The following is a 144,179-nucleotide window of genomic DNA, read 5'->3' as shown; positions in this document are numbered from 1 at the left end:
TCTTCCCTCTTTCTATTAGCTTCATTAACTTAAAGATGTCCTTCTCTTAACTGTTATTCTTTCAAAAAAATATTCTTTGCATTCATCATCTCTCTCACATTTACAATATGTTATTTTTCCTTCTCTGTATAGCAGATTTAGGTCACAATAAGTGAGAAAGCAACAGGAAGCATTTTGTTTAATAATACACACTTTTTACGTGTATAAAAGCATTCGACATCAGGTAATCTATTATTTGTGGAGCTCCAGGAGGCCAGGAGGGCAAAGTATTGTCTCTATCTTAGATATGAAGAAGCTGAGGTAGATCACATGATGTTGTATCTTAACACATTTGTGCAGAAGTCAGGCAGGCAGTGATCAAATTATCGGCAAAACAGTTGAGCATGATAGTTCAAGCTGTTTCAATATAATGACCAACAAATTTGTATCCACAGATTGAATATTTTCAGTAGCAATATTCCTAATTCAGCCCCAAATGGCTGCTACTGAAACCCAAAGTGCATGCAAAAGGGTAGAGGACAGAGTGTACAATGATTCAGATAGCTAGATTAATAGGAAAACAGATGCAGGAAGTTACCAGGTTGATGTGAAGGCAGGAGGCCAGTTGGCCTGATAGGATTGTTAATGATTGCACATAAAGAAGAGTGAGTTAATTATGAACTAACCTTTCTTTGTTATTGAAGGTAGCCCCCAACTTTTTCCGGTTAAATTTTTAAGAGGGTACTGTCAAGGTAAGACTTGGACATGAGGGTCACAAAATTCTTCCACTTCTCAGTTTTTAAAATGATTTCCTGGTTTCCCATGTGAGATTGTTCAATGCAGGAACAGAGGCTCAAGATCTCTTTTCTTTGGTTATATGCCTGAGTCTCTGTCCCAGATGTTCTGATGTAATTGGTCTGTTTTAACCTGATCTTATGATGTTGGGGAAGAAGAAATTTTTTCCTACCTTTTGAGGTTCTTCTAGCTGGTCTAAAAATTAAATTGACTTGAGACATATCAACAAGAGAAAATCAAGCACGAGTTTAATAATATGTGTACATGGGTTAGACCTAGAAAAACTGAGTAACCCATCAAATGGCTAAAACCTCACCTTAAATATCATACTTAGCTGAAGTCAAGACAATGTAGTGAATTGAAATTTCAAAGGGTAGGAGAGAAGTTCACATGGAAAGACAAAATTTTGCTGGGTTATACAGAGACGGTGGAAAACAGAAAGGACTCTGATTTCTAATTACTCCCATCACAACTATATCATATTTCTTGAAGAAATCTCTGGTTTTAGCTCTATTCCGGGAATAGGCCCTTTAGATTCTTTAGGCAGCTGTTTTGTTTTTGTTTCTTAAAAACAAATAGCTTAGCTTAATTTTCATGACAAAGAGGCACATTTTGGGATGGCAAATTTTCTTTCCATACCATGATTTTAAATTTTTGTTTATTTAGTTCGGAGAAGGCAATGGCACCCCACTCCAGTACTCTTGCCTGGAAAATCTCATGAACAGAGGAGCCTGGTAGGCTGCAGTCCATGGGGTCGCTAAGAGTCGGACACGACTAAGCGACTTCACTTTCACTTTTCACTTTTATGCACTGGAGAAGGAAATGGCAACCCACTCCAGTATTCTTGCCTGGAAAATCCCAGGGACAGTGGAGCCTGGTGGGCTGCCATCTATGGGGTCGCACAGAGTCGGACACGACTGAAGCGACTTAGCAGCAGCAGTTGAGATTTAATTATTATACCATAAAATTCAGCATTTTAAAGAGCACAATTCACTTTTTATTATATTTACAAAGTATGCCACCATTGCCACTAAGTCCAGAACATTTTCATCACTACAAAAAGAAATTCCAAAATCATTAGCTGCTATGTCTTATTCTTCCTTCCCCCAGATCTTAGCAACCGCTGGTCAACTTTCTGTCTCTATGGATTTGCTTGTTTAGGATAATTCACATAATTTGTATCGGATTTGTTTATGGTTTTTATGCAGTCCTTGACATTTGGGTTTTCCACCTGTGTTCTTGCCTGGAGAATCCCAGGGATGGGGGAGCCTGTTGGGCTGCCGTCTATGGGGTCACGCAGAGTCGGACACAACTGAAGCGACTTAGCAGCAGTAGCAGTGACATTTGGGAGAGATCCACCTACATCCAACATTCCAGCTGGAGGGCAATACTGATAAGAAATAGATCATCTCCCCAGTCATCCCACCAACCCTGAATCCCCAGTAATCTTGCTAACTAACCCTGGGTTTCAATGTCCCAGGAATAAGAGTGGACCAGTAAAAAAGTTTTTGTTATTTCTCTATGTGTCCCCATTTTGCCATCATTCTGCTGAATTTTTTAGCATCTTTAAAAAAAAAATTATTGAGGAGTAGTTGATGTACAACATTATATAATTTTCAGATGTACAACACAGTGATTCACAGTTTTTAAAGGTTGTGTTTCATTTGCAGGTATAAAATATTGGCTGTATTCCCTGAGTTGTATACTGTGTCAGTTTATTTAGTTTACATATGGCAGGTGTATCTTTTTTAGTTCCTTATCCCTAATGTGTCATTTCTCCTTTTCCTTTCTTAGCAATGACTAGTTTTGTTATCTTTATGTGTGAGTTTTTTCTTGTCATGTTCACTAGTTTTAATTTTTGTTAGATTCCACATATATGCAGCAGCATACAGTATTGGTCTTTCTCTGCCTGACTTATTATTTCACTAATACTCTCACCCAGGCCCTTCAAGTTTATACATGTTGTTGCAAATGGCAAGATTTCATTCATTTTTATAACTGAGCAGTATTCTATTGTGTATATATATATATAGTGCATCTTCTTTACTCATTCATCTGTTAATAGACACATATCATACCTTGCTTCTATATATTGGGAATTGTAAATAGTTCTATGAACATTAGGGTACAAGTATCTTTTTGCATTACTGTTTTCATGTTTTTCAGATACTCAGGAGTGGATTTTCTGGGTCACGTGGTAATTCTATTTTTACTTTTTTGAGAAACCTCCATGCTGTTTTCATAGTGGCTGTACCAATTTACATTCCCACCAATAGTACACGAGAGTTCCCTTTTCTCAACATCTTCCCCAGGATTTGTTATTTGTGGTCTTTTTGATGTAGCCATTCTCAAAAGTGTAAGGTTATATTTCATTGTGATTTTAAGTTGCATTTTTTTGATCTGCTTAATTTTTGATCACCAAGGCATGATGATAGGTATCTGTAACAGATACCTATCTGTTACATTCTATACAGACTATTCAGGCTTTATGAAATAAAGGTTAGAAATAAATAAAACACTTACAGAAACTTGATTTCCTCACTGTTCAATTTCATTGGTTTGAGACATGGTAAATCTAATTACAAACTAATCTTATTAATACTAATGACATAGTGATTAACAAGAGAAATGCATCTGTGGTCAAATTGCCTCTTTTAAATTTTCCAAGGAACTGCACCATTAATAGACAGGAGGCAACAGTCTCTGGGATAAAAAGTTTGCCTGCACCTGGTACTATCTTGATTACTACTTTCTTGGTACCTAACAGAAGGAAAATAACCAAAAATTTCAGAGGTATACAGTTTCTCAATACTTAGCCAGTTTGAGGCAGAGGTGAAAGATGTGATCATGACATGTGTCAGAAACCACAGTAGGATCCTAATATCATAGACAGCAGCTAAGAGATGATATGAGAGCAAGATGGCTATGAGTTTGTTTTGGCAAGAAATCAAGTGGAGAGTTTGTAAATCAGAAAAGGCAGATCCTAGCCTGGGTAAGTAAAAATCTACAGACAAAATGCTTACTGATTATACAGACAAAGACTACTGGTGTCTGGGCTGTCCTATGGCCAGGAATATTCAGGGACTGTAAAATATCTAATCTAGCCTCATGCTTGTTAATTGGCATCAGTTAAAAAATGGAATAATGTTAAATGATCCATATATTACATTTTTATATTCATTTAAAACATACAAATATATATTTATCTTTCAATCTTTGATGGCAAGCCAACACACCCATTTTTAAAAATAAGTCTGCCAAATGGAGATATATTTTTGACAAAACATCCATAATGCATAGGACATACTTTGAAGTTTTTATATCTTTAAAGTGGAGCAAGAATTTAAGATTCTTATAAAATTTATGAGTGGAGAATTATAGATTTTTAATGCCAAATTTTGAAACCACCTTGCCCATCCTTATTTCAATGATAATATGATATTGATAAATCCAATTCGATGATAAACCCAATATGTTACTTGAGAAGAGCAGAAAAATAGTTCCAGAAGGAATGACGAGGCTGAACCAAAGCAGAAACAATGCCTAGTTGTGGCTGTATCTGATGGTAGAAGTAAAGTTTGATGCTGTAAAGAACAATATTGCATAGGAATCTGGAATGTTAGATCCTTGAATCAAGGTAAATCGGAAGGGGTCAAACAGGAGATGGCAAGAATGAACATCAGCATTTTAGGAATCAGTGAACTAAAATGGACCTGATTGGGCGAATTTGATTCAGATGATATTATACCTACTACTGTGGGCAAGAATCCCTTAGAAGAAAAGGAGTAGCCCTCATATACAACAAAAGAGTCCAAAATGCAGTACTTGGGCATAATCTCAGAAAAGACAGAATGATCTCTGTTCATTTCCAAGGAAGAATATTTAGTACCACAGTAATCCAAGTCTATGTCCCAACTACTAATGTTGAAGAAGGTCAAGTTGATCTGTCTATGAAGATTTACAAGACTTTCTAGAAATAACACCAAAAAAAATGATATACTTTAAATAATAGTGCACTGGAATGCAAAAGTAGAAAGTCAAGAGATAACTGGAGTAGCAGGCAAGTTTGGCCTTGGAGTACAAAATGAAGCAGAGCAAGGCTAACAGAGGTGTCAAGAGAATGCACTGGACGTAGCAATCACCCTCTTCCAGCAACACAAGAGACGACTCTACATGTGGACATCACCAGATGGTCAATACTGAAATTAGATTGATTATATTCCCCACATTCTATACAGTAGCAAACAAAAAGACCAGGAGCTGACTGTGGTTCAGATTATGAACTCCTTATTGCAAAATTCAGACTTAAATTGAAGAAAATAGGAAAAACCACAAGATCATTCAGGAATGACCAAAATCAAATCCCTTATGATTGTACAATGGAAGTTATAATTAGTTTCAAGGGATTAGACCTGATGATAGAGTGCCTGAGGAACTATTGTAAGAGGTTCATAAGATTTTACCAGAGGCAGTGATCAAAATCATCCCTAAGAAGAAGAAATGAAAAAGGGCAAAATGGTTGTTTGAGTAGGTTTTACAAATAGCTGAGAAAAGAAGAGAAGCAAAAAGCAACTGAAAAAAGAAAGGTATATCCTTCTGAATGCAGAGTTCTAGAGAACAGGAAGGAGAGATAAGAAAACTTTCTTCAGTGATCAATGCAAAGAAATAGAGGAAAACAATAGAATGGGAAAGCCTAGAGATCTCTTTAAAAAAAATTAAAGATGTCAAGGGAACATTTTATGCAAAGATGGGCATAATAAAGGACAGAAAGCGTATGAATCTAACAGAAGCAGAAAAGATTAAGAAGAGATGGCAAGAGTACACAGAAGAACTATACAAAAAAGATCATCATGACCCAGATATCCATGATGGTGTGATCACTCACCTAAAGCCAGAAATCCTGGAATGTGTAGTCAAGTAGGTCTTCTGAAGCATCACTATGAACAAAGCTAGTGGAGGTGATGGCGTTCCAGTTGAGCTATTTCAAATCCTGAAAGATGATTATGCGAAAGTGCTACACTCAATATGCCAGCAAATTTGGAAAACTCAGAAGTGGCCATAGGAAAGGAAAAGATAAGTTATCATTCCAATCTCAGAAAAAGACAAGGCCAAAGAACGTTCCAACTACCACACAATTGCACTCATCTCATATGCTAGCAAAATAATGTTCAAAAATCTCCAAGTCAGGCTTCAACAGTATGTGAGCCATGAACTTCCATACATTCAAGCTGGATTTAGAAAAGGCAGAAAAACCAGAGATCAAATTTCCAACATCTGTTGGATCGTTGAAAAAGCAAGAAAGTCCCAGAGAAACACCTGCTTCTGCTTTACTTACTGTGCCAAAGCCTTTGACTGCATGGATCACAACAAACTATGGAAGATTCTTCAAGAGATGGGAATACCAGCCCACCTTATCTGCCTCCTGAGAAATCTGTATGCAGATCAAGAAGCAACAGTTAGAACCAGACATGGAACAACAGACTGGTTCCAAATCAGGAAAAAATTATGTCAAGGCTGTATATTGTCACCCTGCTTATCTAACTTATGCAGAATACATAATGCGAAATGCCAGGCTGGATGAAGCACAAGCTGGAATCAAGATTGCCGGGAGAAATATCAGTAATTTCAGATATGCAAATGACACCAACATTATGGCAGAAAGCAAAGGAGAACTAAAGAGCCTCTTGATGACAGTGAAAGAGAAGAGTGAAAAAGTTAAGTTAAAACTCAACATTCAGAAAACTAAGGTCATGGCATCTGGTCCCATCACTTCATGGCAAATAGATGGGGAAACAGTGGAAACAATTAGAGACTTTATTTTTTTGGACTCCAAAAATCACTGCAGATGGTGACTGCCGCCATGAAATTAAAAGACACTTGCTCCTTGGAAGAAAAGTTATGACCAATATAGACAGCATATTAAAAAGCAGAGACATTACTTTGCCAACAAAAGTCCATCTCTAGTCAAAGCTATGGTTTTTCCACTAGTCATGTAAAGATGTGAAAGTTTGACTGTAAAGAAAACTGAGGGCCAAAGAGTCGATGCTTTTGAACTGTGGTGTTGGAGAAGACTCTTGAGAGTCCCTTGGACTGCAAGAAGATCAAACCAGTCAATCCTAAAGGAAGTCAGTCCTGAATACTCATTGGAAAGACCTTTGCTAAAACTGAAACTCCAATAACTTGGCCACCTGATGCGGAGAACTGATTCATTGGGAAAGACCCTGATGCTTGGAAAGATTGAAGGCTGGAGAAGAAGGGGACGACAGAGGTTGAGATGGTTGGATGCCATCACCAACCGATGGACATGAGTTTGAGCAAGCTCCAGGAATGGTGATGGACTGCGAAGCCTGGTGTGCTGCAGTCCATGGGGTTGAAAAGGGTCGGACACGACTGAGCATCTGAACTGAACTGAACCAAAAGCCTTTGACTGTGTGGATCACAGCAATCTGTGGAAAATTATTATAGATGGGGATACCAGATCACCTTACTTGCTTTCTGTGAAATCTGTATTCAAGTCAAGAAGCAACACTTTGAACAGGACATGGAAAAATGGACTGATATCAAATTGGGAAAGAAGTGCCTCAAGGCTATATACTGTCACCTTGCTTACTTAACCTATATGCAGAGTATATCATGGGAAATGCTTGGCTGGATGAAGCATAAACTGGAGTCAAGAAGGCCGGGAGAAATATCAATAACCTCAGATATGCAGATGACACCACCCTTATGGCAGAAAGTGAAGAAGAGCTAAAAAGGCTCTTGATGAAAGTGAAAGAGGAGAGTGAAAAAGCTGGCTTAAAACTCAACATTCAAAAAATGAAGATCATGGCATCTGGTCACATCACTTCATGGCAAACAGAAGGGGAAACAATGGAAACAGTGACAGACTTTCAAAATCATTGCAGATGGTGACTGCAGTTATGAAATTAAAAAACACTTGCTCTGTGGAAGAAAATCTATGACCAACCTAAATAGCATAAAAAGCAGAGACATTACCGACAAAGGTTTGTAGTCAAAGTTATGGTTTTTCCAGTAGTCATGTATGGATGTGAGAGTTGGACAGTAAAGAAATCTGAGCACTGAAGAATTGATATTTTTGAACTGTGGTGTTGGAGAAGACTCTTGAGAGTCCTTTGGACGGCTAGGAAATCAACCAGTCAATCCTAAAAGAAATTAGTCCTGAATATTCACTGGAAGAACTAATGCTAAAACTGAAGCTCCAGTAGTTTGGCCACCTGGTGTAAAGAAATGACTCATTGGAAAAGACCCTGATGCTGGAAAGACTGATGACAGGAGGAGAAGTGGGTGGCAGAGGATGAGATGGTTGGAATGACATCACTGAGTCAATGGAAAGAGTTTGAGCAAGCTCCGGGAGTTGGTGATGGACAGGTAAGCCTGACATGCTGTAGGCTATGTTGTTGCAAAGAGTCAGACGTGACTGAGTGACTGAACTGAACGCAACTGAAACATCTATGATCTAGCTTTATCAATTCAGGACATGATTCTGGCTGTGAACCTGCTCTCTTTGCTGCTGGATTGATCATTGTTGATTCTCTTAATGCCAATGTGGTAATATAAACTTGCATATGAATCTTTGGCTATGTTTTTAAATTTTTATACAGTTTTCTTTCAGTTTTTTTATTTAATAGTTTCTGTCTGTATGTTAAGACCTTAAGATAAAGCTTTATTTCTAGAGTTAAAGTATCTCCTTAAAATATGTCTTACTTCTAGAAGAACTAGGAGATATCTGCATAATAATATTTGAGAGGCACTTAAAAAGAATATATATTCTAAGACTACAGTAACTCCTATGGAACCTTCCTGGGGCAAGGCCTTACCCTACATTCTCTTCTTTAACTCTTTTCTGTAGTACCTAGGTAACAGTATCTGATGCATATTCCAGAGCTGTTTTACAGATGTGAAAACCTCTCACCAAATGGAAGATGTTACTTACTCAATGACCATACCACATAGCCCCAGACCTCCTTGGACCTAATTTCTAGGACCTAACTCCTAGTTTTAACTCCTGTGATGCTTCCCTGTTACCTCATCATCATCCAATCAGAGAATTGGGCATGAGCTGGTCACATACCCAAGAACCTGGCTTTTAAAATGCTTTGCTGAAACCCTTCAGGCAGTTTAGGGTTTTTTAGAGCATTAGCCACCTGTCCCCTTGCATGACCCTGAAATAAATCTTTCTCTGCTTCAAACTCTGATATTTCAGTTTGTTTGGAATCGCTGCCCTTTGGGCACAGAATCTTGCACTAACAGTAATAGGAGACCTGTATGAGAGTCCAGTGTTGGGTAGGCGACAATGAGAAAAAAAGACACTGAAGTGATTATTAGAAAGGCAGTAACATTCTCTAGACTTACTTCTTGTCTCATTTGCTAAAGGACTTGCTTTTTAACTGCAGAGTTGGCTAAGAGTTAAACTAAATAGCAGATTAGAAGTACAGCTCATATTGCTCCAGAATATCTTAATCCAAGCAGCTGCCAGGTGTTGAAGGCAATGTCTTGGTGTAGGAAATTTCAGTGAGTAGATATATTAGTATATCAAAAAATACAATCTAGAGTACTTGTAGAATTATTTTTAATATTTCTAATAATAATGAGGATATTAAATACATTTGTAATTAAATTGAATTTACTATATTTATTTTGTTAGCCTCGCTTAAATATACTTAAAATTATTTCTCAAAAACTTTATTATATTTTTGATTTAGAATACACACACACACACACACATATATATATATACATACACTGATAGACATTTTTGTATTTTAGCCAGGGCAAAAAATAACTTAGGTATAAGAGATAACTCATTGCCACAATTCACATACTTCTACCATATTCCTTATCACAATTAGTGCAATTTTTAATTCCATGTATTCTTCCACTGTTCCTAACCTCAAGCATTTTGAGAACAGAGATTCAGTTTTGATCTGTTATGGGTTTTCTTGACTTAGGATAGTATTTGGTACACACTAAAGGATTCCATTAGAGAAGTGAGAAAAGAAAGAGCTCGAATGGGCCTGTAGATGGATTCTAGTCACTGAAAGCTCAATAGCTTGTTGCATGGTCTTACGAAAAGTGAAGTCTCTCAGTCGTGTCCGACTCTTTGCGACCCTGTGGACTGTAGCCTGCCAGGCTCCTCTGTCCATGGGATTTTCCAAGCAAGAGTACTGGATTGGGATACCACTTCCTTCTCCAGTGCATGGCCTTAGATAGAGTTATTTAACCTCCATGAGCTTTAAGTGTTTCATTTATAAAATAAGTAATATAGCTTCTTCATGGTATAGGCTTGAAACCAATAGATGGAAACTAGAGAAGAAAGGGCTTTGCAGGTGACACTAGTGGTAAAGGACCTGCCTGTCAATGCAGGAGACATAAGACACGCAGCTTCAGTCCCTGGGTTTGGAAGATCCCCTGGAGGAGGGCATGGCGCTGCAGTCTGGTATTCTAGCATGGAGGATCCCATGGACAGAGAATCCTGGCAGGCTGTACAGTCCATAGAGTGGCACAGAGTCGGACATGACTAAAGTGACTATGCACACACACACACATGCACAGAGAAGAAAATTTCAGCTCGTTGTCATGAAACTTTTTAATAATTACTGATCTTAAAATTTCTACTTATCTGCTTCCAGAAGCACAGGTCCTGATCAACTGAAATGTTCAAACACTTTTAAAAATATGAAGCACTAGAAGAATGGTTAGAGTAAAATCTTTTTCAACCAGAGATTTGGTGATGGCCAGCCTTTCTCCCATGGGATTATTGTGTTACTGCAAAGCTATGTGTATAGCACAGTGAAACATATTGGGACTTGGCCCAAGTATTAATATTGTCTCCAAGAGGACAGTCACTTCATTTTCGTATAAAACTTTACTCAAATTCTAGGAGTTAGTAGTAATAATACTTTTCCTGCCTACTTCCTGGATTTGCTGAAAGGATAATAAAATTTCAACAAATGCTGAATAGTAGTAGCAGCAAAAGAAAACAAGACAATATTATTTTAAGTATTTTAGTGGTGTTCTCTCCTATCCCCTACAGGGAAACAAGTTTGTTTGTTTGTTTTTTAATCAACTGTATAGACTACCTGTCGTATGTGAGATTTTACTAATGATTTGGAAGGCAACAAGTCACCATCTTCTAAGCCTGATATATTCCCGATTATGTTTGGTTGCTATTGAAACTAGTTTAGAAAAGTATTTAATAGTATACAGATGTAATAATTCTATTTCATTGTATGTTTGTAAGTTTCTTATTTCCAGGACAAAAAGTCTCACAGTTATAAAGTGTATGAACAGAGAAAGGGGGGTCATGGTCCAGATGAAAGAACACCACACATCTTATAAACAGTGGGATTCCATGGGCAAAGAAAAACAGAAACCTCAAGGCTGACAGGAAACTACACATTTTGGGGTGATGAATGTCCTGCAGGAAGACAAAGAAAGGTGGGGAAAAGCAGGACTCTCCAGTGCCTAAATGTAATCTTTTGCTCATTTTGCTCTTGTTACAATAAAATTAGCCTTGCATATAGAAAGTTCCTATCATACCATAACCCTAACACCATGAAACTTCTGATCAAAGCCAAATAAAGGAAAAAAATCTTTCCCCCTCCCTGGAAGGTGGTGCTGGAAAGAAAATCAGAAAATGTGACCCCCCCCCCGTATGCCTCCCCCCTCAAGGAAAATTCTGCTTCTTCTGGTATGCTCCAGATAACTGGCTTGCCAAAGAAACTCAAGATAGGTATTCACCTGAAACAGCCTGACCTCATCTTGAGAGTGTGTTTGCTGTGCTGTGCTGATTCGCTTCAGTCGTGTCTGACTCTGTGTGACCCTATGGACTGTAGCCCACGAGACTCCTCTGTCTGTGGGGATTCTCCAGGAAAGAATACCAGAGAAAATTCCAGTTTGTGTTCATCTAGCTTAGCATATCTCATTAAGTTATGTCAAACATTTAAATCCAGCCATGCCTAGGCCAATAAAAAGCCAAGAAAAATTGTCTCAACTTGTTAAGACCATCAAACAGGTATATCTAACACAATACCTAACCTTAGTGGCCAACCCCTTGGGACCCTGATGGTCTCTGGTTTATTGATGGAATTAGTTACATACATGACAATGTCTGCTAAGCAGGTTCTGCTATAGTGGATTTACATGAGATCAGGGAGGTTGATGTCCTGCCTCCCCAGACTTTAGCACAAAAAGCTGGATTTATAGCCTAGCTCAAGTTCTAAGGCTAGGAAAATACAATAGTATCAATATCTATAGAGATCCTAAGTTTGCATTTCTGGTGTAACATACACATGCTGTCATTTGGAAACATAGGGAACTCCTACCCCAAAGGAATTCTCAATTCAGCACTGCCAAGAGAAATTAGAGCTCCTGGAGGCAGTACAAGACTCTAGGGAGGAGGCGTTATTCACTGCAAGGGAAAACAGAAGAGAAGTTCAGATACAGTAAAAGGAAATAACCTGGTTAAGACAGCAAAGAGTATAGCTCATAAAACCCCTTTAACTTAGGTGCCCTTTCTTCCCAATGTGCAAACCTCCAGCCCACCTTCATTACCCTAGTATACAATGAAGTAAAGTGGGCTAGAACTAGGGGATATCAAAGGGGCCCCAATGGATGGTGGGTTAAGAAACAACAGCAGGGCTCCCTAGAGCATTACAATAGAAAATTTTAAAATCACTCCATGACTTTTCTTATCTAGGGGGAATGCTTTGACTAGCTTAGTTGAAAACATTTCTTTCTGGCATAAACCTTTTTCAGATTATCTTAGAAATCACAAATGCCTGTTATGCTATGTTATGCTACCGTAAAAATCTGGGAAAAACTTGGGCTCTCATCTCTCCTCCAGCCCATCCAAAGAACAGGAACTTATCTGAGAGAAGACTGACAAGTAACCTTTACCTAGATACCATTCTCCCAGGAATATAAATACCTCCTGGTTTTTATTGACACTTTGACTAGGTGGGTGAAACCCTTTCCAACAAGGACTGAGGGAGCTCAGGAATAAAGATATTATTAAAAGAAATAATTCCTATGTTAGGATTTCCATGATCTTTACAAAGTGATAATGGTTCTTTTTTTGTGTGTCTAAAATAACACAACAAATCTCTACTGCCCTGGCATTTGCTACCACCTACATACTTCCTGGAGGACTCAATCATCAGAAAAAGTGGAAAGAGAAAACCAAAATTTAAAAAGAATTCTGGATAAGCTTTGTCAAGAGATATGAGAACCTTGGACAAATCCCTTACCCATAGCCCTCCTGAGACTCAAGGTTGCACCTAAAAAGAAACTGTGGGTCAACACCTTTGAAATAATATATGGTGGACCCTTTCTATCCTCTGATATTTTGGTGGACACAAAAATCAGTGAACTTATTAAGTACCTAATTATTTGTGACAAATCAAAAAGGTGACTTCATAATGTGGAAATCAGGTTTTCCTGGTCCCCAGGCAGGAAATGGGCCCCATTGAGTTTCAATTGGAAGATGTAGTCTTTCTAAAAAACATGGAGTGAAGGGTCTGCCTCTGATCAATTGCCTCCCAAGTGGAAGGAGCCTTATCTAGTACATCTTAGCACTCCAACTACAGTAGAGTTACAGGGAATCACTCAGTAGATGGGTGCACTTTTCTAGAATTAAATCTACTCCTCCTCCTGAGTCTTCACAGGACATGGAGGACCTTGGACAACCAGAAGAGTCCAGGTGGATGGTGAGGCTCTTCAGGACCAGAAGCTCCTATTCAGAAAGGACAAATAAATCTCACGGATCCAAGGCTGAATGCCCATGGCCACTATTTTCCTTTTCACTTTCCAATACCCTCTCCACCCACAAAATTACTAATATGCCCCGGTGGATTTGGACAGTGTTCTACTCTCCTTCTTGCTCTCAAAATTTTGTATGACAGTCATTTTATCTCCACATGTATACCTAAGAGGAAATCCTTCTGTCCCTGCTGGGCTTGATAAGACATGCTTCAGATCTAAAAAGACACCCCACAGCCTCTATTCTTTCTCTTCTTCTTCCAGAAGATATTAGGGACCATATCCCCACTCTTACTTGTTCTCATTTTATTGATCTAATCTCTTTGTTCCCAGAAATTTACATGGTAAGATAAGATAGTCAATAACTCCCAGATTATTGCTAAAAGGGAAAATCTCTCTCTCTTTCGGTTGGGCTTACCAACCTGAACCCACCACCCCTGGAGATATAAGTACCACCCTCAAAACCTACCCAGTCAACAATCACACTGTATTCTCAGCTTGTAGCCAATCTTCCTTTAACTACTGTGACAAGATTTTTCTTTGTTACATGGGAAAGGCCACTTTCACTGTTACCACATCACACCTCCCTTTTCAAGATAAGTCTCACAAAAACATTCTTAATCTGCAGTCAAACCCTAGAATGCATTGCTTGTCACAACAATACCCACAGGGGAAATATAAACCCTTTTTCAGCATTTCAGGCTCTCTCTGACAGAAATCTAAGCCTGCCCCTAGATAATCAAGTCTATAAACTGGAGCCATATAGTGGGCCAGCCTTTTTATACTTCGTTCTTCACCACTAACAATACATATGCATGTCATGACAGTTTACAAACTAATGTCAGCAGAACTCCTTGTGCTAGCTATTATATTAACACACACTTATCATGACTCTCCCTGAATACAGACTACTCCCCAACTCCATATGCTGCAAAAAAGGGGTCATATTCAAAATACCAATGAAATCCCTCTGCAAATGTCTCCCTGAATTTTTCTGCCAACAGTATAACCAAACCACTCACACTGTCTTACCAGGACCCCTTGGATTATTCTGGCTATGTGGTGCCTCAGACAATGTCCTCACAATAACTAAAGCCATTGCTGCCTCACATCTAGACAACACACTTCATTATGAGGACTGCACCTTGGGAACTGTGGCTCCAGCCAAAATAACTATCCTCAGCATAGCTCACGTAAGATGAAAAAGGACTTTCAGTTTAGTGATTACAGCTAGGAAATTAAAAGACGCTTACTCCTTGGAAGGAAAGTTATGACCAACCTAGACAGCATATTAAAAAGCAGAGACGTTACTTTGCCAACAAAGATCTGTCTAGGCAAGGCTATGGTTTTTCCAGTGGTCATGTATGGATGTGAGAGTTGAACTATAAAGAAAGCTGAGCGCTGAAGAATTGATGCTTTTGAACTGTGGTGGAGAAGACTCTTGAGAGTCCCTTGGACTGCAAGAAGATCCAACCAGTCCATCCTAAAGGAGATCAATCCTGGGTGTTCATTGGAAGGACTGATGTTGAAGCTGAAACTCCGATATTTTGGCCACCTGATGCGAAGAGCTGACTCATTTGAAAAGACCCTGATGCTGGGAAAGATTGAGGGCAGGAGGAGAAGGGGACAACAGAGGATGAAATGGTTGGATGGCATCACCGACTCAATGGACATGGGTTTGGGTAGACTCCAGGAGTTGGTGATGGACAGGGAGGCCTGGCGTGCTGCAGTCCGTGGGATTGCAAAGAGTCAGACACGCCTGAGCAGCTGAACTGAACTGAAGTTTGGTGAGCAAGAATTTCGTGCTAGCTTCAACTGTCCTCATTGGAGAGGATTTGCCTACCATGAGGCAACTTTGAGGGATCAAATGTCCTCCTTGGATATCACACAAAAGAAAAACAGAGATGCTCTTACAATCTTTCAAAACTCCCTAGATTCCCCAACAAGAGTGCTTTGTGACAATTGCTGAGCCCTAGACTACTTCCTATCTAGCCAAGGAGGGGTTTGTGCTCTTATAATAAAACTTGCTGCACAAATATTAATGCCACAGAAGTAGAAGTACATGTTAAAGAAATCTACAAAAATGGTTTCTTGGCTCCACAGGTATAATTAAGGCAAGTGAGAATGAACTGAGACCATTAAGGGGTGATTCCCAGGATACCCTTGGCTTCTCTCATTTCTAGGTCCTATAGCCACTCTATTTCTCAAACTTCTCTTAGGTCCTCACATTTTTAACTACCCAGCTAAATTTCTGTCTTCTGGAATAAAAAAAAATTCCAAGTTCAAATGATGCTACACCAGGGATTTCAACCCATCCCACTTGAAGAAAGGTAATATGAACACATCCTGGCCAAGGCTGCTACCTCCTTCTACTCCCTACTCTCCATCTCTGCACTATAAGAAAAAAAAAAAAAGATAAATAAACTAATTTAAAATAACAACAACAACCAAAAAAACCTCAAGACTCCTTTCTATGAGAGACGGCAAGGAGATCTGGACCCACAGGTAGGAACAATGCCTATGCTCAGTTTGAGACAGTTACAGAAGATAAACTATTGACCCTTTTCTTGTAAGATTATAAGTGTCTAAACTCCTTCGGGGTAGTGGATGTTATATCAGGCAAGTAGGTAGATATAAGCAGATAAAGAGGGTGAAGGCAGTTGGCAGTAAATCATGCATCTTGTAAACAGTGGGGTTCTGTGGGCAGACAAAGAAAAGCAGGAACCTCCAGACTGACAGAAAACCACAGATTTTGGGGTGATAATTGTCCAAGAGGCAGAAAAAGAAAGGTGGAAAAAGGCAGGAATCTTGAGTCTGAGTGTAACCTATTGTTCATTATGCTCTCATTACAGTAAAATTAGCCTTGCAGATAAGAAGCATCTATCATGCACCAATGCCATGACACTTTATTTATTTATTTTTTTAGTTTTATTTATTTATTTGGCAGTACTGGGTCTTTGTTGCTGCATCAGCTTTCTCTAGTTGTGGTAAGTGGGAACTACTTTCTAGCTGTGATGCACGGACTTCTGATTTCAGTGGCTTCTCTCATCGCAGAGCACAGTCTCTAGAGCATTCAGGCTTTGGTAGTTGTGGCATGTGGGCTAAGAAGTTGTCGTTCCTGGGCTCAAGGGCACAGGCTCATTAGTAGTGGCACACGGGCTTAGTTGTCCTGAGACAAGTGGGATCTACCTGGATCAGGGATCAAACTTGTGTCTCCTGGATTGGCAGGTGGATTCTTGACCACTGAGGCACCAGAAAAGCCCCCATGAAACTTCTGATAAAAGCTAAATAAATACAAAACTCCTTCCTCCTCTCAGGAAGGAGTTCTGGGATGAAAATTAGGGAAAACGACCCCTAAATCCCTCCTTCCCCACTGATTATTCAACCTCTTCATTTGAATGCTCCACATAATAGGCTTGCCAAAGAAACTCAGGGCAGCTATTCACTGAAAATGGTCACTCATCTCAACAGTGGGAAAAAGTGAAAGTGTTAGTCGCTCAGTTGTGTCTGACTCTTTGGGACCCCATGGATTGGGGCCTGCCAGGCTCCTCTGTCCATGGGATTTCTCAGGCAAGAATACTGGAGTGGGTTGCTATTTCCTTCTCTAGGGAATCTTCCTGACCCAGGGACTGAACCTGGGTCTCCCACGTTGAAGGCAGATTCTCCACCACTTGAGCCTTGGATTCTTTCTGTGACAAGACAAGAACATTTCACCAGGAACAAAAGCACTTGAATGAATATATACAGATTTCTCTCAACATTCACTCACAAATGAGTAGTATTCTTCATCTCTAGCCATATCAAACTGATAAATACTCCTTTAAAAGCTATATCAATCAACTATCACCATATGATGCTGTAGAAGAACCACCTCAAAATAAAGGGCTTACAGTAACTAGTGTTCATGATTTTTCTAGTTTGCAAGTCTATGAGGTTGTTGGAGCATATCTGCTTCAGGCTGTGAGTGGTCTGGACTTTGCTTCAATCTTTGAGTTGTGTTTAGGTCTGCTTCACATAATTTCTCATGCTTCTGGGACCAAGGGCTACCTGTCTCATGCTTTTCTCTTTGAGAACTAGCAGAAGCACTCTAAGTTCCCCTTAAGATCTTGGCCCAGAGCTAGTAGGTTGAGGACTTCCCTGGTGGTACAGAGGATGAGAATCCGTATGCCAATTCAGGAGACATGGGTCTGAGCCCTTGGTCTGGGAAGATTCTACATGCTGCTGAGCAACTAAAGCCTGTGCACCATAATTATTGAGCCCCCACACTAGAGCCCATGAGCCGCAACTACTGAGCCTGTGTGCTGCACCACTAAAGCCTCTGTGCTTAAACCCTGTGCTCTGCAACAAGAGAAGCTGCTGCAAAGAGAAGCCTATGAACCTCAGCAAAGAGTAGCCCATGCTCACTGCAACTAGAGAAAGACCAAATGCAGCAATGAAGACCCAGTGCAACTAATAAGCAAACAATTTTTTAAAAAATCTAATGCTATTTTTTTTAAAAAAAGAAGAACTAGCAGATTCACTCATCTGACTACATTTCGTTGAACTAAGCAGTGACATGACCGAGTCTATACCAATGGGGAGGAGAAATATCACAGTTATTCATGATTGTTGTTGATGTTGTTCAGTTGCTAAGTGATGTTGGACTCTTTGCTAGCCCATATACTACAGCACGCCAGGCTTCCCAGTCCTTCGCCATCTCCCAGAGTTTGTTCAAACTTATGCCCAATGAGTCAGTGATGCCATCCAACCATCTCATCCTCTGTCATCCCCTTCTCCTGCTCTCAATCTTTCCCAGCATCAGGGTCTTTTCCAATGGGGCAGCTCTTCGCACCAGGTGCCCAAAGTATTGGAGCACACACAGAGCATTAAAACTTCTAAACAAATTCAGCAAAGTTGAGCAATTCAAAATAAGCACAAAAAATCAGTTGCATGTCTATCACTAACAATGTGCAACGTGAAAAGGAAAGTAAGAAGATTATTACATTTAATATAGCATTGAAAGCAAATACTTCAGAACAACCAGATATATAATAAAAGTTTTGGATTATAACTCATGGAATAAAATAAGCATCCCTGAGTCCATGCTGATATAAATAAATAATTGAATACAAAGGTTGCAAGGAGATAACTTTGTATACCGAAAAATATATAGGATTTTACTTTGTTTGCTAGTTATTAACTTACACAAGTTTATTGAATATTCTGGAGTATAAACAGTTACCAGATTTATAATTTAAAAGTCTTTTTTCCTATTTTAAGTGACCTTTTTTCCTTATTAGTAATGGCTTTTGATACAGGATTTTTTTTTTTTTTTAGCAAGCCCAAGTTATTTTTTCTATTGTTTTTCATGATTTTGGCATCATAACTAAGGAACAAACACCAAATTAAAAATTATGAGTATTTTACCCTATGTTTTCTCCTAAGAGTTTTACAATCTGGTGTTTAGGTCACTGACCCATTTACAGCTGATACTTTTAAAAGTTTTTTGGTAACAGTATATATTAATTTATTTGCATACAATTCTCTTATTATCATTTTTGTTCCTGTAAGGTTGGTAGTGATGTTCCTACTTTAATTTCAGATTTTAGTTATTTGATTAGACAATTTTTTAAAAATCAACCTGCTAGAGATTTCTAAATTTTGTTTATCATTTTGAAAATCAACTCTTTGAATCATTTTCTCTATTGTGCTTGATTCTTTTTTTTTTACCTCTCTTCTAATTATTTATTATTTCTGATTATTTCCTTCTTTCTATCCATTTGAGTTTAGGCTTTTCTTTCTTTTCTAGTTCCTTAAGGTTTAAAATTAGCTGGTTAATTTGAGATGTTTCTTCTTTTCAATGCAAGCATTTAGAGTTATAAATTTCCATTTTAGCCCTGCTATTGTATCACTGTGTAAGTTTTGAAATGTTATCTCTTCGTGTTCATTATTCTGTAAGCATTTTCTAATTTACCCTCTTATTTCTTCTTTCACTCATTGGTTATTTAATTTCCATATATTTGTAAATATTTCAGTTTTTCTTCTCCTTTTGCTACTAGGTTTATTCCATTGTGATTGAAAAAAAAAACACACAATATTTTGAATGATTTCAATCTTACATCCTATATATACTTGGGAAGTCAAGGAATGCTTCCTGTAAGAAATAGCATCTAAATGAACTAGGAGTTAGGAAAAAAAGCAAAGTAAAAGAAATAAAGGGAAACTGAAACCAGAATCTCAGATGTTGCAAAGATGATCGAATGAAAAAAGAACTTAGATAATTTTACTGTGGCTAAATCCTAGAGTTTAAGAGAGAAAAGCAAAATTTAGGGGATAAATTAGACTTGCTTATGTATGTATTAAATAGATTCACAGTTTTGGGTGAGGCATCTGAAGTCAGACTGGCTATATTTAGACCATGGTTAAATACACTAATAGCTTTCTGATTTTAGGAACTATACTTAATGTCTCTAAAATATACAGTACTTATTTTAAAAAGATATAATAATATTGGTATTTAACTCATGGAATTTTTCAGAGTATTCAATGTGCAGAAGGCATCTAGTATAGTGTCTTGTGTGTTGTTGCTGTTGTTCAGTCAATAATTTGTGTCCAACTCTTTGCAACACTATGAACTGCAGCATGCCAGGCTTCCCTGTCTCTCACTGTCTCAGAATTTGCTCAAACTCATATTCATTGAGTCAGCAATGCCACACAACCACCTCACCCTCTGCCACCCGCTTCTCCTCCTGCCCTCAATCTTTCCCAGCATCAGAGTCTTTTCCAATGAGTTGGCTCTTTGTATCAGGTGGCCAAAGTATCAGGGCTTCAGCTTCAACATCAGTCCTTCTAGTGAATATTAAGGGTGGATTTTCTTTAGGATGGACTGATTTGATCTCCTTGCAGTCTAAGGAACTCTCAAGAGTCTTTTCCAGCACCACAATTTGAAACTATAAGTTCTTTGGCACTCAGTCTTCATTATAATCCAACTCTCACATCCGTATATGACTACTGGAAAAATCATAGGTTTGATTATATGGACCTTTGTCGATAAAGTGATGTCTCTGCTTTTTAATATATTGTCTAGGTTTCTCATAACTTTTCTTCCAAGGAGCAAGTGTCTTAACTCCATGGCTGCAGTTACTATCCACAGTGATTTGGGGGCCAAAGAAAACAAAATCTGTTACTATTTCCACTTTTCTCCCCATGTATTTGCCATGAACTGATGGGACCTGATGCCATGATCTTAGTTTTTTGAGCTTTTTTAAAAATATTTTAATTGGAGGATAATTACTTTACAATATTGTGGTGTTTATTGCCATATGCTGACATGAATCAGCCATGGGTGCACATTTGTCCCCCCATTCTAAATCCCCCTCCCACTTCCCTCCTCACACCATTCCTTTTTCATTCTCCTCTTTTACCTTCATTAAGAGGCTCTTTAGTTCCTCTTCACTTTCTGCTATTAGAGAGGTATCATCTGCATATCTGAGATTATTGATATTTTTCTCAACAATCTTTATTCCAGTTTGTGATTCATCCAGCCCAACATTTTGCATGATGTACTCTTCATATAAGTTAAATAAACAGAGTGACAATACAGCCTTGATGTACTCCTTTCCCGATTTTACCCAGTCCATTGTTCCAATTTGGGTTCTAACTGTTTCTTTTTGTCCTTCATATAGGTTTCTCAGGAGACAGGTAAGGTGGCCTGTTATTCCTATCTCTTTAAGAATTTTCCACAATTTGTTGTAATTTACACAGTCAAAGGCTTTAACATAGTCAATATAGCAGAAGTAGATGTTTTGTGTGTAGTAAATGATTAGTAAGGGTTAAGATGGTTGGATGGCATCACTAACTCGATGGACATGAGTTTGAGCAAGTTCCAGGAGTTGGTGATGGACAGGGAAGCCTGGTGTGCTGCAGTCCATGGGGTAGCAAAGATTCAGACATGACTGAGCTACTGAAATGAGCTGAATGGCATGGCTATTGTTTTTAAGAAACTCAGAATCTATTATAACATTATCTGGGGATATTAATTCAGGCTAAAATGTGGTGAAATAATTTTTAAGGTGGAAAACCAGAAAGATTAAGTGGATATTTAGCAATCTAGGTGAGAAATGTTCATGGCCTTTATTATGATAGTGGCACTAAGTTGTAGGAAAGCTGACATATTTGCAAACTGTTTGGAGGTTGAATCTATAGCACTTAGTAATAAATAGAGAACAAAGAAGGAGGATCCTGAGAGAAAGAGAAGCTCTCAGGTTTCTGAAATTTGCAAATGGGCAGGTAGTTATAACATTTATTGAGAGGGGAAGAAAGAAGAATGATGACAAGTTCAATTTCAGAAATTTTGACTTTGACTTATGCGTGTATCACTCAAGTGAGAACAGTGAATATCTGGATTTAAAGCTCTGGGGAGAGATCTGAGAGTTATATTCTATTACATGTTTTATTTACTCATTCCTTACAATCTCATCTTGTCAAATACATCATCATTTGTAAAATGGTCAAAACTTCTGATACTGAAACTCACAAATTCCTAGAGCCTGGCAGCAATCTCTATTTTGTTTTATCCACCATTTATATTATAAGTAAAGAGCAAATAGGACCACTACAAAAGCATTTAGAAAAATATTAAGTTTTGGCACAAAAATTATTTGTGCTGTTGATTTAGAACCATAAATAAAAGATTAATTAATTTCAGAATTTGTGTTGTAGGAAATAATAATCATTGACTACAGAATACAATTTTTCAATGCATAGTACTGAGAAAATCGATAAAATTTGTTTTTTTTTCTAGCTGCTGGAGATATGAAGATACACGTGCACACACAGTAATCGTGGTCTCTACTCTCAATAAACATATACAATCATCGTGGAAGACATACATGCAATGGGATGTTAAAATCCAAAACTTTATAGGGCATATAGCCTACCTTCAAGGAAACTTATTCCTTATGACCATGCTCAAGGAAAATGAGTTTGTTGTGTCAACTACAAATTGGCACTTGCATAGGTACTTGCCATCTACCTACTCAAGGATTAAGTCATGTGCTGCTTTAGTTGCTGATTTCCAACAGTTTCTGAAAGGAGTTCAGGGTGGATAGCAGAAGAAACATTGTGTTTAGGGGGGAGCATGGAGCTGGCAGAACAGATCTTCAGATAGTTGTGTACTTTCAGGAGCTGATTTTATGAGCCCAATTCTTTTATCTCCTCAAATTTAGAAAAGCACTAAATCCTTCATGTTGATGACTACTCCTTGAGACTAGCAGAAACCTTCTTAAAAAAAAAAAAAATATGCTTGTTTGCATGTATCCCCCCTTCACCAAAATCACATATACACTGACCATCCCCAACTGCCTCTTTGAAGTAGTTTCTCACAGCCATCTGAGGTGCTTTCTTGGGGCTGTAGTCTTCATTTTGACTCAAATAAAACTTAACACGGCTCTCAGGTTGTGCAGTTTTTAAGTTGACAGAGAGAAGTAAACATTGCAAGGAGGTCAGTCTAGAGTGATTTTCACAATTAATAGCTTAAGAAGAGGAAGAAGTTTTTCTCTACCCGTCCAGAGTCTTTTGACTGGACTAGAAATTGAATTGGTATGAGATAGATTAGTAGGAAGAAATCAAAAAAAAGTTTAATAACGTGTATATATGGTAAGGGCTTCCCTCGTAGCTCAGCTGGTAAAGAATCTGCCTGCAATGCAAGAGACCCCAGTTTGATTCCTGGGTCAGGAAGACCCTATAGAGAAGGGATAGGCTACCTACTCCAGTATTCTTAGGCTTACCTGGTGGTTCAGATGGTAAAGAATCCACCTGCAATGCAGGAGACCTGGGTTAAATCCCTGGGTTGGGAAGATCCCCTGGAGAAGGGCATGGCAACCCACTCCAGTATTCTTCCTGGAGAATCCCCATGGACAGAGGAGCCTGACGGGCTACACTCCACGGGGCGGCAAAGAGTCGGACATGACTGAGCAACTAAGCACAGCACAGCACAGCACAGAACATACAAGGGAGAGACACCCCTCTCCCCAAATAGCTGAAACCCTCACCTTAAACACCATCTTTAGGTACAGACAAAAGGAGATATTGGGGGTAGTGGTTCGGTATTTCAAAGGGGAGGAAGGCAGTTTCCATGGAGATAAAAGGCAACTGTAAATAAATGTTTTCTGGGCCTTTCAGAGATATAAGGACAGGGAGGGGAAGTTTAACTGACTTTGCTGGGTTTTACCTTCTTTAGTATACCTAGTTCTTACTGTAGTTAGATATGATAATAGCTTCCTTCTTGGATTAGGTCCTTTATTTATATTATTTTAGGCAGTCAAAGGGAAGGTCAAAGTTTCTTCCTGAGGGTTTTGGGCCTTGACTGTTTTCAGCTCAAAGTAATCCTTCTGCCAAGAGACGTTTTGGGGTAGCAAGTTTTGCTCTCCTACAGTATTCGGCGCACAACCAACTCCACAGTCTCAATTTGTCATTCCATTGTTCTTTGTACTTTTATTGATCTCTCTCTCAGAAAAGAGAAATCCTGTGAAATTACTTGATTTTTTTTTTTTTTGAAGATACATATGGTTGCTTTTTAATTCCGTAAGGATATAAGAATAGTTACTCTGAAAAGTTCTCTATGACCTAAGTATCACTTTGAATCTTTCCAATTTCTTATTTGTTTATTTAAATTCACAGATCCCAAAAAGATCCTGCTGAGACCAGACATATGCTGTGTAACCCAGATACAAACTGCTTTGTGCGATTATCTGAGGCATAAACCCAGCACATAAAAGATTTATTAAATAAAAGCTTCTCTTGAGACCAGAAAACACTTTCAAAAAGACTTGATGTGAATTGTCTAGCAATTAAGCCAGAATCCTTGATACAAAGTTCTTTTCTTTCTTTAAATAGGTGTCCATCAGAGTACACGTTCTAGTATCGTGAATGCAAGTCACCTGCCTGGCCTCCATAGAAAATAATCCCTTTCACTTCCTCTAATAAGCAAATCTTCTGCTTCCATTTATCCACTCCTTTTGAGACCATTCATGCAGAAATGCAGTGACAGAAATACTCTTTTGAATGCATTTAAACACTTTCTCAAATTTCAATCTTTTCTATAGACCCAGTCCTGAATTTGGTTCGATTATCTTCCCAAGCAAGAGGCCAACTATACACAAAGCTTTCTGACAGGCAAAATGGTAGCAACTACCTGCTGTATTTTTTCTAAAGAAAAGCACAGTGGAGTCACTTTCTTGGGGGCAGCTACCACTTTAAAATTCATTTGTAAACACTAATGCCTGATTTGAGACTATTGCTTCTCTCAGGATAAGTCCTCTTTACTTTCCCTCTCATGCAGAATTTTACAAGAAGAAATCACTAAAGGCTTGTATTAAAGTCTCAAATCTATCACTAAATATTGAAGTATAATTGACCAGGCACATAACCTTATTTGTAAGGCATAGATAATAATAAAAGCTAGTCAATGCATAGGAATTCCATAAGGATTAACAAAAGTAAATAGCATATATGAAAGGACTTAAAAAAACTGAACTGAACTATTATCTATGCCTTACAAATAAGGTTATATGCCTGAAGCTATATTAAAACTAAAACAGTTTTGCTATTTATAGTTAACCATGTAGAAATGCTTTCTTCCCAAGTAAATCATAGAGAGTTTGGCAAGATGTGTTTGTGGTTGCTCTAAGTCATCTCTAACTCTTTGTGACCCCAAGGACTGCAGCAAGCCAGGCTCCCTTGTTCTTCACCATCTCCAGGAGTTTGCTCAAATTCACATCCGTTGAGTTGGTGATACTATCTAACTGTCTCATTCTCTGCTGCTCCCTTCTCCTTTTGCAATAATCGTAAAAATAAAGTTTTTAATTAATTAAAAAAAACTTAAGATGTTGTGGATGATCTGCTCAAAGCCTTTGTAGAACACACATATTAATTTAAATAACTTTAAAATATTTAGTTGTGAATATAAAATTCAGTTCAGTTCAGTATAGTCACTCAGTCATGCCCCACACTTTGCAACCACATGGACTGCAGCACACCAGGCTTCCCTGTCCATCACCAACTCCCAGAGCTTGCTCAAACTCATGTCCATCGAGTCAGTGATGCCATACAACCATCTCATCCTCTGTCATCCCCTTCTCCTCCTGCCTGCAATCTTTCCCAGCATCATGGTCTTTACCAATGAGTCGGTTCTTTGCATCAGGTAGCCAAATATTGGAGTTTCAGGTTCAGTATCAGTCCTTCCAATGAATATTCAAGACTGATTTCCTTTAGGATGGACTGGCTTGAGCTCTTTGCAGTCCAAGACACTCTTAAGAGTCTTCTCCAACACCACAGTTCAAAAGCATCAATTCTTTGGTGCTCAGCTTTCTTTATAGTCCAACTCTTGCATCCATACATGCCTATAGGAAAAACCATAGTTTTGACTAGATGGGCTTTTGTCAGCAAAGTAACTTCTCTGCTTTTCAATAGGGTGGCTAGGTTGGTCATTGCTTTTCTTCCAAGGAGCAAGCATATTTTAATTTCATGGCTGCACTAACTATCTACAGTGATTTTGGAGCCCCCCAAAATAAAGCTTCTCATGGTTTCCATTGTTTCCCCATCTATTTGCCATGAAGTGATGGGACCAGATGCCTTGATCTTAGTTTTCTGAATGTTGAGTTTTAAGCCAACTTTTTCACGCTCCTCTTTCACTTTCATCAAGAGGCTCTTTAGTTCTTCACTTTCTGCCATAAGAGTGGTATCATCTGCATATTTGAGGCTATTGATATTTCTCCTGGCAATCTTGATTCCAGCTTGTGCTTCATCCAACCTGAAATTTCGCATGATGTACTCTGCATATCAGTTAAATAAGCAGGGTTGCAATATACATCCTTAATGTACTCCTTTCACTATTTGGAACCATTATGTTGTTCCATGTCCAGTTCTAACTGTTGTTTCTTGACCTGCATACAGATTTCTCAGGAGGCAGGTCAGGTGGTCTAATATTCCCATCTCTTTAAGAATTGTCCATAGTTTACTCTGATCCACACAGTCAAAGGCTTTGGCATAGTAAATAAAGCAGAAGATGTTTTTCTGGAACTCTCTTGCTTATTTGATGATTCAACGGATGTTAGCAATTTGATCTCTGGTTCCTCTGCCTTTTCTAAATCCATCTTGAACATCTGGAAGTTCATGGTTCACATACTGTTGAAGTCTTGCTTGGAGAATTTTGAGCATCACTTGGCTAGCATGTGAGATGAGTGCAATTGTGCAGTAGTCTGAACATTCTTTGGCATTGCCTTTCTTTGGGATTGGAATGAAATCTGACCTTTTCCAGTCCTGTGGCCCCTGCTGAGTTTTCCAAATTTGCTGACATGTTGAGTGCAGCACTTTCACATAATCATCTTTTAGGCTTTGAAATAGCTCAACTGGAATTCCATCACCTCCACTAGCTTTGTTCATGGTGATGCTTCCTAAGGTCCACTTGACTTCACATTCCAGGATGTCTGGCTCTAGGTGAGTGACCACATCATTGGGATTATCTGGATCATGAAGATCTTTTTGTATAGTTCTTTTGTGTATTCTCACCACCTCTTCTTAATATCTTCTTCTGTTAGGTCCATACCATTTCTGTCCTTAATTGTTCCCATTTTTGCAGGAAATAGTCATTTGATGTCTCTAATTTTCTTGAAGATATATCTAGTCTTTCCCAGTCTATTGTTTTCCTCTATTTCTTTGCACTGATCACTGAGAAAGGCTTTCTTATCTCTCTGTTCTATTCTTTAAAACCCTGAATTCACATGGGTATATCTTTCCTTTTCTCATTTGCCTTTAGCTTAATATGTATAATGACAATGTATAATGCTATAATGTGCATGGTAATGTATAATGGTAAATAATTTCAAAAATAATGTATGTATATATATACAACTGAATCACACACAAAAAAGAATTCTGCTTTTTGAAATTTAGTGATGTTTATTTCTTTTGCAGTTTTTCTAAATGTCCTATGGATATGTAATAATAGTATATGAGATAAAATTTTAAATATATTTGTGTAGGATTTAATATTAATATAAATGAATAAATATATATTTTATTTAAGTCCTTAATGATATCATTCGAGATGCTCCTATTGTTACTTTTTTTCTGCGCTTATTAAAATAGTTCCAGAGAAACATTCATATGTCTCATTATGATCATAGTTGTTTTTTCTTTTCCCTTATATTTCTTCTGATTGTTGCTTTATGTAACTTTGTTTCTTTTTTGTTAGGTGTCGAATGGCTTATAATGGCTATCTCCTTTGTAAATTGTACCTTTTATCATTAAAAAGATTCATCTTTGTTTCATTTAAGAATAAATAAATAAAATTTTAGAAAGTTCAGGAAAACTGAATGCATGTAAAAGTCTATAGTAAGATTGAAGTCAATTTCTGTAGAATTATAAGTGGAGACAAAAAAATAAAACAGCAATATATGGATAAAATAACCTCCCTATATACAAGAAAAGCAAGCTAGAAAGAGCGCACAAGCATTTGGGAAAGCTACTATATATTTTTAGCATGTTAAAATGCATTAAGAAAACCATACCGATATTAAGCAACACAAGTCAGAATTAGAACTCACAAGCAACATGACAGAACTTAGGAAAGAGCAAAGTATGTCAGAAATAAAGGCTAAAGTAGATAGAAAAAACAGAGAAGGCGATAGCACCCCACTCCAGTACTCTTGCCTGGAAAATCCCATGGATGGAGGAGCCTGGTAGGCTGCAGTCCATGGGGTCGCGAAGAGTCGGACATGACTGAGAGACTTCCCTTTCACTTTTCCCTTTCATGCATTGGAGAAGGAAATGGCAACCCACTCCAGTGTTCTTGCCTGGAGAATCCCAGGGACGGGGGAGCTTGGTGGGCTGCCGTCTACAGGGTCGCACAGAGTCGGACACGACTGAAGCAACTTAGCAGCAGCAGCAGCAGTTACTGGTAAAAGATGGTGCAGTATGAACATCCCTAAGGATAATGATGACCTGTAAAATGTTTAAATCTATCCATTAATAATTATATGAAAATTTGTCACTTTTGGAAAATGCTAGAAAATTAATTTATTACTTTGACTATTAGTAATAATGAAAAAGGCTCAAGGAAATATTTTGCTGTTCTTGTACAAGCCAAATCACTGCATAATAAAATAGTGTTTGATAGTATATTTCACATGATTAAAAAAAATCCAAAAAATAAGTACAAATAATAACATTGGAAGTCACTATTTTGAAAAACTTACTGAGTTAAGGATGTAATTATAAAATACCAATGACTGTTAATAGCACCAAAGAGAGATAACCAGATATTGTGTTTTTGAATCAAAGATGCACATCACATATGAGTTGTCTTCCCAGAAAATACCAAACTTGAATGTGATTAAAGTTCTTGATAAAACAACAAATTTGTAGAAATTTAAAGTGGAGACTAATGCAATAAACTATAAAATTAATAACACTAGAGGGCTAAAGCAGTAAGTTGCTTAGAAAAAAAGTGTTAGAGGGAGATAGATTATATATATATGACTTGCAACTGGTAAGTTTCAATCTTCTTTCATGGGTGAAAGAAGTGATTAAAGGGATGTTTTTCTAATAATAACTCATTAAGTGGTATCATGTTTTACATTATCTTCAATTAAAAGTAGAAAAAAGGCTAAAGTTGATAATTCCATTTGTTTCATTATGAAATAAACTTTATTATACCACTTAATATTAAACTTCTGAATATATCTATTTTCATGAGCTGTGAAAAATGAAGTTTGGATAGTTTGTTATAAATTTCTTTCTATCCTAGAATAAAATGTTTTTAAAAAGTCATCTTGATAAATAATTTATTCTTTTTAACAAATTGCATCAATATGTATTTTAGTTACAACAAATACACAAAAAGAGGAGCTCATAAAATCTTATTTTTTAGTGTATAAACTTGAAGAATGTAGTCTCTGTGGAGTTCAGTTTCCTAATTGGTTAGAAAAATGCATGGATTCTCTGTTGTGTCAAGTTATGTGGGCATCAGATTAAAAATAAAGTTCAAATATAAAAAAAAAGCAATGCAAAGCATTGTCAACAGGAAATGTGTCAAACTCTCAATATTCCCAATGATCTTCAAAAGGGGAACTTTTTAAATATTTAATATTTGTTCCAAAGATGAATTAGACACCAATCAAGCGATACAAATGTAAAGAATCTCAAATTTATCAAAACATCATCTAAGACATTCTAAACTCCCATGTCTAGCTAGCAATGTTTTTGGTTGAAGATATACTATCCAATCATAAATATTTAATATTTTTAACGTAATATTGTCATTTCTTTCAAAGAAGAAACAATAAATGCAAGTAGATATCAGCTATATTTTCCAGTAAGTTGATCTGCCTGATTGAATGGATGGGTCATTTAAGACAAAATGGTCCAAATGGAAATTCTACTTAATGAGTTTTTCTAATGTTCTGTCGTGCTATCTTTGAAGGGCAAGGAAGACGCAGACTTTCTGAAACTGTTAAAATGTTTTTAATTTCTTTGTTTGAAAAAAATATTTTCACATTAAATACAAATGGAGTAGAAAAAGAGAAGTGTCAAGCAACAGAAAGTTGGCCTTTGGTAGAATTTAAAGAAATCAGGCAGCTGGAATATTTCACAATGTATCCCAGTTCTTCTTTCTCAAATAGCCTAAATATTTCCATGCAATCATTAAAGACAATTTCAGAAATGCATTTCTGCATCACTGGATGCCCTTTTAACAAAACTAAACCTTATGGAAATTTATATTATTTCTAAAGTATATTCCACCCATTGTTGTTGTTATTCAGTTTCTAAGTCATATCCATCCATTGCCATGTTCCAATTAAAGCATGGCGTTGACACATCCCAGACCCCAGCATGATGTAGTGCTAAGAATGCACACGATTTCACATGCTGGTATCTCTCCAAACCAGGAAGTCACTTTCACATCTAATTTTCATGATGCATTTATTTTCAGATTAGTCACGTGAGTAATGAGCATCCTGGAAAGTGTCCAGGTTTTTTCACCCCGTCTTGTTTGCCTTATTCCCATCAACAGATTGAATTAATAATCCCAGCTTTTGCCAAAATGCAAGATTCATGCTGGGGTCTGCGATGTGTCATGCCATGCTTTAATTGGAACATGGCAAATTACAACTCAGTTTAAACTATGGTCACTTATCTGTTCCAGAAGCAGTCACATCCACTGCAGTTTAGAAATTATTTTTTATTGGTGAGCATAATTAATTGTCAAAATGTGTATCAGCAAACATTTCCCCTTACTGCATAATCCAAATCTTTCAACTATTCAGTATTTATCACACTCCAATCTTTTACTCCACAACCTTCATCCCTAGTCTCTGAATAAAGTACTGCAGGCTTGTAGGAAAATTCTCATAATTAGCTATTGCTGTCAAGCATTACTAGGCTTCAGTCTTATAACAAAAGAGAATTAATGCAAAAATGACTTTACAATGTAGAAATTGCTGTTGTTTTCTCACCAACATATATTATTCTTCTTTCTCACTCTTACAACTCAATTGAACTCTGCAGATTTTTACTCCTTGAACATTCAATCAAAATTGAAAGTTAAATTCTGTGTTTCCACCTTTTACATCATTTCAGTTTGACAATTTTTTTTCATATCATGCATAATCCACAAGGAAACTCTATCGCTTTTCCTCTGAAAGAATTTTGCTCATGTTTGAGTTTTTAATAACATTTACAACTTCTTGAAAATCAAATGAAATAGTTTTTTGTGTTTTTTTTTAATCATTACATTTTCAATGAACATCTCAGACTGTATTTCTGTTTTACATAGGAAGAACAGACTTTGGGCATATCGACTAAAAAATATAGTCATAACCTGAAAGTAGAGATTTATTTTATCAGGTGGGAAAGCTTAGGACTTGCAGACAGGGAGACAGCATCTCAGTAGCTCTGAGAAAACTGCTCCAAGAAGGCAGGAGGGAAAGTCAGGCTATATGCAAATTTGCAACAAAGGGAGCAGAAAGTTTGAACATCAAAGATCAGGTATTGAGTTAAGGAATTTAGCAGTCTAAGTATGGGAAAATGCAAGCCTATGGTCTCACTGGATTCATTCCTTTCATACGCAGCTCAGCTATCTAAGCCAAACCCTTTTTCCTTGTTCACCTAGCTTCTAGCATTCCCCCAGCTCCTCAGCAATCACCATGGGGGCAGCGGGTGGCAGCATCCACCGAATCTCAGTTTTGAGAGGCCTCATTCACATGTGGAGGCCAGAAATTGCTGATGGTTGTGACATTTTTCATTTATTAATATGGCAGGGGATATTTTCATTTCACAGTCATCTTGGTTCTGTACTATTTGTGGATATACTACCAGTTTAGTTGAAAAACTTTAGATCTTTTATTTGAAAATGTACCCACATGCACATGAACCAGAGTTCTAGGCCATGATTAAGTTTGTAGGAATAAAATAGAAAAAAAAAATGTAGAGATAATTGTGCTGTGGTTGGAAATATTCAACATGCTCAACTTTACATAGTTTGGTGAGAAAGATGGGGGAACAATAGTCCTTCCCAAGTTACAATTCTAAGTGCTGAGGACATAGCACTTAGGTAGAGCATCAAGGTTCCTGTTTCTATGATAGACAATGAAACAATAAGTGTATGCCCAATAAAATAGAAGATATTGGTAAGTGTTATACAGAAAAAATTATAAGGGTGTTATGGCAGAGGCATAGATTCGAAAGAGAAGATATCTAAGATGATAATTAAATGACAAAAAGGACTCAGCCAATGTAAGTAGGTAGATGAGTGTTTGGGTAGATGAAACAACTTTTGGGTAAAACTCGCAGAATCAGAATCAAGCTTGGTTGTGTTGAAGATATAGCATAAAATTGATACTGACAAGAGAATAATGGACTTCCCTGGTCTCTCAGATGGTAAAGCATCTGCTGACAATGTAGGAGACCCGGGTTCAATCCCTGGGTTGGGAAGATCTCCTGGAGAAGGAAATGGCAACTCACTCCAGTATTCTTGCCTGGAAAATCCCATGGATGGAGGAACCTGGCAGGCTACAGTCCATGGGGTTGCAAAAAGTCGGACACAACTGAGCGACTTCACTTTCACTTTCAGAGAATAATGGGCAAGTGGTAGAGGGGGACAGGATACAACATGAGATTAGAGAGGTAGGTAGAAATTCATAATGCAACCAAAGTTGCCAGATAGAGATGTTACTTTAAGTGTAATACAAAGAAAAGGACATATTAGTCCTTCAGGTTGCTGGATAGAAGACTATAAAAGAAGAAGCAGGGGAACAGAAAAACTGCAATCTCTAGCATAGATTGCATCATCTTCCCCTACATCTTATTTTACCTCAAACTAGATTGAAGAATCGGAGAAGGCAATGGCACCCCACTCCAGTACTCTTGCCTGGAAAATCCCTTGGACAGAGGAGCCTGGTAGGCGACAGTCCATGGGGTCGCTAAGAGTCGGACACGACTGAGCGACTTCACTTTCACTTTTCCCTTGCATGCACTGGAGAAGGAAATGGCAACCCACTCCAGTGTTCTTGCCTGGAGAATCCCAGGGACGGCGGAGCCTGGTGGGCTGCCGTCTATGGGGTGGCACAGAGTCGGACATGACTGAAGCGACTTAGCAGCAGCAGCAGCAGATTGAATAATATTTAGGTAGAAAAGAATAACAGATAAATTTAAACCAGAGAAATAGGAGTTTTTATCCATAAATTAAGCTATCCCTAGGCCTACTTGAGGGCTTCCCAGGTAGCTCTGTGGTAAAGAATCTGCCTACAATGCAGGAGACCCAGGTTCAACCCCTGGGTAGGGAAGATCCCCTGGAGAAGGAAATGACAACCCACTCTAGTATTCTTGACTGGACAATCCCATGGACAGAAGAACTTGGTGGGCTACAGTCCATGGGATTGGAGGAGTTTGACATGACTTAAAGATTAAACCAACACAGGCTTACTTGAAGAAGTTTAAAGTCCACTGATATGAATTTGAGACTTTTAAATATACATTCCTCATTCACTCCCATAAACATTGCTTTCCCTCTACTAACCCTAAAATTATTTCAGACTCAGCTTCAGTTTTATATGTTCCTAGTGCTTTTTGAGACTTCTCTAATTTAAAGGAATACTTTTTACTGTTTGAAATTAATTCTATAACAATTATTATAAATATAATGTCTTTATTGTAGTCCATTGAATGTTAAAGTTTCAAAATCTTTAGAACAAGCTTTTTCTTTTTGAAAAGTGGCATCAGTATTTTCATATTAAATCAAAGATTGTATAAGCTATAGAAGGTCAGATATTTAGAGTCAGAAGAGCATTATAGTGTTTCTAAATCACCATAATAAGTAGTGCCTGTTCTTCCTATGTCTGTGCTCAACTCAGTCCATATTTTAGGACAAACTTAAGAAAAGTTCAATTATGAAGCACACAATTGTTAAAATTTAAGGTTTGTCAGTGCTCATCTCATTTCTCTTCTTTATATGATGTAACCAAGAAACATGAATTACTAAGAATTTAGCACTACTGTGTAAATTTCAAGGCTATTTGCTTAAAATTTATTGGATTGCTAAGCAATATAAAAATACCTTATTGCTTTCAGATACAGTTTTTCATTTGTTTTTTTTCTTTTCCTTTACTTCTGTAAATCAAATTCATAATGTTTTTCAAGTGGGAAAAGTAATATTTATATGTGACCTCTTCAGAGCTACACTCTAAACTTAAATTGATGTACAGTACAGCAGTCTTATTTAAAATAGGGTAGAGAATGTTTACATTGGGAGACTTGTATATTATATCTCTGAGGATGTAAAGGAAAATAAGACATTTTCAGATTTCATTTAAATTAATGGAAATACAAATGGTACTATCTCTATTCTTCCCACTCCTGACTTGAGTGTTATCCACATTAATTTTGTTGATTTTACTTTTTTATATACACTATCCCCCAAGGGTAATGTAGATAAATATATTTATTATGTATCAGTTTATATATACATAATAGTTATTATACAGTTACCTAATATTATTATCCCCTTCATGGATCACTGCCTTGTCATAGTGAAGGGGCTTGCATAACTCAGTGAAGCTATAAGCCATGCTGTGTAGGGCCATCAAACATGGATGGGTCATAGTGGAGTGCTGTGACAAAATGTGATCCACTGGAGGACTGCACAAAAAGGCAAAATCATATGACACAGAAAGATGAGTCCCTCAGGTTGGAAGGTGTTCAATATGCTACTGGAGAAGAGTGGACAGTTCCTAATAGCTTCAGAAAAAATGAAGGAGCTGGGCCAAAGCAGAAATGACACTCAGTTGTGGATGCATCTCATGACAAAAGTAAAATCCCATGCTGTAAAGAACAGTATTGCTTAGGAACCTGGAACGTTAGGTCCATAAGTGAAAGTTGCTCAGACATGTCCGACTCTGCGGCTCCATGGACTTTACAGTCCATGGAATTCTCCAGGCCCAAATACTGGGATGGCTAGCCTTTCCCTTCTCCAGGGGGTCTTCCCAACCCAGTGATCGAACCCAGGTCTCCTGCATTTCAGGTGGATATTTTAGTAGCTGAGTCACAAGGGAAGACCAAGACTATGAGTGGGTAGCATATCCCTTCTCCAGGGGATCTTCCTGAGCCAGGAAAGGAACAGGGGTCTCTTGCACTGCAGGTGGATTCTTTACCAACTGAGCTATCAGGGAAGCCTGAAATGCAATACTTGGCTGCAACCGTAAAAATAACAGAATGATCTTGGTTCATTTCCAAGGCAAACCATTCAACATCACAGTAATCCAAATTTATGCCCCAACCACCAATGCTGAATGAGCTGAAGTTGATCAGTTCTATGAAGACCTAGAAGACTTCCTAGAACTAGCGCGCGCGCGCACACACACACACACACACACAAAAGATGTCTTATTCACCATAGGGGATTGGAATGCAAAAGTAGGAAGTCAAGTTCAAGTTTCAGGCAAGTTTGGCCCTGGATTACAAAATGAAACAGGACAGAGACTAACAAAATTCTGCCAAGAGAACACACTGGTTACAGTAAACATACTTTTTCAACAGCACAAGAGATGACTTTAAACATGGACCTCACCACATGGTCAGTACTAAATCAGATTGATTACATTCTTTGTAGCCAAAGACGGAGAAAATGTATATAGTAAGCAAAAGCAAGACCTGGAGCTGACTATGGCTCAGAGCATTAGCTCCTCATAGCAAAATTCAGGCTTAAACTAAAGAAAGCTGGGAAAACCAGTAGGTCAGTTAGATACTACTTAAATCAAATTCCTTATGAATATGCAGTGGAGGTGATGAATATATTCAAAGAATTAGATCAAGTAAAAAGAGTGTCTGAAAAACTATGGACAGAGGTCCATAATATTGTACAGAAGGCAGTGAACAAATCATCTCAATGGAAAAGATATACAAGAATGCAAAGCAGTTTTCTGAAAAGGCTTTACAAATAGCTGAGGAAAGAAGAGAAGCGAGAAGAAAGGGAGAAAGGGAAAGGTACACCCAACCAAATGCAGAGTTCCAGAGAATAGCAAATAGATACAAAAAGGCCTTCTTCAATGAACAGTGCAAAGAAATAGAGGAAAACCAACAGAAAGGGTAAGAATAGAGATCTCTTCAAGAAAATTGGAAATATCAAAGGAACATTTCATCCAAAGATGGGCACAATAAAGGAAAGAAACAGTAAAGACCAAATAGAAGCAGAAGTGATCAAGAAGAGACGGAAATAAAACACAGAAGAATTGTACAGAAAAGTTCTTGATGACTTGGATAGCCACAATGGTGTAGTCTCTCACTAGAGCCAGACATTCTGGACTGTGAAGTCAAGGGGGCCTTAGGAAGCACTGCTGCCAAAAAAACTAGTGGAGGTGATGGAATTCCAGCAGAGCTTTTTAAAATCCTAAATGATGATGCTATTAAAGTGCTGCAGTCAGTATATCAGCAAATTTGGAAAGCCCAGCAGTGGCCACAGGACTAGAAAAGGTCAATCCTAATCCCAATTTCCAAGAAGGGCAGTAATAAAGAATGTTCAAACCACCAGACAATTGCATTCATCTCTGATGCTAGTAAGATTGTGCTCAAAATCCTCCAAGCTAGGTTTCAGCATTACATGAACCAAGAACTTCCAGGTGTTCAAGCTGGGTTTAGAAAAGACAGAGGAACCAGAGATCAAGTTGCCAACATTTGCTCCATTATAGATAAAGCAAAGAAGTTATAGAAAAACATCTACTTCTATTTCATTGACTATGCTAAAACCTTTTTAGTGTGTGGATCTTAACAAACTGTGGAAATCTCTTAAAGAGATGGGAATATCAGACCATTTTACCTGTCTTCTGAGAAACCTGTCTGCTGGTCAAGAAGCAACCGTTAGAACCCTGTATGGAACAACTGACTGGTTCAGGATTGAGAAAGGAATACATCAAGGCTGTATATTGACACCCTATTTATTTAACTTCTATGCAGAGCACATCATGAGAAATGCCTGACTGGATGAGTTACAAGCTAGACTCAAGACTGCTGGGAGAAACATAAGCAACCTCAGATATGCAGATGATACCACTCTAATGGCAGAAAGAAAAGAAGAACTAAAAAGCCTCTTGATGAGGGGAGAGGAGGAGAGTGAAAAACACATCTTAAAACTCAATATTATGAGGAAAAAAAAAAACTAAAATCACAGCATCTGGTCCCATCACTTCATGGCTAATAGAAGGAGAAAATGTGGAAGTAGTGACAGATTTCCTTTTCTTTGGCTCTAAAATCACTGAGGATGGTGACTGCAGCCAGGAAATTAGAAAAGGACTGCTTCTTTGCAGAAAGCTATAACAAGCCTAGACTGTGTTAAAAAGCAAACACATATCACTTTGCTGACAAAAGTTCATATAGTCAAGGCTATGGTCTTTCCAGTAGTCATGTGTGAATGTGAGAGCTGGACCATAAAGAAGGCAGAGCATGCAAGAATTGATGCTTTTGAACTGTGGCGCTAGAGAAGACTCTTGAGAGTCGCTTGGAAATCCAGGAGATCAAATCAGTCAATCTTAAAGGAAATCATACTCTTTGGAAGGACTGATGCTGAAGCTCCAATACTTTGGCCCCCTGATGCAAACAACTGACTCATTGGAAAAGACCCTGATGCTGGGAAAGATTGAAGGCAGAAGAAGAAGATGGCAGCAGAGGATAAGATGGTTGAATGGCATTACTGACTCAATGGACATGAACTTGGACAAACTCTGGGAGATGGTGAAGGGCAGGGAAACTTGGCATGCTGCTGTCCATGGGGTCGTGAAGAGTTAGACATGATTTGGTGACTGACAACATCAATATTATTATAGAAAATGAGTTTCTCAACAGATTTTTTTTTACTTTTTAATATATATATATATATAATTGAGATATACTTGATATATGTTTCAGGTGCACAGCAAGATGATTCAGTTATACATATACACATACATTATTTTTGAGATCATTTTCCATTATAAGTTGCTACAAGATATTGACTGAAGTTCCCTGTGCTATACAGCAAAACTTTGTTGCTTGTTGTATATCTATTTTTTAAATAGGAAATCTAGCCTTCTATTCATACTAAGTAAAACAAGTGGAACCAAATGTCAAATTTCTTACCTAGACAAAAATTTATAAGATTTCTAAAATATATACATTATATCTTATATAATATATATGTACACATGTATGCATTCAAAAGCTTTTCTACCATGCTTGATAAAGGCTTGAGAAAGAATACCAAAAAATAAATAAAAGAGACAGAGAAACTGAAAAACATAAACTAAATGAAATGAGAGCACTGCATATGAAATAGAAAAAAGTGAAACAAACTAGATAAGTGAAAGATCATCATATAGTTCAGTTGTTTTTAAATACAACAGCTCATTAGAAACACATCTGGAGCTTCAGAGGAAAAAAGCAATACCTGGGCATTTCTATGTTTCAAAAATTTCCAAGATAATTCTGATATGCATCTAGAATTTAAAAAATGATGATAGGTTTTTCTATTAAATGTTAGTTTTAATGATCTAGAATTATATTATTTACTGTTGTCCAATCATGATACAATGTTATTAAGTTAATGTTGTTCAGTCACTCAATCATGTCTGACCTTTTGCGACCCCATGGAATGCAGCACACCAGGCCTCTCTGTCCCTCACCATCTCCTGAAGTTTGCCCAAGTTCATGTCCATTGTATCAGTGATGCCATCCAGCCAACTCATCCTCTAACGCCCTCTTCTCCTTCTGTCCATAATCTTTCCCAGGATCAGGGACTTTTCCATTGATTCAACTGTTCACATCAGGTGACCAAAAGATGGGAGTTTCAGCTTCAGCATCAGTCCTTCCAATGCATATATATGGTTAATTTCCTGTAAGATTGACTGGTTTGACCTCCTTGCTGTCCAAGAGACTCTCAGGGGTCTTCTCCAGCACCACAATTCAAAGGCATCAAATCTTTGACACTTTGCCTTCTTTATGGTCCAGCTCTCTCAACTGTACATGACCACTGGGAAAACCATAGCTTTGACTATACAGACCTTTGTCAGAAGAGTGATGTCTGTTTGTCATAGCTTTCTTGCCAAGAAACAATCATCTTCTTATTTCATGGCTCAGTCACCATCTGCAGAGATTTTAGAACCCAAGAAGAGGAACTGTCACTACTTCCATGTTTTCCCCTTCTATTTGCCATGAAGTAATGGGACTGAAGGCCGTGAACTTATTTATTTATTTATTTTAATATTTAGTTTTAAGCTGGCTTTTTCACTCTCCTCCTTCAGCTTCATCAATAGGTTCTTTAGTTCTCTTCACTTTCTGCCTTTAAAGTGGTATCATCTGCACATCTGAGGTTGTTGATGTTCCTCCCCCTTATCTTGAATCCAGCTTGTAACTCTCCCAGCCCTGCATTTCACATGGTGTACTCAGCATATAGGCTAAATAAACAGAGTGAAAATAGATGATCTGGTCCTACTCCTTTCTCAATCCTGAACCAATCCATTATTTCATACAGGGTTCTAATTGTTGCTTCTTGATCTGCATACAGGTTTCTCAAGAGACAGGTAAAATGATCTGGTATTCCCATAACTTTAATAGCTCTCCACAGTTTGTTATGATCCACAAAGACTTGAGAGTAGTTTGACAAAACACAGGCAAATGTTTTTCTAGAATTCCCTTCTTTCTCTAAGATCTAGTGAACGTTGGCAATTTGATCTCTGGTTCCTCTGTCTTTTCTAAACCCAGCTTGGGCATCTGGAAGTTCTTGACTAATGTAATTAAGTGAATAGTAATTAAATAATGATAATAGTAACTGATCTTTATCAGTTTTCACAATCAATAACCAGACAAAAAAGATGATTAAAATCACAAGCCATGGTTGGAGGGCTTCACTGACTCGATGGACTGGAGTTTGAGGAGGCTCCAGGACTTGGTGATGGACAGGGAAGGTGGTGTGCTGCAGTCCATAGTGTTACAAAGAGTCAGACATGACTGAGGGGCTGAAATGAACTGAAATGAAAATCACATGCCATAATGGACGCGTGATAAACTTAACAATGGAAAATAATTACATGCAATTTGGGGAGTAGCTAAGACAGTAAAGAATCTGCCTGCAATGCAAGAGACCGGTTTTTGATCCCTGGTCAGGAAGATCCCCTGCAGAAGAGAATGGCTACCCACTACTGTATTCTTGCCTGGAGAATTCCATGGACAGAGGAACCTGGCTGGCTATAGTCCATGGGATCGCAAAGAGTTGGACATGAGTGACCGACTAACATTTTCATTTTCCCTTTCTGGAGTTAAGTAGAGTTATGTGGTAAGTACATATCAGTTCAGTTCAGTTGTTCAGTCGTATTCGACTTTTTGTAACCCCATGGACTGCAGCAAGCCAGGCTTCCCTGTCCATCACCAAATCTCGGAACTTGCTCAAACTCATGACCATTGAGTCAGAGATACCATCCAACCATCTCATCCTCTGTCGTCCCCTTCTCCTCCTGCCTGCAATCTTTCCCAGGATCACATTTCTTTTTTTCCAGGGAGTCAGTTCTTTGCATCAGGTGGCCAAAGTATTGAAGTTTCAGGTTCAGGATCAGTCTGTCCAATGAATATTCAGGACTGATTTCCTTTAGGATTGACTGGTTGGATTTCCCTGCAGTTCAAGGGACTCTCAAGAGTCTTCTCCAGCACCACAGTTCAAAAGTATTAATTCTTCACCACTCAGATTTGTTTATGGGCCAACTCTCACATCCATACATGATTACTGGAAAAGCCATAGCTTTGACTAGACGGATCTTTGCCGGAAAAGTTAATGCCTCTGCTTTTTAATAGGCTGTCTTGCATGGTCATAGCTTTTCTTCCAAGGAGCAAGCGTCTTTTAATTTCATGACTGCACTCACCATCTGCAGTGATTCTGGATCCCACCAAAATAAAGTCTCTCACTGTTTCCATTGTTTCCCCATCTATTTTTCAAGAAGTGATGGAACCAGATGCCATGATCTTAGTTTTCTGAATGTTGAGTTTTAAGCCAAATTTTCACTCTTTTCTTTCACTTTCTTCAAGATGTTCTTTAGTTCTTCTTCACTTTATGCCATTAAGGGTGCTGTCATCTGTGTATCTGAGGTTACTGATATTTCTCCCGGTAATCTTGATACCAGCTTGTGCTTCATCCAGCCTGGCATTTCGCACAATGTACTCTGCAAACAAGTTAAATAGGAAGGGTGACAATATACAGCCTTGATGTACTCCTTTCCTGATTTGGAACCAGTCTGTTGTTCCATGTCCAGTTCTAACTGTTGCTTCTTGTCCTGCATAGAGATTTCTCAGGAGACAGGTGAGGTGGTCCGGTATTCTCATCTTTTGAAGAATTTTCCATAGTTTGTTGTGATCCACACAGTCAAAGGCTTTGACATAGTCAATAAAGCAGAAATAGATGTTTTTCTGGATCTCTCTTGCTTTTTCAGTCATCCAAAAGAGGTTGGATATTTGATGTCTGGTTCCTCTGCCTTTTCTAAATCCAACTTGAACATCTGGAAGTTCATGGTTCACATACTGTTGAAGTCTGGCTTAGAGAATTTTGAGCATTATTTTGCTAGGGTGTGAGATGAGTGCAATTGTGTAGCAGTTTGAACACTGTCTGGCATTGCCTTTCTTTGGGTTTGGAATGAAATCTGATCTTTTCCAGTCCTGTGGCCACTGCTGAGTTTCCAAATTTGCTGGAATACTGAGTACAGCACTTTCACATCATCCTCTTTGAGGATTTGAAATAGCTCAACTGGAATTCCATCACCTCCACTAGCTCTGTTCATAGTGATGCTTCATAAGGTCCACATGACTTCCCTTTCCAGGATGTCTAGCTCTAGGTGAGTGATCACACCATCATGGTTATCTGTGTATTGAAGATCTTTTTTGTATAGTTTTCTGTGTAGTCTTGCCACCTCTTCTTAATATCTTCTGCTTCTGTTAGGTTGATACACTTTCTTTCCTTTATTGTGCTCATCTTTGCATGAAATGTTCCCTTGGTATCTCTAATTTTCTTGAAGAGATCTCTAGTCTTTCCCATTCTATTGCTTTCCTCTATTTCTTTGCATTGATCACTGAGAACCTCTTTTTATCTTTCCTTGCTACTCTTTGAAACTCTGCATTCAATTGGGTATATCTTTCCTTTTCTCCTTTGCCTTTAGCTCCCATCAGGAAACTTCCTTAAGCCTCTCATCCAGAAGCTTGCATAAGCCTCTTATCTTTATCCATCAGAGGGCAGACAGAATGAAAACCACAATCACAGAAAACTAATCAAACTGATTGCACTGACCACAGCCTTGTCTAACTCAATGAAACTATGAGTCATGCCATGTAGGGCCCCCAAGACAGACGGATCATGACGGAGAATTCTGGCAAAACGTGGTCCATTGGAGAAGGGAATGGCAAGCCACTTCAATATTTTTGCCTTGAGAACCCCATGAACAGTATGAAAAGGCAAAAATATGTGACACAGAAAGATGAACTCCCCAAGTCAGTAGGTGCCCAATATGCTACTGGAGAAGAGTGGATAAATAATTCCAGAAAGAATGAAGAGATGGAGCCAAAGCAAAAACAATGCCCAGTTGTGGATGTGACTGGTTATAGAAGTAAAGTCCGATGCTGTAAAGAACAATATTGCATAGGATCCTGAAATGTTAGGTCCATGAAACAAGGTAAATTGGAAGTGGTCAAACAGGAGATGGTAAGTGTGAACATCAACATTTTGGGAATCAGTGAACTAAAATGGGTGAATTTAACTCAGATGAATAGGTGAATAACTCAGATGACTATTATATCTATTACTGTAGGAAAAAAATCCCTTAGAAGAAACGGAGTAGCCCAAACAAAAGAGTCCAAAATGCAGTACTTGGAGGCAATCTCAAAAATGACAGAATGACCTCTGTTCATTTTCAAGGCAAGCCATTCAATATCACAGTAATCCAAGCCTAGGCCCCAACCAGTAACGCTGAAAAAGCTGAAGTTGAATGGTTCTACAAAGACCTACAGGACCTTCTAAATGTAACACCCAAAAAAGATGTACTCTTCATTATAGGGGACTGGAACGCAAAGTAAGAAGTCAAGAGATACCTGGAACAACAGGCAAATTTGGCCTTGAAATACAAAATGAAGCAGTGCAAAGGCTAACAGAGTTTTGCCAAGGGAATGCACTGGTCATGGTAAACACCCTCTTCCAACAATACAAGCGACGACTCTACACATGGAAATCACCAGATGGTCAATACAGAAATCAGATTGATTATATTCTTTGCAGTCAAAGATGGAAAAGCTCTATACAGTCAGCAAAAACAATACTGGGAGCTGACTGTGGTTCAGATCATGAACTTCTTAATGCAAAATTTAGATTTATATTGAAGAAAGTAGGGAAAAACCGCTATACCATCCAGGTATGACCTGAATCAAATCCCTTATAATTATACAGTGGAAGTGACAAATAGATTCCAAGGGTTGGATCTGATAGACAGATTGCTTGAAGAACTATGAACAGATGTTTGTGACATTGTACAGGAGGCAGTGATCAAGACCATCCCCAAGAAAAAGAAATGCAAAAAGTCAAAATGGTTGTCTAGAAGGCCTTAAAAATAGCTGAGAAAAAAAGAAATGTGTGTATATACACATTTCTTCATCTGTCCATTCAGTCCAAGTCTTTTAGTTGGTGCATTTGATCAGTTATATTTAAAGTGATTATCAACATGTATTATTCTATTAATAAAATAATTTCTTAATTGTTTTGGGTTTATTTTGTACAGGTCTTTTCCTTCTCTTGTTTCCTGCCTAAAGGAGTTCCATTAGCATTTGTTGTAAAGCTGGTTTGGTGTTATTGAATTCTCTTAACTCTTACTTGTCTGGAAAGCTTTTGATTTCTCCTTCAGGTCTTAACAAGAGTCTTGTTGGATAAAGTATTCTTGGTTGTAGGTTCTTCCCTTTCATCACTTTAAATATATCATGCCATTCCCTTCTGGCTTGTTGAGTTTCTGTTGAAAAATCAGCTGACAGCCTTATAGGTGTTCCCTTGTATGCCATTTGTCATTTTTGGCTTTTGCTTTTAATATTTTATCTTTTTTTTTTTTTTTTTGGTCAGTTTGATTACTATGTGTTTCTGTGTGTTACTCCTTGGGTTTATCCTGCCTGTGACTCTCTGCACTTCCAGGACTCAGTTGACTATTTCCTTTCACATGTTAGGGAAGGTCTCATCTACTGTGTCTTAAAATATTTTCTTGAGTTCTTTCTCTCTTCTCCTTCTGGAATCCCTATAATGTGAATATTGATGCATTCAATGTTGTCCCAGAGGTCTCTTAGGCTGTCTTCATTTTTTTTTTTTCTCCTTTCTTTTTTTCTATATTCTCTTCTGCACCATTGTTTTCCATCATTCTGTCCTTCAGGTCACTTATTTGTTCTGCCTCAGTCATTCTGCTATCAATTCCTTCTAATGTAGTATCCATCTCTCCGTTTGTTCTTTATTTCTTCTAATTCTTGGTTAACATTTCTTGCATGTTCTCTGTTCTGCTTCTGAGATCCTGGATCATGTTCACTACCATTAGTCTGATTTTTTTTTTTTTTCCTGGAAGATTCCCTATCTCCACTTCATTTAGTTGTTTTTCTGAGGTTTTACCTTGTCCCTTCATCTGGGACAAAATCCTCTGCTTTTTCATCTTGATTAACTTTCTGTAATGTGGCTTTCATTCTAGCTGCTGTGGAGTTGTCATTCTGCTGACTTCTTCTGAGTGCCTTCTGGTGGATGAGGCTAAGAGACTTATGTAAGCTTCCTGATGGGACAGACTGGTGATTTGAAAAACTATGTCTTCCTCTGGTGGTCAGGGTTGTGTCAGTAAAGCTTTAATCCAATTATGTATTGATGATTTGGGTTGTGCTCCCTCCCTGTTAGTTGTTTGGCCTTGGGTAACCCAGCTCTGGGATCTACAAGCTTTATGGAATGTTAATGGCAACATCCAAGAGGACTTACACCACGGGGCAACTTCCAGGAGTGCTGCTGCCAGGGCACCTGTCCTTGAGGTGAACCACTGCTGACCCATGCCTTCACAGGAGACCCTCCACCACTAGCAGGCAGGTCCGGTTCAGTCTCCCGTAGGGACACTGCTGCCCCCTCCCCCCCTCCAGGTCTTGGTGCACTCAAGGTTTTGCTTGTGCTCTCCAACAATGGAGTCTCTGTTTCCTCCAGTCCTGTGGAAGTCCTGCAATCAAGCCCCACTCAACTTCAAGGTCAAATTCCCTGGGGTTTTCCTTTCCCTTTGCCAGATCCCCAGGCTGAGAAGCCTGATGTGGGGTTATAAACCTTCACAATAATAAGAGAGCTACTTTGGTAGTATTTTTTTCTAATTTGTGGGTCACAGACATAGTGGGTATGAGGTTTGATTTTATTGTGATTATGCCCCTCTTACCATCTTGTTGTGGCTTCTTTGTCTTTGGACATTGGGTATCTGCTTTTGTGGGTTCTAGCATCCTTTGGTCACTGGTTGTTAAACAGCTAGCTGTGATTTTTGTGCTCTAGCTGAAGGAGATATCTGCACATTTTTCTATGCCACCATCTTGAAGCACATTCAGCAATTTTTAAATAAGGACTTTCGATAATTTATAAAGTCAGACACATACACTATCAGAATCAGTACTCATCACAACACCACATTTAAAAAAGATAGATATTAAACACATTTTGTATCTGAAGAAACTCTGATCCTCAAAGGTTAAGTGATCTGATATAAACAAATGATTCTGAAAAAATAAATCGCATGAAGATGCTGTAATATGATCTTATTAATGGTTTTATAAATATTTTAGAAATTCTATCAGATAAGCTCCAAAGCCAGGTGACTATATACAAGAAAGAGAAAAAAAAAATCATTAGCACACATTATTTTGTGGAATAGATGCATTTCTCCAAACCAAACACCTAGTTCACCTCCTTTTTTTCCAGAAGTCAAATTCTTTAAGAGTGAACATTTCTTGTGTATTTATGTTGGTTCACTACATAATATTCCTATTTTCAACACTGAAAAGATGTCCATTCAAAGCAATACCTTCGAAGGAAGAAAATCTTATTTAAATACTTGGATCTTGTACTTTGGTTTACAAACTGTTACACTATTTTATGATCAACAATGATTTGTTTGTTTTTAAAACAAACTCAGTATAAGATATGAGACAGAGAGTTAGATAGTATGCATATGTGCTATGAATGTAAATATGTGTTATTAATTTTCACTTTTCCTAGTGATGTTTAGTAATATTATAGTGTCCAGGGACCAGGACCAATAATTATTGCTCTTGTGGTTTCTGATCCCCAGCAGGGAGAATATTGACCTTTCATTATCACTTAATTTATTGTGCCTGGTCTTTACAGATTAGTTGAGAAGAGGAAAATACAACTTTAAGAGAAAAACATGGAATCATCTGGGGCCAAGAGAACAGGGATATTTTTCTTACAATGAAAAACTTTCTGAAACATTCCTGTAATATAGATGATTTGTCCTGCATATAATGGACCCAAAACATTGGACATTTGTGACTCATCATCTCTTACATTTGAAACTATTACTGTGGTGATTTGAGAGTGACTATTTGCATGATATATCATTCCACTGACACTTGTAGTATATAATGCTATAGACTTAGAAACTAGATAAATAAACGTATTAAAATTGTGGATGGATAAAGAAAAAACTAAATTGACTTTGACAAAGAGCTCATGATCCTCTCTTATGAATATATTTGATATACTGTGTCCTTTGTGGTTTCTTCATGATCATCAACTGTAGATATATGAAATACTCCCATAGTTGAGTCATTAAACTTCTTTTGAGGACTATAAATAAAATATCTAAATTCATTTAACAAATATGAATTTAATTTCTTCAAAGACCCATTACTTGGCAAGACTCTGGGATCTCAAAGGTAAAAGTGATCATGAAAAGAATTACATTCATAGTAACTCATGGAGAAGGGAAGTGTCAAGGAACTTATCCTTGAAGAAGTAATACTTGTAATGAATTCTGAGGCAAGAATGGATGTTAACTAAGCAAAACAGAAAATTAAGGTAGAAAATGAGATGAATCAAGTCATAATTAAGCTCACTGATCATTTTTTAAAGGAGCACTGTGGACAAGAAAAGGCAAGAAAAATGGAAACAAAGGCAAAGAGAAAATACAGTAAAAGCAAAACACAAAACAGGGCAGCAGGTATGAGTTCAAATACATCAGTAATTAAAAAAAAATGTGAATGAATTAGACCAATCTATTAAAAAGAAAATTGATCTACGTACATAGAAAAATTCTCATATAAATCACATACATAGATAGCAATAAAATATGTGATCATTGGTGCAGTGCCATATTGTAAAGAAGCAAATATTTACAATTTTACAGCTATGTGAAATGATGTGGCTGAATTTCACAGAGTTAACATTGAATGGAAAGGGCCAGATGTTCTATATATTAGCACCTGGTGTGGCATATCAATATAAATTTTCACCTGATCTGACATGAGCCTCCCTCTGCTACGGGATAAAATTTGGTTATGAAATGTCTCCCAAATATTGGCAGGATTCCAGACCAAGAGGAGGAAACTGAGAAATAAAATATTTCCTGTCATATCATTAAATGAGGATGTCACAGTCATCAGCAATTGCAGCCCTCTGATGTGAGCTGGTGAGCCCTAAAGACACTCAGAAAGAAGAATACCTGTAATCTAGCAGCAGTCAGATCGTAACCACTCCCTAAGGTGAGCCTCAAGGGAGCTCAGGATGTGGAAAACAGAATACTAGCCCTGATAGCTGAGATGCATATGAAAGGAATGATTTCAGTCAACCCAGACTTTTGCGTCTTCCCATACATAGGAAAGCACTAAATTCCTTATCTTGGGATATCTATCTTTTCTTTTTTACAAAACAATAATCTTTGACATTCAGACTACCTGAACTTTTCTTGTAAAACTTCTATGTAACCTGGATCCCCCCCCTCACTCCTCAGAGAAGTTCTGTCAGGGTCACTAGCCATGCTGTTTCCCAGCCTTCAAATCCTAAAAATTCCCACCAAATAAAATTTAACTCTCAACTTTTAAGTTGTGAATATTTTTGTAAGTTGACACTAATAAAAACTTTAAATTTAGGGAGATGCTTCTTAAGGTCAAATTATGAAGTAAACTAAGATTTTATTCAGTATCCAGCCACTGGTTTCTATATTTCTAACCCAAGTCTATATGTGTATATATATATACATATACCTACATATATATGCATATATATATACATATATATATATATATATATATAATTATCTCTTGCTGTTCCTTGACTCCTTGGAGTTAATGTCTCAACTCCTGTCACCAGCTAGGCCTTGACTTACCTTAAGCAAAGTTTTAACTCCAAATATTCACTTCCATCTTACATTTTTCTGCAGGGATCTTGTTTGTAAATTATTATGTGGTGGTCTGTTTTCATAAATAAATTATAGATAAAGAGAGTAGAGACTACTTCATGTTTCCAAGCTTCCATACATGTTCTTACACAAACACAAGAAAAACTCAGTGAATTTAGTAAAATCTAACATTAGTGTAGTTCAGTCTGTGGAAAAATATGTGTATTGGCCTAATAAATACATGACCAGGAATCTTTTTCATGGATGTGAACATCTGTCACAGAATACACCAGTAGCTATCATTTTTCATGTCTTCATGAGAAAAGTGGTAGATAGGGAAAGAGAAGAAATCTTATGGATACACATATGATGCACCTACAGAATACCCCCTCTCAAATGATGGAGAGATTGGTGGATATGTGGCAAGGAGAAATTCATGCAACAGATATCAGTGTCAAGCCAGAGAAGTACTGTTTACTGCTATTTTTTACCAAATTCAGGTTGATTAAGTCATTTATAGATAAAAGAAACATTTTGTTTTTCAGATTTATTTATGTTTTTTGTTTGGGCTGTGGTGGGTCTTCTTTGCTGCGTGTGGACTTTCTCCAGTTGCAGCAAGCGGGGGCTACTCTTCATCGCAGTGCCCAGACTTCTCATTGCAGTGGTTTCTCTTGTTGCAGAGCACAGGCTCTAGGCACATGGGTTTCAGTAGTTACAGAGCTTGGACTCAGTAGTTGTGGCTCATGGACTCTAGAGTGCAGGCTTAGTAATTGTGGCACATGAGCTTTGTTGCCCCATGGCATGTGGGATCTTCCCAGACCAGGGATGAAACCAATGTCCATACATTGCAAGACAGATTTTTAACCACTGGAACACCACATAACTTTTTTTTTTTTTATCACAGATATGGTCCTGAAGTTCTGCTGCTGCTGCTGCTGCTAAGTTGCCTCAGTGGTGTCCGACTCTGTGCGACCCCATAGACGGCAGCCCACCAGGCTCCGTCGTCCCTGGGATTTTCTAGGCAAGAACACTAGAGTGGGTTGCCATTTCCTTCCCCAGTGCATGAAAGTGAAAAGTGAAAGTAAAGTCGCTCAGTCGCGACCGACTCTTCCCGACCCCATGGACTGCAGCCCACCAGGCTCCTCCGTCCATGGGATTTTTCAGGCAAGAGTACTGGAGTGGGGTGCCATTGTCTTCTCCCCTGAAGTTCAGTAAGTTTAAGTTTAAATAATTTGCAAAATCATAATAGCTAGTAGATCTTGTTTTCTAACATTCATTATAGTATCTCTTTATTTGATGTCTTGCTGCTGCCCAGCCTCTAAATACTCTTTCCCAGCATACCTTTCTCTCATAAAGTACAGACAGGAGAAAAGATTTTTATTTTTGGAGATTTGTTTTGAGTTGCCTAGATAAGTAGTTGCACTAAAAATTACACAGGAGTTCCCCTCAATCCCTTTCCCTATCCCTTTACTTCTTTATTTGGAGCTCTGTAGTGGGAACAGCATTTAAAAAGAGAAGAACACATGTAGAAAAAAATGGTTTTCATGTCAGAAGTTCATTCATGAATAGACAAGACCGGCAATGATAACAGGATCTGGTCACTTCACTGCAAAAATTTAGATAACTTTTATTATTTTCATCCTCTCATCAAAAGCTTAAAACACATGCATCCAGGCAAAATAAAAATGATTTAATATCTCAGCTAATCTGTGCCTCATAGATAATAAAATACATAATTACTAACAAAGGCAATCTGGGATCCAAACACTTACTAATGAGACATAATAGAGAAAAAGTGGGTTGCGGCAAAGATATGGGCTCTGGATTAGTAGGGTAGATGGGTCTTGAATCCAGGCTGGAGTTCTTATTAGCAGTTATGTGATCCTTGAAGAGTCATTTAGTCTCTGGGGACCAAGCTATCTCTTCTTGATACAGGAATAAAAACATCTACTCCTTAAAGTTTCTGTGATTGAAGATATATAAAATACTTGGTTTACAATTGTTTCACCAAGTGCTAAGTTTGCTTTTATTAAAGTAAACCTCATGGATGTGTGTGATTACTCTTCTGTCAATCATAAAAGACTGTTTTGGATTTCCTGGAAAAATGTTTTCTACTTGACTTTTCTTATTTTATTTCCAAGAAGTAATGAAGACATTATCAACTGACTCTATACAGTTCATAGTTCAGTTGCTCAGTAGTGTCTGACTCTGAACCCATGGACTGCAGCACACCAGGCTTCCTTGTGCATCACCAACTCCTTGAGCCTCTTTAAATTCATATCCATCGAGTCGTTGATGCCATCCAACCATCTCATCCTCTGTCATCCCCTTCTCCTCCTGCCTTCAATCTTTCCCAACAGTGGTATTTTCCGATGAGTCATTTCTTTGCATCAGGTGGCCAAAGTATTGGAGTTTCAGCTTCAGCATCAGTCCTTCCAGTGAATATTCAGGACTGATTTCCTTTAGGATTAACTGGTTTGATCTCCTTGCAGTCTAAGGGACTTTCAAGAGTCTCCTCCAACACCACTGTTCAAAAGCATCAATTCCTCAGCATTCAGCTTTCTTCCTGGTCAAAGTCTCACATCAATACATGAATACTGGAAAAATCAAAGATTTGACAAGACAGATCTTTTCAGCAAAGTAATGTCTCTGCTTTTTAATACGTTGTCTAGGTTGGTCATAGTTTTTCTTCCAAGGAGTAAAACATCTTTTAATATCATGGCTGCAGTCACCATCTGCAGTAATTCTGGAGCTCCCAAAATAGAGTCTGTCACTGTTTCCACTGTTTCCCCATATATTTGCCATGAAGTGATGGGACCGGATGCCATGATCTTAGTTTTCTGAATGTTGAGTTTTAAGCCAACTTTTTCACTCTCCTCTTTCACTTTCAAGAAGCTCTTTTGTTCTTCTTTGCTTTCTGTCATAAGGGTGGTGTCATCTGCACATCTGAGGTTATTGATATTTCTCCCTGCAATCTTTATTCCAGCTTGTGCTTCATCCAGCCCAGCATTTTGAATGATGTACTCTACATACAAGTTAAATAAGCAAGGTGACAATATAGAGCCTTGATGTATGCCTTTCCCATTTGGAACCAGTCCATTGTTCCGTGTCTGGTTCTAACTATTGCTTCTTGACTTCCAAAGAGATTTCTCAGGAGGCAGGTAAGGTGGTCTGGTATTCCAATCTCATGAAGAATTTTCCACAGTGCATTGTGATGCACACATTCAAAGCCTTTAGCATAGTCAATAAAGCAGAAGTAGATATTTTTCTGGAACTCTCTTTTTCTATGATCCAACAGATGTTGACATTTTGATCTCTGATTCCTCTGCCTTTTCTAAATCCAGCTTGAACATTATTAGTAAGTTCATGGTTCACATACTGTTGCAGTCTTGCTTGGAGAATTTTGAGCATTACATTGCTAGCATGTGAGTGAGTGCAATAGTGCAGTAGTTTTAACATTCTTTGGCATTGTCTTTCTTTGCAATTGGAATGAATAGTGACCTTTTTCAATATTCTGGCTACTGCTGAGATTTTCAAATTTGCTCGCATAATGAGTGCAGCACTGTCACAGGATCATCTTTTAGGATTTGAAACACCTCAACTGGAATTCCATCACCTCTGTGAGCTTTATTCGTGGTGGATGCTTCTTAAGGCCCACTTGACTTTGGACTTCAGGATGTCTGGCTCTAGGTGAGTGACCACACAATCGTGTTTATCTGGGTCATTAAGATCTTTTTTGTATAACTCTTCTGTGTATTCTTGCCACCTCTTCTTACTATCTTCTGCTTCTGTTAGGGTCATACCATTTCTGTCCTTTATTGTGTGCATTTTTACATGAAATATTCCCTTGGTATCTCTAATTTTCTTCAAGAGATCTCTGGTCTTTCTCATTCTGTTGTTTTCCTCTATTTCTTTGCATTGATCACTGAGGAAGGCTTTCTTATCTTTCCTTGTTATTCTTTGGAACTCTGCATTCAAATGGTTATATCTTTCTGTTTCTCCTTTGCTTTTAGTATCTCTTCTTTTCTTAGCTATTTGTAAGGCTTCTTCAGACAACCGTTTTGCCTTTTTGCATTTTTTCCTCTTGGGATGGTATTGATCACTGCCTCCTGTACAATGTCATGAACATCTGTCCATAGTTCTTCAGACACTCTGTCTATCAGATCTAACCCCTTGAATCTATTTGTCACTTTCACTGTATAATCATGAGGGATTTGATTTAGGCCATACCTGGATGGTCTAGTGGTTTTCCCTACTTTCTTCAGTTTAAGTCTGAATTTTGCAATAAGGAGTTCATGATTTGAGCCACAGTCAGTTCCTAGTCTTGTTTTTGCTGACTGTATAGAGCTTCCCCATATTTGGCTTCAAAGAATTTAATCAATTTGATTTCAGTACTGAACATCTGCTGATTTCCATTTGTAGACTCCTTGCTTGTGTTTTTGGAACAGGGTGTTTCCTATGACCAGTGCGTTCTCTTGGTGAAACTCTGTTAGCCTTTGCCCTGCTTCATTTTGTACTCCAAGGCCAAACTTGCCTGTTACTCCAGGTATCTCTTGACTTCTTACTTTTGCATTCCAGTCCCCTATGATGAAAGGGACATCTTTTTTGGTGATAGTTTTAGAAGGCCTTGTAGGTCCTCATAGAAACATTCATCTTCAGCTTCTTCGGCATTAGTGGTTGGAGCATAGACTTGGATTACTGTGACTTTGAATGATTTGCCTTGGAAATGAACAGAGATAAGTGGTACTAATCAGATGTGCTAAATTATTTCTTACAATCGTTGTTGATTAAAATTTTTCCTCCTGCCTCAATAAAACTTGTATTCCAAATGATAACTATTGAATAATAGATCCCTCAATGAAATATTTTTACTGATTGAAGGATGTGGTTACTGACAACTTCCTTTTAGTCTCCATTAATGATTTTTTTTTGTGTTTGTGTTGTGTTGCATTTTTCAGTCTGTGTCTCTAAAATTTGCACATTAGAAATTATGTCTCATATTGAAAGAGCAGCCACTGGATTTGTAACATGATGATGGCATACAGTATAAAACTGTAGCATTGCAAACAATCACAGTTGACTAGTACTTTCTATATAATTTCACCCAGGCATCCTACTGGGTTTTAAGTCTTCAGGGAAGGATTAAGTCTGTCCCTTTTTATGGTTTCTAATCATGTCATTACAAGAAAGGTGAAATTTGATTTGATGAGCTTATTGATATTTCTTTTGAGTATAAAACGGAATATCCTAACAGGGACTTATCCCTGATATTCATCATAAGCTATTTAAACTCAATTGGCATGACTAGGCTTATTGTGAGTCAAATACATCAGTTGATGCACACACAAAATATAGTTGACAAGGTATATATACTCAGCATTGTGGAAACTACCACAAAAAGAAAAAACATTCTCCAACTTTTAGGATGTCTCTGAGAGTAGAAAACAAATTAAGAGCAAGGACAACTTATTTGCTAAAATTACTGGAAAATATTCTTACATGCAATAGTTCTGAGGAAACAAAAATAAAGGGTGTATTAGGAGTTGAAATGCCCTGTGTGAAGTGGTTCTTAAAAGTGATAAAAGATTCAGTTAGAGAGGAGAGCAGAAAGTTTAGGGAGAGATATGAGAAGAGTAAAGTAAGTTGAGAGCTAGTTTCTTTTTTAAATTGTGAGTGAGTAGAAGAGGTAACTGAAGTTTTCTGGCTAATTCAGAGATTTATAAAGAAAGATGGGAAAGAGATCAGCTATCACAGTGGTCCTTTAGTTAGTGAAGAGAGGGTTCATTAAGTTCCCAAGCAGCTAGAATCCATACGTGGTATTCACATCTTTATCCAGTCTTAGTATAAATACTTGAAATATTATGATATATTTGAAACAAAATGTATTAGGAGGAGGTAAAAAGACTGAGTTTTTATTATGATTCTATTACAAGCTAGCTGTGTAATGTTAGAAAACTTTGCTAATTGATCAGTTCTTGAATTTTCTTATCTATAGAATGAGAAAGTAGAAAGGAAAGTATTTAATACATGTACTACCTATAGAAAACAAATAAGTAATAAGTGTCTCATCACTGCACTATTGGTTTCTCCATTTTCTTACTTACCTAATTGATAATTGCTTAAATCTGCCCTTTGGAACTCAGTGAGGATCTAGGAGGCTGAAGTCTTTTTCCCACAAAGAAGAAATGAGGGACACAGGAAGCCTATTGTTCTTGGGAGGGCTCCACAGCGTCCTACCTGGTTTTATGACTGCTACTAGATTTGCTCACAGGAACACTTTTACATCTTCTGTCTCAGTCTGCATCTCTCTCTCTCTTTCGTTCAAACAGAATTCCCTTCATATGATGTCAGCAAATGTTTTGGTGTATTTTATTATTATTATTATTATTCATTCATTCAAAAATGAATGGCTCCTATGGACCAGAGACAATCTGACAAAGTAGAGAATAAGTCACATGTGGTTTCTTCTACCATAGAGTACATAGGCTTTTAGATATGGGAAAGAAAGGCAAAATTAGATACACAGATTATATATAACCATAGCATGCACACTAAATTAGGAAAGTACACCCAAGTGACTGAAAAAATCTATAACTGACAGCATGTCGGAGAGGTCTATTTAGAAACAGTGGCCAGGGAAAGTCTGTCTAAGTAGTTAAAATTTGAGTTGAGACCTAAATATTGAGAGTGGTCATCTGTGTAAACTATCAGGGAAAGGGAATTCCAGGCAGATGGGCTACATTTGCAAAGTCAGGAAAGATCTTGGCATGCTGTAGAAAATGAAAGAAGAACATGTTGTGGAAGAACATAGTAAGCAAGTAGAATGATATAGGCAAGGTTGACAAGTAGGCAGCATAAAGACCAAGCAGAGTTTTTATAGTCCTTGTAGGTTAGATGAAACTCTTATAGATTAAAATGTTAGAAACCCAATTCAAACTAATCAAAATGATAAAAGAGGATATATTAACTCAAATTACTAAAAATTCCAAAGACGTCTCACTTTCACTGTTTCTCAGTTCAGTTCAGTCGCTCAGTCATGTCTGACTCTTTGAGACCCCATGAACCGAGCACACCAGGCCTCCCTGTCTATCACCAACTCCTGGAGTCCACTCAAACCCATGTCCATCGAGTCGATGATGCCATCCAGCCATCTCATCCTCTGTCGTCCCCTTCTCCTCCTGCCCCCAATCTTTCCCAGCATCGGGATCTTTTAAATATCTTATTTTTAAATAAATTCATTTTATTTTTTCCTAAGTTTACAGTATTGCTTAGTTAAACTGCATTTTTGCCATGCTTTTTTATTTTAAATTTTTGTGAGTCTAATAATATTCATTTTCACTTAGAGGTTTGACTATTGCTTTGATTGTTCTCTCTTTTTGACTCCTGTTTTCATCCTTTTTTCTCTATTCTTTTCTCATTGTACGTATGCAAGTATTTTTGGGTGTTCTTAGCTGTTGAGTGCTAACTGTTGAGTTTCACCTTTTGTTTTGGAGTTTTATCTTCTTTGCTGTGTGACTTGTGGAGGCTTAGTGTTACAGTAAGGGGTTGGGCCTAAACCTCCAAAATGGGAGGCCTGAGTCCAGGACTTTGGATCACCAGAGAACTCCCTGACCCCATGGAACGTTAATAGGTGAAAGTATTCGCAAAGGCCTCCATCTCAACACCTACACCAAGCCCTATCCAAAGGCCATCAAGGTCCAGTGAAAGATGCTTCATGCCAAGCCGCTAGCCTGCCCATTAGCAGAAAGACTTCCCAAAGACATACCAAACCAAGACACCCAAAACAAACTACTGAGCCTGGCATTTCCCTTCAGGGAGACAAGATTCAGCTCCATCCACTAGAACACAGGCACCCCCAACCAGGAAACTTTCACAAGGCACTGGCCCAACCCCACCCATGAGGATCAGACACCACAATTAAGAGAAACTATGACTTTCCAGCCTGCAGACAGGAGATTCTAAACACAGCAAATAAAAAAATAATAATAATAATGAAGAGGCATAGAAACATGCAGCAGATGAAGGAACAAGGTGAAAATACACAAGACCAAACAAATGAAGAGGAAATGAGCAGTCACCTGAAAAACAATTCAAAGTAATGATGGTAAAGCTGATGGAAATGGAAGCACAGATAAATAGGCTAGAGGCACAGATTGAGACGATACAACAAATATTTAACAAGAAACTAGGAGAATTAAAGAACAGACAATCAACAATGAACAACACGATAACAAAGATTAAAAATACATTAGAGGGAATAGTAACAGAATAATTGAAGCAGAACAATGGAAAAGTGAGCTGGAAGAAATAATGGCAGAAATAACTGAAACAGAGCAGAATAAAGAACAAAGAATAAATAGAAATGAGGATAGTCTCAGAGACTTCTGGCACAACATTAAGTGCATTAACATTCAAAACACAGAGATTCCAGAAGAACAAGAAAAGAAGACAAGCTATGAGGGTATATTTGAGGCGATTATAAAGTGCAGAGACATCACTTTGCCAACAAAGGTCAATATAGTCAAAGCTATGATTTTTCTAGTCATGTACGGATGTGAGAGTTGGACCATAAAGGAGTCTGAGCCCTAAAGAATTGATGCTTTTGAACTGTGGTGTTGGAGAAGACCTTGCGAGTCCCTTGGACTGCAAGGAGATCCAACCAATTAATCCTAAAGGAAGTCAACCCTGAATATTCATTGGAAGGACTGATGCTGAGGCTGAAGCTCCAACATTTTGGCCACCTGATGTGAATAGCCAACTCACTGGAAAAGACCCTGATCTGGGAATGATTGAAGGCAGGGGAAGGGTGTGACCGAGGATGAGATGGTCAGATGGCATCACCAATTCAATAGAAATGAGTTTGTGCAAACCCCAAAAGGTAGAGAAGGACAGGGAAACATAGCATGCTGCAGTCTCTGGGGTCGCAAAGAGTCAGACATGCTGAGTGACTGAACAACAGCAAAAATAATTGAAAAATTCCCTAAAGTGGGAGAGGAAATAGCCACACAAGCCCAAGAAGGCCAGAGACTCCCATACAGGATAAACCCAAGGAGAAACGTGCCAAGACACATATTAATCAAATGAACAAATATTAAACACAAATAAGAAAAGTAGCAAGTGAAAAGGAACAAATAACATACAAGGAGATCCCCATAAGGCTAACAGCTCATCTTTCAACAGAACCCCTAGAGGAAAGGAATCGCAGAATATACTTAAAATGATGAAAGGGGGAAAAAAGAAAACACACACACACACACACACACACACAACCAAGATTACTCTCTCAGAAAGGATCATATTCAGATTGGAAGGAGAAATCAAAAACTTTATACATAAGCAAAAGTTAAGAGAATTCCCCACCACTCAACTAGCTCTATAACAAATACTAAAGGAACTTCTATAGAGAGGATACACTAGAGAAATAAAAGGCCTTACAAAACAACCCCAAAGCAATAAAATAAATTGTAATGGGATCATATATATCAATAATTACTTTAAATGTAAGTGTAATATATGTTCTAACCAAAAGCCACAGATTGGCTGAGTGGATAAAATAACAAGACCCCTATATATAGAGCCACCTCAGACCTAAGAACACATACAAACTCAAAGTGAGGGGTTGGAAAAATATATTCCATGCAAATAGAAATCACAAGAAAATGGAAGTAGCAATATTCATATCACATAAAATAAAATTTAAAATAAAGACCATTACAAGAGACAATGGACACTATAATGATCAAGGAGTAAATCCAGGAAGAAGATATAGTCATTATAAATATATATGCACCCAACATAGGAGAACCTCAATACATAAGACAAATTTGAAAGTAACACAATAGTAGGGGACTTTAATACACCACTCACACTGATGGACAAATCATTCAGATAGAAAATTACTAAAGAAACACAAGCTTTAAATGATATCTTGGACCAGGTAGACCTACCAAGACATTTCATCCAAAAACAGTAGATTTCATTTTTTTTTTTCTCAAGTGCACATGGAACATTCTCCAGGATAGATCACAGCTTGGTTCATAAATCAAACCTTGCTAAGTTTTTAAAAATTGAAATAATTTCAAGCATTTTTTCTAACCATAACACTACAAGATTAGATATCAACTATAGGGGAAAAAACATAAAAACAAACACATGAGCCTAAACAATACACTTCTGAATAGCAAACAGATCACTGAAGAAATCAAAAAGAAAATCAAAATACACCTAGAAACAAATGACAATGAAAACAAGACAACTTAAAACCTATGAGATGCAATAAAAGTGATGCTACAAGGGAAGTTTATTGCAATACAAGCCTACCTCAAAAGCAAGAGAAATAACAAATACACAATCTAATCTTACACCTAAAGCTATGGTAAAAAGAGAAAAAAACCTCAACTTTAGTAGAAGGAAAAAATCATAAAGATCCAAGCAAAATAATAATAACAAATGAAAAAATATAAAGAAGGCAATAGCAAAGATCAATAAATATAAAAGCTGGTTCTTTGAAAAGTAAAACAAAATTGAGAAACTGTCAATCAGACTCAATAAAAAAAGGGAGAAGATTCAAATCAATAAAATTATAAATGAAAAAGGAGAAGTTACAACAGACAACACAGAAATGCAAAGGATCATAAGAGACTACTATGAGAAACTATATGCCAATAAAATGGACAACTTGGAAGAAATGGACAAATTCTTAGAAAAGTATAACCTTCCAAAATTGAACCAGGAAGAAGTAGAAAATGTGAATGGACCAATCACAAGCACTGAAATCAAAACTATAACCAAAAACCTTCCAACAAACAAAATTCCAGGGCCAGATGGCTTCACAGGCAAATTCTACCAAAAGTTTAGAGAAGAGCTAACATCTATCCTGCTCAAACTCTTTCAGAAAACTGCAGAGGAAGGAAAACTCAAACTCATTCTATGAGGCCACCATCACACTGATACCAAAACCAGACAAAAATGCTACCAAAAAAACGAAAATTACAGGCCAATATCACTGTTGAACAGAGATGCAAAATTCCTCAACAAAACTCCAGCAAACAGAATCCAACAGCACATTGAAAAGTTCATACATCATGATCAAGTGGGCTTTATCCCAGGGATGCAAAGATTCTTCAATACACACAAATCAATCAATGTACACAAAAAAATAAATGATATACCATATTAACAAATTAAAAGATAAAAACCATAGGATCATCTCAATACATGCAGAGAAAGCTTTTTACAAAATTCAGGACTCAATTTTGATTAAAAGTTTCCAGAAAGTGGGCTTCCCTTGAGGCTCAACTGTTAAAGAATCCGCCTGCAATGCGGGAGACCTGGGTTCTAGCCCTAGGTTGGGAAGATCCCCTGGAGAAGGGAAAGGGTATCCACTCCAGTATGCTGGCCTGGAGAACTCCATGAACTACAGTCCATGGGGTCACACAGAGTCGGACACCACTGAGCAACTTCCACTTCACTTCACTTCACTCCAGAAAGTAGGCATAGAATGAACATACTTCAACATAATAAAGTTCATATATGACAAACACACAGCAAACAATGGTGAAAATCTGCAAGCATTTTCTCTATAATCAGGAAAAAGACAAGAGTGCCCACTCTCACCACTATTATATGTCAATATAGTTTAGGATTCCTAGACACAGCAATCAGAGAAGACAAAGAAATATAAGGAATCCAGATTGGAAAAGAAGTAAAACTCTCAGTGTTTGCGGAGGACATGATACTATACATAGAAAACCCTAAGGATGCCACCAGAAAATTACTAAAGCTAATCAATGAATATAGTAAAGTCACAGGATATAAAATTAATACCCAGAAATTGCTAACATTTCTAGGCACTAACAATGAAAACTCAGAAAGAGAAATTAAGGAAACAATTCTATTCACCATGACAACAAAGGGAATCAAATACTGTGGAATAAATTTACCTAAAGAGACAAAAGATCTGTATGCAGAAGACTATAAAGCACTAATGAGAGCAATCAAAGATGACACAAACAAATGGAAAGATATACCATGCTCTTGGAATGAAATAATCAATATTGTGAAAAGAGCTATACTACCCAAGTTCAGTCGCTCAGTCATCTCTGACTCTTTGGGACCCCATGAACTGCAGCACGTCAGGCTTCCCTGTCCATCACCAACTCATGGAGCTTGCTCAAACTCATGTTCTTCGAGTTGGTGATGCCATAATCTTTCCCAGCATCAGGGTCTTTTTCCATGAGTCAGTTTTTTGCAACAGGTGGCCAAAGTATTAGAGCTTCAGCTTCAGTATCAGTCCTTCCAGTGAATATTCAGGACTGATTTCCTTTAGGATCGACTGGTTTGATCTCCTTGCTGTCCAACAGACTCTCAAGAGTCTTCTCCAACACCACAGTTCAAAAGCATCAATTATTTGGCGCCCAGGTTTATGTTCCAATTCTCACACCCATGCATGATTACTGGAAAAAAACATAGCTTTGACTAGATGGACCTTTGTTGGCAAACGAATGTCTCTTCTTCTTAATATGTTGTCTAGGTTTAATTTACTCACCAGAGCAATCTATAAATTCAGTGCAGTCCCTAACAAACTACCAATGGCATTTTTCATAGAACTAGAACAAATAATTTCAAAGTGTGCATGGAAACACAAAAGACCACTAATATCCAATGCAATCTTGAGAAAGAAGAATGGAACTGGAGGAATCAATCTTTCTGACTTCAGACTATACTACAAAGTGATAGTCATCAAGACAATATGGTACTGGTGCCAAAACAGAAATGTAGACCAATGGAACAAGTTAGAAAGCCTATAGATAAACCCATGCATCTATGGGCAACTTATCTTTGACAAAGAAGGCAAGAATGTGCAATGGAGAAAAGACAGTCTCTTCAATTCCCAGTGTTGCTGGAAATACTGAATAGCTAACTGGAAAAGGCTGAAATTAGAACACTTCCTCACACCAAACACAAAAATAAACTAAAAATGAATTAAAGAACTTAATGTAGAACCAAAAACTATACAACTCTAAGAGGAAAACATATTGAGAACACTCTTTGACAAAAATCACAGCAAGATCCTCTTTGATTCACCTCCTAGTGTAATGGAAATAAAAATAAAAATAAACAAATAGACTTAATTAAACTGAAAAGCTTTTGCACAGTGAAGGAAACTATAAGCAAGGTGAAAAGACAACCCTCAGATTGGGAGAATATAATAGCAAATGAATGAACTGACAAAAATCAATCTCCAAAATATACAGTTGGCACATGCAGCTCAATACCAGAAAAACAAACAATCCAATCAAAAAGTGGGCCAAAGACCTAAACAGACATTTCTCTAAAGAAGACATACAGATGGCTTATAAACACATGAAAAAAATGCTCAGCATGGCTCATTATTAGAGAAATGAAAATCAAATCTACAGTGAGATATCATTTCATGCTTGTCAGAATGGCCACTATCAACAAATCTACAAGTGATAAGTGCTTAAGAGGGTGTGGAGTCTTGCACTGTTGGTGTGACTATAAATTGGTACAGTCACTATGGAGAACAGTATGGAGGTTCCTTAAAAAAACTGAAAATAGAGCTACCATATGATCCAACAATCCCACTACTGCACATATATCCTGAAGAAATCATAGTTGAAAATGACATGTACCCCAAAGTTCTTCTTTGCACTCTTTAAAATAGCTAGGACATGAAGACAATCTAGAAATTCATCAATAGATGAATGGATAAAAAAGACATGATACATATATACAATGGAATACTCAGTCAGTTCAGTCGCTCAGTCGTGTCCGACTCTTTGCGACCCCATGAACTGCAGCACACCAGGCCTCCCTATCCATCACCAACTCCCGGAGTTTACCCAAACCCATGTCCATCGAGTCGGTGATGCCATCCAGCCATCTCATCCTCTGTCGTCTCCTTCTCCTCCTGCCCCCAATCCTTCCCAGCATCAGGGTCTTTTCCAATGAGTCAACTCTTCACATGAGTTGGCCAAAGTATTGGAGTTTCAGCTTCAACATCAGTCCTTCCAATGAACACCCAGGACTGATCTCCTTTAGATGGACTGGTTGGATCTCCTTGCAGTCCAAGGGACTCTCAGGAGTCTTCTCCAACACCACAGTTCAAAAGCATCAATTCTTCGGCACTCAGCTTTCTTCACAGTCCAACTCTGACATCCATACATGACTGCTGGAAAAATCATAGCCTTGACTAGATGGACCTTTGTTGGCAAAGTAATGTCTCTGCTTTTTAATATGCTATCTAGGTTGGTCATAACTTTCCTTCCAAGGGGTAAGCGTCTTTTAATTTCATGGCTGCAATCACCATCTGCAGTGATTTTGGAGCCCAAAAATATAAAGTCTGACACTGTTTCCACTGTTTCCCCATCTATTTCCCATGAAGTGATGGGACCAGATGTCATGATCTTAGTTTTCTGAATGTTGAGCTTTAAGCCAACTTTTTCACTCTCCTCTCTCACTTTCATCAAGAGGCTTTTTAGTTCCTCTTCACTTTCTGCCATAAGGGTGGTGTCATCTGCATATCTGAGGTTATTGATATTTCTCCCAGCAATCTTGATTCCAGCTTGTGCTTCTTCCAGCCCCGCGTTTCTCATGATGTACTCTGCATATAAGTTAAATAAGCAGGGTGACAATATACAGCCTTGACGTACTCCTTTTCCTATTTGGAACCAGTCTGCTGTTCCATGTCCAGTTCTAACTGTTGCTTCCTGATCTGCATACAGGTTTCTCAAGAGACAGGTCCAGTGGTCTGGTATTCCCATCTCTTTAAGAATTACTCAGTTGTAAAAAGGAATGTACTTTAGTCCCTTTTAATGAGGTGAATAAATCTAGAGCCTATTACACAGAGTGAAGTAAGTCAGAAAGAGAAAAACAAATATCATGTATTAGCACATATATATGGAAGCTAGAATGATGGTCGGAGAAGGCAATGGCAACCCATTCCAGTACTCTTGCCTGGAAAATCCCATGGGGGGAGGAGCCTGGTGGGCTGCAGCCCATGGGTTCACTAGAGTCGGACATGACTGAGCGACTTCACTTTCATTTTTCACTTTCATGCGAAGGAAATGGCAACCCACTCCAGTGTTCTTGCCTGGAGAATCCCGGGGATGGTGGAGCCTGGTAGGCTGCCGTCTATGGGGTCGCAGAGTCAGACAAGACTGACGCGACTTAGCAACAGCCACAGCAAAATTATGGTATTGATGAACCTATTTGCAAGACAATAAAGAGAAGCAAACATAAGGAATAGACTTCTGGATACAGTGGGGAAAGGAGTGAGTGGGATGAATTGAGAGAATAGCATTACAACATATACATTACCATATGTAAAATAGATAGCCAATGGGAATTTGCTGTATGATGCAGGGAGCTCAAATCTGGTGCTTTGCAACAACCTAGAGGGGTTGAATGTGGCGGGAGTTGGAAGGGTGGTTCAAGGGGCAGAGGACATATGTCTGATTCATGATGATGTATGGCAGAAACCAACACAATATTGCTATTATCCTCCAATTAAAAATAAATAAAATTTTAAAAGCAGCAAGAGAAAAGCAACTTTACATAGTAAGGAATTCTCATAACACCATCAGCTGATGTTTCAGCAGGAAGTTTTCTGGCTAAAAAGAAGTGGGATGATACATTCAAAATACTGAAAGAAAAAAAAAACACGATCAAGAGTATTCTACCTGGTAAAGTTATAGTTTAGGACTGAAGAATAGATAAAGAGTTTACCAACCAGTAAAAGCTAAATAGTTCACCACCACTAAAATGTTAGTCTCTCAGTTGTGCCCCACCAGACTCCTCTGTCCAAGGGATTTTCCAGCCAAGGATACTGGAGTGGTTTGTTTGCCATCTGGCTCTCCAGGGGATGTTCCCAATCTGGGGTCTCGAACGGGGAACAAACCAGGGATCGAACCGTCATCTCCTGCACTGCAGGCAGATTCTGACCACCACTAACCCAGCTTTAAAAGAAATGTTTTAGACACTCTTATAAGCAGAAAAGAAAAGCCACAATTAGAAATTTGGAAAATGTAAAGGGAAAAATATCACTGGTAAGGGTAAACATCCAGTAAAGGTAGTAATTCAATCTGTTATAAAACATGTAAGAAAGTTAAAAGATAGAAGTAAAATCCTCTGTACCCAAAATAAGTGGTTAAGGGATATAAAAAAAACAAAAATATTTCAAACTTGTAATCAAAAACATTCAAAGACAGTAGGGGGAGTAAACATGTATGGTGGTTAGACTTTGTTGGAACTTAAGGGTTCATCAAGCTAAAACTATATATATCATCATGGTAAACCACAAAGCAAAAACCTATTATAGATCCACATAAAAAAAGGAAAAGGAATCCAAACATAGAACTAAAATAGAACAGAGGAGAAGAAAGCAGCAAAAAATAACTACAAAGAAAAATTAATGAACTAAATGTAAGTAAGTAAGTACATACCTATCACTAATTACTTTAAATATTAATGGACAAATGCTCTAATTGAAACACATAGAGTGGCTGAACAGATTTTTTAAAAAGACATATGTATGCATCCTATAAGAGACTCATTTCACATCTAAGGAAACAGAGTTTGAAAGTGTGGAGCTGATAAAAAGAGATTTCATGCAAATAGAAACAAAAAGAAGGCTGAGGTAGCAATACTTAAATCAGACAAAACAAACTTTAAAGCAGAAACTGCATCAAGAGACAAAGACCATTCCATAATGATAAATAGAGATCAGATATAACAATTTTAAGTATATGTGCAACCAGTGTAGGAGCGCCTAAATTCAAAAAGCAAATGCTAAAGAAAAAAAAAATGAGGGACATGTTGACAGTAACAGAATAGCAGCAGCAGCTGCTGCTTCTGCGGCTAAGTCGCTTCAGTCATTTCGGACTCTGAGCGACCCCACAGACGGCAGCCCACCAGGCTCCCCCGTCCCTGGCATTCTCCAGGCAAGAACACTGGAGTGGGTTGCCATTTCCTTCTCCAATGCAGGAAAGTGAAAAGTGAAAGTGAAGTCGCTCAGTTGTGTCCGACTCTTAGCGACCCCATGGACTGCAGCCTACCAGGCTCCGCCGTCCCTGGGATTTTCCAGGCAAGAGTACTGGAGTGGGGTGCCATTGCCTTCAGAATAGCAGTAAAGTAAAATTAAAGTCGCTCAGTCATGTCCGACTCTTTGCAACCCCATGGACTGTAGCCTACCAGGCTCCTCCGTCCATGGGATTTTCCAGGCCAGAATACTGGAGTGGGGTGCCATTTCCTTCTCCAGGGGATCTTCCCGACCTAGGGATCGAATGGGGGTCTCCAGCATTGCAGACAGACGCTTTACCATCTGAGCCACCAGAGAAGCCACAGAATAGCAGAGGGGACCTTAAATCTGCAGACCTCAATGGACATATCATCCATGCAGGAAATCAATAAGGAAACAGTGGTCTTGATTAATGTATTATCATAGACAAAATTAATACATACCTATAGAATATTCAATCTAACAGTAGCAGAGAACACATTCTATTCAAGAGACCATGAAACATTCTCCAGAATAGATCACATGGCTGTTCAGAAAACTAGTCTCAATAAGTTTAAGATTAAAATGATATCAAGCGTCTTTTCTGACCACAATAGTATGAGACTAGCAATCAACCAAAAGAAAAAAAAAATGCAAAAAACACGAACATATGAAGTCTAAAGAACATGTTAATGGATCACATAAAAAATCAAAGAGATGATCAAAAACTGCCTGGAGAAAGATGAAAACAGAAACAAAACAATCAAAAAGCTAAGGAAATAGAAAAAAAAGAGAGAGAGAGAGAGACAGAGATAGCCCAAATAAAGTTAGTAATGAAATAGGAGAATCTACAATTAGTACTACAGTAACACAGATGGTCATAAGAAGCTATTATGAGCAATCATATGCCATTAAGGGCTTCCCAGGTAGTGCTAGTGGTAAAAACTCACCTGCCAATCCAGGAGACATAAGAGACACAGGTTTAATCCCTGAGTAGGAAGATATCTTGGAGGAGGGATGGCAGCCCACTCCAGCATTCTTGCCTGGAGAATCCCCATGGACAGAGGAGGATGGCAAGCTACAATCCATAGCGTTGCAAAGAGTCAACATAAAGTCAGAGATATTTTCATTGAGGTCTCAATAAAAACTAGATCCAATGTCTGTATGGTAGACATATCACAGTTGCAGTTTCATTTTGACATTATGGATATTGATGAGCCCCCTAGGATCAGGATCTAAATCTTGGAAAAATTTCTTATTCAAATGATCTGCAATCCTGAGGCTGCTGAGTGAGACACAAATCAACCTCTGTGAATATTTCTTGAGTTTTTTAGGCTGTTCTTAGATGGAAAAGGTAGTAAGAATGCTCAGCTTGCAGTACCCTACATCCCCTTTAGATCCATTCCCAGATGGAAACAGGACTAACTTACATTGAATGGTCTAAGCAGATTCTAAATGCACATAGATGATAAATAGATCATTTAACGAGATGTAACAATTTTAATTTATGTGATTTAATTTATAAGATTCTAGGCATCCTATGTTAGTATCTGAGAAGGGCCATAGTAGAAGAAACCATAAAATACAGGAAATGACTAAGTGTGCTGATGTTGTCAAGAAAAATAAAACATAATAAAGATACGGTAAGGATACAGTATATGAATTTTGGAAGTATTTATCTGAAATATGAAAAGCAAAAAATATACTATAGGCAAAGGAGATAAGACAGATAGGGAGACTGGTTACAGTACTGATGGTCCCAGGTGATTCTCATGTATGAGTTTGTGTGCGTGTGTGTATGTGTGTGTGTAAGTCGCTCAGTCATGTCCGACTCTTTGTGATCCCATGGACTGTAAATAACCAGACTCTTCTGTCCATGGGATTTTCCAGGCCAGAATACTGGGGTGGGTTGCCATTCCCTTCTCCAGGGGATCTTCCTGACCCAAAGATCGAACCCAGATCTCCCACATTGCAGCCAGATTCTTTACCATCTGAGCTACCAGGGAAGCCCCATTCACATATATAGGCCCAAATAAAAGCATAAACCAAAGCAGGGAAAATGGCCCTAGTTATGTGCTATCTATTCTTGATCTTGGTTTTAAGCACACATGCTCTATGAGAAAAATGAAAGGGTAACTGACAGCTGTGAAAGTTCTCCAGTGGCAGCTAGTATATGACAGGCCTGATGATTGCAGTATAGCAGAAGGCAGACTCAAATCTTGAGCTAAAACCTTAATTTCTTCCAATTAATTAGCATCTATGATTTTTCATGATTTTTTCGTGAAGACTGGCATGGTAGGTATTTATCACACTATTTTATAGAGGAAGAAACCAAGTTTCAGAATAACTTGCTCAATAATTGAGAAAGACAAAGTTCCAAATATGAGCTGTCAGCTGGCAAAATCTATATATTTTCCAGCTATGCCAAGCTGCCTCTAAGTCATTAAGAATCCTATCTAAGTGATTAGGGGTGATTTTCTGAAGTTGATGAGAACTGAGGGTCACGGAATGAAAAACTTTTATAACAGGAAAGATGCTTATATGTAATAATGGTGTCACCAATACAGCAAGATTACCCACTCAAAGATAATAATAATAGAGAACAAAAGTTTTGGAAATCTATAATTTTGATGATGAAATGTGACAGTATTAATAATATGAAACTTTTGCTTTAAAATACCTAGAAACAGCATCTTTTCAATAAATAAAACCAGAAACATGTTCATAGACACTTCAAAAAAAGCAACATGAATTTCTTCCCTACAGTAATTAAATGATTGGCTAATTCATTTTTTTTTCAAAATTCTTTAGTATTCTTTGAGTATTATGCATATTTTTAATTTTCTGGAATAAATTTCAATAAATATGCATAATTTGAATAGCATGCCATCTGATCTGAAAATAAAAATAAAACTACCTGACGTCTGTTGCCAGTTGTACTTTCAACTCATTATTCCGTTTTTTTTTTCTATGCTGTCTTGCACTTTTCAGTTGTCCTAAATTCATGCTTTTTTTAATTATAATTTCTCTCCCCATTTTCTATTGTCCCATCTTACATTATATCAATTTTATAACATGCAACACATTCTGCCCTGCATCTTGAGTCTTTTATGTATGACTTTTTTTTTTTTTGGAGGGCCAGAAACATGTTTTATCTCCATCCTGTCAGTTACATTTTATAATCTTTTTCTGTCTAATAATTTGTTTTATTTGAAATAAATTTTCATTTTTTTTTCAGCACACCACTTGCCTTCAAAGCATTTTACCAGTACGCAAGTTATATTTGCTACTTTTGAAATATCCTGGATCTCTTTATGACATTCAGATAACTGAGATCATGGCATCCAGTCCCATCACTTCATGGCAAAATAGGTGGGGAAATAAGGGAAACAGTGACAGACTTTAATTTCTTGAACTCCAAAGAAGATGGTGACTGCAGCCATGGAATTAAAAGACACTTGCCCCTTGGAAAAGTTAAGACAAACCTAGACAGCATATTAAAAAGCAGAGACATCACTTTGCCAACAATGGTCCATCTAGTCAAAGCTATAGTTTCTCCAGTAGTCATGTATGGATGTGAGAGTGAGCGCTGAAGAATCAATGCTTTTAAACTATGGTGTTAGAGAAGATTCTTGAGAGTCCCTTGGACTGCAAGGAGATCAAACAAGTCAATCCTAAAGGAAGCCAGTCCTGAATATTCATTGGAAGGACTGATGCTGAAGCTTGAATACTTTGGCCACCTGACGCGAAGTACTGACTCACTGGAAAAGACCCTGATGCGTGAAAATTTGAAGGCAGGAGGAGAAGGGGATGACAGAGGATGAGATGGCTGGATGGCATCACTGACTCAATGGACATGAGTTTGAGCAAGCTCTGGGAGTTGGTTGATGGACAGGGAAGCCCGGTGTACTGCAGTCCATGGGGTCACAAAGTGTCAGACACAACTGAGTGACTGAACTGAACTGATAGGAAAGATCAATAAAACTAAAAGCTGTTTCTCTGAATAGATAAAACTGACAAACCATTAGTCAGACTCATCAAGAAATAAAAGGAAGAGACTCAAATCAACAAAATTAGCAATGAAAAAGGAGAAGATACAATTGACAACACAGAAATACAAAGAATCATGAGACTACTATGAGCAACTATATGCCAATAACATTGATGACTTGGAATTAATGGACAAATTCTTAGAAAAGTCTGATCTTCCAAATGTGAACCATGAAAAAAGAGAAAATATGAACAGATAAATCACAAGCACAAAAATCTTAAGTATGATCAAATATCTTCCAACAAACAAAAGCCCAGGGCCAGATGGCTTCACAGGCAAATTCTACATAAAGTTTAGAGAAGAGCTAACACCTATCCTATCAAACTCTTTCAGAAAGTAGCAGAGGAAGGAAAGCTCTCCAACTTGTTCTATGAGGCCACCATCGCCCTGTACCATTTGTTCTTTACTTCAAGGTTGTTTCATTTATTCTAGATACTTGTATATTTGTATCAATTTTAGAATCAAATCATCAATTTCTGATAAAAACCTGCTATAATTTCAAAAAAATTCTCACCAACACTCGGCATGTTCAAACTCTTTGATTTTAGACACTCTAATAAGGTATGCATTGATATCTCATTGTGGTTTTAATCAGCATTTCTCTAATGACTATTTCCATGGAAAATCTCCTCAGTGTCCCTGGTTCCTTTTGCTAAGTAGGCCTAAAATATATTTGAGCACTTAAATGTAATTACTAACTGTCTTTTGACATATATAGGCACACTCAATACAATTAATGTGCTTTAGAACAAAAATATAATGGCAGCAGATTTTGGTTGCTGTTTATCCAAGTATGATAATATAGAACACCTCCATATAAAGTGCTGTTAAAAAAAAAATAGCTGATCCTCCTTGTGATTAATCCCGTAGCTCTATTCACTTTAGCTTGTGTCAATCCTAAAAGAGATCAGTCCTGGGTGTTCATTGGAAGGACTGATGTTGAAGCTGAAACTCCAATACTTTGGCCACCTCATGCGAAGAATTGACTCATTGGAAAAGACCCTAATGCTGGGTAGGATTAGGGGCGGGAGGAGAAGGGGACGACAGAGGATGAGATGGTTGGATGGCATCACCGACTCGATGGACATGGGTTTGGGTAGACTCCGGGGGTTGGTGATGGACAGAGAGGTCTGGCGTGCTGCGATTCATGGGGTAGCAAACAATTTGACACGACTGAGCGACTGAACTGAACTGAAAGGAAGTGTTGCATATGTCCTCAGGTTTTTTCCTATCTTTCTTTGGAAGAGATAAAGACTTCCATTTCAATACCATTTTATTAAATAAATATATCCAATGCAAAGATATAGGAAAAATTAAAAAAAAATAAAAGATAGTAATATAAAATGTGTGCTAAGTAACTTTAGTCATGTCCTACTCTGTGCGACCATATGGACTATAGCCACCCAGGCTCCTCTGTCCATGGGATTTTCCAGGCAAGAATACTGGAGTGGGTTGCTGTGCCTTCCTCCAGGGGATCCTCCAGACCCAGGGATCAAATCCAAGTCTCTTATGTCTCCTGCACTAGCACCACTTGGGAAGCCCCAAAACAAAACAGGTAATGAAAGAGACTGAAGTGAGAAATAAAATCATAAAAGACGGTAAAAGGAGGATTAAATTTAAAAATCATGATAGAAAATGATAACGGGAACAAAATACATAAAGAAATAGTTAAAGAATGTGGTCATGAACCATTTTAAGAATATAACAGAGCCAGTTTATGAAGATTCCTGGAGGAGATTGGCCTGCCATAGTGAGAAAGAGTGAGGAATATGAGGAAATCTTTTCACATACCATCCATGTGAACTTGAGTCAACTGCCAAAGCTCCTTTAGCTTCAGGTCTTGCTCCTGTAGATGGATAATGGTATCATTATGTTCCTTAATCTGTGCCAGATGATCTGTTAGGGAAACTTGAGAACTTAGAAAGAAAGAAGAGAATCCACTGACAGAAAAGTTTGAGTTGAAATGTGTTGGACAAAAGCAGCCATTTATTCATGTTTTATAAACATGATCTTACAAACATCATACAGAGCTGGCACAAAATAGACACCATCTCATACACCATGCTTCCTTCCAAACCACTTCTATTAAGTTACAACATCAGAACAAATCAGTTACTAAGTTACACAGTTCTTCAAACATGGACATCTCCCCACTAGAGTGGTTAAATTGGCTAATAAGACAAACAATTAATTTATATGTTTAATACAGTGCAGAATTTGTAACAGAATTCAAGATCACACTGATATTGTAGTACCATATAAAACAGAATTTTCAGAACATAATGCAATCATTGTGCCTCTGCCTGCTTCAATTCTGTTCTAGTTTTTCTTCTCTCTTTACTTAACAGTAACTCCAAATAGTTTTACTTGACTTTTCACACCGAAAAACACTTTAAATTTAAACAAAAACAACTAAAAACTATTTACAAATTAGTTATTGTCATTTTGTAATTATCTGCCGTTGGCTTTATTGTCCCTCCTTCAACGACCATACTTTGCTTGGTACCATCGTTAACTTCTGGCAACTGTGAAAGATACTGAGGGTTTAATTTTTTTAATGTTTCAGGGCTTCAAAATATATTATATTTCTTGGCCCATGTACCAAATATACAAACATAAAAAGGCCATATGATTTACCCAAATCATATACTGACTACAATTCATTTCACAGAAATGCTGAGTGGACCAAGATGCTGGGATGTGACTTTGTGATGTCATGAAAACAATGGTTGGAGAATAATCTTGTTTAATTCCAAAATCATCTTAAAGCACAAAAGGGAGGTTGATTTCAATTTTTGTATACAGAGTGTAAAACATTTCCTACTTTTAGCATAATCATAAAAAGTATGTATATGTTTTGGAAAATGTATTGTCATAGATTTTACAAACACTGTAATATCAAACACATTCTCAAAAACTGCTAGAACACTGACACAAAACCTGACTTAAAATGTAACTTTTTCAGTAGACTTCATTTCTAACTTGCATATTTAAAATTCAACTGTACCTGAGTTTCACTCTTACTTTTCTAAACACTCAAATACAGTGACATTACCTCAAGTAAATTCTTTCCAAGTAATCACAGAGCCCTGGCACTGGAAAGCAGTACAAGATACAAGTTTATAAACTGGTCCACAAGACAAATTAGCCTAGAAAAGATAGTGAGACATACTTTGCTGTGTTAATTTGGCAGCATAAATATGTTATGTATGAACATATGTAAAGTATATTAGGCTTGCCGTATGACTATTTTCTATAATTTGTTGGTTAAAGTAAAATTTTCTATCTAGCAATGACTGAAACTTTATGACTTAATAGTAACTTAGTCCTCTCTGGGAGAGAACAAGCAAATGAAGACTTAGTCACCCATGACCTCTGTGTGTTCAAGGGATACACTTGAATGTACACTTACAAACTATATTTCCTCTAAGAAAATTGCATTTCTAACTGGATTTCTAGCTGAAGTTTATTTCTTTACTCATCAGCTAACTCAACAACTTCACAAAAATATATAGGGCTTCCTTAGGCCACATTGAGTCTTGTCACAAGCAGAGAATAATGCAAGGCCATGGGTCTTATGTGAGATTATATTTTACATTTGACTCACATGTAATCACAGAGGGAGGAAATCATATTTTGACTACAGTGTCCTCAACTCAGCCCTTTAATAAAATGATTTCTCATTTTGTTCACTGCTTTTTTTTTTTTCCAACAAGCCTAAGTTACCTCTCTTATAATAAAGTTATGTCAAATTATTACAAACCAAAGAACAATAATCATATACTTTTATAATCAGAAAAACTATTTGTAAATGACATATAAATAATTAATAAAGCAATCTAGAACATTTCTTTAATATCTTTGGGTTTAAAGAAAATTTTATTTATCCACTTGATGAGCAATGGGTGAATTTTCATAAGAGAAGGAATGCTTTTCATTTCTAAATCCTAATAATCACATTGATTTTTAGTGATGTGTTCCAATGAGATCATCACCACATCCAGAATTTGAGACTACAGAGCAATATTCCTAAAATGCTTAAGTACTTTTATTTATATCACTGGTAACCTGCAGGGGAAATTGAATATCTTATGAAAATTTATCCAGATTCTCTAATAAAGAGGAAATGATCATGATACACATTTACAGTTACTTTCTGCTAATTCAATCCATTTCTAACAAGAACAACAAAAAGTTTGCACTCATGTGTCAGGGAAAAAAAAGAAAAATTTTCCTTGCCTAGTAAAAATCATTAAGTTCCAATTTATCACGGCTAGGGTGCTAACCATCACAGAGCGCATGCCACTTGGCGATTTGCCTCCTGGGATAGTCACAGATCTCCTTCCAGTGCTCTCCACTGGCTCCTTCTGCTGCTGCTCCCAGGACCAACCGCCCAATCACCTCATTTCGGGATCCCCTTTCAGAATCCAAAACCAGAAATTCAACACTTATCTCTTCTAGACCCTCACAAGGAATGTCAAAGACAAAGAGTTCATTGAACACTGCATTGGGGGTGCATTTCTTCACATGCGTCTTCTTTTTAGAGATTCTCTTTTTGGCATGGTACAGGTTCACTTTGACATAGGGATCTGCAATGATACACAATAGACAATGTACTGGCAGAACGTGGCAGGAACTCTGATCTCAAGATAACAGTGCACTTAGATATTACTGCATACCGAAAAATGTGATTATAATGAAAATGAGTCAGAATGAAGTGAAAATATGGGTAAAGCTTGGCTTCTCTTTTGTCAACAAGTTGAAAATAAGTAAGAATGTAAAACATGAGAGATAACAGAGGATAGGAAAGAACTGTAATAGCAGGATGAAGAGATGACATAAAAGGGGAAGGAAAGAGAATGTTCCAACAACACATTCTGATAACTAATAACTCATTCCAGAGAAAGGAATAGAAGGAAAAAATATTACACAGCATCTAACCTTACTGAGTTGTCTGACTTTGGGTAAGTCTCTCTACCTCTCTGCTTTCTCCTTTGAATGAGGGGGCAATGGGCATTTAGAGTTCACAATGGCAATGCCTTTTTCACTTTTAATTCTTCTGTGGTCCTTTAATCACCTGCTGTGTTTGTTTCCTGTTACCCTGTATTTATATTCCTTGTGTCACATGTATCCTGTGGCTTTTAGGATAATGCTACTTTGTCACATATTTAACTACATTATTTTGCCCTATTCTGGTTGTATGAGTTCATTTTAGCTTCCTAACCTATATCTTTAAGATAATGTTTTCAGCTTCCATTACTTAACTATAAAATTATAACTAACAATAGCTCTAGGTGATATTGAATGAAATATATATATTTCACTTTATATACATATATGAATGAATTTATATATATATGAATGAAATATATATATATATATATATATATATATACACACATATATGTATATATCCAGTCTTCAAAATCCCCTTCAAGGTAAGTACTATTATGTCCAGTTTGTATAGAGTTTAAAAAAGATAACCAAGATTACTATGCTAAGAAACAGAAGGGTTAGGGTTTGAACTCAGATCATTTTAACCCATAGGTCACATGTTCTTTCTCATACAGCAAAGTATTTTTTTGTGTGTGAAAGCTAGTCACAAAACTAAAAGCTAATTCTCAAAACAAACAGTAGATACATAATGAATTAAAGGAAAGATAATAAAAATAATAGAAGTGTAAGTGTAGGCAGTCTCATTTAAAATACTAAAATTAAGAACTTTTTGTATAGCTTATTGTTTTCTTCTGCATTTATCACTGTTTTATGCTTCAACTTTTTCAGTCAGACATCTATCACATACTAACTTTGTCCTGTATTTTAGAACAACTTGGTTTTCTTCTTTTTGTTAATGGCATTGGCTCACACTTTTATTCCATAAAATGAGAAACAGAGGAACAATCACACCATTTGTAATTGTGAATAAAGGGTAAATAAAAATCATAGGCCAGTGTTAGTTGTTAACTGTTTTCCCCAATATATAGCTCATTTTTCATTGAGCCTATGTTTTTCAAAGCATTCTTACCTGAAAGTCCAGACACATCAGATTTAGGCAGGTGCCGAGCTTTTAAAACAACCACAGTAAGAGTATTTGTGGTGGACTGATAGCAGAGAGAGATCAATAACTCACCCCGTCCTGAAGATTTCTAAACAAAAAGAGGTAAGATATAAAAATATTTTTAGCATTCTTTAGTTTTGAAATATATACTTTTATCAACATTTTAAAGTTGTATAATAGCACTGTTATTTAAATGTACATTTCCTTATTTTACTTTAATGTGCTAAAGAATCAGAGTAACTAAGCATTTATGCAGTGCCATCACCTCCTAAGAACAACTATCTGACATCTTGTGGACTTTTTAGGTACTGCAGAATGTTAAAATTCATAGTAAGAGCCACACTCATCACTAGAAACATTTTTAAGGGGGATATTTAGAATATAGCTTACAGAGAGGTATTTTTAGTTTTTGCTTTTTAATTAACTCTCCACTTTAATTAAGTTATTAATGGTAATGAACATTATCTAATTATTTTAATAGATCTGTATACGGGAAACTGATTCACGTTCAGTTTGATTTTATTTTAAATCCTTTAGAATAGACATTATTAAAATTTGAATTCAGAAAACCTGAAATTTAGTCTGACACCCACCATTCTCTTGGCCTAGAGGGATGATGGAGTTAGAACTCTCTTCCCCAACCCTACCCCAAATCCTCCTTTAATCCAAGGAATGAGCTAAATATTGGAGAGAACTGACTCGGAATTTTTAGTGCTTTGTCTTTGAATAGTATCATAGAATTTATTTTTTGCATAAGACTTAGATCTTGTTTTTACTTTAACATTAGATAAGACGACCAAGAACTCAAAGTACAAGTTCTAACTGAAAGTAACAAAAAGTAACTTGGGGTTTGATTATAGCCAAGAACGATGGCTGACCAGAGCTCCTAAAACTGCAAAAAAAAATTATAAAAAAAAGCTACTATGGGGTAACTGTGTGAATGAGCACTCCAAGAAAAAGAGTAAGAAACAAATCTTTATTCCCACTGTGCTACTAAGCAGCCTGGTGTGTCAAGCCACTTAATAATTCTAGATAATGACTTTCATTAATTTGAACAGACAAAGGTGAGGATGTGGTCAAAACAAACTTTATGGTATTCTATAAAATTATGCCTTATAGACACCAGTTATTCTGAAACACCACAGCTGGAATCAGGTCAGTTCCATATTTAAGGGAAAAAAGCAATTAAATTTGATTAATTGATGTCTTATAATTTTCTAATAATTCTAGAACTACAAAAGTAGTGTAACTACAAAGGCAGAGTAACTTCTGTTATACCACACAAAGGTGAATATAATTCAATGTAATGATGTACCTCTTCCTCAAGAAGCAATTCTATGAAAAGTCAATACAACTTCAAATACTCAGGTTGAATTGACTTAATTTTCAATTTCAATTATGCTAACATTGATACATATTTTTTAACTTGCTATGAGTAAGCAATATCTGTCTGCATTTTAGTGGCAGTCTTAGTTAAAATACTTGTGACAGAAATTCATGAAAGTTATATAAATAATATTTAAATAAATCCATAAAGCGTCCCTATTTATTTTATATCATTGATATATTTTAAGCACTTTAGTAGTGGGTTAAATTCTCTTTCATCTATCTGTCTCCCTGCTGCCATTTGATTATGATCAATAATAGTTAAACATGGCAAAGATGATATGAACAAGATATCATTTTAATAAAAATCACCTTGATACAAAAAAGCTACAGAAAAGATTATTTATAAATATGTTAAACACTAAAAATTAATTACCCTAACATTTCTCTTGGTAATCTCTCTGTTCATTAACATTTCTCCATCAGTTAATTCAATTCCTGCCAGAGGAATCAGGACTTCTCCAATGACATCATCTCTTGAAAACCTGTCAAAACTCAAGACTGTGAAGTGCAAGGCCAGCTCCTGGATCTGGGTGTAGGGTATCCCATAGAATGTGAAGGTCTCATCGAAAGCCGGGTCCAAGGTCTTCCTCAGAACTCTGGTTTTTACTTTATGCTTCTTCTCTGGAAGAATCATCATTTTGATGTATGGGTCAGAGGTCATTGACTGGTCATCCATGGCCGGCAAGCCACGTGCTTCCTTAATATTTACCACAAATGCTTTCTTCTCAAAGTTGTACTCTAAGGAGAAGAAGAGGGTTCCCAGCTTCTCCTGTTTCTCATCTGAAGTAAGAGAAGTGCTGGACTTTAAGCTATCGGGGGAAACTACCTCTTTTCCCCCTTCTGAAGAGAGTTTTGGGGTTACGCTCTCCAGGTCAGAAGGACTGCCAGCTTTGAGATTTGTTTTGGGAAAATTGCCATTCAGATCTCTCTTCTCAAGATCAAGATGCAATGAATTCTTTGGCACAGCTGATTTATTCTTTACTTCATTTTTCTCATCGGCTCCGAACTTCTTTTTGCTGTTCAGGCTTTCAGGGTAAATGTCAACTCCCTTTAGCACATGCACAAACTTATACGGAGGAGTCTTGCTAGGCTTGGATGACTTTCTCTGACAGCATATCCATGCAAACAGAGAGACTGTGAAGACCAGGCCAAACGCACTGAAGATCCCCACCACTGTGGGGATTTCATCTGAAAAATCAAATGACCAATAACATGCATTAAAGGAGCAGAGTTGGAAACACCCTATTTGAAAAGCATCCTAAAGCTGGCAACTGCTGTATGTTGCACAGATTGAATTGCTTTCCAACTGTTCTGGGTGAATTATGTACCTATTTTGTATAACTTTCAGGAAAAAACACAGATGTGACACATGGAGAATAAATAGAAAATCCTTCCTTGTAGTAATTTTCATAAATAAAATGAAAGGATGAAACTTGGTTGAGGCTAAGGATGGGGGAATACTAAATGATCATGACCTACCTTTGTTTTCTCAGATAACATGAGATAAATAGAGTCAAATGCATGAATCAGTACTAATTTCATAATATTTTCATTGATATTTTGAGGCTTTCCAGAAGCATCAATTCTTACTATGTAATTCTAAGTCACATTCTTCAAATGCTGAGAGAAATGATGGAACATTATCTGCAATTATCACAAACATTAATAATTTCTATCCAAATTACAGTGAAAGAAATGTACACATATTAGGGGGAAAAGAACAAAAAGATGAACAACAGAAGATTAATATTATACAACTTGTAAGACTACAAACTCATATACCTACCCCAAATTCTTCAAATAAATACTGAATTATCCAAAGTACAAATTAATTATCTAGATAGGATAAAACTCAAAGGATGGTTATAAATGAATCATCATTCCTTAAAATGTAATGAAAACAGTGAGTAGAGATAATTTAGAGTTCAATTTTATCCATAACTGATTTTTTTCCTAGCACATTTCCACATGGCAAATGGTGATCAAATTGAAATTGGCATTCATTCCTTGAATGAGGGCACATTAATTACTGACATTATGTAACATTGATTATTCATGAAGCCTATCATGTTCCATATGTAAGCATATTCTCCAACAAATGATTAATATCACCGTGTAAGTAAAAGGCAATACTACTATTTATGGATACAGTGAATCGAGTCAATGTTTAATATGATCAAAATTAATATAACTAATGTAATAATATCTGCTTTTGGCTCCATTTCATTCTATTTTTTAATCCCAAGTAGTGAATAATAAAGTTAAAAGTCCCAGTAAGGAAAAGGTTAAGGCTTGCTTAACTAATCCCTGAAAGAATAGTCTTTTGTTTTTCTGCTCCTCAATCCCTCAAACTTCTATTTCATAATCACAAAACTGAACTCAAATAATATAAAATTAGGAAATGACAACAGCAAAGATACCAAAGAATATAAAAAAGGAAACACATCATTGAAAAATATTCTGTAGTTTAACTATATCAATAAACTGAATTGTGTAGAGATGAAAAATACACTTTGAATTCATGAGACAGAAAAAGCCGTGGCTGCTACAGAAAGAAAATCAGGTGAGAGCTAATGATCATTAGCTAAATTTACTATCAGCTTTTCAGGTTTTCCTTCTGTTTAAGTCTTTGTGGGGAGAAAAAACACACATACAAACAAAACACTCCTGGACTTTCTAATCATCCAAGTCTAGGGAGCAAAAGCAAAGTCAGGAAGTATTCTTTATAGTCAGTTATGAAAGAAAAAATTTTTAAAAAGGAAAAATAATTTTTTTTTCTAAATAGACTTATGGCCCATACTAGAACATATTTTTAACTAGCACAGCATCTGAAAATTCCTCAGTATTTAAATATTTCTGATTTTCAATCAGAAACTGGAAATACATATCATATTACAACAATATAAACTCAACCAGTCAAATGGACAGCTGTGAAAGAAATTCCTTCCTGAATATAATATCACATATTGTCTCATTTAATATTAATGTCAAATAGTAAAATATTTAATATAATATACAAAGGTTCATCTACTCCCTATGTATTCTCTAATAATAAGATCCTAAACTTTTGAGAGCAAAGATCTGTCATTTCATTCAGTTTCATAACAAACTTCTATAAATTTCCTGATATTTCTAAATATATGTAAAGCAAAACTCCAATCTCTCGCCTTTGGAATATAATGGAACCTAAAATAACACTTTTCTATTCGAAGAAATACCTCTGATATTTTCTCTTTTTCTTTTTTCACTAAAACAGAGAAGAGTAAGGGTGTTAAGCATAGATATAGGAAAAGGGAAAGTGAACCGGAAAATGTAAGTCTTAAGTATAGTTTCCAGTAGTTTTTAGCTAACTGACCTGCAAATTTTCCCTTCTCTCTCTGGCCTCTGGTTACCTGTGAAATAGAATGGGTTCAACTAATTAATTTTGAATACTCTATTTAACCCTAGCATCGTAGGATTCTGTCTTTCACTAGTAGCATATTTCAAGAATACAAGAAAAACATAGCAGAGAAAAAAATACCTTATGGTACATTCTGCAATAAAACATACATTCTAATGCCCAATAGTCAAATTATTTTATACTGAAATCAAACCCTTATGTAATCACAGAACCATTTGGCTTCCCCTAATTAGTTAAATACAGGTTTTCATGCAAATAAAAATCACCTACAGAATTGATGAAACCAACAAGCAAACAGATCCCTTTTCTTTACTTAGCACGTGCTGCAATTTACAGGGATACCTGGATGATTAGGAACTTCTTGGATGTAAAATCGCGCTAGCATAAAGCAATTTTAAGGAGAAAAATAATCAAGAGAGAAACCACAGAGATAAGCTACTATTGCCGTTTTACAATTCTCATGTTCCTTTCAGTTTACCTGGGGAATCTATAATCAACATCCCACGGACACACACACACACACACACACACACACACACACACACACACACACCAGAGTATTTAAGGAACAATCGCAGTTGTAAGTTGAGTAACTTGCTTACCAAATTCTTCCCGGCTGGTAGAGATCGGAGCCATTTTTTGTTGCGTATTCTGTCCGAGGTGCTGAACGGAAACCCTCTGGGTTGGTTCACTTCCCTCGATCTGAAGGGACAGGGGATTTTCCTAGTGCTGGAAACAACAGTACAAAGCTCAGGGGACCTAAGCCGGGAGTAGGGAAGAGGCAGCGAGGGAGGTCCACTTGCCCTCACACAGTGATTTTCCAGCCCTGTTCCTGTTTTGGCTCGTTAGAGAAGCTTGTCTCCGAGACCCTGGACGTGGCTGAAACACGAATTGACGCAATCCTGACGCTACAGGGTTGAAATCAGCACCTCCCTCCTCTCCCCAAGCCACTCCTCTCCCCCTTCATTCTTTCTTCCTCCCTTCTCTCCTGGGATTTCAACACACATTCATCAATTATTTTAACTGTTGGACTACTGGAGATTAGTTTGCTGTTCTGTGGGGGCTCAGAGACACATAGAGATGAGTCCTGAAACTCATCAATGTCAATTCCTAATGTAAAAATCTCCTGATCATTTAGATCAGTGAAAAAATGTGTCTGTGTTATCAGAATAATATAATTTACAGAAGCGATTTGAGGGAAGAGTAAGAAGAGAAATTTCTACATCAACAATCCCTTATAAAATGAAAATCTATACTTTCTTGCTATTGAAATTTTTCTTTGATATATTACACCTATATTTGAAAATTTACTGCACATTGATTCATTTGAAATAAATTTCCCTATCATTATCACTTATTTTCTAATAAATTATTAGTGTAAACAGTTTGTTGATTCTGTTGCTCAATCTTTCTCTCAGCTCTCTTCCTTTAATATTTGACTTTTGACCAGCTAAATTACTTGGGAACATATGGGAATAATCCCTTCTGTATTCAGACTGACCCTCAGTTATGCCTTTTGCATATATTGAGATTGTTTTGGAAATGACATTTCTGGTTAAAATCCCTGACTTCTAACAGGTTTATTCAAAATAGTTACAAGAATAACATCACAGCCTAAAATGACATCAATAATTATTGGTTATTTTCAAAGGAAAACATATTGCTTTTCTAAACTACTGATATCCCCAGGGATGAGGAACTGGGAAAATATGTTGGTAGATTCTGATTAATTTTAATCTGAACAGTGTGCTTTTTTAAAGCAAATGTTAACAATTTTCCAAAGAAGAGAACTCAGGCTGTAACTTCAACATGTCAATTATTGCTCCACAAGGAATTCCTCTGCTCTGGAACTCAGTGAGAAAATTACATTCAGTGTGTTCTGGGATGGGGGAGGAGTGAGTATCGGGTGAGTCTCAGAAAGCTACTGTAAAATGACAGGTTCCTGTGTACTGGCAAGCAGCTGGCTCTGAACGTCAGGACTGTGTCTAGGGAGAAATTGGCTCGGTCTTTTGCATCATGGAAAATTTTATAAACCTAAGTCCCTCTTTTTTCCTTTTCTACTCACTCCCTCCCACATACTTGGCATTTTAACATTCTCCTAACAGATTTTTTTCTTCACTTTATATCTTCTTCCGATAAAAACATACAAGCTAATTTACTGTATTCAATTTTTCCATTATCAAAATCTGTGTTTTCTGGCCTCATTGTTCCATTTCATTCAGATTACTTGCTTCCTTGATTTTGCATGCAGCTGGTGAGACTGTCCCTATGAATAAATATCCATTAGATAGATGAAAGAGTGAGTGGCATTTATTTGTGATACATTTATGGTATGAGGTTTATTAAAATATGTTTTCTACCTAAGTTATTAATAGCAAATGGTTATACTCACTTGTAAACACAAACACTTTATGTATGTGTTTGACACAAATTAATATCTCTGTAATTTTACCTTCAGGTGGTAAACAGCTATCATCTAAAACCTGTCTAGATTGTTCAAACTCTCCTTAAATGACCCCGGAACTCTCTTTAAACAGAACCACACCCTACCCTGGGTTGTCTCATTTCTGAGGACACATTGTGATAAAATTACGTCTTGCCCAGAGCTAATGCTATTGTGAATGTAGTAACTCTTTCAGTGTTTGCTTTAAAGGCAAACTGAAAATCAAAGTTATTAACTAAATGTCAGATGTTTTCTTCATTTTCATTTGATAAGCAGCATATTAACCATTATGTAATCTCTTCAAACAAAATTCCAGTAACATCAGGTGAGGAATGGGAAGCTGACCCAATTTAGAGGAAACACTGTTAAGTTTCTTGTGATTAAGATTCACACCCTACCACCATATTACATTGTTCTCTTTAGATCCAGCAAACAAGTAATCAATTCTCTGACATAAACAATACCATTCTTGCAGCATTGATTTGAGAGGAGGGGTTGTTGCTAGGTAACCACCTAATTGCTACCTAAAACACACAGTCTCAAGTAAGTTCCTGCCCTGAGTAAGGCAAACCCATCTGTACAAGTGGCATTGTTTACTTCAGAGTGATTCTTTGACCGATGAAGTGCTTCAGTGTTTACCCTATTTTATTTCTGATTATGAATATGTGTACGAATACGTATATATGGGGCTTCCCAGGTGGCTCTAGTGGTAAAGAATCTGCCTGCCAATGCAGGAGACGTAAGAGACACAGGTTTGGTCCCTGGGTCAGGAAGATCCCTAGAGAAGGAAATAGCAACCCACTCCAGTGTTTTTGCCTGGGAAATCTCATGGACAGAGGAGCCTGGCAGGCTACAGTCCATAGGGTCACAAAGAATCGGACATGACTAAAGCGATTTAGCATGCATGTATGTATACTTTGATAAGCAGTGAATAAAACATTTGAATTCAATTTGGTTTTAAGAAATCTAGTTGATTTTAAAGATAAATAATTAAATGATTATAAGATTTTTAGTTCACTTTACTTTTTTTAATTTTAGCTTATTTTATAAACTTTGTATGGTTTATTAATTATAAAATTAAGTCTATATTTTTTCCATTCCTTTCCTAAAAATATTATTGGTAGATGTGTTTAGAAATTCCTGCTAAGCAAAAGAAAATTTCAAAAGGTTTTGAAAATGTTTCAATGATTGTCAGTATTCAGTAATTTTTCATAGTGCTCAGATTAATACTACAAAGGCATTTTACTGGTCTGCATGTAGACTAAAATGAAATAATTGATAATGGATAATTATTTTAATGTTTCATATCATTCTTTTAAGAATTCTAGCTCTAATGTTAATGGCATAGGTTTGTATTCCAAGAACACCCAAGTTAAAATCCTACAAGACAAATGCTTTCCCAATTAGTACTGCAGAAATTCCTTCACATAAATCATTTCTATATGTGTTTTTCTTCGAACTCTTCAGCACTTACTATGTGCCAACTTAAACTGGTCTCTGGTAGCTCATGATTGAAAAACTCATTAGCTTAAACCAAAAATAAAAGCTTATAAACTTTCTTCTTTTCTTCCTTTCAGTGCATCCTTCTTGAAGATGTGATACCTCTAGGTTTTACCTAAGTCGGGAATTTATGCTAGTAAAGATGTTAGAAAAGAGCATTGCCCTCATGATGCTTACAGACTATAGAAGAAATAGATAACCCTTCATTTAGAACTGGGAAGAAACTTTTAAGATCATAATTACAATCTTATTTATTTTGCTTGGTATTTTCTACCAAGCTTGGACAGCACTATTCCACAGCCATCACTCTCTATCCCTTTCATGCCATCTTTAACTATCCTCTTCTTCATAACTGCAGATTCAGTATGATATACTCAGATTTGCATTCTTCCTTCTCCTATGAGGTGTCCACAACTTCTCTCCTATTTAAGAGAGTTTCATTTTTAACTACGAAGTTTCTGACAACAGCACTCATGCATTCATATTAATTTAAATTTTTATACCACTGCTGCTGCTGCTACTAAGTTGCTTCAGTCGTGTCCAACTCTGTGCGACCCCATTGACAGCAGCCCACCAGGCTCCCCCCCCCCGGGATTCTCCAGGCAAGAATACTGGAGTGGGTTGCCATTTCCTTCTCCAATGCACAAAAGTGAAAAGTGAAAGTGAAGTCGCTCAGTCGTGTCCGACTCTTCGCGACCCCATGGACTGCAGTCTACCAGGCTCCTCCGTCCATGGGATTTTCCAGGCAAGAGTACTGGAGTGGGGTGCCATTGCCTTCTCTGAGTCTTTATATGCTTTATGTAAAATAAATAAATAAACAAAAGTTTACCTAAAACTCGGTGTGTTTGTGCACTTAACATTGCTGCGTATTTTACATGGGCAATTATATTTTCAAGGATATATATACAAACAAATTAGGGTAGATATTGAAGTAGATGCATATAAGGAAGGAAACTAACTGGCAATTGGAATTAAAGGAGAAAAGTAAATTAAATTAGAGATAGACTGTGTATAACTTTCTACGCACCTATGATTTAAATTGTTTTCCAAAAATTGAGTTTTCTTTTAAACTTTAACTTTTCAACTATCCAGTCAGTTTAATTCTATCTCAGAGTGAAAGATCTGCAATGTCACTTTGGATTTACAGTAACACACCAATTCTGACCTATTTATTTACCCAGGTGCAGATATTAGAAAAATAGGTGATTAGTATGATAATTGACAGTACTAGAAATTGGCTCTGAAAAAAGATTATAAAAAGAAAATATATGTGAAAATGTAAATTTTTTGAACTTCTACATAAAATTAATATGAATTTTGAATAGTTTTCCCATTGTATTACCAAACAAGTTAACACATAAAAGTCATAGATTTCACCTGGCAATTCTAGGAATTTTATAGCAACTTTGAAGCTTGATTTTATATATATAATGCATTTAGGGTAAATTTTCAGAGCTGGAATCATTACCTAGCATCTGATTGGAAAGGTAGGATTGGGTAAATTTAGCACTTCATTAACTTTAAGCTTCCTTCCAATTTTTCTATGCTAAGAAATAATTCACTACCCCAGGAGAAATACCTGTAATCTCCATGTTACTGAACCCATTCTAGATGATGTACCATTTCCACTCTCAAAAGTCAGGTATAGCAATACAAATATTCAAAATAAAAAATTAATGATGAAATGTGTCTTTACATCCTCATTATTGTCTTATTGAAATTTTTTTTTTAAACCTTACAGCCTGGGTCCTCAACCTATGGAATCTAATCAGGTGAAACTGTTCTAATAATGTAATAAGGATAGAAATAAAATGCACAAAACATGTAATGAGCTTGAATCTCTGGCTCAGATCATGAGCTCCTTACTGCAAAATTCAGACTTAAATTGAAGTGGGGAAAACCACAAGACCTTTCAGGAATGGCCTAAATCAAATCCCTTATGATTATACAGTGCAGATGATGAATAGATTCAAGGGATTAGATCTCAGAAAGAGTGCCTAAAGAACTATGGACAGAGGTTCATAAAATTGTACAGGAGGCAGTGATCAAAACCACCCCAAAAGAAAAAAAAAATGTAAGAAGGCAAAGCAGTTTTCTGAGGCGACATTACAAATAGCTGAGTAAACAAGAGAAGCAAAAGGTAAAGGAGAAAAGGAAAGATACACCCAACTGAATGCAGTATTCCAGAGAATAGCAAGGAGAGATAAAAAAGCCTTGTGAAGAACAATGCAAAGGAATAGAGGAAAACAATAGAACGATAAAGACTAGAGAGATCTTTAAGAAATCGGAGATATCAATGGAACATTTGATGAAAAAATAGGCACAATAAAGGACAAAAATGCCAAGGACCTAAAAGAAGCAGAATAAATTAAAAAGAGGTGGCAAGAACACACAGAAGAACTACACACACACAAAAAATGTCTTAATGACACAAATAAAGCTCTTAATGACCCAGATAATCATGATGGTGTGATCACTCACCTAAAGCAAGATATTCTGGAGTGTGAAGTCAAGTGAGCCTTAGGAGGTGTTACTGTGAACAAAGACAGTGGAGGTGATGGAATTCCAGCTGAGCTATTTCAAATCCTAAAATATGATTATGCTATTGTGGCTCAGCTGGTAAAGAATCTGCCTGCAATGCAAGAGACCTGGGTTCAATCCCTGGGTTGAGAAGATCCCCTGGAGAAGGGAAATGCTACCCACTCCAGTATTCTGGCCATGTTAGCAAGGTAATGCTCAAAATGCTTCAAGCTAGGCTTCAACAGTACATGAACTGAGAAATTCCAGATATACAAGCTGAATTTAGAAAAGGCAGAGGGATCATAGATCAAATTACTGATTTTGTTTAAACATAGAAAAAGCAAGGGAATTCTTTTAAAAAAAATATCTATTTCTGCTTCATTGACTACATAAGAGCCTTAAACTGTGTGGATGACAACAAACTGTGGAAAATTCTAAAAGAAGTTTATTTAACTTATATTCAGAGTACATCATGCAAAATGCTAGGCTGGATGAATCAAAGGCTGGAATCAAGATTGCCAGGACAAATATCAACAACCTCAGAAATGCAGGTAATACCACCATAATCGCAGAAAGCAAAGTAGAGTAAGATCCTCTTGATGAAGGTGAAAGAGGAGAGTGAAAAAGCTCACTTAAAACTCAACACTCAAAAAACTAAGATTATGGCATCTGGTTTCATCACTTCAGGGCTTCCCTCATAGCTCAGTTGGTGAAGAATCTACCTGCAATGCAGGAGACCTGAGTTTGATTCCTGGGTTGGGAAGATCCCCTGGAGAAGGAAATGGCAAGCCACTCCAGTATGCTTGCCTGGAGAATACCCATGGACAGAGGAGCCTGGCATCACTTCATGGCAAACAGATGCGGAAAAATTGGAAACAGGGGCAGACTATTTTCTTGGACTCCAAAACCACTGTGGATGGTAACTGCAGCCATGACATTAAAAGATGCTTGCTCCTTGGAAGAAAAGCTATGACAGATCTTGGCAGGTGTTAAAAAGCAGAGACATCACATTGGTTACAAATTTCCATCTTGTCAAAGCTATGGTTTTTCCAGTAGTCATCTGTGGATGTAAGAGTTGGACCACAAAGAAGGTTGAGCACCAAAGAACTGATGCTTTCAAACTGTGCTGCTGGAGAAGATTCTCAACAATCCCTTGAACAGCAAGGAGATCAAAGCAGTCAATCCTAAAGGAAATCAACCCTGGATATTCATTGGAGGGACTGATGCTGAAACTGAATCGCCATTCCTATAGCCACCTGATGTGAAGGATCAACTCACTGGAAAATACCTTTTTGCTGGAAAAGGTTGATAGCAAGAGGAGATGGGGTGACAGAGGATGAAATGGTTGGATGGCATCATTGACTCAATGAACATGAATTTGAGCAAACTCCAGGACATAGTGAAGGAGAGGGAAGTCTGGTGTGCTGCAGTCCATAGTGTGGTAAAGAGTTGGACACAACTTAGGATGAATGACAACAACAACAAAATTGTACAGAGGCCCTTTGTTCACCATAATTCTGCAACATGTAAAACATTTTATTTATGATCTATTTCTGTTCTTTTAATTTTATTTTTTATTTCATTATATAATATGCCTTTTTAAAACAAAAAATTGTGTTGGAGATTGATATATTAAAAATCTTACACTGTCATTTTCTCAGTTACTTCAAAACTCTGAACAAGTAATATAAAATATTTATTTCTGATGATTTTTATCAACCTAAAGGACAGCATCATTTCATGTACAGCAATGAACATTTCCTAAACACAAAACCTAAGCATTATGTTTATAACTCTTTAGTAGGAAGAGTTTGTGAAGACCACTGAGGACAGTGGGCACAATGTTTATCTCTAAATAAAGAAGAATAAGGATAAAATGCAATGCTCAAAGTGAGCTACAGTATAAAATTGATATAATTCCAATAGTTAAGTCTTAGTATTGAATGTATTTAGTATTTGCCTGAGAATATCAACAGACCTAAATGAGGATATTAAGACACAGCATGAAGAGTAGTAAGAATTTTCCCCTTTGCTATTTACCTACCTTTATAAACATACCTCTGAAGTGAATTCCACAGTTGATATAATTGGTAAGCCCATAAGGCCACTGAAAGAACCTGGTAATTCTGAATAAATTGGGCTATGTTTACACTGCCTACATTTTTGTAAATTCTTTGACCTTGCTGTGACATAAACTCTAACTTGGCACAGAGAACTCTGGTAGCAAACCCAAATGATGGAGAAGAAAGGAGAATGAATCCATTGTGATATTTAAATCTACTGCGATGTTTTTGAAACACCTTGAAGACAAAAGCTCTATGAAGCTATCTGAGGCTCTAAGAAATGCTTACCTATTCTTTATGCATTTACTACACTATAATTTCCAAAGGCATTCTAATCATTTTAGTAACACTAGGGCACAATGTTTTTCAAAGTAGTTAACAATTTGGCAATAATAAGTAATATCTCATTTCTATTTTTGTAAAGAACCATGTCCTTCCTATTGTAATACAAATCTTTTCATTATTTATTGTCTCCACACAGCTCAAAATTTAGAGGTAGTTCTTTATATATGTTGCATCATCTGATGGCTTTGTTTGAGAATATATAAAGTGTCTACATCAGTCAGTGGGTCTGCCTTCATAATGACTGGGAACGTGTGAATCATCAAATGGAGCTTCTGGCTTCTATGAGCTTCTCATTTCCCATTTGCACTAATGCATCTTCCTCTCATATAGCTGTGGATTTTCATATGATAATAGAATCTACAATTTTTAGAGCTGGAAGAAACTGCAGAAATCTTTATACCCCCTTCTTTGGAAATATTGGTGAGGGTACAAACACTCAAGCTACTTAAGAGTTTGGGTACAAAGTCACATATTACGATAGCATCCATTCTGAACCACAGTCTTTCTTTTTAATCCAACATATTTTCTGTTCAAAAGAATTGTTATAATTCTTGTGTTTGATGAATTCAGTACAGTTCATCTGTCTCTTTTACTGAGCAGTAAACATTCAAAAAATGGAAACAATTTTAAGTGATGTTTATACTTCTAATAAAATATTGAGAAAAATATTTTGTTTTAAGACACTTGAATACTTTTTAAGGTATTTTTAAGACCTTTGCTAGCTATGTATGTCAGAAAATTAGACATATTCTATAATTAATGTCTCATATTATGAAAGGAAAAATAAAATCTATTTCCTACATGATGAGAGTCAGCTGAGAGAATCCAATCTTGTGCCTAATGTTCCACTAAAAACTGGCCCTATTATCATCAAAAATTAAAATGCTCCTTCTAGTTACAGGCATTGTTCTCATTGATTCTTTGTGTGCATTGATATTCATGAGATCAATATGTAATTTAGTATCAGTATGTTTAATCATAATCACCCAGAGTCCTCTGTTCAGCTGAATCTATAAAATGTGCTATAATGATTCTAAAATGTTCAGGAATCACTGCCTCTGTGCATACAGAATCTTGTGTTAACTTATTGATAGCAACTAGAAGCAGACAAACACCATCTGGTGGCAAAAATGGTTTTAAATCTATCCGCCTTTCATGCTTGGTTCATTGATAGTGTTTCTCTAGATAAGAAAGTTGACTTTCTTTCTGTACCCTAACAACTAAAAATGCTGTCCCTTTAAACTCCACAGCATCAATAACCATTGTTCTTCAGGCTTAAATAAAACTATCAAAACCATGGAGCAGTCAACTAAGGTTCCTTGTCATGTCAGACCTCAGTGAAATTTTTCAATAAGAACTCCCTAGTCTATATGCATGTCATGAATAATGAGTGATGCTAAAATGGTTGAACTTCAAGGTCAGACACTCAGAATGAAAATCAATGTTCAACATAAAACTATAGAAAATTTCAAATATTAACGAATATTTTATTTGGATAAGAATAGGTGCACACTTATCTGAACCTGTGTGTGTGTGTTGCATTAGGGCTTAGAAGGCTTAGCCTTCTCCAATATAATACAATTTTTTAAAGTGTGTAAAAGTGTAGAGGAAACAATCATGTCTACTCTTAAAGGGATCCATTTTTATATCACCTTTGTATACTTTTTATTCCTTAACTTATCTGCTTGAACCCTATATTGAAATACGTCACCAGAGCCCCAGAGATGTCTCCATTTGCCTCCTTGTCCTTCTTGTGTTTTAACCCAACTTGTGAACCCCTTAATGCACATGGAAGAATTAAGCTATATGTTTATGAAGATCCACTCCTTTCAATACTCAGGGTGGCTATGCTGGACCTAAGGCAGACCAATATTCTGGGCAGTCACCACCAGCATTATGTAGCCTCACCCAGCTCTCCTTAGAACATGGTTTCATAGTTCACCTTAAGGTCTCCACCTCAACAGATATACTGGATAAGATCAGGCTTGCTATTTCTTCGCACTGAACAGGGTACATCCAAGAGGGGACTATATCATGAAAATACTGAAAATACCTCTTTCAGTAGCCAATGCTGAAGTGTTTAACACTCTCATGGGCAGGGAGCCTAGGAAACTTCTAGAAGAACTTCTGGGCCAGTGAAAAGAACACAATACCCAGGCCAAATTGCAAATAGGGTGGAAGATGAGGGCTTGAGAGAGACCCCAGACTGAGATCTGACTATCCCTAATTTGGATATCTCAGTGAAAATTAGCCAAGATGGCATGGTCAGGCTCTCTCACCCCATGGCCTCTCACTCTTGCCCCATGTTTTGTAAATAATGATTATGTGACAGCTGAGATCACTTATACCACTGCATATGCACATCATGATGTTTATGTGACAGCAGGGACCACTTACAGCACTGCACATGTGTGTCACAAGATATTCACTCGGTCGTGCCTTACTTTGTGCGGTATGCCTGCTTGAGCTTCATGGGAGTGACTTGGCTGCTACAGCATTGGGGCTACACTGGAACTGCATCATGGGTACTTTGTATGAGGTTGTGTTATGGCTGTGCTGTGGCTACACTATCTTTATGTCATGGCTGCTGTGTCAGCCAGGAGAGAATAAACATGTCTGCAGTTCCTACAGCTCATCAATTTCTTCTTCCAGCCTCTTAGCTTGTGCCTTGTCTACCCCAGGTTCAGCAAACTGTGTGAACAGTGCGAACAGCAAGAAAACTGGCATCACAAACAGGATCAGCAAGACACACATATACTGGCTACTACTATACACTTGAAGTTGATATGTCCTTAGGTAGAGTTAAAGCTGGAGCATTGACTCAAACAACAGCAATCACCTTCATGGTCTATTGAGGCAGGGAAGAGTGTGGAAGCAGGAAGTTCCAAGTTGCATCATAGTTCTGGACAATTTTTCTATTCAGGATGAGGCCTACTTTGAAGGCAAGAGGGGTAAGACAGAGGCCTAAAAGCCTCATTTAAGTTTTGGGTGATCAGTATAAAATATTAGTCTGAAGGAGGTCTAGAGCAGCAGGAAGAATGCGTATAAATTTCCAGAGGGTTGGAGGAAATGCCCAAACCCATGTCTCTGAATTAGTATAGTGGATTTAGACCTCAAAACCTAAAGCCTTAGGGATGTCTGGTGATTTCTCTGGGGCCATTTGCAAGGATAGTAGCTAATCTGTAGAAGTCTGGCCACTAACTTTTATCTACTTTATTTTTGCATAGTCTCTGTCTGTTAGTCATTCAGCTGTGTCCAACTCTTTGCGATCCCACAAATTGTAGGCTGCCAGGCTTCTCTGTCCATGGAATTTTCCAGGCAAGAATACCGGAGTGGATTGCCATTCCCTTCTCCAGAGGATCTTCCCAATCCAGGGATCAAACCTTGGTCTCCTGCATCACAGGCAGATTCTTTACCGTTTGAGCTACAGGGAAGCACCTTGCATATTAGATACCTTCTTATTTTTTGTATAGTAGATTTCCACAAAAGATTTCATTTGAAGTAATAGTTCAATTATTGAAAAAGCTCCTAAATTTACTTGATTACTCTGCAAGGTTGATGGGAATGCAGCATATCAGAAGCCAGATCTAGGTCTTATTTAGATGAGCAGCATGGTTCACCTCCAAAGATGAATTGTAGTATGGGGGTACACTTTGTCTTTGGCTACTGAAAAATGTATTTTCATGACAGAATCGCATCTTGAATGTGCTCTGTTCAATGAGACGGAATAGCAAGCTTACTTTTGTAACAGGTTTAGGAACTTGCATAGCTTCTTCAGAGGTGGCTATCTAGAAAAGAAAAGAGCAAGGGGACAAGTAGGGGCTTCTGAGAAGGTACACAGAATACTCATAGAGGCAGTACAGAATGATGAGTTGGTTGAGTACATGGACTGATGTATGTTGTGCCTTTAGGAACTAAGGTTGAAGAGCAGACTTCTATATGTGACCACTGCAGTTGCAGAGCATTTGATTAGACTCTGATTTTACAAGAATATGTATGTGGGTTCTTCATCCAATCACCTGACCTAATCCAATTTCCATGAAGAGGGCAAAAACATCACAGATCACTTTACTATTTTCTTTATCTATCATTCATAAACCACAGATAATTATAGCTGTAGCAGTTCATGAAGTATTTATTTGTTCATAAGGTCCTTAAGAAAAGTCAATACCAATGATATAATGTAGTGGGGCAAACTTTTACACATCCTGTCCATGTGCATGATATAGCGTGTCACTGTATTTCCCTCTTGTTTCACCTTACTGCTAAGTATTGGAACTCTATCTGACATATAAAATAGCTTAATAAAATGGACAATGTTATTAAATGCAACATCATGAAGAAACTTCTTCCATCTTCAGACATCTTATATTGACTCGTTAAACTTAATGACTGAATAACAACAACAACTCCAGGGGATCTTCCCAACTCAGGGATCAAAACCATGTCTCTTACATCTCATGTATTGGCAGGAAGATTCTTTACCATTGTGCCTCCCAGGGAGCCCATTAATGTGTAGCATCTATAAAACTGGTGTGTGTATGTGATATTGTGATATGATTAGAAATATATATTTAATCTTAGTCCATGGTTCTTGGCAAAAAAGCTTCTACAACCTTTGGAATTTCCTAATTGATAGGGATGGTAAGAGCATCTTGTGTTTTACAAGTCTCAACTTTGCCTCTGGTGTCTGAAAAAGAGTATCTAAAATTTTTAGAATGAACGATAAGTGCCTTGGTAAGTTAACCAGATTTGGCTGAGGAATTCATTGGCTGAAGAAGTACTAGATAACTTCAGGAAGAGGGCTGGTCACCAGAAAGTCCAACCATATGATTAGAGGGTTGGAACTTTCAACCCTATTTCCAGACCTTTAGGGAGGACAGTGAGTTCCGTTATCAATGACCAATGATTAAATTGACTATGACTATATAATGGTAACCTTGTAAAAAACAAAAACAAAAAAAACTCTAAACAGGATTTGCAGAGCTTCCAGAGTGGTGATCACATCTAGGTGTGAGGAAAGTGATTCACCTGGAGAGGACAGGGAGGCCTGCATTCCTTTTACCATACCTTGTCCTGTGCATCTATTACTCTGGGTAGTAAGTAGCAGAATTGCACTGAATTGTAGATCATCCAGTTAGTATTGAGAGTTGGAGAATTGATTAGTGTGAATAAAATAATCCTCCACACAGTTGGTGTCAGACTGTTGTGAAAAGAAATGGAACAATCTACTTACCCATGTCTGTATACAGGTGGCCATTGCAATGTTAACCATGGCAAGGTTAAGACGAAAGCCTTGTCTGCTTATTGGAGAACCCCATTTAGATCTGTGTCAACAAACACACTGATATCACTTATTGAACATGGTCACTGGACCTATTCCCTCGTAGCTCAGTCGGTAAAGAATCTGCCTGCAATGCCAGAGACCCGAGTTCAATTCCTGGGTGAGGAAGATCTCCTGGAAAAGAACACTCCAGTATTCTTGCTTGGAGAATCCCATGAACAGAGGAGCCTGGCAGACTACAGTTCACGGGGTTGCAAGGGTTGGACACAACTTAACAACTAAACCACCACTGGGCCTGTTAGAGATTCTAACAAAGAATAAACTTATCAGTCTTCATTTTTTCATGACCTTGGTGGAGAAGATGGATATAAATTAACCTGGGTGGTAACTTGGAATAGTAGAAAGAGTGCTTGGCCAGTAGAGCAAAAATAGACTACCTGTTCACCAAACTTATGAGCAGTTTTTTCTTCCTGGGGACATAACTAGGTGACATTTCCCAGTTTGGGGGGGGAATTAAACTGAGTTCTACAAATTTAACGTGAGTGGAAATGATGCATGCCACTTCTGGGTCTGGACTGTATAAAGCTTCCACATTCTCTTCTCTTATACTTGCTTGATGCAGATAGGAATGATGTCTTTAAAAGCTACTGATAAATTCTGTGTCCTTAATTCGCACTTGGAGGAAATTGGCAAATTAGGAGGACTTACTTTGGACCCTAAGTGAAAAACTTTTATCATATGCAAACTACTATAAATTTTGGTATTCGTTGTAACAAATATTAAATAATATAGCTAGAATTTTGAAGACTTGAATTTTAGTATGAACTTTATCATCAGATGGTGATGAGGTTTAAACTCATATGAAGTATTTAGTCTTGCCATATCTCAGCATCCTCATTTGTACTATGGTACTAATTATGCTTTGCCAATCATCATAAAAGATCACTAGCTAGTCCTAATAAGATAATGGATCTTAGAAAACACTGAAAAGCATGACATATGTTATGTGTACAAGACATTATAAAATAATTTAGGGATGCCCAGACCTCTTAAGTGACCAGTAATTTAAATTGATACCTCCACTCTGAACTAAATATCTTGCTTCTTAAACATACAAATGATTTCCTGCACAGTTTCTGAAATTCTTACTAGTACAGATAAAACTGTGTTCAGATGTGCTGAAGAGAGAGTTAGCACATTGTCCCATTTAATCCTACCTCTCACGCTGTAATATGGAGATATTCTCCTGTGTATGACTATTCAAAGGGAAAACACTAAGTTGAAAACCAGTCAATCATAATCTTATCTATAACTCCATCTACTCAGGTCTAAATTAGATTAGTTTCACTGAGAAAAGCACCAAAATGCAATGTGAGCACTCAGCAAGATGATGCTGTACGGCCTGACTTTGAAAATCCAGATCATTGCTTTCAAATTAATTAATCTACTTTTCTATTTTCTAACAATCATTTCTATATATAGAGTTGCATATGTAAAGTTTAATGTATGTATTTGTGTCCTGTATGGCAATAATATTGTTTTAAATTTTCTATGAGATGTATAAAATGTTTCACGTCACAGAGAATAGGCTTACTGTTAAAACTCACATGATGAGCAAGACAAAATCAATTATTTCTGAAGCATCATTGTAGAGGTTCCAAAATTTCATCTTGCTCATTCCAGTCCCATCAATCTCTTTTGGCAATACCATTAGAGTGCCCTAAAGTCACATTTCTAAAATGCTTCAGTATATTTTAAATACATACATTTTAAATGCTTTTAATTTTATAAAAAGGACATCGGGTTATATATAATATTTTCAGGATAAGCATTTCCATTTAATGTTTTGTGGCTACAGTTCATTCCTATGAAGTTACATCATTGTAGTTGATTTATTTGATGATTATTTACTGTGGTAGGCAGAAAAATGGCAACCAAAGACATCTCAATCCTAATATCCAGAGCTTGAGAATATGTGAGGTTTTGTTTGTTTTTTTGTTTGCTTTTATAGTGGTCCTGATTTGTCATTTGTTTTATATATAATAATGTGTACATATTAACACAAAACTCCTAATTTATTACTCCTCTGATTTTCTCTTTGGTAACCATAAATTTGTTTTCTACATGTGTGAATTTATCTCTGTTTTGTAAATAAATTTATTTTTATCTATTTTCCCTTATCTTTCACATATAAGTGACATCATATGATATTTGTCATTTTCTGGCTTATTTCACTTAGTATGACTAGGTCCATCTATGTTGCTGCAAATGCCATTATTTCATTCTTTTTTTCTTTTTCTCTTGTTTTCCATCAAACCTCAACAGGAGTGAACTACAGGTATACATATATCCTCTCCCTTTTGAACCTCCCTCCCATATTCCTTCCCATCCCACTCTTCTAGGTTGATACAGAGACCCTTTTTGAGATTCCTGAGATATACAGCAAATCCCCACTGGCTATCTATTTCACATATAGTAATGTAAGTTTCCATGTTACTGTTTCCATACAGCTCTCCCTCTCCCTCCCTTTCCCCATGTCCATAAGTCTGTTCTCTATGTCTGTTTCTCCATTGCTCCACTGTAAATAAATTCTTTGTTACTGTTTTTCTAGATTCTGTATATGTGTGTTAGAATATGGCCCATGAATCAAAGCAAATTGGAAGTGGTCAAACAGAACATGGCAAGAGTGAACGTCAACATTTTAGGAATTAACAAACTAAGATGGAATGGAATGGGTGAATTTAACTCAGATGATCATTATATCTACTACTGTGGGCAAGAAGCTCTTAGAAAAAATGGAGCAGCCATCTAGTCAACAAAAGAGTCCTAATGCAGTACTTAGATGCAATCTCAAAAATGACAGAATGATCTCTGTTTGTTTACAAGGCAAACCATTTAGTATCACGGTAATCCAAGTCTATGCCATGACCAGTAACGTTGAAGAAGCTGAAGGTGAACGGTTCAATGAAGACCTACAAGACCTTTTAGAACTAACACCCAAAAAAGATGTCCTTTCCATTATAGGGGACTGGAATGCAAAAGTAGGAACTCTAGAAACACCTGGAGTAACAGGCAAATTTGGCCTTGGAGTACAGAATGAAGCAGGGCAAAGGCTAATAGAGTTTTGCCAACAGAACACAATGGTCATAGCAAACACCCTCTTCCAACAACACAAGAGAAGACTCTACACATGGACATCACCAGATGGTCAACACCGAAATCAGATTCATTATATGTTTTGCAGCCAAAGATGAAGAAGCTCTATATACTCATCAAAAACAAGACCAGGAGCTGACTGTGGCTCAGATCATGAACTCCTTATTAGTAAATTCAGACTTAAATTGAAGATAATAGGGAAAAACACTAGACCATTTAGGTATGACCTAAATTATATACCTTACGCTTATACAGTGGAAGTGAGAAATAGATTTAAGGAACCAGATCTGATAGACAGAGTGCCTGATAAACTATGGATGGAGGTTCGTGACATTGTACAGAAGACAGGGATCAAGACCATCCCCAAGAAAAAGAAAGGCAAAAAAGCAAAATGGCTGTCTGAGGAGGACTTACAAATAGCTATGAAAAGAAGAGAAGCGAAATGCAAAGGAGAAAAGGAAAGCTATACCCATTTGAATGCAGGGTTCCAAAGAATAGCAAGGAGAGATAAGAAAGCCTTCCTCAGTGATCAGTGCAAAGAAATAGAGGAAAACAATAGAATGGGAAAGACTAGAGATCTCTTCAAGAAAATTAGAAATACCAAGGGAACATTTCATGCAAAGATGGGCTTAATAAAGGACAGAAGAGGTATGGATCTAACAGAAGCAGAAGATGTTAAGACAACGTGTCAAGAAGACACAGAAGAACTGTACAAAAAAGATCTTCACAACCCAAATAATCACGATGTTGTGATCACTCACCTAGAGCCAGACATCCTGGAATGTGAAGTCAAGTGGGCTTTAGGAAGCATCATTACGAGGAAAGCTAGTGGAGGTGATAGAATTCCAATTGAACTACTGCAAATACTAAAAGATGATGCTGTGAAAGTGTTGCACTCGGTATGTAAGCAAATTTGGAAAACTCAGCAGTGGCCACAGGACTGGAAAAGGTCAGTTTTCATTCCAATCCCAAAGGCGATATCAAAGAATATTCAAACGACCACACAGTTGCACTCATCTCACATGCTAGTAAAGTAATGCTCAAATTACTACAAGCCATGCTTCAGCAGTACATGAACCATGAACTTCCAGATGTTCAAGATGAATTTAGAAAAGGCAGAGGAATCAGAGATCAAATTGCCAACATCCATTGAATCATTAAAACAAATAAACAAACAAGAGTGTTCCAGAAAAACATCTACTTCTGCTTTATTGACTATTATGTCAAAGCCTTTGACTGTGTTGATCACAACAAACTGTGGAAAATTATTCAAGAGGTGGGAATACCAGACCACCTTACCTGCCTCCTGAGAAATCTGTATGCAGGTCAAGAAGCAACAGTTATAACTGGACATGGAACTACAGATTGGTTCTAAATCTGGAAAGGAGTACATCAAGGTTGTATATTGTAAGCCTGCTTATTTAACTTATATGCAGAGTACATCATGAGAAATGCTGGACTGGATGAAGCACAAGCTGGAATCAAGATTGCCAAGAGAAATATCAATAACCTCAGATATGCAGATGACATCACCCTTATGGCAGAAAGCAAAGAAGAACTAAAGAGCCTCTTGGTGAAAGTGAAAAAGGAGAGTGAAAAAGTTGGCTTAAGACTCAGCATGCAGAAAACTAAGATCATTTCATCTGGACCCATCACTTCATGGCACATAGATGGGGAAACAGTGGGAAAAGTGACAGACTTTATTTTGGGGGGCTCCAAATTCACTGCAGATGATACTGCAGTCCTGAAATTAAAAGGTGCCTGCTCCTTGGAAGAAAAGTTATGACCAACCTAGATAGCATATTAAAAAGCAGAGACATTACTTTGCAAGGAAACTCCATCTAGTGAAAGCTATGGTTTTCCCAGTAGTCATGTACGGATGTGAGAGTGGAACTGTAAAGAAAGCTGAGCCTTGAAGAATTGATGCTTTTGGATTGTGGTGTTGGAGAGGACTCTTGAGAGTCCCTTTGATAGGAAGGAGATCCAACCAGTCCATCCTATAGGAAATCAGTCCTGAATATTCATTGGAAGGACTAATGCTGAAGCTGAAACTCTAATACTTCGGCCACTTGATGTGAAGAACTGACTCACTGGAAAAGACCCTGATTCTGGGAAAGATTGAAGGCGGGAGCAGAAAGGGATGACAGAGTATGAGATGGTTGGATGGCATCACTGACTCAATGGACATGAATTTGAGTAAACTCTTGGAGTTGGTGATGGATAGGGAGGCCTGGCATGTTGCAGTATATGGGGTCACAAAACGTCAGACACGACTAAGCAACTGAACTGAACTGATAGGTTTTGAATTGTCGTGTTTTCATTGTCATTTGATTTCCCTTTGATTTCTTCAGTAATCTGTTGGTTATTTAGAAATGTATTGTTTAATCTCCTTCTTTTTGTGTTGTTTACAGTTTTTTTTTCTAGTAAATGATATCTAGTCTCACAGTATTGTGTTCTTCGAAGGTGCTTGATAAAATTTAATAAATCAATAAATGCTTATCTTTGTTTATAAAGACATAATTTATCAAATTATTGGTCACAGTAAGAGAAGCACAGTTTTCCTGAAAACATATGTTCAAGCTCGTATGTTTTCCAAAGTCATAAAGTTATAACACAAACAATTTTTCTGAAAACAAAGATCAACCACCTCCCAGAACTTGCTCAAACTCATGTCCATCAAGTCAGAGATGCCATTCAACCATCCCATCTTCTGTCATTCCATTTTCCTCCTGTGTTTAATCTTTCCCCGCATCAGGGTCTTTTCCAATGAGTCAGTTCTTCATATCAGGTGGCCAAAGTATTGGAGCTTCAGCTTCAGCATCAGTCCTTCCTATGAATATTCAGGAATGATTTCCTTCAGGATTGACTGGTTTGATCTCCCTGCAGTCCAAGGGACTCTTAAGAATCTTCTCCAACACCACAGTTCAAAAACATCATTTCTTTGGCATTCAGCTTTCTTTATGTTCCAACTCTCACATCCATACATTTCTACTGGAAAAACCATAGCTCTGACTAGATGGATCTTTGTCAGAAAAGTAATGTCCCTGCTTTTTAATACTGTCTAGGTTGGTCATGGAGCTTTTCTTCCAAGTAGCAATCGTCTTAATTTCATGGCTGCACTCACCATCCACAGTGATTTTGGAGCCCAAGAAAATAAAGTTTGTCATGGTTTCCATCGTTTCCCCATCTATTTGCCATGAACTGATGGGACCAGATGCCATGATCTTCGTTTTTTAAATGCTAAGTTTTAAGCCAGTTTTTTAACTCTCCTCTTTCACTTTCACCAAGAGGCTCTTTAGTTCCTCTTCACTTTTGGCCATAAGATTGGCATCATCTGCATAGCTGACGTTATTGATATTTCTCCCAGCAATCTTAATACAGCATAAATGTTTTTATCCTTACTCTCTTAATACAGCATAAATGATTCCATCCTTATTTAGCTGATATCACTCTGGTGGATGGTTCAAAATACTGAGGCTGCATCTAAGATATTGTTGCAGAATATGAGTTAAATAATAATGATAATAATAATAATGTGCATTTTCCTCATTTTATTTGGTTTTGTTTTTCCTACTATCCAGTTTCAACATCTGAAAATTCATTTAGCTATCTCTTAGCTAAGAAAAGCTGTAGCAGAGTAATAATATATGTGCTCACCAGAAAACCTCAAGCAGTACATATGGCCCCCAGTCTGGACTTAGAAGCAGAGAAGTAGTTGTCTGAAATAGCTGTGGGCTGAAAAGTTCTGCTTTCTGGAATGCAAATAAGGTAAGTACAATGATTTGAATATCCAATGCTCAAATCAACTAATTTTTTTTATAAAAAGCTTTCAGCTACAGAAGTATATAGAATTTACTCTCTTGCAGCAACATATATTTGCTAAAGTTGCTTACTATCTGGAGTGACATATGTGCTACATATTGCCTAGAAAGCTGTGGCTCTATGTATATGGGTGATAAAGACGTTGAAATTGGAAGAAGAGGCATTGGTACCCCCAGATGTTTTTTAACAGCTCTCATTTGATTTCTATTAAGAAACCCTAAGGTTGTACCTTTGGGGTGTACCTTTACTCATTTCTTCTCCAGTTGTACCTGTATGAGAATTTGGGAGGATTCTAGCATCTTTTAGTTAAGTTGCAATTAGATATTTACCTTACCATTTTGTATAAGCAATAAACATTGATTGAATGTAAATTCACTCCAATGTATTCCTCTGCCTTCAAGCTCAAACATGAAGAACGAAATTACTTCGAGGCGGAGTTCAATTCACAAAAAATGAGCATAAGGAACACGGCTGTAAAGGCAAATGGAAACGCGATGACCCCATGATATCCTCAAGGCCCTGTTAGAGGAAAAGTTGTCTTAACCTACAGTCAAGGAATACATAGAAATTTGAGGTAGAGTCTCCACGTAACAGTGATTGAATAACCTGTTTGGATTTTACTTTTAAATTAGTGTCCATTTATATTACAATTCACTGGAGAATGTTCTTTTGATGATCTCATCTCCATATAAGCAAGCTACCATTCCACCCTACAAATCAGGCAATCAATAATCAGTAACACGAACAGAAGTTAAGTCAGACAGAGAAGGAGAAATATGGTATGGCATCACTTATATATAGAATCTAAAAAGAAATGATACAAATGAACTTACAAAAGAGAAACAGACTCACAGACTTCTAGAATGAGCTTATGGTTGCCGGGGTGATGGATCGGAGGAAGAGATAGTTAGCAAGCTTGGGATGGACATGTACACTGCTATGTTTAAAATAGATAACCAGCTAGGCTCTACTGTATAGCGCATGGAACTCTGCTCAATGTTATGGGGCAGCCAAGATGGCAAGGGAGTCTGGGAGAGAATGGATACATGCATATGTATGGCTGAGTCCATTTGCTATTCAACTGAATCTATTTATTATGTTAATCAGTTAGGTTGTTCAGTCACTCAGTCGTGTCTGAATCTTTGCAGTCCCATGGACTGCAGCACCAGGCCTCCCTGTCCTTCAATACCTCCAGAGTTCACTCAAATTCATGTTGACTGAATGGATGATGCCACCCAACCATCTCATCCTCTGTTGTCCCATTCTCCTCCTGCCTTCAATCTGTCCAGCATCAGGGTCTTTTCCAATAAGTCGGATCTCTGCATCAGGTGGCAAAGCTTTGGAACTTCAGCTTCAGAATCAGTCCTTCCAATGAATATTCATGATTGATTTCCTTAAGGATTGACTGGTTTAATATCCTTGCAGTTCAAGGGACTCTCAAGAGTCTTCTCCAATCCACAGTTCAAAAGTACCAATTCATCGGTGCTCAGCCTTCTTTGGAAAAGGCAATGGCAACCCACTCCAGTAATCTTGCCTGGAGAATTCCATGGACAGAGGAGCCTGGCAGGCTACAGTTCACGGGTTTGCAAAGAGTCAGGCATGACTGAGCAACTATCACTCACTCATTCACTCAGCCTTCTTTATGGTCCAACTCTCACATCCATACGTGACTAATTGAAAAACCATAACTTTGACTATACTGACATTTGTCAGCAAAGTGATGTATCTGCTTTTTAATATGCTGTCTAGGTGTGTCATACCTTTTCTTCCAAGGAGAAAGCATCTTTTAATTTCATGGCTGCAGTCACCATCCACAGTGATCTTGGGGTCACTTTTTCCATTTTCCCCTTTCTATTTGCTATGAAGTAATGGGACTAGATGCCATAATCTTAGTTTTTGAATGTTGACTTTTAAGCCAGCTTTTTCACTCTTCTCTTTCACATTCATCAAGAGGCTCTTTAGTTCCTTTTCATTTTCTGCCATAAGGATGGTGTCATCTTCATATCTGAGGTTACTGATATTTCTCTCAGCAATCTTCACTCAAGCTTGTGCTTCATCCAGCCTGCTATTTCACATGATGTACTCTGCATAGAAGTTAAATAAGCAGGGTGACAATATACAGCCTAGACTTACTCCTTTCCCAATTTGGAACCAGTCTGTTGTTCCATGACCAGTTCTAACTGTTGTTTCTTGACCTGCATATAGGTTTCTTAGGAAACAGGTAAGGTGGTCTAGCATTCCCATTTCTTTAAGAATTTTCCACAGATTTTTTTGATCCACACAGTCAAAGTCTTTAGTGTAGTCAATGAAGCACAAATAGATTTTTTTTTTTCTGGAATTCCCTCGCTTTTTCTATGCTCCAGTGGATGTTGGCAATTTATTTCTGCTTCCTCTGCTTTTCTTAAATCCAGCTTTTACATCTGGAAGTTTTTGGTTCACATGCTGTTGAAGTCTAGCTTGAAGAATTTTGAGAATTACCTTGCTAGTATGCGAAGTGAGGGTCATTGTATGGTAGTTTGAACATTCTTTGGGATTGGAATGAAAACTGAGTTTTCCAGTCCTGCGGTCACTGCTGAATTTTCCAAATTTGCTAGCATATTGAGTGCTTCACTTTCACAGTACCATCTTTTAGGATTTGAAATAGCTCAGCTGGAATTCCATCACCTCCACTTGCTTTGATCATAGCAATGCTTCCTGAGGCTCACTTGACTTCACACTCCAGGATGTTTGGCACTAGGAAAGGTCACACCATGGTGGTTATTCAGGTCATTAAGAATTTTTGTGTAATTCTATGTATTTCTCCCACCTCTTCTTCATATCTTCTGCTTCTGTTAGGTCCAAATCATTTTTGTCCTTTATTGTGCCTATTTTTGCATGAAATATTCCTTTGGTGTTTTTGTAAGAGATTTCTAGTCTTTCCTATTCTATTATCTTCCTCTATTTGCATTGTTCACTTAAGAAGGCTTTATCATCTCTCCTTGCTATCCTTTCCAGCTCTGCATTCAGGTGGATATATCTTTCCTTTTAGTCTTTGCCTTTTGTTTCTCTTCTTTTCTCAGCTGTTTGTAATGTCTCCTGAGACAACCATTTTGCCTTTTTGCATTTCTTATTTTGGGGAATGGTTTTGATCACTGCTTCCTGAACAATGTTGTGAACATCTGTCCAAAGTTCTTCAAGCATTCTGTCTATCAGATCTAATCCCTTGAATCTAATTGTCACTTCCACTGTATATTCATAAGGGATTTGATTTAGGTTATACCCGAATGGCTTAGTGGTTTTTCCTACCTTTATCAATGTAAGTCTGAATTTTGCAATAACAAGTTCATGCTCTGAGCCACAGTCAGCTACTGGTCTTGTTTTTTGCTAACTGTATCTTCATCTATAGCTTCTCCATCTTCAGCTGCAAAGAATAGAATCAATCTGATTTTGATATTGACTATCTGGTGATGTCCATGTATCGAGTAGTCTCTTATTTTGTTGGAAGAGGGTGTTGGCTATGACCAGTTTGTTCTCTTGGCAAAACTGTTAGCCTTTGCCTTGCTTCATTTTGTATTCCAGGGCCAAATTTGCCTGTTACTCCAAGTATCTCTTGACTTCCTACTTTTACATTCCAGTCCCCGATGATTAAAAGGACATCTTTTTTTGGTGTTAGTTATAGAAGGTCTTGTAGTGCTTCACATAACTGTTCAACTTCAGCTTATTCAGCAATAGTATTGGGGCATAGATTTGAATGCTTTGCTTTGGAAATGAACTGAGATCATTCTGTCATGTTTGAGATTGCACTCAAATACTGCATTTCAGGCTCTTGTTGGCTATGAGGGTTACTCCATTTCTTCTAAGGGATTTTTGTCCACACTAGTAGATAAAATGATCATCTGAATTAAATTCTTCCTTTCCCATCCATTTTAGTTCACTGATTCCTAAAATGTAGTAGTTCACTCTTTCCATCTCCTGTTTGACCACTTGCAATTTATCTTGATTCATGGACCTAACATTGCAGGTTCCTATGCAGTATTGTTCTTTTCAGCATCGGACTTTACTTTCACCACCAGACATATCCAGAGCTGGGCATCATTTCCATTTTAGTTCAGCCTCTTCATTCCTTCTGGAGCTATTTCTCCATTCTTTTTTAGTAGCGTATTGGACACTTACCAACATGGGGAGGAGTTCATCTTTTAGTGTCGTATCTTTTTGACCTTTACACATTGTTCATGGGGTTCTTAAGGCAAGAATGATGAAGTGGTTTGCTATTCCCTTCTCTAGTGGACTGTGTTTTTATCAGAACTCTCCACCATGACCCATCCACCAACTATACCTCAATACAAAATAAGAAAGTTTCAAAAATAAGTAATACACTATTGAAGAACAAAATAAGATGAGATGGTCCCAAGTATGGGAACAATGGCATTTCCAATCAATTACCTCCTGTCTTCAGAGTAGGGAATGGCAACCCACTCCAATATTCTTGCCTGGGAAATTCCATGGACAGTGGAGCCTGGTGGGCTATAGTCCATGGGGTCACAAAGAGTTGGACATAACTGACTGACATAGCATGCATGATTGTCTTTCACGTTAATCAACTAGATTTCTGTTATCCTAGTTATTATGATTTTCTAGAGAGGGAGAATTATTTGGGACCAAAGGATGCAGGGCAATATGAAGCTCTTATCTTAGAGTTTGATTTAAATATAAGTTTTTCAAATACTTAAGAAATTAATAGCAACTAATTTTTAAACAAAAAATATATTCACATTTTTTGCTGACAGAGTTTATTAAACTGTACTTAGGAGCAAACAATGTAGTTATAATATTTATTTCTGACTACAATAAGAAAACAATAACAGCTTTTGTCCCTAATTATGGATTATGATGCTTTCTTTTTTCAAAAACCAAAATTAGATTTTTGCTTTTAAAATGCCTTAATTTTTAATGCTTAAATTAATAATGCATCGAGATATAAGCTATTGTGTCAGGATGGAAGCACAATCAGTATTTAGAGAAACAAAAGAGGAAAACAGCATAATTATTCTGATTAGTAGAAAAAACTTTGCTAAAGCACTTATTCTCATTTTATATGCTATATTACAACTTTGCATTGAATAGATTTAAATACACAGTAAAAAAAAATCCATGAACTGCTTAAGATATAGGCTAATTAAGTGGCTATTGTTCAGGAAATGGTCTTTACATATGAGTAAAATGAAGCTACCCAGGAAATGCCACTATGAAAGTAGTCATTTATCGTGATTCAAACAAAAATTAGACTAGTAAGAAGCTCATACAATTATTCTCTTTTTGAATGAATAGCTAGTTTTTAAAAGGCCTTACATAAAATTGCAACAAGGTTTTAAGCAGCAATTTTCTTAGTGATATTATTTATCATTTGGAGCAGATTTTCTCAATGAAGTTCTGTAGAAAATATTCTTATTTCCTTTTTAAATCAAAAGTGAGTTGCTTGTCTAAATGTACTTCTAATCAGTTATTAGGTCAGTAAGGCAAGTTTTAAGATCATAAGTCCAGCTCATAAATGTATTTTGATATTTAAAATTTGTTATCATTTTATCAATTTTAGATCCTAGGAACAAAATAAAAGCTTTCAAACTTAAATGATAATGCATTAATGAATAGAATTTCAAACACCGAAATTTTCTACTGAGATTTAAAACTAAATTTATAAATTAAACTTAGGTGTAACCCCTCCATTTTATGATTAATGAAGCTCACTGGGTTGTCTATATTTGGAACTACCTGTCAGAAGGCTGACATCATGATTATGCTTTTTCAGACAAAAAGAGAGTTTCCTTAAAATTTAGTGATGCTCTCTAGAGTACTTAAAGAATAAACAAATAGAGATGAACAATGTGATAACCAAAATAAAAAATACATTAGAAAGTATAAATCACAAAATAAATGAGATAGAAGAACAAATAAGTGACATGGTTGACAGAGTGATGAAAATCACTGCCCCTGAACAGAAAAAAAAGAATGAAAAGAAATGAAGAAAGTCTGAGAGGTCTCTGGGACAATACTAAGTGCACCAGCATGCATTCACATTACAGGGGTCCCAGAGGGGACAGAAAGAGAGAGAGAAAGAGACTGACAAAATATTTGAAAAGATTATAACTGGAAACTTTGCTAACATGAGAAAAAAAACAGTCATTCAAGTCCAGGAAGTGCAGAGATCCCCATATAGGTAAATCTAAGGAAAAATATGCTGAGACACAAACTAATCAAATTGATAGAAATCAAAGACAAGAAAAGTACTAAAAGAAACAAAGGAAAAGCAACAAATAACACACAAGGGAATCCTCATAATGGAATCAGCTGATTTTTCAGCAGAAACTCTGCAGGCTAGAAGGGAGTGGCACAACACATTTAAAGGGATGAAAGAGGAAAACCTATAGCCAGGAATACTACCCCCAGCAAGGATCTCATTCAGATTTGACAGAGAAATCAAAAAACTCACAGACAAGCAAAAACTAAGATATATCAGCACCACTAAACCAAATTTAAAACAAATCTTAAAGGAACTTCTCTAGGCAGGAAAGAAAAGGCCATAACTAGAAACAAACAAACAAACAAATATGAATGGGAAAGCTCACTGGTAAGGCAAACAAAAAGTAAAGATAGGAAATCATCCACATACAAATATGATTTCAAAACCATCTATTATGGTAAGGGTACAAATGCAGGATATTGGAAATGCATTGGAATTTAAGAGACCAGCAACTTAGCTTCACTTGTCTATATGTAACCATTCATTCTCCAGAGGATCTTCCTGACCAAGGGATCAAACCTGGATCTTCTGAATTGCAGGGAGATTCTTTAGCAAATGAGAAACCAGGGAAGTCATATATAGATATCACTATTCCAAAACCCCTTGGGAACCACAAACCAAAAATCTACAGTAGATACAAACAGACACACAGAAAAAGCAATACAAAAACAACACTAGTCATCAAATGATACAAGAAGTGAACAAAATGGGAAGGGAAGAAAAGCGGAAACAAATCCAAAACAATTAACAAAATGGCAATAGGAACATTCAAATCAATAATTACCTTAAAACTAAATGGTTAAATGCTCTTTTTGTTCAAAAAACAAAGACTCACTGAATGAATGCAAAAATAAAACTGTTATAAATAGTGTCTACAAGAGACCTAATTTAGATTTAGGGACAAACAAGCTGAAAGTGAAGGGATGGAAAAATGAAAATCAAATAAAAGCTGGAGTAGTAAAACTCATATCAGACAAAAGAGACTTTTTTAAAAAATAATTAATTTATTTTAATTGGACAATAATTACTTAACAATATTGTGACAGCTTTTGCCAGACATCAACATGAATTGGCCAAAGGTATACATGTGTTCCCCGATCCTGAACTCACCTTCCTCCTCCCTCCTTATCCTATTCTTTTGGGTTGTCCCAGAGCACCAGCTTTGGATGCCCTGCTTCATGCATTGAACTTGCACTGGTCATTTGTTTTACATATGGTAATGTACATGGTTCAATGGTATTCTCTCAAATCATTCCATCCTCATCTTCTTCCACTGAGTCCAAAAGTCTGTTTTTTACATCTGTGTCTCCTTTGCTGCCCTGCATGTAGGATCATTGTTACCATCTTTCTAACTTCCATATATATGAATTAATATAGTATTTGTCTTTTTCTTTCTGACTTACTTCATTCTGTACAATAGGTTCCAGGTTCATCCACCTCAATAGAATGGACTCAAATGCATTCCATTTTACAGATGAGTAATATTTCATTGTGTATATGTACCACAACTTCCTTATCCATTCAATTGTCAATGGACATCTAGGTTGCTTCCATGTCCTAGCTATTATAAATAGTGCTGCAATGAACATCAGGGTACATGTGAGACTTTAAAATAAAGTCCATTACAAAAGACAAAGAAGGAAATTACGCAATGATCAAGAGATCAATCCAAAAAGAACATAGAGCAATTGTAAATATATATGCACCCAACATAGGAGTACCTCAACATATGAAGCAAGTGCCAACAGCAAAATAAGGATAAATTTATATAGTGGGGAAATTTAACACCCAACCTTCATCAATGGACAGATCATCCAGACAGAAAATCAATAAGGGAACACAGGCCTTGAATGATACATTAGACCAAGTGAACGTAAATTATATTTATATGACATTCCATCCAAAAGCAACAGAATATACTATCTTCTCAAGTGCACATGGAACTTACTCCAGGATATAACCTGGAGTAAGTAAATCAGACCTTGGTAAAATTAAGAAAATAGAAATAATATTAAGCATCTTTTCCAACTACAACACTATGAAATTAGAAATCAATTACAGGAAAAAATGTAAAATAAATAAATAAATAAACATGAATGCAACAACTATTTTACTAAACAACCAATAGATCACTGTAGAAATCAAAGAAGAAATTAAAAAATTACCTAGAGACAAATGAAAACAAAATGCAACAATTCAAAACCTAAGGGATGCAGAAAAAGCAGTTCTAAAGGGAAAATTTATAGCAATACAATATTATCTTGGGAAGCAAGAAAAAGCTCAAATAAACAGCCTAACATTACACCTAATGAAATCAGAGGAAGAAAAATGAACAAAACCCAAAATTAATAGAATAAAATAGATTATAAAGATTATAGCAGAAATAAGTACAATAGAGATGAAAAAAACAATAGAAAAAAAATCAATGAAACTAAAAGCTGATTCTTTGAAAAGGTAAACAAGTTGATAAGTCTTTAGTTTCATCAGGAAAAAAAAAAGAGAGGGATCAAATCAATGGAATTGAAATATAAAAGGAGAAGTTACAACAGATGTCACACAAATGCAAAGGAGCATAAGAGATTACTACAAACAACTATATACAATAAAACAGACAACTTAGAAGAAATGGACAAATTCCTAGAAAAGTACAACTTTCCAAAATTGAACCAGGAAGAAGTAGAAAATATGAACAAATCAATCACAAGTACTGAAATTGAAACAATGATTTAAAAATTTCCAACAAACAAAAGTTCAGGACCAGAAGACCTTACAGGTGAATTCTATCAACACTTAAAAAGAGTTAATGCCTATCCTTCTGAACAGTGTCCAAGAAATTTCAGATGAAGGAAGACTCCCTTGCTCATTGTAGGAGGTCATCATTACCCTGACACAAAACCAAGCAAAGATACAACAGTAAAATACATGCATGTGTATGTATGAAAGTGAAAGTGAATTTGCTCAGTCGTGTCCGACTCTGTGACCACAGGGACTGTAGCCCAACCAGGCTCTCTATCCATGGGGATTTTCCAAGCAAGAATAATGGAGTGGGTTGCCATTTCCTTCTCCAAGTGTATGTATATATATGTGTGTATGTATATCTGTGTGTGTGTGTATATATATATATATATATATACACACACACACATATATAATTGATAAGCATAGACACAAAAATCTTCAGCAAAACACTAGCGCTCCAATTCCAACAATACATTAAAAGGATCCTACACCATGACCAAGTGGGACTTATCCCAGAGATGCAAGCATTCTTTAGTAATGTCAGTCACTCAGTCATGTCCAACTGTTTGTGTCTCCATGGACTATAGCCTGCTAGGCTCCTCTGTCCATGGAATTCTCTAGGAAAGAATACTGGAATGGATAACCATTCCCTTCTCCAGGGAATCTTCCCAACCAGGGATCAAACCCAGATCTTCTGCATTGCAGGTGAATTCTTTACCATCTGAGCCACCAGGAAAGCTCAGTTGTTTAATATCTGCAAATTAATCAGTGTCACAGACAATATTAACAAAGTGAAGAATAAAAATCATGATCCTCTCAATAGATGCATAAAAAGTTTTTGACAAAATTCACCATACACTTATGATAGTACCTCTCCAGAAACTGGGCATATAGGGAACCTACTTCAACATAATAAAGGCCATACATATGATAAACCTACAGGGAATATCCTTCTCAAAGGTGAAAAGCTGAAAGCATCCCCTCTAAATTCAGGAACAAGGAAAATATTTTTTTCAGTTTTATCCAACATAGTTGGGAAGTCCTATTTATAGGAATCAGAGCAGAAAAATAAATAAATAAATAAAAGAAATATAAATTGGAAAAGAAGCAAAACTGTCACTGTTTACTACCGGAAAACTGCTAGAGCTCATCAAAGAATTTGTTAAAGTTGCGGGATATAAATTTTACATACAGAAATCTCTTGGATTCCTATACACTAACAACAAAAGATAAGAATAATAAATCAAGGAAACAATCCCATTTTCAATTCTAATGACAACAAAAAAAACAGAAGTAAAAGACTTGTACTCAGAAAATTACGAGATGTTAATGATAGGGACTGAAGATGATATAAACAGATGAAATGATGTGCCATATTCTTGGATTGGAAGAATCAATGTTGTCAAAATAACTATACTATCCAAGGTAATCTACAGATTCAACGCAATTTCTATCAAACCACCAATGGCATTTTTCACAGAATTAGATAGAACAAAAAATAAATACAATTTGTATGGAAACACAAAAGACCCTGTATAGCCAAAGCAGTCCTGAGAAAGAAAACTGTATCTGGAGAAATCAGGCTTCCTGAGTTCAGACACAAAGCTACAGTCATAAATCAGTATGGTAGTGGGCAGAAACAGAAATATAGTTCAATACAATAGGATAGAAATAAACAAAGAAATAAACCCACATCTATGGCCAATTAACCTATGGCCAAAGAGGCAAGAATAAACAATAGGTAAAAGACAATCTCTTCAATAAGTGGTGCTGGAAAAACTGCAGGGCTACAGGTTAAAGAATGAAATTAGAACATCCTCTAACACCATGCACAAAAATAAATTATAATGGATCACAGCTTTAAGTGTAATGTTGGACACTATTAAAACAATTAGATTAAAACATAGGCAGAATACTTTTTGACATAAATCCCAGCACTATCTTTTTGGACCCATGTCCTAGAATAATGAAAATAAAAACAAATATAAACAAAGAACAACCTTATTATCCAGAAATTCCACTCCTGAGTATACATGCAGAGAAAGTTATAATTCAAAGATGCATGCACCCTAATGTTCATTGCAGCACTACAATACAATAGCCAAGACATGGGAGCAACCTAAATGTCTGTCCATTGACAGCTAAATGGATAAATAAGGTGTGGTACATACATAAATTGAAAACCTCTTAGCCATTAAAAAATAATGAAATAATGCCTTTTGTAGCAACATAGATGGACCTAGATATTATCGTAGTAAGCAAATCAGATAGAAAAAGAAAATACCATATGATATCACTTATATGTGGAATCTAATTTAAAAAAAATGATATAAATGAACTTAGGTACAAACAGGAACAGATTCACAGATTTTGGAAACAAATTTAAGGTTACCAAAGGGGAAAGTTGGGGGGAAGGGATAAATTCAGATAGGATTAACATACATACACTGCTGCTGCTGCTAAGTGGCATCAGTTGTGTCCTACTCTGTACGACCCCATAGATGGCAGCCCACCAGGCTCCGCCATCCCTGGGAGTCTCCAGGCAAGAACACTAGAGTGGGTTGCCATTTCCTTCTCCAATGCATGAAAGTGAAAAGTGAAAGTGAAGTCACTGGGTCACAGCCTACCAGGCTCCTCCATCCATGGGATTTTCCAGGCAAGAATACTGGAGTGGGTCGCCAGTGCCTTCTCTGATACATGCATTACTATATATAAAATAGATAACCAACAAGAACAAGTATAGCACAGGAAGTCTACTTAATATTCTGTAATAATCTATGTGGGAAAATAATACAAAAGAGAAGGAGTATATGTGTAAGCATAACTGAATCACTATACTGTAAACCTGAAACTAACATTTTAAATCAATTGCACTCCATTTTTTTTCCACAAAATTATCAATGCTCTGATAAAATTTATCTTGACAAACATACTTTTCAGTGCTTATTGTAGAAGTGCATAAGTATCAAGAGTTGACCAGGGGACAAGAGAGGTATAGAACCATAGAATACTAACCATAATGCTTCTTACCTAGTGAGAAAAATTAAAGTTGTTTGTAGATTCCACATTAAAATCAAGTGTTGTTGCTATTGTTCAGTCATCCAGCTGTGTCCAATTCTGTGACCCCATGGACTGCAGCACACTAGGCCTCCCTGTACCTCACCATCTTCTGGTGTTTGCCCAAGTTCATGTTCATTGCATTGTTGATGCCATCCAGCCATCTCATCCTCTGACGCCCTCTTCTCCTTCTGTCCTTGATCTTTCCCAGCATCAAGGACTTTTCCAATGAGTCATCTGTTCACAACAGATTACCAAAATAATGGAGCTTCAGCATCAGTATCAGTCCTTTTAGTGAATATTCGGGTTGATCTCCCTTAAGATTGACACGTTTGATCTCCTTGCTGTCCAAGGGACTTTCAGGAGTCTTTTCCAGCACCACAGTTTGAAGGTATCGATTCTTTGGTGTTCTGCCTTCTTTACAGCCCAGCTCTCAAGTACACATGTTTATTAGAAAAGAGAGGTATTCTGATACAATTTCCAAATTAGCTCACAGCAAGCAAAAATAATGACTATACAGAAATAATGACTAAAGCAACAATTCCTAATCTTTGTTCCAGGTCTTCTTTCAAATCTTATAAATTGTGTACAAAGAATGTGTGTGTGTGTGTGTGTGTGTGTCCAGAGAGAGTTCAGAGCTCCAGTTAAGTTTTCAAAGAGAAATACTGCCACTCTCACCACAATATACTTCTGAATTAGGTATAGAACATTAGCCAAAAAGTAAATACTTGCTTTTCACAGAATGGGGAGAGCATGGGTGAAATCAGGCAAAATCCATTCCCCACCCCCAGCTCCACAGTTTTTTATTGTGCTAAAATAATGAGCTATTCACTTCTTCTCAGGGTCTCCAGTGCAGAACCAGCTAGCGCCTATGTGTCTTTGAGAGTATTGTAAAAAAGACCATTTTTTTCTCCCAGACTAAGGCAAGCCCATGGCAAGAACAGAATGGAATTCATCTCAATGGGACTCATTTTCTGTAGGATAAAACCTATTTGGCCATTATTAGTAACAGGAGAATAATTTATTCAAAACACTTTTATTAAGTGTTGGGCTCAGTCTTAAGTATTGAGGAGGCAGATGTCAACAAATTAGGCAAAAGGACTTGCTGTCTTGGAGCATATATTCTGGCTAGTGGTAGTAGGTTGGGGGACAGGGTAATAAGGGATTACCTTTAATCCCTTAATTACCGTTAATAAAGGATAACATTTAAAGAATGTCCTGAAAAAATAGAGGGCAAAAGAGAGTTTGCAATCAACTAACATTTTCTTTGTCATATAATAGGGACATGGAGATGGTGTTTTATATTTTGAAATTGTAATATAGAATATTATTGGGGAATAGGAGTCTCAATTCTAAGAAATGCAAAGTGTTCTCATATGCTGGCCAGGCTCCTCTATTCATGCAATTCTCCAGGCAAGAATACTGGAGTGGGTAGTTATTCCCTTCTCCAGGGGATCTTTCTGACCCAGGGATTGAACCCAAGACTCCTGCATTGCAGATAGATTTTTTTTTGTATAGTCTGAGCCACCAAGGAGGTCCTACTACTACATTGCAGGTGGTTTTAAAATCATTAAAATGACACAAAGCTTTATATTACAGCCTATATACAATTAAAAATGACATGACACTTTTTACCTTTCATACTTGGCCTCTGGAGTTAGCTAGTTCCACCATAGGAAATAGGATTCTGAATCTGTGTTCAGAAAGTAGAATGGACTCAGATTCTAACACGTTATCTTCCTCAGTCCTATCGACAGAACAGCCAGGCTGGTAGACAAAGGTGCAATATCTTCTAGGAAAAGCAATGTGTCTTTGTGACACATTGTTTGCCTTCTTGGTTAGGCAAGAAGATATTTAATAGAACTATCACTCATTTTTACAAGAGAAGAGAAGTAGATGAAAAAACTTGTTCACTATTCCTTGAAACTATTATTTTCTTAAGACTATAAAATTCTAGCCCTATCTTATGAAACAGAGGATGAGATGATAAGGGAGGATGAGATGGTAGGATAATATCACTGACTCAATGGACATGAGTTTGAGCAAGCTCTGGGAGTTGGTGATGGACAGGGAAGCCTGGCTTGCTGCAGTCCATGAGGTCCCAACGAGTCAGACATGGCTGAGCGACTAAACTGAACTGATCTTATGAAACAAATTTGCCTGCTAGCAGATTTACAAAAGAATCTACCTGCCAATGAAGGAGATGCTTAAGATGTAGACTCGATCTCTGAGTCAGGAAGATACCCTGGAGGAGAAAATGGCAACCCATTCCAGTATTCTTGCCTCAGAAAGCCCATGACAGAGGAGCCTAGAGGGCTACAGTCCATGGAGTGGCAAGAGTTGGACGTGACTGAGTGACTTGGCACACACACAGATTTATAGGCAGAGGTGAATGGTCATTTCTTATTTTTCACAACAAAGAAGAGGGTGTGTCAGTCATTTCCTGGAAGCTCTGCAGGAAACAAAGAGATTCACATTCACATTAAGTCACAAACTGCCATATCGCTGAGACACAGTTGGAAAGGAAGAAGAAAAGAAACAGATCTCTTCCATTACATTATTAGCTTCTATCTTGGAGCTCTAACTGTAATTTGATCCTTTTCTGGGAAGGAAAGGAACATAATTGCACCATTCTGGTTCATTTAAGGAAGAGATATTTTGTTCACAAAATGAGACTTCATAAGTATCTCTGTTTACTGTCCAAATCCCAGAGTAACAATAAAATTATGGTTATAGATATGCATGGGCTATTCTGATGACACCCTGACTTCCCAGCAGAGCTAACTGTATTTTTCCTCTGTAATGACTCTCTACCTCTTCTACCATTTTTAGCTCAGAAACTTTTATTTTTTGTTAATTTAATTTATTATTACTTTAGAATGTATTTTAGAGTATATTATTATATTGGAATGTATTTTATACTCTTTTTATTGAATTATAGTTGATTACCAATGTTGTATTAGTTTTAGGTATACAGCACAGTGATTTGGATATATATATGGGCTTCCCTGGTGGCTCAGACAGTAAAGAGTCTGCCTGCAATGAGGGAGACCAAGGTTTGATCACTGGGTCAGGAAGATCCCCTGGAGAAGGAAATGGCAACCCATTCCAGTATTCTTGCCTAGAAAATCCCATGAACAGAGAAGCCAGACAGTCTACAGTCCATGGGGTTGCAGAGAGTTGGACACAGCTCAGTGACTTCACTATTAGCCTCTCTCTCTATATATATACATATACATACATACATATATATATATTCCTTATCAGATTCTTTTCCCTTACAGGTTATAATAAAATACTGAGTATAGTCCACTATGATACAGAGTAGGTGTTTGTTGGTTATCTATTTTAAATATAGTAGTGTGTATATGTTAATAACAAGCTCCTAATTTATCCTCCTCTCTCTCAACTTTGGTAACCATAATTCTGCTTCACATTGCTATGGATCTATTTCTGTTCTATAAATAAGTTCTGTAAGTAAGTACAAAAAAATTGTATCTGTTTTTTAGATCCTACATGTAAGCAAAATTATACGATATTTGTCTTTCTCCAGATTACTTCATTTAATATGATAAGCTTTATGTTCATCCATGTTGTTGCAAATGGCATTATTTCATTCTCATGCCTGAGTATTTTATACATATACCACAGCTTCTTTATCCATTCACCTGTCCAAGGACATGTAGGTTGCTTCCATGTCTTCTTGGCTATGGTAAATAGAGCTGTAATGAGAATTGGGCTGCCTGTATCTTTTCAAATTATAATTTTCGCTAGATATATATCCAAGAGTTGGATTCCTGGGCCATATGGTAACTCCATTTTTAGTTTTTTGTTTGTTTGTTTGCTTTTAACAAGGAGATCAGAGTCAATCCTAAAAGAAATCAGCCCTAAATATTCATTGAAATGACTGATGATGAAGTTGAAGCTCAAATATTTTGGGTACCTGATTTGAAGAGCTGACTCATTGGAAAAGACTCTGATACTAGGAGAGATTGAGGTCAGGAGGAGATGTTTGGATGGCATCATGGACTCAATGGACATGAGTTTGAGCAAACTCCAGGAGATTGTGAAGGACAGGAAAGCCTGACATTGTGCAGTTTATTTTTGTACATTTTATTTTTGTACATGCTGTTAGAGATTTTTCCAATTTCATTCTTTTACATACATCTGTCCAGTTTTTCCCTCATCATTTCTTAAAGAGACTGTCTTTTATCTACTGTATATTTTGCATCTTTTGTTGTAGATTAATTGGCCATAGGTGCGTGGATTTCTTGGCTTTTTATCTTGTTCTATTAATCTGTATATCTATTTTTTTGTCAGTATAATACTGTTTTCCTTATCATAGCTTTGTAGTATAGTTTGATATCAGGAAGCCTAATTCTTCCAGCTCCATTTTTCTCTTTCAGGGTTGCTTTGTTTTTTAGGGGGGATTTTTAAAAATGTCTTTAAAATCTCCTAGAATCTGGCTGTCCCAAACTTTCCTCCTGGTGGTTATTCAATTAAATAAAAAAACTTATTGGTCATCTATTTTGTACAAGACATTCTGAGAGAAAGATTGATAAACAACATGACTTCCGGCCTAGAAATGCTTATAACCTTCTTAGTCTAGATATTTAGATTTTTTCTAAAATTATAATTGTCTTTTGTCTACAAGAAATGAAATAGAATCAGATTTTAGATTTGTGAAAGCATATGATGACATTGTTTAATTTCTCAAAAACATTTCACTGGTTATATTTTATAAATCAGACAAGTACAGTAATTTATATTTAGACAACCTCCATTGTTTTGATATGGCTTATCTATTAGTGGACCATCTAAATTTCCCTTGGAAATCAGTTTGTCAACCAAATGTGTGAAGCCCTCATATACAAAATTAGAACTTCAGTTTAATGTTAGTTTATTTGGAACCTATAAATATTTAACTTTCTAAATAAACATGTGCTCATTTACTCGACTGTAGATAAATGATAGAGACACAGATAGATAAAAGATAGAGAGAGAGAGAGAAATAAGGGGTTTCCCTGGTGGCTCAGATGGTAAAGAATCTGCCTGCAATGAAGGAGACCTGTGTTTGATTCCTGGTTTGGGAAGATCCCTTGGAGAATGGAAAGGCAACCCATTCCAATATATTCATCTGGAGAATTTCATGGACAGCAGAACTTGGTGAGGTACAGTCCATGGGTTCTCAAAGAATTGAAAATGACTGAGCAGAGAGACATTTTATTGTCTGCTAGGAAGCATACTAGGAAGTATAGATGCAAAGATGTCAAGCCTGTATGGATTTTTTTAGTACATGTATTGAGAGCCTTTTTTCCCTTAAATTACATTTAAAATATAGACTAATACACTTAGTAGAAAGATAATGGCTGAGGGGGACCCTGGGGGACAAGGTTGAGTAGGGAGCAGTTTGCAAAGGCAATCTTAACTGCATTTCAAGATTTTGTAACTTTGGTTTAACTCTACCATCTTCGAGATGCCACAAATTTAACTTTAATGTGGAGATTAGAGGAGACTGACCAGAAGCTGAGAAGTGGGTGGAGAGCTGGCCTGGGAACACAGGAATCAGGCCTCAACCATTGAAGTGGGGGTTCTGAGTCCAAGATCCCAGACTGCCAGAGAGCTCCTAACCCCAGGGGTATTAATTACTGACAGCTTCCATAACAGCCTACACCTGTACACAGACTTGGTATCACCCAGTTGCCAACAAATTCACAGCAGAACACCTCACCCAAACCACAAGCAAGACAAAAATGCAAAAAGAACTATCAACAGACAGAAATCACACAGACACTTCAAAATATACCACTTCACATAGCCTAGCCCTTCCCATTAGGAAAAAAACACTTAACATTCTCCCACTAGAACACAGGAACAAGTCACCCCTAACCAGATCAACACAAGCCATTGAACCAACCTTTCCCACTGAAGACAAAAACCAGAAAGAAGAATGAATATGACCCTAATGCCTAGGAAAAGGAGACCTCAAATGGAGCAAATTGAGGAGGGAGGGGTGGGGATGAAAATACAAGAAATACAGTGCAAATGAAGGAACAAAGTAACAACGTACAAGAACAAATAAACAAAGAAGAAATAGCAAATACTAGATGAAAAAAAATTCAGAATAGTGATAGTAAAGATGTTCCAAAGCCTGGAAAATAGAATGGAAAAAATGCAGGAAGCATTTAAAACAATTAACAAAAACATAGAAAAAATAATACACAAACAGATATGAATAACAAAAATTACTGAAAGCAAAAATACTGTAGAAGGAACCAAGAGTAGAATAACTGAGGCAGAAAAATGGATAATTGAGCTTGATGATTAAATGGTGGAAATAACTGTTAAAGAGCAGAATAAAGGATAAAGAATGAGAAGAATTGAGGATAGCCTCAGAGACCTCTGGGACAATGTTAAATGCACCAACATTCAAGTTATAGGGTTCTCAGAGGAAGAAGAGAAAAAGAAAGGCAGTGGGAAAAATTTTGAAGAGATTATAATCGAAAACTACCCAACATGGGAAAGGAAATAGTCAATCAAGTCCAAGAAGCACAGAAGCTACCATACAGGATAAACCCAAGAAGAAACAAATCAAGACACATACTAATAAAGCTAACAGAGATTAAACCCAGAGAAAGAATACTAAAAGCAGCAAGGGAAAAGCAACAAATAACATACAAGGAAAAACCCATATGATTAACAGCTGATCTTTCAGCAGAAACTCTGCAGGCCAGAAGGGAATGGCAGGATATATTTAAAGTACTGAAAGAAAAGACTCAGATTGGCTTAATGGATAAAAAACCAAGACCCATACATATGCTTTCTACAAGAGACTCACTTCAGACCTAGAGACACATACAGACTGAAAGTAAAAGGATAGAAAAAGATACTCCAGGCAAGTGGAAATCTGGAGTGAAAAGCCCAGTGACAATTCTCATTTCAGACAAAATAGACCTTAAAATAAAGACTATTACAAGAAATAAAGAAGGACACGACATAGTAATCAAGAGATCAATCCAAGAAGAAGACATAATAATTGTAAATATTTATGCACCCAATATAGGAGCACCTCAATACGTAGGACAAACACTAACAGAAATAAAGGGGAAGTGACAGTAACACAAAATAGTAAGAGACTTTAACATCCCACTTACACAAATGGACAGACCATCAAAACACAAAACCACTAAGGAAACACAAACCTCAAATGAAACATTAGATCAAATGGACCTAACTGATATCTTCAAGACTTTCCATCCAAATGCAAAAGAATATACTTTCTTCTCAAGTGCACATGGAACATTCTCCAGGACAGACCACATGTTGGTGGTCTCAGTAAATCAAGCCTTAGTAAGTTTAAGAAAATTGAAATCACAACAAGCATCTTCTCTGACCACAATGCTGAGACTAGATATCAATTACAGTAAAAAAAAAAAAAAAAAAAAAAAAACTGCAAGGAGCACAAATACATGAAATTAAGCAATATATTTTGAAGTAATGAAGAGGATACTGAGAAAACAAGAAAGGAAATCAAGATTCCTCAAAGCAAATGACAATGAAAACACAACAATCCAAAACCTATGGGATGCAGCAAAAGCAGTTCTAAGAGGGAAATTTATAGCAATGAAGTCCTACCTCAGGAACCAAGAAAAACATTGAATAGACAATCTAAATCTACACCTAAAGCAGCTGGAAAAGGAAGAACAAAAAAATCCCAAAGTTAGTAGAAGGAAAGAAATCATAAACATCAGAGCAGAAATAAATGAAAAATAAATGAAGGTGTTTCCTAGTGTTTACTATTGTTTATAGTAAGGACGTACAAAACTAAAAGTTGGTTCTTTGAGAAGACAAACAAAATTGACAAACCACTAGCCAGACTCATCAAGAAAAATAGGGAGAAAAATCCAATTAACAAAATAAGGAATGAAAAAGGAGAGGTTACAATGGACAATACAGAAATACAAAGGATCAGAGGAGATTATTATGAGCAATTATATGCTAATAAAATGGACAACTTAAAGGAAATGGACAGATTCTTAGAAAAGTTCAACCTCCCAAGAAAACCCAAAGGAAATAGAAATTATGAACAAGCCGATTACAAACACTGAAATTGAAACTGTGATTAAGAATCTCCCCAAAACAAAAGCCCAGGGCCAGAAGGCTTAACAGATTGATTCTACCAAATATTTAGAGAATAGCTAATGCCTATACTTCTGAAACTCTTCTAAAAAAATGCAGAGGTAGGAAAACTTCCAAGCTCATTCTACGAGGCCACCATCACCCTGATACCACAACCAGACAAAGATATCACAAAACAAGACAATTTCAGGCCAATATCACTGATGAACATAGATGCAAAAATCCTCAACAAAATTCCAGCAGACAGAATTCAACAATACATTTAAAAGGTCATACACCATGATCAGTTGGATTTATCTCAGGAATGCAAGGATTCTTCAATGTATGCAAATCAATCAATGTGATACACCATATTAACAAATTGAAAGATAATAACCATATTTTAATTTCAATAGATGCAGAAAAAGGTTTTGACAAAATTCAACGCCCTATTTAATAAAAACTCTTCAAAAAGGGCATAGAAGAAACCTACCTTAACATAAAAAAGTCCATAAACAACAAACCCATAGCAAATATTATTCACAATGGTGAGAAAGCAAAAGCATTCCCTCTAAGATCAGGAATAAGACAAGGGTGCCCAATCTCACCACTATTATTCAACAAAGTTTGGAAGTCCTAGCTATAGCAACAGATAAGAGAAAGAAATAAAAGGAATTGAGACAGAAAAGGAAGAAGTAAAACTTCACTGTTTGCAGATGACATGGTACTGTACATAGAAAAAACCCTAAAGACACTATCAGAAAATCACTAGAACTATTAAGTGAATTTGGTCCAGTCACAGGATACAAAATCAGTATACAGAAATCACTTGCATTTCCTATATACTAACAATGAAAAAATCAGAAAGAGAAGTAAAGGAATCAATCCCATTTACCATTGCAACAAAACAAATAAAATACCTACAAATAAACCTATTTAAGGAGACAAAAGAGCTGTATACAGAAAACTATAAGACACTGATGAAAGAAATAAAAGATGACATAAACAGGTGGAGGGATATTCCAAGCTCCTGGGTTGAAAGACTCGATATTTTGAAAATGACTGTACTACTAAATGCAATCTACAGATTCAATGCAATCCCTATCAAATTATCAATGGCATTTTTCACATAACTAGAAAAAAAAATTTCACAATTTGTATGGAAACACAAAGACCCTGAATAACCAAAGCAATCTTGGGAAAGAAGAATTGAACTGGAGGAATAAACTTACCTGATTTCAGACTATACTACAAAGTTATAGACATCAAGACAGTATGGTGCTGGCACAGAAAAGAGGTATAAACCAATGGAACAAGATAGAAAGCCCAGGGACAATAAACCCATGCACCTATGAGTACCTTATCTTTGATAAAGGAGGCAAGAATATACAATAGGAAAAAGATAGTCTCTTCAATAAGTGGTGCTGGAAGAAGTTGACAACTACATGTAAAATAAGGAAATTAGAAAATTTCCTAATACCATACACAAAGATAAACTCTAAATTGATTAAAGACCTAAATGCAAAACCAGAAACTATAAAGGTCTTAGGTCTTATAACAGTGTATAATATTATGTCAAGCAAGTGTATGATATCATATCAAGCAAGTGTATGATATCATAGCAAGACACTTTATGACCTACCTCTTAGAATCAATAAAAACAAAAATAAGCAAATGGGACTTAATTAAGCTTAAAAGCTTTTGCACAGCAAAGGAAACTATAAACAAGGTGAAAAGACAACCCTCAGGGGGGAGAAAATAATGGCAAATGAAACAAATGACAAAGGATTAATTTCCAAAATATAGAAGCAGTTCATACAAATCAATGCCAGAAAAACAAATAATCTAATCCAAAAGGCTATATATTGTCACCTTGCTTATTTAAATTATATGCAGAGTACATCATGTGAAATGCCAAACTGGATGAAGCACATGCTGGAATCAAGACTGCCACAAGAAATATCAATAACCTCAGATATGCAGATGACACCACCCTTATGGCAGAAAGCGAAGAGGAACTAAAGAGCCTCTTGATGAAAGTGAAAGAGGAGAGTGAAAAAGCTGGCTTAAAACTCAACATTCAAAAACTAAGACCATGGCATCCAGTCCCATCACTTCATGGCAAATAGATGGGGAAACAATGGACAGATTGTTTCTGTAACAGTGACAGACTTTATTTTCTTGGGCTCCAAAATCACTGCAGATGGTGACTCCAGCGATGAAATTAAAAGATACTTCATTACAGGAAGTGGTCTTTACATATGAGTATAAAGACCACTTCCTGGACGGTAGTTACCTAATTAGCCTATATTTTAAGTGATTCATGGATTTTTTTTAGCATGTATTTAAATCTCTTCAATGGAAAGTTGTACTATAACATATAAAATGAGAATAAGTATTTTAGCAAAGTTTTTTCCTACTAATTGGAATAATCATGCGTTTTTGCTTATTTGTTTATCTAAATACTGATTGTGCTTCTACCCTGACACAGCAACTTATATCTCAATGCATTCTTAATTTAAGCGTTAAAAATTAAGATATTTTAAAAACAAAAATCTGATTTTAGTTTTTGAAAAAAAAAAGAAAAAGAAAAACCATAATCCATAATTAGGGACAAAAGATGCTCTGGCTTTTTCAATAAATATTATATCCAAAGGATAAATATTATAACTACATTGTTTGCTCCTAAATAAAGTTTAACAAGCTCTTTCAGCAAAAGATGTGAATATATTTTTCCTATAAAACAAAAATTAGTTGACATTAGTTTCTTCAGTATTTGATGTACTTCATATATTTAGAGTACTTCATACTCTGAGAAAAGAGCTTCACATTGCCCTGCATCCTTCGGTCCCAAAGAATTCTCCCTTTCCAACAAACCATAATAGCTAAGATAACAGAAATTTATGACCAACTAGACAGCATATTAAAAAGCAGAGACATTACTTTACCAACAAAGTTCCATCTAATCAAAGCTATGGTTTTTCCAATAGTCATATATAAATGTGAGAGTTGGGCCATGTGAGAGCACCAAAGAACTGATGCTTTTGAACTGTGGTGATGGAGAATACTCTGAAGAGTCCCTTGGACTGCAGGGAGATCAAACCAATCAGTCCTAAAGGAAATCAATCCTGAATATTCATTGGAAGGACTGATACTGAAGCTGAAGCTCCAACATTTTGGCCACCTGATGTACAGAACTGACCCAATGGAAAAGACCCTGATGCTGGGGAAGACTGAAGGCAGGAGGAAAAAGGGACGACAGAGGATGAGATAGTTGAATGGGATCACTGACTCGATGGACATGTGTTTGAGCAAGCTCTGGGAGTTGGTGATGGACAGGGAAGCTTGGCGTGCTGAAGTTCATGGGGTCGCAAAGAGTCGGACACAACTGAGCGACTGAACTGAACTGAAATGAATCAAAAAGTGGGCAAAAGACCTAAACAGACATTTCTCCAAGGAAGACATATGGATGGCTAATAAACACATGAAGATATGCTCAATTTCACTCATTATTAGAGAAAGGCAAATCAAAACTACAGTGAGATATCATCTCACACCAGTCAGAATGGCCATCATCAAAAAATCTACAAACAACAAGTGCTGGAGAAGGTTTGGAGAAAGGGGATCCTCTTGCATTGCTGGTGGGAATGTGAACTGATACAGCCATTATGGAAGACAGTATGGAGATTCTTTAAAAACTAAAAATAAAACCACTATACAACCTAGCAATACCACTTTTATGCATCTACCCTAAAAGAAACCAAAACTGAAAAAACACATGTACCCCAATGTGCATTGCAGCACTATTTACCATAGCTAGGACATCAGTTCAGTTCAGTTCAGTCGCTCAGTCGTGTCTGACTCTTTGCGACCCCATGAATCGCAGCACGCCAGGCCTCCCTGTCCATCACCAACTTCCGGAGTTTACCCAAACCCACGTCCACTGAGTCGGTGATGCCATCCAGCCATCTCATCCTCTGTTGTCCCCTTCTCCTCCTGCCCTCAGTCCTTCCCAGTATCAGGGTCTTTTCCAATGAGTCAACTCTTTGCATGAGATGGCCAAAGTATTGGAGTTTCAGCTTCAACATCAGTCCTTCCAATGAACACCCAGGACTCATCTCCTTTAGGATGGACTGGTTGGATCTTCTTGCAGTCCAAGGGACTCTCAAGAGTCTTCGCCAACACCACATTTCAAAAGTATCAATTCTTCGGCGCTCAGCTTTCTTCACCATCCAACTCTCACGTCCATTCATGACTACTGGAAAAACCATAGCCTTGACTAGACGGACTTTTGTTGGCAAACTAATGTCTCTGCTTTTTAATATGCTATCTAGGTTGGTCATAACCTTCCTTCCAAGGAGTAAGCATCTTTTAATTTCATGGCTGCAGTCACCATCGGCAGTGATTTTGGAGCCCAGAAAAATAAAGTCTGCCACTGTTTCCAATGTTTCCCCATCTATTTCCCATGAAGTGATGGGACCAGATGCCATGATCTTAGTTTTCTGAATGTTGAGCTTTAAGCCAACTTTTTCACTCTCCTCTTTCACCTTCATCAAGAGGCTCTTTAGTTCTTCTTCACTTTCTGCCATAAGGGTGGTGTCATCGGCATATCTGAGATTATCGATATTTCTCCCAGCAATCTTGATTCCAGCTTGTGCTTCTTCCAGCCCAGCAGTTCTCATGATGTACTCTGCATATAAGTTAAATAAGCAGGGTGACAATATACAGCCTTGACATACTCCTTTTCCTATTTGGAACCAGTCTGTTGTTCCATGTCCAGTCCTAACTGTTGCTTTCTGACCTGCATACAGGTTTCTCAAGAGGCAGGTCAGGTGGTCTGGTATTCCCATCTCTTTAAGAATTTCCCACCGTTTATTGTGATTCACATAGTCAAAGGCTTTGGCATAGTCAATAAAGCAGAAATAGATGTTTTTCTGGAACTCTCTTGCTTTTTCAATGATGCAGCGGATGTTGGCAATTTGATCTCTGGTTCCTCTGCCTTTTCTAAATCCAGCTTGAACATCTGGAAGTTCACGGTTCACGTATTGCTGAAGCCTGGCTTGGAGAATTTTAAGCATTACTTTACTAGCGTGTAAGATGAGTGCAATTGCGCAGTAGTTCAAGTATTCTTTGGCATTGCCTTTCTTTGGGATTGGAACGAAAACTGACCTTTTCCAGTTCTGCGGCCACTGCTGAGTTTTCCAGATTTGCTTGCATATTGAGTGCAGCACTTTCACAGCATCATCTTTCAGGATTTGAAATAGCTCAACTGGAATTCCATCACCTCCACTAGCTTTGTTCGTAGTGATGCTTTCTAAGGCCCACTTGACTTCACATTCCAAGATGTCTGGCTCTAGGTGAGTGATCACAACATCGTGATTATCTGGGTCATGGAGATCTATTTTGCACAGTTCTGTGTATTCTTGCCACCTCGTCTTAATATTTTCTGCTTCTGTTAGGTCCATGCCACTTCTGTCCTTCATCGAGCCCATCTTTGCATGAAATGTTCCCTTGGCATCTCTAATTTTATTGACGAGATCTCTAGTCTTTCCCATTCTGTTGTTTTCCTCTATTTCTCTGCATTGATCACTGAGGAAGGCTTTCTTATCTCTCCTTGCTATTCTTTGGAACTCTGCATTCAGATTGGAATATCTTTCCTTTTCTCCTTTACTTTTCACTTCTCTTCTTTTCACAGCTATTTGTAAGGCCTCCTCAGACAGTCATCTTGCTTTTTTGTATTTCTTTTCTATGGGGATGGTCTTGATCCCTGTCTCCTGTACAATGTTACGAACCTCCGTCCATAGTTCATCAGGCACTCTGTCTATCAGATCTAGATTAGATTGTATAGTCTCTCAAAATACAATTTGCATCTGATCCACTCAGAACTCCTTGATTTGGAAAGTGCTCAATAAATATTTCTTGTTGGAGTCAATGATACAAAGTGCACTTTTGGTTGCCTAAAAATTGCCTGAGGAGACTTAAAGATTTCTGGGGGCCACACAAGAGATCCAAGTTCAGTAGTTCTAGGATCAGCTACAATAATTTTGATTGTGCAGGTCTACAAGCCAAAGATTATTCATTACTACCCCTGACACACACCCAGAGAGACAATATTTGAGGATAGGTTTAGAGTCATAACATTTTTCTTAAAGAGAGAGGTATAGACTATAGGCTAAAACTAGCTCCATCTGAGCAAGAAATTATTTGGGGAATAATAGCAATGGTATAAACCAGCCCTTGTGGTGGAAGAAATAAAACACTGTATACCATGGTGTTCTCTGGGAAGTACACAGGAGGTACTTTCTCTTTACACATGTAGGTCAGGCAAAATTAGATTTTTTTCAGCTGATCTCTGAGTACAACTGATATAAGACAGACTTACAGGAGAAAAAACAGGTGTTTCATATGACACGAGACCTTATAAGGAAATGAATATTTGACAACATGGAAAAACTTATATTCTTTTATATTAGGTTGAACAAAGAGATGAAATTGTAGAAAATGACATAACTGTGTGTGGAATCTAAAAGAGAACTATTTTAACAAGATCTGCTTGCACAGAATTCTCTCCATTGTGACTCCTCATAGAAGAATATTACTTTTATATTTCACATGGGAGTTTTAATCTAATGTTTTCAGGAAGAAAAGGGAATGGTGTATTTTGATAACATATTCTGCCAACTTTCAAACACTTTTGTTACATTAGCAATTCATCACAGTTACCGTGCATTCTCCTTGTCATTCTGATCCTGTTCAAAGGAAATTAATACAGTATATTAATTACCAAGAATACTAGATAACAGCAAGTGAGAAATTATCATAGGTCTTATAACAGAAAATGAATTTAAAATGTTAAAAAGTTAGGAAAAATGAATCATATATACCAAAATACATAAAATTATTGAAGAGACATATATAAGTTCTCACATAACTTCTCAGAAAGTTGATCTTCATGAAAAATGGGCCAAAATTGTTGATGTAATTTATGATTAATGGAATAAGGAGTGCTGATATCAAAGTAATAAAAAACAACCTAAGAGTCAAACAGATTTCCCAAGCTCATGATGGTCATTGTCTAATTATCAGCTGAAATTAGAAAGAAAAGCAAGAAGTTTTCACAAAGATATTATTGACATTGAAACATGATGAAGAGAAAATGACCTAGGATACCAATACACTTTTGATGAGTGCTGTGTGTTCATGCATTCCAGCAGCCTTTTAGCATTTACATTGACAGTCTTTATTAACAAATTGGATGCTATTTACTCTACCAAGTGGAGACACTGTGATATTCCTCATGGTCAGAACATAATTCATATGCATTACAAGAGTCATTGCATTTGCATGTTCAATAGCTTGTTATAATTGAAACATTATAAATTTTAGGCAAATTTTACTTTCTGTTTCTTGCTATCTTTGATCATTAATATAGTTTATTCATATCCTTTAGGCAGGTTTAGAATAGAAATTCCTTTTCCAAATAAGGTAGTTCTGAATAATGGTTACTTAGTAATTAATGCTGCTGCCATCTATTCTTGGTTTTATACTTGCCAGAAGGAAACAGAAACTTCTTGCTTCTTAATGGAGTAAAATGTATAGTATATAGCTGTAATTTTCTATGATCTGGCCACTCTGTATAAGGCAACATAAATTGCAGGCAAAAACATGTTGACCCTGGGTTCTTACTGGCCTTGACATGTGGGCAGGCCTGGTTTCCCATTCCCACGTAGATTATGAAAGGAAATCCAAGGATAGATCTGTTAGCATAAGCTTTGGTCAAAGATAAAAGAAGAGTGGCAGAATTTGCCATTCTAAAGATAGTATAATATGGAACACAGGTTATCTGTGCAGCAGAAAACCTTTGAAATCCTTTTGAGAATTTACTTGTGTAGTACTAGGAAAACCAAGAGAAAGATGGCAGAGTAGAAGCAAGTGTGCTCATCTTTCCCAGCAAGAACTACAAAATTGCAATTCGCTGCTAAACAACCATCCACATGAGAATGTTGGATCCCATCAAAAAAAGATACACCACATCCAAGGGCAAAGGAGAAGCCCCAGCAAGATGGTAGGAGGGGCAAAATTGCCTTTAGAATCAAACCCCATATCTGCCAGAGATGCTCAGAGGCTCAAATAAAACCTTGTGTGCACCAGGACCCAGACGCTGCACAAAGGCTGAACCAGATCTGCCTTTGAGTGTTTGAGTATCTCCTGTGGAAGCACAGGTCAGCAGTGGCTGCCGCAGGGGCAGGGGCTCTATGTGCAGCAGACCTGTCTCACACAGCATGTGGCATTGAGCCCTCTTGGAAGAGATCACCATTAACCCCAAAATAGAACTATCGAGCAGATGACCCATAAAGTGCAGAACAACTATACCAAATAAATTCTTGCACTGTTAAGAAAGTTCTAGGAACCACAGCATATTTCACAACCTGAGGATCTGGCAAAAGGACTGAGAAACCCCAAGGAATCTGACTCTGGAGGCCAGTGGGATTTGATTACAGAATTTACACAGGACTGGGGAAACAGACTCTTGGAGGGCACAAACTAACCTTGTGTGAACTAGGACCCAGGAGAAAGGAGCAGTGACCCCACAAGAGACTGAGCCAGACTTACCTGTGAGGGTCCAGGAGTCTCTGGAAGAGATGTAGGTCAACAGTGGCCTGCTGCAGCGGTCCAGAGCATTGACTACAACAGTGCATGCCCAAGACATTTTGAAGGAGGTTGTCATTATCTTCATTACCCTTACCACAGTTTAGTCTCATGTCAAACAACAGGGAAGGAACACAGCCCCGCCCATCAACAGAAAATTATATTATAGATTTACAGAGCATGGCCCCGCCCATCAGAACAAGATCCAGTTTGGTCCACAATCAGTCTCTCCTATCAGAAAGCTTCCATAACCTCTTATACTTATCCATCAGCCAGTAGACAGAATGCAAAAAACAATCACAGAAAACTAATCAAGCTGATCACATGGACCACAGTCTTTATCTAACTCAATGAAACTATGCGCCACAACATGTAGGGCCACCCAAGATGGGTGGAGAGTTCTGACAAAATGTGGTCCACTGGAGAAGGGAATGGCAAACCAATTCATTGTACTTGCCTTGAGAATCCCATGAACAGTATGAAAAGGAAAAAAGATATTACACTGAAAGATGAACTCCCCAGGTGAGAAGGTACCCAATATTCTACTGGAGAAGAGTGGAGAAAAACTCAAAAAAGAATGAAGAGACAGAGCCAAAGGGAAAACAATGCCCAGTTGAGGAAGGGACTAGTGATAGAACTAAAGTCTGATGCTGTAAAAAACAACATTGCATAGGAAACTGAATGCTAGGTCCATGAATCAAGGTAAATTGGAAATGGTCAAAGAGGAGATGGCAAGAGTGAACATTGACATTTTAGGAATCAGTGAACTAAAATGGACTGGAATGGGTGAATTTAATTCAGATGACCATTATATCTACTACTGTGGGCAAGAATCCCTTAGAAGAAATGGAGTGGGCTTCAAAGTCAACAAAGGAGTCTGAAATGCAGTACTTGGGTGCAATCTCAAAAATGACAGAATCTCTATTTGTTTCTAAGACAAGCTGCTCAATATCATCCAAGTCTATGCCCTAACCATTAATGCCAAAGAATCTGAAGTTGAATGGTTCTATGAAGACCTTCAAGGTCTTCTAGAACTAACACTAAAAAAAGATGTACTTTTCATCATAGGGTACTAGAATGCAAAAGTAGGATATCAAGAGATATCTGGTGTAACAGGCAAGTTTTGGCCATGGAGTACAAAATGAAGCAGGGCAAAGGCTAACCGAGTTTTACCAAGAGAATGCACTGGTCATAGCAAGCATCCACTTCCAACAACACAAGAGAAGACTCTATACATGGACATTGCCAGATGGTCAATATTGACATCAGATTGATTATATTCTTATAGCCAAAGATAGAGAAGGTGTATAGTGTCAGCAAATACAAGACTGGCAGCTGACTGTGGCTCAGACCATGAATGCCTTATGGCAAAAGTCAGACTTAAACTGAAGAAAGCAGGGAAAACCATTAAACCATTCAGGTATGACCTAAATCAAATCCCTTAGGATTATACAGTGGAAGTGACTAATAGATTCAAGGGATTAGATCTAATAGACAGAGTGCCTGAAGAACTATATACAGAAGTTCATGACATTGTACAGGAAGTGGTGATCAAGACCATTGCCAAGAAAAAAAAAAGGCAAAATGGTTGTCTGAGAGGCCTTATAGACAGCTGAAAAATGAAGAGAAGCTAAAGGCAAAGGAGAAAAGGAAATATATATTCATCTGAATGCAGAGTTCCAAAGAATAGCAAGGAGAAATAAGAAAGACTTCCTCAGTGATCAATGCAAAGAAATAGAGGAAAACAATAGAACGGGAAAGACTAGAGATCTCTTCAAGAAAATTAGAGATACCAAGGTAACATTTCATGAAAACATGGGCACAATAAAGAGCAGAAATGGTATGGATTTAACAGAAGCAGAAGATATTAGGAAGAGGTGGGACGAATACATAGAACTATACAAAAAAGATCTTACTGACCCAGATGAGAAGGTCGAGAGTGCCCTCTGGCGGCCATCGAACGTCAAAGGATGGCCAATCAAGCTCACATAAGTTATGAAGCTTCCTGGGGGTCATCTTGACTCTGTAATCTCCTACAAAACCCTTCTTATGCATGGAACCATGAGACAGGGTGCTCAGGGCCAGTGCACTGGGACGACCCTGAGGGATGGTATGGGGAGGGAGGTGGGAGGGGGGGATGGGGGACACATGTACACCCATGGCTGGTTCATGTCAATGTATGGCAAAAATCACTACAATATCGTAAAGTAATTAGACTCCAATTAAAATAAATAAATTAATTTTTTTAAACAGCCCTTCTTAAAGTTCTTTATCACACAATCTAAAACTGTTGTCTTAGAGGAACATGTTGACAAATGTAATCTATCTGGCAGGGTTTTGAGGAAATCTCTCAGATATGAACTCAAGAAGTCAGTAGACAGAAGAACGACCGGTAACCAATAATTTCTCCCTCTCCATGTATCCCGCCCTGAGTCAGTGGCGCAAAGACAAACAAGGGTGGGTGCCTCTCAAAAGAGGAGACCATTCAGATGCTTGCTTGGCCGCGTCCCCGGGGGGAACTTAGGTGCCTCTTTGCACTGGCGGAACAGTATAAATCCCTGATCTGGATCTGTCTCACAGGAAGTGACTGGGTCCCCCAGAGGCCAACACTGCCTTGAGCCATATGAGGTCACCACGGAACCCCAAGCTAGGGCCCACTCGGACTCCATAGCCACTAAGGCCGTGAAGCCACACAATCGAGCCTGAAGCGCAAGCGAATCAAGCCACACACTCGTTCACATTCATTTTTCTTCCGCCTTTGCCGCTCTCCCGAGGGAGATTTAAGACTCCTCCTAGCATTGGCAGGTCAGTATAAACCCCCGACCCGGACCAGCCTCGAAGGGAGGGATCAAATCCCCCAGAGCCTGGCACTGCCTTTCAGCCTTATGAGGTCGTCACGGAACCGCAGGTTTTGGGCCCTCTCGGGATCTGTAGTCCGAGGACTGTGGAGCTCACTTTCACTTCCTTCAGTCAGCAATCATGCATACACAATCACTCAGAGGTTATCACAATACCTCCCTTTTCCCGAGTCCCCAGGTCTCCCTGTCTGATGCTCCCTTCCTGGGAGCTCCAAGAAGGTGATCAGTCTCCTCTTCTAGCCGTTGGGGTAGGACCTCCTGACTGGAGGCCGGCCCTGGGGCCTTACCTTATTCTGCGGCCATTCCTGGTGAGTTGGTCCGTCCCTCCAATGAGTCCGGTGGGGACTCGGCCGTCTGGAGAGTTGGAACGCCGGTGCGAAAGAGAACCCGGAACCCGTCAGGTGGCGCGCCTCCTCGTTTGTTTCGAGGCTCCTCTGCTCCTACCCGGCCGGGCCACCAGTCCAGCAGCTCAAAAGGCCGGCGTGGCTGGAATCTCGCTGGGGCCTCCAGAAATGTTGCAGAAACCAGTACTCGAGAAACCAAGCACCACACTTGGAGAGTTGGAGAACTCAGGTTTATTATGCTGGCGGGCCCAGAGGCGTTAACACTCCAAGCTCTGAGCCCCAAACAAAGGGGTTACAGAGCTTTTATACACGGACAAGCATGATTAAGCGGGTTTACAGGGACTAGGGCGATTGCAAAGAGTAGTACAAGGGTGAGTGAGTCCCCACTTTCTGAGACCTACATGATCTAGACTTTGCAAGTAGCAAGCTGAGTTACAGAGGCAGAAAGAGCAGGAGGTTATGTAAAACTTTTAACTTTTCCTCTTCACTATCACTGTTTATAGATTACGTGATTCTATACATGTGTGTGTACCAGGTCACTTCAGTCATGTCTGACTTTTTATGACGCTATGGACTGGACCCCACCAGTCTCCTCTGTCTTTGGGATTCTCCAAGCAAGAATACTGGAGTGGGTTGCTGAACCCTTCTCCAAGGAATGTTCCCAACCTGGGGACTGAACCCACCTCTCTTACATCTTCTGAATTGGCTGGCAGGTTCTTTATCACTTGCACTGTCTAGGAAGCCTAATATTATACATCAGTTCACTTCAGTTCAGTTGCACAGTCATGTCCAACTCTTTGCGACCCCATGGACTCCAGCTAGCCAGGCTTTCCTGTGCATCACCAACTCCCAGAGTTTGCTCTAACTCTTGTCCATCAAATCGGTGATGCCATCCAACCATCTCATCCTCTGTCGTCCCTTTCTCCTGCCTTCACTCTTTTCCAGCATCAGGGTCTTTTCCAGTGAGTCAGTTCTTCACATCAGGTGATCAAAGTATTGGAGCTTCAGCTTCATCATCAGTCCTGAACCCCTTCAGCAGGGGCCCCGCTGTGCAATCTGATTCTCATTGCATCCCAATGCTGCCCACTGGGGGAGTCTCTAAGCTACTCTGTGCCCGCTGCACAGAGAGGGTGCTTGTTCACACACTCCTCCCAGGAGCACAGAGTTCTGGTGGACTGGCTCCTCCAAGGATATGGGGCTCACCTGGGCAGGTACCCCACAGGGCTCAGGAACCATGTGCAGAGACCTCGTTGCAGAGCACCCCTAGTCCACCTGTTGGTCAGGTCCTGAGCCCCTCAGAGCAGGACTTGAACTAACAAACAGCTGCTCCTGAACAGGTCAGTGATCCTGGGCTTCACTATGCAGCCTTCCTCCTCCAAGTCTTCCAGGGACTTCCCTGGGGCCCTGTCTCCACACACCACCCCTCCTCTCCCTAACACCTGGGTTCCTCTCATTAGGAGAAGGTCTTCTTGAAATTACCTCTCACTCATAGGCCATATAAAATGATTAGAAAACAAGCCAGAGCTCCAGCTGCATGTCCATCCTGACTCTCAGGATGTCACATGTTCCTGTTCCTTGCACCTGGCGGGCACAACAAGGCCCATTTTCTGCAACTGCGAGCCCCTGATGGTGGAGGGTGGACTGACCTGACCCTGCCAGGCAGCCCTTCCAGGTGTGCCTGGGTTGAGGTCTCTGTAAGCGGGTGTAAGAGTGCCTGCAGCTGGACTCTATGCCATATTCTCTTGGATGTGGAGCTGGGCTGGCGAGAGGGCCTTGCAGGTTGCTGTTTGTAATCAGGTCTTTTCTAGACCAGGTAAGGAAGTGGTATGTCACCCGTACCTGCCATTGGACATCTCCTCAGGTTGGGGACGGGGGTGAGGAAGCAAGAGAAAAGGCAATGGGAGCCAGGACTGGAGAGGTAACTCAGGCAGGGAATAGAAAGCTTCCAGAAGAGCCCCCTGGGTCAAGACCATCCCACCTGGCCTGCAGGAGCCAACTTGGCAACCATGCTGTCATTGGGGTGGCTCCAAGCCCTTTCCTCCAGCCTGTGAGGTCTTTGCTCATAATCAGGTGTTTTACCTAGGAAGGGGGTAGATGAGGTTCAGGAGCAGCTAGCCTGGGGCTCAGCCAAGGTTTACTTAGAGACGCTTCTGTGCAGTCCCCCAACTTCTCACTGAGGATGCTCCTTGCGGGGGGAGTGGAGGAGGGGGATGAGTAAGGGGGTGGAGACAGTGGAAGGGCTGCTGGCTACATGTATGTTCCCACCCCTGACCATCTTCAGAATTGGTCATCTGTGGAGCAAGTAACTTAACTGGGTTTTCACCTGTGTAACTGGAGGATTCTTAATTAGCAATGTGAACAGTGACATTAAATGTTCTCAGTCAGGACCACGTGTATAGGTGTCAGAATCTGGGGAGGCATGTGCAGCTGGCACCCTAGGGATGGGCTTCAGACTTGACCCTTTAACATTCTGGGGTCCAGCCACTGCTTTAGCATTTCTGAGGGCCCAGTGCTCACTCCAGGATTCTGTAATCTGGACTCCATCTGCTTTTAGTGAGACCCACACTTCCAGGATCCTACAGAGCAGGGTCTGTGTGGCTGCTCTGTGGCTTCTCGAACAAATGACTACAAGCTGGGTGGTTTAAAGCAACAGGAGTTCATCCTCCCCCAGTCCTGCAGACCAGATGTCTGAGATCAAGGTGATGTGGGCATCAGGGGATCCAAGATGGGGTCCTTCCTGCTTTTTCCAGTTTCTGGCACTTCAGGGGTCCCTGGGCTTGTGGCCCCTTCCCTCTCATCTCTGCCTTCATCTTCATGCGGCTTGTTCTCTATGTCTTTCTCCCTTCTTTTGTCTCTTACAAGGAACCTGCTAATTGGATTGAGGGCCACCCACCCCCAAGATGACTTCACCTCAACATCTTTAAATGCATCTACAAAGACCCTTTTCCCAGATACAGACTTATTCACATGTTCTGGGGGGACACATCTTTTGGGGCCACCATTCTACCCATTGAAAGTGAAAATCACTTAGTCCTGCCCGACTCTTTGTGACCCCATGGGCTATAGCTTGCAAGGCTCCTCTGTCCATGGAATTCTCCAGGCCAGAATACTGGAGTGGGTAGCCATTCCCTTCTCCAGGGGATCTTCCCAAACCAGGAATCAAACACACTTCTCCCACACTGCAGGCAGATTCTTTACTATCTGAGCCACCAGGGAAGCCCATTAGTTGTGTATAAAATCACTCTCATTTTAGGAGATTACTAAGTTCCTATATAGACTGGCCTGTTAGCCCCCAGAGCATCATGGGGAGGCAGTGGATGGACAGATGCATCTGGCCTGGGAGAGGGGTCCAGGCTGGACATGTCACTGGAATCATCACCAGGAGGAAGAGGAAAGGCCAGTAGGGGGCAGGTGGATCACAGATGACCCCATGCAAGTGATGGTGGTCTTTTTGGAAGCAACTCAGAATCGGAAGGACTGGCCCTCAGGTGCTCAGCTTCATTCTCTTGTTTCTTTGTAAAACACGGTGTCAGAGTTTGAGACACCATCAGGAGACTTCTGAGCCCACTGCTGCTGTGGCTTCATCAAAGGGGCTCCGGGCCTGCCTATGTCCCCATGGGGGATGAAACCCATCAGGGCCCTGGGGTCCACAGACTTCAGGGAACCCTCTGCCCTCAGGACTGGTCTCTCTTCTTCCAACCAGCTGCTGGTCAGAGGCCCACATTCTCCCATCCTGATTCCACCCCCAGAGCCTGAGGAGTAGTCTAGTGTATAGATGGACCGCTCTGTCTTCATGCTCCTGGTGCTGGACGCTTTGGTGGACTCTATGTAATAGAGGACTCTTGGCTATTGTAAACAGCACTTCCTTAAAAACAAGGGTGCATGTGTCATTTCAATTGTGATGTTCTCCAGATCCGAGCCCAGAAGTGGGGTTGCTGGATCCCATGGCTCCTCTGTTTACCTTTTTCAGGAACTTTCATGCTGTTTTCCATCATGGCTGCACCCTTGTGCATCCCCACTCAGAGTCTAGGAGGATTCCGTTTTCCCTACGTCCTCTGCAGCATTTATTCTTTAGAGATCTTTCTGACCAGTGGGAGGGGATTCCTCAGTGTAGACTTGATTAGCATTGATTTAATAATGAATTGGTCTTCCCTGGTGTGGCTCAGCAGTAAAGAATCTGCCTGCAATGCAGGAGATGGGAGAGTTGCAGGTTCAATCTCTGAGTTGGGAAGATCCCCTGAAGAAGGAAATGGCAACACACTCCAGTATTCTTTCCTGGAAAATTCCATGGACAGAGGGGACTAGCAGACTACAGTCCATGGGGTTGCAAAGAGTCAGACATTACTGAGCAACAGAGTACAGTAATGAGTGAGGGGGAATGTCTTTCCAGGTGCTTGATTCATGCATAGCTAGACATACATATGTTCTTTTTCAGGTTCTCTTCGCATGTAAGTTATTACGGAGTGTTGAAGAGGGTTCCTTGTGTTATGTAGTGGGTCCTTGTGGATGATTTTATGAAGATAGTGTGTGTGTGTTAATCTGAACCCCTCATTTCTCTCTCCTCTTTTCCTCCTTGGGAACCGTGAGTTTCTTCTTGGGAGCCATAAGTCTGTGAGGCCGTTTCTCTTTGGTAAAGAAGTTCATCTATCTCCATTTTTAGATCCCACCTAGAAGTGATACCATATGATTCTTATCTTGCCCTGTCTCCCCTACTTCACTTAGAATGATCACCTCTACTTTCCTCCCTGGGCAGGAAATGCCATTATTTGATCCTTTTTAATGCCTGAATAATATTGTACTACGTCTAGGTACCCCATCTTCTTTATCTGTCCATCTGTGTCTGCACTTAGATTGCAGCCATTTCTTGTGTATGGTACCTACTGCAGCTGTGATCGTAGGGCTGTAGGCGTCTTTTCAAATTTTGGTGTGCTCTGTATCTACACCCAGGTGTGATATTTCTGGATCCTATGGTACTTCTACGTTTAGTTTTGTTTTTTTTTTTTAAACTTCATACTCTTTGCCTAACGGATTTACCGATTTACATTCCCACCAAGAGTTCAGGGGAGTTCCCTTCTCTCTGCATTCTCTGCAACATGTATTTTTGGAGATTCTCTGAGATGCCCATTCTGACTGGTGTGAGGTGAGAGTTCATTGGACTTTCGATTTGCCTTCCTCTAACCATTACTGATACTGAGCATCTTTTCAAGTGCTTAATGGTCATGAGTATGCCTTCTTCATGAAATGTCCATTGAGATCTTTGGCCCATTTCCTATTGGGTATTTTTGTTTTATTTTTGATATTGAGCTGCCTGAGCTGTCTGCATGTTTTGGGGATGACTTCTTTGTGGGGATCTTTGTTTTGAAATTTTTTTTTTTTACTATTCTGAAGGGTGTCTTTTTCTTTCATTTTGGGTTTCCTTTGCTGTGAAAATGTTACTAAGGTTAATTACACCCCTTTGGCCTATTTTTATTTTTTTGTTACTCTGATATGTGGATCCAAAAAGAACTTGCTGTGATTTACAGCAAGTGTTTTCTGCCTATATTTTCCTCAAGGGTTTTAGAGTGTCTATCCTCACATTAAGATTGTAAATCATTTAGAGGTTATTTTTGTGTATGGTGTTCGGGAGTGAGAAATGGACTATTTCCTGCTGTATCAGTAAACAAGGATGTCATAGTCATCAGCAGTTGCAGCCCTCCAGCGTGAGCCGTGAGCCCTCAGGGAGCTCAGGAAGGAGAAGAGTATCTATTCCCTAGCAGCCATCAGACTGCAGACACTCCCGAAGTTGAGCCCTGAGGAAAGGAAGCTCAGGATGTGAAAACAGGATGCTGGCCCCAGATAGGTGAGGTGCATATAAAAGAGATGGTTTCAGTGAACCCAGACTCTTGCATCTTCCCATACACAGAAGAGCACTAAATTCCTTGACTCAGGATATCTGGTTTTCTTTAACAATAATCTTTTGATATTCAGACTACCTGCTCTTTGTTACAAACTTCTGTGTAACCTGGTCCCTCCCTTCACCTCCTGGGAGCAGTTATCTCAGGGTTACTTGATGGGCCTGAAGTCCTAAAAATTCCCACCAAATAAAACATAGCTCTCAACTTTTAGGTTGTGAATATTTTTTTAAGTCAACAGGAAGATTGTAGTTTCATTTTCATTGTTTAAGGAACCTCCATGCTGTCTCCATGGGCTTCCCAGGTGGTGCTGGTGGTAAACAACCCACCTGCCAACACAGGAAACGTAAGAGACACAGGTTCGATCCCTGGGTGGGGAAGATCCCCTGGAGGAGGGCACAGTGTTCTCCAGTATTCTTGCCTGGAGAATCCCATGCACAGAGGAGCCTGGCAGGTTACAGTCCACAGCATCGAAAAGAATCAGACACGAATGAAGTGACTTAGCATACACGCACACTGTTTCCATAGTGGCTGTCCCCAGTTGACATTCTAGCATCGATGGAGGAGGGTTCTCATTTCTCCACACCCTCTCCAGCCTCGGTTCTTTGTAGAGTGTTTGACAATGGCCATTCTGACCAGTGTGAGGTGATACCTCATTGTAGTTTTGATTTGGATTTCTCTAATATTTAACAATGTTGACATCATTTCCTGTGATTTTTGTTAAAGTGTATGAGTGAAACATCTTGCAATTGACTCTTGAATGTGTGCCCTGTTTTGATGAACACTCCTAGAACATTCCTTGCAGGTAAGTGTTGTTTACTCACAAGCCCACGGGCCTTCTGAATATTAAGTGCCCATCAACACAGCTTTCGACATTGTTATGGAAAATAGCCACAAAATGGGAGCATTTTTTCATGCTTCTTTCTTTTTTCTTTTTCTTTCTGTGCAATTTCATTTTGCTCTTCTGTTGGAATAGAGTTGATTTCCAATGTTGTGTTTGTATAAGGTGTACAGGAACTTAATTCAGTCATGCATAAATGCATATGTATTCTTTTTCAGGTTCTTCTTCCCATACACAGAAGATCCTAAAAAGCACTGAGAAGCAACAATCAGAGAAGAGAATAAAAATGCATCAAGAAGTGGTGGAGTTGTTGGAAACAAATGCAAAATTCAAAAAATGTAATCCTGTGGAAGCAGGGCTCTGCAAATTTAAAGCACGAAAACTGGATTCCAGAAATCTTTACAGTGGGTGCATTTTCCCTAAGAAAATGCCAGAGAAGCCACCCACCATGCATATTGGCTTTGATTTTGAAATGGAGAAAACAATCAAACAGCGAGAGGCAAAGAGAGTATTGGGCAATAAACACTTTAAATTTATGTGAAGCCTTGCCCTTATCGTACCTTGTTAAGTGTTGTGGGTGTTCCCGATAAGAAAGAAATTCCACTCACTATCCCCAGAACCCTTACCTTTGTTCAGAAGAAGAGAACCCCAAAACCCACCAAAGAGGATGAGGATGAGGAATAGCCAGTAGTGATGACCTCCAACAATTGCACCATTCAGTTCAGTTAGGTCACTCAGTCGTGCCCAACTCTTTGCGACCCCATGGACTGCAGCACGCCAGGCCTCCCTGTCCATCACCAAGTCCCAGAGTTTACTCAAACTGATGACCGTCAAGTTGGTGATGCCATCCAATCATCTTATCCTCTGTTGTCCCCTTCTCCTCCTGCCTTCAATCTTTACCAGCATCAGGGTCTTTTCAAATGAGTCAGTTCACATCAGGTGGCCAAAGTATTGGAATTTCAGCTTCAGCATCAGTCTTTAGAATGAATATTCAGGACTGATTTCCTTTAGGATAGACTGGTTGGACCTCCTTGCAGTCCAAGGGACTCTCAAGAATCTTCTCCAACACCACAGTTCAAAAGCATCAATTCTTCAGCACTCAGCTTTCTTTATAATCCAACTCTCACATCCATACGTGACTACCAGAAAAACCATAGCTTTGACTAGATGGACTTTTCTTGGCAAAGTAATGTCTCTGCTTTTTAATAAACTGTCGAGTTTGGTCATAACTTTTCTTCCAAGGAGCAAGTTTCTTTAAATTTCATGGCTGCAGTCGCCATCTGCAGTGATTTTGGAGCCCCCAAAAGTAAAGTCTCTCACTGTTTCCCCATCTATTTCCCATGAAGTGATGGGACCGGATGCCACGATCTTAGTTTTCTGAATGTGAAGTTTTAAGCCAACTTTTTCACTCTCCTCTTTCACTTTCATCAAGAGGCTCTTTAGTTCTTCTTTACTTTCTGCCATAAGGGTGATGTCATCTGCATATCTGAGGTTATTGATATTTCTCCTGGCAATCTTGATTCTAGCTTGTGCTTCCTCCAGCCCAGCGTTTCTCATGATGTACTCTGCATATAAGTTAAATAAACAGGGTGACAATATACAGCCTTGATGTACTCCCTTCCCTATTTGGGACCAGCCTGTTGTTCCATGTCCAGTTCTAATTGTTGCCTCCTGACCTGCATACAGGTTTCTCAAGAGGCAGGTCAGGTGGTCTGATATCCCATCTCTTTCAGAATGTGCCACAGTTTGTTGTGATCCATAGAGTCAAAAGCTTTGGATAAGTTAATAAAGCAGAAATAGATATTTTTCTGGAACTCTCTTGCTTTTTCAATGATCCAGCAGATGTTGGAAATTTGGTCTCTGGTTCCTCTGCCTTTTTTAAACACAGTTTGAACATCTGAAAGTTCACGGTTCACGTATTTCTGAAGCCTGGCTTGGAGAATTTTGAGCATTACTTTACTAGTTTATGAGATGAGTGCGGTAGTTTGAATATTGTGTGGTAGTTTGAATATTCTTTGGCATTTCCATTCTTTGGGATTGGAATGAAAACTGACCTTTTCCAGTTCTTTGGCCACTGCTGAGTTTTCCAAATTTGCTGGCATATTGAGTGCAGCACTTTCACAGCATCTTCTTTTGTGATTTGAAATAGCTCAACTGGAATTCCATCACCTCCACTAGCTTTGTAGTGAGTGATGCTTTCTAAGGCCCACCTGACTTCACATTCCAGGATGTCTGGCTCTAGGTGAGTGATCACACCATTGTGGTTATCTGGGTCCTGAAGATATTTTTTATATAGTTCTTCTGTGTATTCTTGCCATGTCTTCTTACTATCTTCTACTTCTCTTAGGTCCATACCATTTCTGTCCTTTATTGAGGGGGGTCACCCTAGAGACTGTGGACATGTGACCCCAGGTGCAGGGTCTGGGGATTGTGTGGGACTCACCCCATCCATAGGGATCTGGATCCTGTACCTGGAGACCCCTCTGAGATTTCCATCATCTGAATTGAGGGTGTTGCCCTGATTAACCTGTGATCCTGTTTCTTCTCTTCATATTGTGGCATACACATGAGGTCAGGCACCTTTGAGTGAGTTGCTCTGTGTTCTGCTGAGTGAAAGAAAATCTTGGGTGGTGTCATACTAATATCATAGCATATCATATAGCTAATTCATAGGATCACCACTGTCTGGTTTCCTCTAGACCGAGTTCATGTAATTTAATTTGTAATTTATTGTTATTTTATATTGGGATAGAGTTGATTTCCAATGTTTTGTTTGTTTTAGGTGTACATGAACTTGATTCAGTTATACATAGTTGTATATCTATTCTTTTTCTGTTTTTTTCCTCATATAGGTGATTACAGTTTGTTCAGTAGAGACCCCAGTTCTTTTCAGTAGGTCCTTTTTCATTATCATCTTGTCTATCAATGTGTACATTTTCATCCCAAACTCTTAATTTATGTATCCCTTCTAATTTTCCTTTGATAATCATAATTTGATTTTCTCAGTCTGTGAGTATGTTTCTATTTTGTATAGTTCATCAGTATGAACTTAAAGATTCCACCTGTTTGTGATATCTTAGGATATTTGTTCTTTTGTCTCTGAAAAGTATTTATAGTATGATAATTTCTTGGTATATCCAAGCTGCTGCCAATATCATCATTTCATTCTGGTTTATGGCTGAGCAGCATTCCAGTGTGTAGATGTACCATATAGTCTTCATTTATCTGTCAGGGGCCGTTTTGGTGGATTCTGTGTCTTGGCTATTGTAAATAGTGCTGCCCTGAAAATCAAGGTGCACATGTCATTTTGAGTGATGAGTTTCTCTGGACCTAAGCTGAGGAATGGGATTGCAGGATCATCAGATACCTCTATGTTTAGTGTTTGAAGGAACCTCCATACTGTTTTCCATCGTGGCTTCACCATTTACATTCCCACCAAGACTGTGGGGGGATTTTATTTTCTGTACATTCTCTGCAGTAACTATTCTTTGTAGATCTTTTCGATGATGGCCATTGTGACCATTGTGAGGTGATACCTTGTAGTTTTGTTTGGCATTATTTAATAATTACTGATATGGGCTATCTTTCCATGTGCCTTTATTATTATTTTACATATTGTGAGAACAATTTACCCCTTCAATCTGGCTTCTTGAAAGTTGGCCCTGTTTGAAATTTTCCCCGATCATTTACCCCAGGACATTTCTTGAGGGCAGGTGTCATTTACAGCCTTCTCAGACTTTTGACTATCATAAGCCCTTTAGCAGCTGGTTTAAGGTGTGTATATTGATCTGAACCAGCTAATTATTCCCTGTTCCTTTGCCTTTCTTTTTTGGTAATCTTGAGTTTCTTTTCTAAGTCTGCAAGGCTGTTTCTCTTTT

At 37.9% G+C, this 144,179-nt stretch overlaps 1 protein-coding gene and 1 long non-coding RNA gene across 6 annotated transcripts; one reads left to right on the top strand and one right to left on the bottom strand.

The window, feature by feature from the left end:
- Nucleotides 1-73,403: 73,403 nt before the first annotated feature.
- Nucleotides 73,404-133,661, bottom strand: SYT4 (synaptotagmin 4). 5 transcript variants are annotated; one of them, XM_081563181.1, is made up of 8 exons: nt 133,513-133,597; nt 101,857-101,998; nt 101,363-101,457; nt 80,997-81,123; nt 80,350-80,386; nt 77,368-78,182; nt 75,573-75,693; nt 73,404-74,136 (listed from the first exon to the last, which is right to left on the bottom strand). In XM_081563181.1, the coding sequence occupies exons 2-8, from the start codon at nt 101,935-101,937 to the stop codon at nt 73,829-73,831; spliced, it is 1,584 nt and encodes a 527-aa protein (XP_081419307.1). In that variant the 5' UTR covers nt 101,938-101,998; nt 133,513-133,597; the 3' UTR covers nt 73,404-73,828. The 5 variants fall into 5 exon arrangements, with proteins under 5 accessions (XP_081419307.1, XP_081419309.1, XP_081419308.1 ...); XM_081563183.1 differs by lacking the exon at nt 101,363-101,457 and having other exon boundaries at nt 133,513-133,550; XM_081563182.1 differs by lacking the exons at nt 101,363-101,457; nt 133,513-133,597 and adding an exon at nt 102,361-102,392 and having other exon boundaries at nt 101,862-101,998.
- LOC145534879 (uncharacterized) lies at nt 133,629-140,835 on the top strand. The gene is made up of 3 exons (XR_014075032.1): nt 133,629-133,798; nt 140,187-140,265; nt 140,520-140,835. It is a non-coding gene; the product is annotated as an uncharacterized LOC145534879 (long non-coding RNA).
- The last annotated feature ends 3,344 nt before the right edge of the window (nt 140,836-144,179 follow it).

This window comes from Giraffa tippelskirchi, chromosome 14, assembly GCF_054371585.1.
Source record: "Giraffa tippelskirchi isolate mGirTip1 chromosome 14, T2T-mGirTip1v1.2.pri, whole genome shotgun sequence".
Classification (NCBI taxonomy): Eukaryota; Metazoa; Chordata; class Mammalia; order Artiodactyla; family Giraffidae; genus Giraffa; species Giraffa tippelskirchi.
The sequence above is the reverse complement of the archived record's forward strand: the minus strand, read 5'-3'. Positions and strand labels throughout refer to the sequence as shown.

Bases quoted from the DNA above. Each gene is read 5' to 3' on its own strand.
- SYT4 (XM_081563181.1), bottom strand. From the start codon at position 101,937: ATGTTTGAGCTTGAAGGCAGAGGAATACATTGGAGTGAATTTACATTC. The intron at 80,387-80,996 runs GTAAGCAAGTTA...TCTATTTCACAG, and splicing joins TACCAGCCGGGAAGAATTTG to GTAACCAGAGGCCAGAGAGA. The intron at 75,694-77,367 runs GTAATTAATTTT...CTTTTTGTTTAG, and splicing joins TTACCAAGAGAAATGTTAGG to AAATCTTCAGGACGGGGTGA.